The following is a 130,000-nucleotide window of genomic DNA, read 5'->3' on the forward strand; positions in this document are numbered from 1 at the left end:
GCCCTGGGGTGGAATCCAGCTGCCCACAGCTGGGTACGGGCCGTCTCGTGGAGCAGAGCCTGGCCTTTCACGTGTCCACTCGGCTGCTGCAGAGCCCACAGTCTTTTTCCTTTTTTTTCTTTCTTTTTTATTAGTTGTTCAAAACATTACAAAGCTTTTGACAGATCATATTTCATACATTTGATTCAAGCAGATAAGCCCACAGTCTTTTTTATTTTTTGGTCCTGGGGACTGAACCCAGGGGCCCTTGACCACTGAGCCACACACACCCAGCCCTATTTGTATTTTATTTAGAGATGGTCTCTCTGAGTTGCTTAGTGCCTCGCTGTTGCTGAGGCTGGCTTTGAACTCGCCATCCTCCTGTCTCAGCCCCCCGAGCCGCTGGGATGACAGGCGTGGGCCACCGCACCTGGCAGAGCCCACAGTCTTGACGGAGGCTGCACATGTGCAATCCAAACATGAAGGAAGCTGGCCGGTCCCTGAGCCCCAACAGGACACAGTGAGGAAGGAGACTGCTCGGAGCCTCTTCCTCCTGAGCCCTAATGACTTCCGGTTCACCTGCAGAGCCCTGTGGGGTGGTGGCTCTGGACGTCTCCCACAAGGACCCCCCTGGAGGGCAGCCTTAGTTGAAAGCAGAAATCAGATGACCAGAAGTGTCTGCTGCCTGCGGTGTCTTGGATCAGCTCGCGATGTAAACGTCTGACAGGAGGAAAGCTGACGTCCATCCTGGGTGTCCTGAGTGGGTCGGATTCTCTCAAGCTCAGAAGCGCCAGGAAGAGGAGGTAACATAGGAAACTGAGTTGGGACCGTGCCTGACATGGGGGGCCCAGAGGTGGCAGGACTCAAGAGCAGCGAGAAGCACCTTCCGTCCTGACTTGTGGACCAGGATGTCGCCTGCGCCACTGCCCTGTCACTGCCTAAAGCCACGCACCAGGCCTTCTTTCTCCATAAATCTCAATTGGCAGCTGGCGGGTGGCCCAGGCCCCTTCAGTGGTGGGGGGTCCACCGTCCCCCGGGCCTCAGTGTCTGGGGTGGGTCCTGGCGTCCAGGTAGGTAGGGATGGCTGGGAGTTTCTCAGGCCAGGCGGGGAGGGTGTCCACTGTCACTGCCTGGATCCCACTGAACAGACTGTCACATGACAGTCCCAACTGCAAGGGGGGCTGGGAAATGGGGTCCCCTGTATTCCCAGGAGTAGAAGGAGGCGGTTTGATCAGTGTCTACCACAAGTTCTCCCGTTATCCCACCACTTCAATAATGCGTCTCTACTGAATTAGCACATAAACACACAGGAGATAAAACAAAACGCAGATGGCCGCTCGGAGTTGCGTTTCTAACTTAATGACCCAGATTTCATAAGCATCCTGCACCTTTGCCCACTGACATCTGCATTATACAGTCAAGATGCACAGAAGTCCTTGGGAGGATTCTTTTGGCATCCCCCATATTTGGGTTATATTTAGGCACAACTGTTATTTCTTGGTTTGGGAAAGTGTTTGCATTAAACCAATTGAAAAAACAAGCTAAAGACTAAGTTGAGACCTGAGCCTCAACGACTTGGGAGGGGGCTGCTTGGTAGGAGGGTGCAGGGTGGGGCCCCACATCCAGCTTCAGGACTTACTATCTCCTGGGAAATTGGAGATATCAGTAAGGAACCCCAAATGTCAGTGAGGGCCATGGCTTGGGAGCAGGGTGGGGTGGGGATGGCCGGTGAAGGTTGGTACTGCTGAACACCCACACTTGCAGCTCAGAGAGGGGGTCTTGTTTGTTTTTGCTGCGCTGGGGATGGAGCCCAGGGCTCACCACTGAGGCACACCTGGCCCTCTTCACAAATGAAGACCGCCGTGTGACCAGCCGCGGGTTCGGCCATAGAACATTCCCGTCCACCTCCAGCCTGGACTCCTGCTGCAGGGGCAGCTGTTGCAAGAGTCATTTTAGCTGCCCCGTTTCCGCTCTGAGGACCACGACGGAGACGCTCCTCTGCTCCTCTCCTGCTGTGGCAGGACCAGGGAGGGGCCAGATCTGTATCTGCTCGCTGCCTCCTGTGAATATGTCACACACCGGAACCATTTTCTAAGACTCACGGGGGAAAGCACGTTGATCCAAGGAGAACTCAAAGCAGCCCCGTCCCCCCTCTGGTGCAGGAGGAGCCCTGGACCTGTCCAGCCGCCCAGGGAGGCCTGAGTGCCAGCACCCCAGGGGCCTGCTCCCCTGCAGGATGAGCCTTTCGGTCACTCTGGCTCTCTGCTTTCCACTGGCACTCCACAGCAAAGGCCACTGCCCTCCTGAGGAACGAGCAGCCAGGCTGGAGTGGCCTGGGAGTGGCCACAGCCCTGACCACAGGCGGGGCTCCAGTCAGATGCAAGTGCTGGCCAGAGCCGCCAGAGAAGCTCAGAGCTCCCTGCACCTGCACCAAATGGAAAAAGTCTGCAGGACTCTCGGGTCCCCTACCCAGGCGGCCAGGGAAGGGGAGGCCCCGCCAGACCTGTCCCCAAAGCCCCTTCACAAGATACCTCCCCCTCTTCCCCTTCCTTGAGTGCTAAGAGCACGTGGACTAGGCAGGAGGGGAGTTTGGATCAGAGGCTGTTTAACCTTCAAATAGATCAGATGGCTCAGTTCAGAGCAGGGGCTCCAGACTCAGGCCCCCAGGCTTTGCTGGCCACTGTCAAACCACTGTGGGGCTCCAGGAAAGCTACTCTGCCTCTCTGAGCCTCAGCCCCTCATCTGTAAAGTGGGGATAGTGGTAGGAGTCCATATAGGGTCACTGTGAGGATTGAACAGGTCAATAAATAAAAAAGCTTTTACAATATCGGTGAGCGCAAAATAAGCTCTCCATATCTGTAAGATGTGCACACACACACACACACGTGTGCACACACACCTGTGCCAGCACACGGGCACGTGACACACACGTGTGCACAACATACACGCATGTATGACACACAGATGCACAAGTCGACACGAGGCAGACACACAGACGCACATGCTGGCACATGTCATGCACGTGGACCCCATAAAGTGTGCACCAGGACCTTCAGGACAGGACGTGCTCACCCAGGCCACCCAGCACTGGCCCCGCCTGAGGTCCAGAGGCCTTGCCCGGCTCCCAGCCTCACCTGACCTGAGTCTTCCTGGGGGTGGGGGCAGAGGTGGGGTGGCAGTGACTTCTCACGGGACGGGTTTCCTGGGAGGAGGGCGAGATCCTGACCCAGACAGACACGGTGGTTGACAACACTGACTGTACGGAATGTCACCAGTGACCACTTTACAGTGGTGAAAATGGTGAATTTTACACTAAGGGAATTTCAGCTGGACACAGAAGCAGGGGTGGGGGCAGATCCAGGACAGGCACAACTCTAGGGCCCCGGGCAGTCTGTGATGGATGGGGGCTGCCCCTGAGTTTATTTCAGGGGACTGCGGACGCTCAGTGGGTGTGTCAGCTACCCAAATCCTGGGGCTCACCACAGCAATCGATGAGCATCTCATGGTTTTTGTGGGTTAGGATCCAAGCTCCTTCCTGAGCTGCCTGGCTCGGGGTCCCCCCGGGCAGGCAGGGGGCAGCACCCCCAGCAGAGGCTGCACCCCCACGCCCTCCGGGCTGCTGGCGGGCCGGCTCCTCACCGGCTGTCTGTGGGAGTCCATGGGAACTGCAGCAGGCAGCTGGCTTCCCACAGTGGGCGACCCCAGAGCAGGGAGCAGGGCGGCACGGAGGAGGGAAAGGCCAGAACAGGGGCCCCAGCCAGGCAGGCACCTCAGTGGGCCCTGGTGGGCACAGGTGCCACGCTGCCTCTGCCTGGGATCAGTGGGTCTGGAGTCTGAGGCCTGTCCAGCCCCAGGTCCTGCCACTGCCAGGCCCCGAAGTCTTCATCTAAGAACAGTGACTCGCAGGCTGGTGGGGACAGCGCGGCCACCACCTGAGGTGTCTCCATGGGGAGAGCGCAGGGGAAGCCTGGGAGCCCAGGGAGCACCGTGGGCACGCGAGCCTCCCCTGAGTGGACACAGTGAGCTGCTTGCACACCTGGACCTGCCACTCACTCCTGGAGCCCCCGGGACAGAGCTGCGGGGTTGGCGCACGGAGGGGGCGGAGGTGTCCAGAAACGGCGGCGTGCAGTGACGTTCAGCACAAGTCTCCTTGGGGAGCGGGGAGGGAAAGGATGTGGGGAGATATCAGTTCTCTCCAACTTTGATCTTCAAAAACACTCCGAGCAAACCCAGGAGAGATGAGCATCTGTTAATCGGGTGGTACATGCAGTCTGGTCCGTGCCCAACTGCTCACAATGTGACAACTCAAGTGTGCTTTGACAGGGGGACAGGGAGGACGCTCTGGGGCCTGGCTGAGCTCCCCCGCAGGCTGGCACGCTCCCTGGGTGGCAGGTGCACACATGGGATGTGCTGCTGTCACGTGTGCCTCTGAGCATCATGTCAGACGCTCCAGGTCCCAGCACTGACCTGGAACAGGGATGAGGGCTTGCAGATGTGCAAAAGAGCCTGACTGTGCGCTCCTGGGGTGGGGTGGTGGCAGCTCCCGGCCTCGGCCTCCCTCTGCTGCAGGACCAGCTGCCCCCGAGGCTGGAACCCTCCCTGGGTGCTGCAGGAGGCCCAAAGCCCCGACTCCTTCCCACACCCAACTCCTTCCTGTGCCTCCCTGCACCCCTGCCACAGGGAGGCCCACGCTGCTCTCCTGTCCTGGACCCCTCAGGCCGCTTCCTTGGCCAGGGAGGCCCCGCCTGCTCCCCAGATGCCTCATCCTAGGTCCCTCCCCCACCTTCTTGGTGTGTGGCGCCAACGCTCCTCACCAGAAGCCCCTGATGGGCCCCATCGGACTCCTCAGAGGGGCTGCAACGCTGGATGTGGGGCCAGGTGCTGGGCTGCTCCTCCTGACCCGAAGGCTGGGCGGCTGTCTGTCTCCTGGGGTGGGTGTGCCCGGGGCCAGCCCTCTCCTCCTCTGGGAGCTCTCAGTCCGGCCTGTCCTCCCCGCCCCACCCCATGGCTCCTCCCCAGGACCCACCCCCACAGGAGACCGACACTGTGCCCAGGGCTGTCTCCCCTGGGCTGGCTCTGGGCCCTCATGGCTCGTGGCCCTGGGGCCTGCTCGCGAGGCCCAGCAGCTCCGGAAGGTCACCTGGAGGCCCTTCGGAAGGGCCAGGCACCCTCAGGAGAGGCTCTGCCCCAGGTGGGAAGAGGGCCAAGCCCTCCTGCTGGGGCACCTAGATGCCCTGGGACGCGGGGAGCAGCACAGCGGCGAGGGGACTGGCCAGCGTCCTGCCCTGGCATTGGGCAGTGCAGAAACTGCCCCGTAGGTTTGAGTGACGACCAACTCAAACCACGCCAACTTGCCCTCTGGGAGCGTGAACTGTGTCCAAACGTCGTGACCTCATGTTTCCGTGGGAACCAAAGCTCCCCACTCACCCAGGGGGAAGCTCAAGGCCATGCGGCCATCTGCAGGCTGGCGCGGCACCGGCTCGATTCCCAGCACAGAGCTGCACAGTCGCTCGCAGCCAGACGGGGTCTCCCTCCCTCCACACTCCACAGCCACCAGGGGAACCGAGGCCGCAGGCCAGCCCTGGAGCCCTCACCCGGGCCACCTCCGCTGGGCCTCGGCCACCTGGCCTCCCTGAGGACAGCCTTCTCCTTGATCCTTTCTGGGGGGAGGGGATCAGGCTTGCAAGAACTGGCTACATAAACAGCTGGATCAGGACCAGGGCTGATTCAGGTACTGCAGAGAGGGCAGGAGCCAGGCCCGAGACTGGCCGGCAACATCCGGGAGTGGGACAAGCAGGCGTCCCGCCTGGCCTGCCACAGGCCTCCTGAGAGGGGTCCTGGGAGGGGCCGAGGGGCCAGGACGGGGCCATAGGTCCAGGGAGGGCCTTGGCTGCTCAGGTGGGATCTGTGGGCCAGCGGAGGCAGTGTGCCTGAGGAGTACAGAGCTGGCCCCCAGACCCGCGAGACCTGTGATGGAGCGGGAGTCCAGGCGACCCCGCTGGGGCAGGCTGGGCTGAGCCGCGGCAGGGGGAGCCCCCCGCCACGGCGGCAGGCATGAAAAGCGCCCCTGCACATTCTGGCGTCTGTTGAAGGAAGGACCAGAGACCCCCGTGGGGACATGTGGAATAGTGACTCGGTGTCCTAGCGGCTGTCCTTGCTGGCTTCGCCTCCTGCCTTCCCAGTGACCCCAGCCACCCCCCAGGATGAGGCAGAGTTCAGAGCCAGACCCAGACAGGCAGCTCCTGGCCCTGTGCCAGCAGCCACCTTCCTCGCCTTCAGGTGAACCTGTCCATCACAGTGGGCTGGCCGGAGTGGCTGTGGCCACGTGTGGCCAGCCACAGATCCGGTGCCCACACTGCAGCTGCAGCAGCCCAGCAGTGCCTGGCCACACGGAGCGGCACCTTCCCTGGCTGCAGAGTGCCAGACCCCAGGGGCGCCTCGGGCTCCAGGGTGGCCCCGGGGCCCGTCTGACTGCAAGGCTGCTGCCTGGGTCCCTCCGCTCGGCTTGCTGCTGGTGTTTCTGCTGCCATCGAGGTGGAACCTGTGTGCCTCTCAGCTGGCATCCCTGCGGGCAGCCGGGAGGCCCTCACTCCAGGATGTGGTGCTGGGGACCCAGGGCAGGGATCGGAACAGGAAGCGAGGCTCTCCCCCTGCCCTGGGTGAGTCGCCGTGGGGACTTGGCGTCGGTGTCCCAGAGCTCCTGACGCCCACATCCATGCAGAGAAGCAGGACACCCAGGGTGGCTGGGACTCGGGCCCCAGGGCTGGCGGGCCTTCTGCCACCTCTGCCTGCCACTGCCCAGAAAGGAGGTGACTCTGTGGCATTGCACAAACGGTGTGAGCCCACGAACGCTTGCTGTCATTCCCAGTTACGGACAGACACGCGCCACCGTTGAGTGGGGCTCCTGAAGGCAACTTGATGAAGTGGCAGGAGCCCGGGACACAGGGCGGCCACCGCAGCTCGTCCTGACTTAGTAAGACACTCCTGTGGCATCGGAGAAGTGGCTGGGTGAACCAGACCATGCCGCCCGCCGTCACTGCCACTTGACAGTGGACGATGGCCTGTCCTTTGCTGTGACCGTCTTGTTCGGCTCAGTCTCTATGATGACTCCTGGTCACAACACGAGCCCCTACGCTGTGAACGCTGTTCTGCAGAGTTGAGAGCCGTGGTCTTGGGGGCCCTGGCCCCTGGGGCGAAGGTGTCAGGATGGGAGGCTGGCCAGGCTCTCTGTCTCAGCTCCGCCCCCACCTCCTGGCTGCCTCCACATGGGGCGAGGGTCAGGGTGGTCCCTGCACATCATGTCCCTCTGGCAACGGCAACTGTCATCACTCGCCACCAGGTGAGCAGCCACAGTGGCAGCGGCAGTGTGCCTGGCCTCACCTGGGCAGGGAGCAGGGGATTTCTTCTTCCCACTGGACAAGTGCTGACTCAGAAAGGCCAAGCAACTTGCCCATAGCCACACAGCCGCAAGGCGCAGAGTCGGGACATTCGGGAGCCCCCAGTGACCCAGGGATTCCTCTGCTGACGGCCTCCCCATCACCACCTCCCCATCACCACCTCCCCATCACCAGCATCGGCACTTGCTGCTGACCTGCTGAGCTTCTCAGAGCCCTAACTCAGCCCCGCTGGCCGAGGCCTGTTGTCTGGGTCACCAGCTCGGCTTCGTGTTTCTCAGGGGACGTTCAGTGGGCTGGTGTTGGGGTGAAGGGTCTGGGGGCAGAGGCAGAGCACCAAGAACCTAGTGGGCCCCAGGCAGGCCAGCTTCTGCCCGCTCCAGGGGGACAGGCGCTCGCAGGGCTGACGTGGGCGGAGATTCAAGGAAACGCCAGTCTTTGGCCACCAGAGGCTGGAGCTGACCCGAGGCCTGCTGTGATTCTGCTGCCCACCTCCAGCCTCCCGGGGGCCATCCTGCATCTTGGGATGGGCCCTTTCCCTGGGAAGCCCTCGCCTGTCCTTTCAGCTCTGGCCACAGTGGGGACAGGATGGCCTGGCTCAGAGCCGGTCACTCTTGGCCACAGGCGCTTCGTGGGGTGGGATGATACTGACATCCTCGTTCTCACAGACCCCATCCTCAGAGTGTGGAGGCCACCTGGAGGGCATGGCTGTCACATGCGGTCTTCGGTCCTACAAGGACTGAGAGGAGGCAGTGCAGGGGCAGAAGGGAAGGGCAGGCAGGACTGTCCACGCACAGGCTGGGCAGTCCCTGGGCAACACAGCAGAAGAACCAGCGACCTAGGGAAAGAGAGACCTCAAAATCAAACGCTGGCCAAGAGCGGTGGTGCTCACCTGCAATCCCAGTGGCTCGGGAGACTGAGGCAGGAGGATGGCGAGCTCAAAGCCAGCCTCAGCAACAGCAAGGCCCTAAGCCACTCAGTGAGACTGTCTCTAAATAAAATACAAATAAGGCTGGGGTGTGGCTCAGTGGTCAAGCGCCTCTGAGTTCAATCCCTGGTGCCCTCCCTCCAAAAAAAAAAAAAATATATATATATATATATATATACACATATATATCTATCTCAAACGCTGTGCTGGGAACACACTGAAGAACGGAAAGAGCTCTGGGCTGGGGAGGGCTTGGTTGGTAAAGCACTGGCCTTGCGTGCACAAGGCCCCGGGAGCAACCCCCAGGACCTCCAAACAAGGACAGAGGGAAAACTCTCAGAAGGAAGAAGGTGCTTCCCTCGTGGGCCTGACATGGACTCGGACCCAACGTGTAGGAAACCCCTGTGCTCCACAGTGAGGCGCGGACTGTAAAGTGGGTGATTGGGCTGAGCAGATGGTCCTCCAAAGAGGCTACGCGTCAAACAGCAAGCCCAGGGGACGACGCCCAGCACCCCTGGTCGCCAGGGCGACTCAAAGCACAACCGCCCGGAGGGAGCACTGCCTTTGCCAGGTGCCGTCGTCGTCAAAGACAGAGACAGCAAGTGTCCAGGAGGACGCAGAGAGGCGAGCCTCGTGCCCAGCTGGCTGCACAGCAGCAGCAAGTGAGGACCCCGCGACTCCTCTCCTGGGCACACACCAGAGAGGGTCGATGTTCAGGTCCATCCAAAACCTTGTACAAGGTTCGCGACAGCCAGAGGGCAGACACCCGGCCACCCCCGATGAGCACGTAACTCGTGGTCGGTCCGCGAGACAGCACAGGCCTCAGAAGGGCTGGGAGCAGACACACCACGACTGGACCCGCCCCAGACAGAGCCTGAGTAAGGGCAGCCAGGCCCGGAAGGCCACATGCCTCAGGGTTCCAGGACACACAGACCCACGGGGAAGAGCCATCGGTGGTCCCAGGGCTGGGGTGGCGCGGGGGAGGGAGATTTCCGGGTGCTGAGAAGGTGGGTCACGGGACGGTAGCTCACAGCTTGAGGACGGATTACCAAGGACATCGAATGGCAGGCTTCAGGGGGGTGAAGGGTCCAGTTTGTGGATTTTATCTCAATAAAACTTTTTTCCTCAAAGATACTTGTGAAAAACTCAAAGGGATTTGGGCCAAAAGGGAATCTGCTGATCTCTCCTTGGTAGGTGAGTGGGTCAGAGCTCTGGCTGACCCGACAGGGTCTGAAACAGGTGGTCAGCGCCTGGGCACAGCTCGCCCGACACCCGGCTGGGAAGAGAGGAGGAGGCTGCGGCTGGCACCAAGGGCAGTGGGTCCTGGTACCACTGTCACTGCAGCCTGAGGAGGCGTGAGGTGGGCGCTGGTGGGGTGGAAAGGGGCTCTCCTGCCTGGGTAGGCAGAGGGAGCCGTTGGGGGAGGCCTGGAAGAGGAGCCAGCCCCCATCACGGGCTCTGTGTCCTAGATGGTTCCTCACCACCTCCCCCTCCACTCTTCACCCAGCCCGTGTTTCCAGTGTCCAGGGCACAGAGACGCTGAGGTGGGGCTGCAAGTGGACTTGGCCGGCAGGGGTCAGCCAGGCCTGCAGGATGAGACAGGTGCTGTGATCTGGACGGCCCCAGGCCACAGAGCCCAGGGCAGGAGCACCCGTTCTGACTTTGGAGGGCCAGCGGCTTTCCTGAAGGAAGGGGTCACCAAGCTGAGGCCACGCCTGGAGCATGGCGTGGGAAGGCAGAATTCAGCCCAAGCTGCTGGGTGCAGGGGCTGAGAGGGTGGAGTGCAGAGGGCTCAGCAGACGCCGGGGTGGCAGGGCCTTGAGATTCAGGAGGTGGAGCACTGCCCCGAGGCCAGGGAGCACTGACCAGGGAGCCCCGAGGACCACGTCCCTGATGGCACAGGTGTGCCAGGGCCCAGCCCACTACTGTGACTTCTGCCTGCCTCTCCCCAGCCTTGGAGCCTTGTCACTATGTCACCGTTGGACACAGCCCTTGCCCAGCCTCTGACTTCTGCACCTCAGACGAACCCGCAGCCTCCCCAGCCTCTCCTGGCCTCCCACCTGCCCAGTGGTCCCCCATGGGATGAGCGGGTTGGAGAGGCGGTTTGGGAAAGTGGCACCTGGAAGCCACGGGCCACCTCATCCTAGAGTCTGCTCACACACTAGCTCTGGAGGAAGATCGGGGGGAACAAGTAGAAGCCACCGTGGGCAAAGTGATTCTCAGATGCCTTTGGGTGCTCCACAGCCACGTGCTGAGCAGGAGGACGAGTGAGGCCTCCGTAGCTCTCCCCAGAACCCGCAGGCTGTGTACCCGAGAGCCGTGCTGGTGATTTCAGCTGGTGTCCAACAAGGTCAAAACATAGGTCAGAAGGAGCCATGGGCGAGGGTCCCAAAGGCACCCGGGGTCGGGCCCTTTGCTGTACGCAATGAGCTCTGATTCAATAAGCGCCTGGAGCTGGAAGCGGTTTCCTCACCTCTTCACCGTTCACGATCCATCAGACAGAATGCAAGGCTGCGTCCTCTGCCCCCGTCATGGTGCCGGGTGCCGAGGGGGAGAGGTCCTCCCAGGACCACAGAGTAAAGTTAGCACATGGAAGAGTGACAGGTGCTGTAGCTCGGGGAGGGAACGGGGTGCTGAGGGGGCTCTGAGGAGAGACGCCCACCTGGCCTGGGCCCTGGAGAGAGGTGCTGCAGGTGAGTCCAGCAGGGCCTTGGTGAAGGTGCAGGCACCTTCCAGACCACAGGCGAGGCGTGAATGGCCACACAAACACACTGAATGTGTTTGTGTCCCCCAAGGGCCAATGTGACTGAAGGCATGGTCCCCAGGTGGCGGACCTTTGAGAGGCGGGTCTTGGCGGAAAGTTCTTGAGCCACTGGGGGCGTGTCCTCGGAGGGCACTGTGGGAACCCAGTCTCTCTCTGATTTCCGTTTGGCTGTGCAAGCTCGTCCCCACCCATGGGCGTCTGCCTGGCGGGATGCAGCCCAGGGTGCCTCTCGCTGGAACTGAGCCAGCGTAGATCATGCCCTTGAACTCCATCTTGGTGAGCTTACTGTAGAGGCCGCTGCTTTGGGTGTTCACTGTGGTGGTGGAGGGTGACCCAGCCACAGATGTCTCCTTGTAGTGGCATGGAGAGTGATGTTTGGCACGAATGTGCCAATGGAAGACCACGCAGCGAAGAGAGTGAGCGAACCCACAGAGAAGGGTCTCAACCGCGTTGCTGGACAGAAGACCATCCATAACGGACGATTCCAGTTACGCCATGTTCAGAAACAGTGCAGCTAACCACGGTGCCCAGGCTGCACAGCCACCGGCAGGAGAACTGTTCCCCCGGGAGGAGGAGGCTGTGGGTGGGAGGCATGGTGGGTCTGGGATGCAGACAACACTTGATTCCTGACTCGGTGGTCATGACGTGGACATTCACCATATAGTGATTCACTATTTGGACAAATGTGCAGCTTGACCACAGACAGCGGCTGGAACTTCCTAGGAAGGTGTTAGGGTTCAGCTGGGAGGTGTCCCCCAGCTCCCACATGAGACGCTGCAACGGTCCAGGGGAGAAACAATGGCTTGTGACAGTCTCACCTGGTCAGTGATTAACCCTTGCCAGGGATCCGCTGGCGGTGACTGCATGGTGGGTGTGACTGGAGGAGGGGGCAGGGGCGTGGCTTTGGGTACATATTTGTATCTGGAGAGTGGAGTCTCTCCTGCTCCGGGATCACCATGATGTGAGCTGCTCCCTCCACCTCACTGTCCGGCCAGGATGCTCAGCCTCACCTCAAGCTCTGAGGAATGGAGCCGGCCTTCTGTGGACTAAGACCTCTGAACTGAGAGCCCTCAAATAAACCTTCCTCCTTACTGTTGTGGTCCCATCCTTTAGTCACAGCCACGGAAAAGCTAAGGCAGAAGAGGGCATCTACACACTTGAGACAGAAGAGTACAGTGGCTGCAAAAATGTGCTCTGACCTTGGCTGAGGTTGGGGTCAGTGGCAGAGCGCTCACCTGGCATGCGTGAGGCACTGGGTTCGATCCTCAGCACCACATAAAATAAAATAAAGGTATTGTGTTCACCTACCACTAAAAAATGTTTTAAAAACTTGTGCTCTAGACTTAACTGCCTGCGCATTTCCACCTTGAGCAAGTGACTTGACCTGTCTAAGCCTCAGTTTTCTATTTTTTAAAACAATGATAATAATAATACCTGTCTCATAAAGTTGTTTTAGGATTAAGTAGGATAATAAGTGTTAAGTGCTCAGTCCAGCCAGCACATAGACACGATTCTTTACCATTGTCGTCGTTGTCATCACCATCATCATATCATTGTCATGATTATCACCATTTCACCTTCATTATTATCATTGCCATCATCACCATCATCACCATCATCATCACCATCATCACCACCATCACCATCATCATCATCACTGTCACCATCATCACCACCATCACCATCACCACCGTCAATATCACCATCACCATCATCACCACCATCACCACCATCACCACCACCATCATATTACCATCTCCATCACCATCACCACCACCATCACCATCACCATCATCACCACCATCACCACCATCACCATCACCATCATCACCGCCATCACCACCATCACCATCACCACCATCACCACCGTCAATATCACCACCACCATCATATTACCATCTCCATAACCATCACCACCATCTCATGATCTCCATCATCACCATCTCTTCATCACTGTCATCACCACCATCACCATCACCATCATCATCCTCACCACCATCACCATCTCATCATCGTCCCATGACGTGACCATGACCATCATCACATCTGTCATCACCATCACCATCATCACAACCATCATCATCGTCACCATCACCATCATCACCACCATCACCATCACCACCACCATCATCACCACCACCATCATCACCACCATCACCATCACCATCACCACCATCTCCATCACCATCATCATCACCATCATCATCACCATCACCATCACCATCACCACCATCTCCATCACCATCATCATCACCATCATCACCATCATCATCACCATCATCACCACCATCACCATCACCATCACCATCACCACCATCACCATCACCATCACCATCTCCATCACCATCATCATCATCATCACCACCATCACCATCACCATCACCATCACTGTCACCACCATCACCATCACCATCACCATCACTGTCACCACCATCACCATCTCCATCACCATCACCATCATCACAGCCTTTCCTTCTTGATCACCCATCCAAATCTCTTCTACATTGTCTTCCTCTTCCTCTTCCTCCCTCCCTCCCTCCACTTCTCTTTTCACCATCTTCATCTTGAAATTGAATGCCTGATGACAGTGCTCTCTGGGATTCTGGAAGGTTCTAGTTCTCGATAAGTAAGAAGTGAAATCAGCCTCCCATTTCCCAAAGCTTTTTCACTCTCAGTTTCAAACCATCTGTCCCTCGACAGAACACACGTCCCGACTCTTGGCTCAGAGTGAGCTTCCTCTCCTGGCACTAGAAAAGCTGATCCTGTCCTCCTCCCGCTGTCCTGCTGTCACAGTGGGACCCCACGCCTGGACCACAGCTGGCTGCACCAGGAGTGGAGGCCTGGCCCCAGCTGACCCCGGCCGAGCCTCTTCCAGGAGTCAGGAATCAGGCAAGGGGCAGTCAGGATGGAGAGAGCACACAGTGGTTGGAGCAGAGAGAGCCGGTCCCGGAGGACAGAGACCTAGGGCAGCCTGGCAGAGGAGAGGCTGAGGGGCCAGGAAGGGAGACTTGGTCCTGATGCACCTGCCAGCCAGGAGAAGGGGGCGTACCAGAAACCCAGCCAGCTGGGACGCTGACCTGGACGTCCAGGCCCCAGAACCGTGGGCAGTGAATGTCTGCCGTCCAAACCCGGCTTTGTGGAGGTGCGGCGGCAGCCCTGGCAGACCAGCATACAGGGCTTCCAAATGCTCTCCGAAAAGAGCAAGAGGTAAGTAGGTAAGTGATTGGGCCTATGGCTCTATGGCCCCTCTCAACGGTCACCTCTGCTGTCAGAGTGAGACCCACAGCCGTGAGAAGGGCATAGCCACGCTCCAGCCAAGCTTCACTGGTACACACAGGCAGGGGCCCGATCTGCTGTCCAGGCTGCAGTTTGCGATCCCTGGCTTAAAGCCACAACAAACATTTATTTTGTTCAGAAACTTCAGTTGTGACAGATGTGGTGGGGGCTGCTTCGTGGCTTAGCTGGAGTGCTGGCCGGGGCTGGAGGACTGCCCAAGGCAGTGCCCATACTTGGTGCATCCAGCTGTGGGCTGGAGCTGCCTTCTCTCCCTGTGGGCCTGTCCATGGCTGCTTGGGCTTCCTTTCACCATGCGGACTCTTCTAAGTTCAAGTGTCCCAGGAGCGCGAGGTAGAGGCTGTCACTGCTCATGAGTTACTATTTGAAGTCACACTGTGCCACCTCTGCCCTCCTCACAGCCAGCCCAGATTCGCCTGGTGGTGGAATGAGTGTCAACACCACACTGCAGGAGGTCCTGCCTGGAATCCGCCTCCTCGTGGTAGACACAGTGCAGACAGAAAGGCCTTGGGTGACTGCAGACGGTGGCTAAGTTCTTTGAGCAGGGGACTTTACATAGAAAAGCTAGGAAGCCTCTCTGGGGCTGCGTCCAGAAAGCTGAGGCCAGAGAGGCGCGGTGGGGACCCCGGCAGCTAGGCGTACGTCCTCTGCATCGCCATCCACTGGGGGCACTTTTCCCAGCCAGGTGGGTCCATCTGGGCCTAGGAAAGGAGACTGTAGTCCCCATCACCTGTGTGAGGTGCTGCCGCCAGGCTGTCACCTGGCTCAGGCGCGGAGCCCGCGGAGCCCTGCGTGGGGCGTGGGGCGTAGTTTTTCTTGCTCCGGACTGTTTTCCGGTTGCTGGGTGGTTCCGGGTTTACAGCCCTGAGAGTTTCCTCCAGAATGAGATCAATACTGCCAGCCCTGTTTTATGGGAGAAGGATTTCCAGATTGCACAAGTGCCCCACGGCCCGTGGGTGGAAGGCGCTGGCCAGTACTTGCTTGGAACTGATTGCCACTTCCCAATGGGATCTCAGTTGCAATCCACGGCTGTGTGAGGAAAGGCTGTCGCATCAGCCAAAAAGGTTGGAGATGAAATGGAAGGAAGGAAATGCAGAGTGAACTGAGAAAGATGGAAGCCTTTATCTCAACAGGGCCTGGGGAGCAGGCTGAGGCTGGGCACCCCTGGAGGAATCCTCCACCTCCTAGCAACAACAGCACCCTGCTCCCCCAGGCTTCCTGGGTGCCCATAGCCTGCTCCTTGAACTGTCACGGCAACCCTGAGGGAATCCGTATTATCACCATTTTACAGACAAGAAAACTGAGCTCAGAGATGTTAAGTGACTGTCCAAAGCCACACAGCTGGAGGGTCCTGAGATCAGGACTCAAACCTAAATTTTGCTAGGACAAGTATTTAGCCTGTTGCCCACATAGTCACAACATATAATTTTTAATTAGCACCAAACAGCCCTGAAATACTATTCCATACCCATTTAGATAGATAAAGTAAGCTGAAACAAAATAAGAGATAATCTCCGACGTCAGCCAGTAAAGTGCAGAACTGGACAGTTACACCGTGGGTGAGAGGTAAAGGTTCTGGGTGGACTGGGGAGCAGTCTGGTCACTTCCAATAAGATCCAAGGGCACAGGACCCAATATGTCTGCCTACCAGCACTTAGAGGAACTCCTGAGAACCAGAAGAGTCAGCTAGAAAGTGCGTAAATGGCAGAAGTGAGTGCTCCTCACACAGCCCCAGCCAGGGAGGGAGGCCCTGTTCCCGCCTGCCTGGTCTTTAGGGAGGGGCTCTGTACCAGGACTAGAGGCCGAGGTGGAAGTCTAGGGGCTGGTTTTCTCCAAAGCTTCTTAACCAAAGGTGATGCCCCCCATTGGGAAGCTGGGTGCAGGGTCCCTGGCTAAAGAGGCTTGGAACAGCCTCCTCTCCTGCTCTGGGTCTCAGGGTCCACTGCCCGGTCAGGGAGCCCGGGTTGGCCTGGCTCACCTGAGGCTGCCCAGCCTTAGCGCCTCTGCTTCTGCAGCTCACTGCACCCACCGCTGCCATTTGCCTTGCCCTTACTAGCAGAGCTGGGGACCTGGGCTCCTGCCTGCGAATTCATGGTCCAGGAAATGTGCTTTAAATCCGCCCCAGGAAGCTCAGATCCAAGAATCAGGCACCATCTCTCGGTGGGGGGAGCCAGTGGAGAGCCAGAGTAGAGAGCCAGAGTGGAGACCCAGGGAGCCTCCCCTAAGCGCTCGGCCCTGGGGTGGGGGGTACCTGTGGCAAGGGCGCACGGGATTTGGGCGATTCTGCTCCAAAACTGCTCGTGTGGCCCGACTTTCACTAACTCGTGGGGGGAAGGAGCCCACCAAGTGCACGTTTTCTGGAGGTCATCGCGCGCCCCTCGCCTACACTGGACCGCAGCGGCTGGAAGGAAAAGGGCAGGATTGTTTGCCACAGGCAAAAGCCACCTGTGGTTCGCCGCGAGCCTTGCGGGTCCGAGTGGCGGATCGCGGCCACCCACGCGGGCCGGGCTCGGGCGCCTGGCGGTGGCAGGGCCCGCTGCGCCCGACTCGGGCGGTGGCCGAGGGCGCCGGTGCCGGGCGCCTTCCCGTCACGCGGTCGCCGCCCTCCGCACGCAGGCCGGGGCCGGGGGCCGGGGCGCCGCGCGGGACCCCCGCTCGGGCGGCGGCCGCGGGCCGCGGGAGGGGGCGCGGGGCGGGGCCGGGCGGGCGCGCACGCCGCCGCCGCCCCGGACCCGCCGCATTGCTGCTGCCGCCGCCGCCCGGCGGCCCGCGGCCCGCGATGGTGCAGCCGCCCGCGCCGCCGCCCGCGGGCCCCGCCGCCGCCCTCGGGCGCCCGCAGCGCGGCAGGGGCGGGCGGGGGGCTGCGGCCCGGGGCTGAGCGCGGGCGGGCGGGCGCGGCGAGGGGCTCGCGCCGAGGTGGAGCCGGGCCGCCGCCGCCCGCGGCCCCCCCGCGCCCGCTCCCCTCCCCTCCCCCGCCCCTCCGGTCCTGTCTCCAGCGGGAGCGCGAGACGCTGGTCAGGCTCCGCGGCGCCGCGGAAAATGAGCACTCGCCCCCGTTGACTCGAGTCGCCGCGCCGGCCGCGCCGCGCTGCCTTCTCCATTGCTCCCCGAAAAGCGAATCAAAACAAAAAGCCAGCAGCCAACCAAGACTCCGGCTCGTCGCTCGCCTTGTTTTTTTCACCGCCTGCGGGATTCGCGAGCCGCGTTACATGCATGTCCAGTGGGGGTAGGTTTAATTTTGACGATGGAGGGTCCTACTGCGGAGGCTGGGAGGACGGCAAGGCGCACGGCCATGGCGTCTGCACCGGCCCCAAGGGCCAAGGCGAATACACCGGCTCGTGGAGCCACGGCTTCGAGGTGCTGGGCGTCTACACCTGGCCCAGCGGCAACACGTACCAGGGCACTTGGGCGCAGGGCAAGCGCCACGGCATCGGCCTGGAGAGCAAGGGGAAGTGGGTGTACAAGGGCGAGTGGACGCACGGATTTAAGGGGCGCTACGGGGTGCGGGAATGCACGGGCAACGGGGCCAAATACGAAGGGACCTGGAGCAACGGGCTGCAGGACGGCTATGGCACGGAGACCTACTCGGATGGAGGTAGGTGCCCGCGGGTCGGCATGGGGCCGGGTGGGTCGGGTCGGAGGAGGGACCCTCCCCAATCCCCCCTCTGTTTATCTCCAGGGAAGTTGAGCCTCTCCCTCCCCTTGGACTGTGGGCGCTCAGGGCATTTCTCGGGTTCTCTGGAGGCCTCAGTGGCCCTGGCTACAGGTTGCCCCAGGCCTGGTGGGGGGCAGCGCCGGGGTGCCAACTCAAGGGTGTCGGGGGCTCTCCAGCAGCAGAGCCAGGCTGAGGGCTGCTGCTTGAGCAGTGGATGAGCGCATCACCCAAGAGCAGGCCAGAGACCTGCTGGCAAGGCCAGGCTGGGCCGGTGGCCACCTCTGGGACCCACTAGGGGTGGAGGGGGTGGCTGGAGAGGGCCCACTTTCCTCCAACACTGTTGCCCCCCTGGTGTGGCTGGAGTCAGGTACCAGCTTCTCTGCTTGTTTTCCTGCGGCGCCCAGGGCCTCCCTCAGTCCCGAACCAACCCAAGCCAACGGAGAGGGAGACTGGGAGCACTGGGGGGGGGGGGATGCCAACCCAAACCAAAACAGCCAGGCAGTAAACTTCTAGGTGGTTGGACGCGGGCTAGCACTGTCGAGCAGGCTGCTGGAGGGAGGAGGGAGGCCATCTGCTTAGCGAGAGCCCAGGAATCTCTCCTTTCAGTGGCTGAACCATTTTTACCGTTAGTCGGGGAATGGCTCTGGGTCTTCATTCTAAGATGCCACCACATCCCAGCCGGACAGAGCCAGGTGCCGGAAGCCAGTGAACTGCCTGTAAGATGGTTTCTGTGCAGGAAGCCTTGGCTGGCTTGGCAGCTGCCCTCTTGCCTGGACTCTCCAGTACCCACAACTCCATGCCTCTGAGAAGCAGGGAGCCATAGCGACTGGTCTCAGAAGCCAGACCCAAACCCAGGCGGGCCCACGGCCCCTCCCCCACTGGGAGCTCTTGCCCCGAGGTGGCTCCCGCCTCCCTCCAGGCGGCTCTGCTGTTTTGCAGGCCTGGATGCCTGGGAAGGGAGTGAGACGCAGCAGCAATGACTTGTGCTTCTGCTGGGGATAAAATCGTGAGTGTGAGCGTCTGTGTGCTCGCCCTGCCTGCCTGCGCCTGAGTCTCCTGCAGGAAGCCCAGAGCTCTGCTCCTCCACATCCAGGAGAGATGGAGGGCTGGAGAGTAATTATTATTTTGGCTTATGCAACTGAAAGGCAGGGCTCCTTATTACCCAAAGAGGAGGCGGAGTCTGGGCAGTTAATTATATAATGCTCCCGCCTGCCGGCTCCAGGCCCAGCCCGGTCCCAGGAGGCCTGTGCTCTTGTTTTCATGGAGCAGGTCGGAGAGCCCCACGGCCCCTGGGCCTGAGGGCCAGGAGGGAGCAGGCAGCCCTGCTTCGGAGCCAGGCTTCGGAGCCAGGCGTGGGCCTGTGTGTGTGTGCGCGCGCGTGCTTGCACACGCAGGCCTGGCAGCAGTTGTGGGTGGCAGAGGCAGGCAGGCAGGCAGGCAGGCAGCCTGGCGCTCCCAGCTGGGCTCTGGGGGAGCCCAGGGCAGTTGTCGCCCCCAGGGCTCTGGCTGGACTGCTCTGCAAAACTGTCCTCCAGAGGGGCTCCCAGTGAGTGGTGACTGCTCCAGACTGTGCTCCACGTCCTGGGGCAGGCCAGCTTCACTGGGCAGGTGGGAGGAGGCCTTGGCCTCTCCTTGCCTGTGACGCTGGTAGGAATTGCTTGGGGTGAAGTCATGTCCCCAGGCCTTGAGCAGCTCCGGTGGCCTGAGGAATTCTTTCCCTCATTGGACAAATACCTCTTGGGCACTTGCAGTGACCAGGTGCTCCGGGCTGTGGGAACACAGCAGTAAGCAAGCCGAGGGCGTCCCTGCCCTCAGGGAGCTTCTGTTTGGGGAGAAGAGTGGAGACTCCCTGGGGATTCTGCAGGGAGGGAGCATCTGCTGGGCTGGCTGTGAGCTCGTCCCTGCGAGGTTGATGTAGGCAGGTTCTCGGGGCCACCTCCTTGGGCTTTCCAGCCCTGCGTCCAGCCAGTTCCCAGAGTGCTTCCTGTGTGTCCTGCCCATTGTACAGGCGAGGCCAGTGAGCCTAGCTGTCCACACTAGCTGGAGTCCTGGGCTCCAGTCTGGGGCAGCAGAGGCTCTGTTCGTCCGGGGCCACGCCCCCTTGTTCCCACCCCACCTGCCCGCCAGCTGCCCGGCATGTCCACCTTGTCTCAAGGGACTGTGGTCCTCGGGTCTCCTGTAGGCGCTCTGAGGCGGGAGCACAGGTGCCAGCTTTGGGGATGGTCCTCCCTCTTGGCTGGCCACATAGCCTGAGGGAACATTGAGTTGACCCTCTGCCCAGGGGTGACCAGGCTCAGGCATCTGGGGCTAGTTCTCTGAATGTAGTCCCAGCTTCTCAGGGGAATGGAGTGACCCCTCAGGACTTGCATGCCTGGGCAGTCTGTTTGTGTCCACAGTGGGGTGTGGTCACCTGCCAGAGTAGGGCAGGGGTCTTGCCGCCGTCTCCCTCCTGTGTCAGGGACAGACGGAGCCTTCAGGAGGGAAGGTCCCACCGCCAGTCCACTTGGCTTTTGTCCAGGAGGTGGGAATTTGGGGCAGCAACTGCAGAGCTCCCGAACTTTAGCCCAGCTCCAGTGCTGACTTGGGAAACGAGGCCTCATGGAGAATGCAGCAGTGGCGAATGTCTCCCACATGGAGCTGAGGCTGGTGTGGACTGCGCTTCAGCTGGGGACACTTGTGCCAGCTCCTCCTCCGGCTCACCCTCCCCCGGCTCAGGCAGGCGCTGCTCTTAAGTGAGCCGAGCAGCTCCCACCGCCTGCCTGCGTGGTGTGCCTGAGCCTGGGCGGCAGGGCAGAATCTGCCACCTGGCCTTGGAGCCTTACCCTGCCGGAGCTCTGTGCCGTGGCCTTGGGCAAGTTACTTAACCTCTCTGAGCTGGTTTCCTCGGTTTGCAGAGGGCTGGTGACAGAGCTGTGAGTGGCCAGGAGTGGCCGTTTGTGTGCAGGTGGACCTGCAGAAACGCAGCAGGCACCTGTGGTGGGCCGTCCTTGTTGCCACTGTTGGCAGCGGTGCCACCGTGATGGCCATTAGAGCCACTGGCCAGGCATGATGGGGTGCCCGTGCACACACGAGCAGGCTGCGGTGCCTGTGCCGTGTCGGGCTCCCAGCTCCACACCTGCAGAGGTGACCCCGCAGGTCCCATCCTGGCTGGGGAGCCAGCGCTCGCAGTGAGGAATGTGGGGGAGGGAGGGCCGGGTCCACGCTCAGGGTGGCTCAGGCCACCTCTGCCCACTCGCGCGTGTGGAATTCCTATTCTTTCCCGTCTCTCCTTCCCTCTGGGTGCAGTGCCCAAGTGCAGGCCGGCTACCCCACCTGTCCCTGGGGCCCTGAGTCCCCTCGTGCCTCCCCGCTCGCTGGACGCTGTGCTTTCTGTGCAGGTAGATGTGTCTCCTGGGCGCTGTGGACGCAGAACCCTTGGACTAAAAGTCACCCCCTCTGATAATCCCGCCCACATCCTGAAAGGTATGAGTCACTCACACCCGGCCTCTCGCCCTCCTGCGCAGGGCCGCTCCCCAGCCCAGACTCCTCACCCACACAAATCACACACACCCACAGCCAGACGAGCCACCCAGGCGCCTGCGCACACACGCGCACAACACACCTGCCACAGTCCCCACCCCGCCCCCAGCGGCCACGTGCCCTCTCCCCGTGGCTGCACCCTGCAGCCTGTCTGGGGAGTTCCGCCGGCTCCCGGGGGGCACGCCTCGATTCCGTGGGAAACTCAGCGCGCGGCTAGTGCCTGTGGAGAGAGCCCTGTCCTCTCCTCCACCCAACATGAACTGCCCGCTGGTGTAGTATTGGTGCTTGTTGAAGTCCAGACGCCCAGGTCAGGAGGAAGCGTCCCCTGGACCCAGACACTGCACCAGTAGATGCTCGTCCCAGAGCAGAGCACGAGAGCCCTCCCGCAGGGTGGGGGGAGGTGATTCTCAGTGATGCTCTTTCAGCCACGGGTGGGGTGTTGAGAGGCTCCATGGCTGAGGGGGGAAGGTGAGCAGGTGACCTCCCCTCACAGCTGGGAAGGGGGTTGTGAGCAGCGTCCCCTCTCCCAGCTCTTCCGCAGGGGCCCGCCGAGACCCGGAGGCAGTGAGTGGCAGGGTGCTGGTGGAGTCCCGGCTGATGCCAGCCTTCAGGGTGGCAGGAGGCAGGAGCGGGTCCCAGCCGCGTGCTCTCGGGGCCTGGGGAGAGGGAGACCTGGGAGGCTGGGGCCTTGCCTTCCTCAGTTCCCCAGTCTAAACAGCCATCCGCCTCGAGCTAGTGATTTTTGTGGAACTTTTGTGCCTTTAAATGACAAGTACGTCCAGGTCTGTGAGTGCTAGGAGGGACGCCTGTGGAGTGTCCACGGTAGACCCTTGTGGGTCGCTTTGCCCAGGGCGCAGGGTCCTGGTGGGAGAGGCCACCGCCTCGGGGCTCTGGTGCAGCGGCGGCGGGCCCTTCAGGACCTTGGAGAGCGGCGTTCCAGGCCTGCGCCGTGCGGTTCTCTGCAGGTGACCTCCTGGAGCCCGCACACGTCCTCACTGGGGACCGCGTGGACCCTGGGCACTCCTCGCTGAGGACCACCTGGCCAGGACTTCCCGCGGGCGGGGCTCAGAAGTGTGCCCGGCCCAGCTCTGTCCGCGTGTGGGTTCTGTTCCAAGGAGCGTTTGCCTGTGTCCCCGACTGTCAGTCTGTTCTGAGGGGGCGGAGCGCCTGCCAGGTGCCGCCACCTACTGGTGGACTGAGAGTGTCCCGGCCGCCCGCCAGCAGGCTTGGGGGCTTGAGGCCCTCCAGGGCCCTGGGCGGCCTCCGCTAGTGTGTGCAGGGCCCTGCGGTGAAGCAGGTGCCCGGCTGGCCGGGGAGGCAGCCAGGGAGAGGGCATCGCTCCCCACTCAGCATCAGTGCCCCTGCCAGTCACAGAGGCCCATTCAGCACGCGCCCCCAGCCATACGTGGCTCTGTGAATTGAAATTCAAATTAATTAAAGTGAAGTTTAAGGAGTCGGCTCATTGGCCACACTGGCCACATTTCAGGTGCTCGGGAGCCTCTGTGATGAGTGCTGCCACACTGGGCATCACAGACACTGACCCCTTCCATCATTCCAGAAAGGCCCATTGGACAGCCGTGGCCTGGAGTGTACATGGCATGCAGGGGGCGTGTGTGTGGCTGGTCCCTGCTGTGAGACCAACTACTGACGTGGAGCTAGCACAGAGCGGTCACTCACGGGATTTGTGGAGTGAGTGGACATGCAAGTGGACGTGGCCGTATCTGGCCACTTCTCTCACCACCGTCACCGCACACGTCCAGTTCACCGTGAGATTGATGTCACGGCCTCACTTTGGCACTCTCGTGAAGTCCCTGTTTTGTCGTGGGCTCTGTGGTTGGCCGTGAGAGACCCCGTGTTCTGCACAGGGCCAGCCCAGCAGCGAGGGCTGCGGCCATGCGTTCCTGGTGTGGGCAGTGGTGGAGGGGGGCTTCTGATGCTGCTGAGTGGCCTTCTGTGCAGGTGCACAGGTGGCCTGCGGCCCACCATGTCCTCTCCCCTGTCCTCCATGTGGTGTGTCCAGGCATCCGAGAAGTGCTGCAGAATCCTCCTGGGTTCAGGTCACACAGCTGGGGAACCTGGGTCCAGCCGAGAGTCCTTCTGGGACTCAGAGTCCTCCTGGCTGAGCTCGGCAGCGCGTGGTCCCTGGCTGGCTGCGACCATCGATGGGGAAAGAAGAAACAGATACAAGAACCAGGACTTGTGACTTCCTAAGTGACAAGGGGTCTCCTTGCTGGACTTTGGGGATCTGTAGGACGCTCCACAGGGGGAGAGCTCTGCATGTCCTGCAGGAGCAGCAGCGGTGCCCAGGGCAGGGGAAGCCCAAGTCCAGTCTGGAAGGATGGGCATGGCGACGGTCATCCCCAGGCCCCGGGCCGCTGACCTTTTGGAGGCCTTTCCTCTCTGCCTGTTTTCTGGCGTCCGTGATGGAGCCCTAAAACCTTCCCAGGAACGCCGCAGGTGCTCCCTGGCGCAGACTCTCCTGGCCTCTGCCGCGGCGCCGTGCAGGGCTTGGGCAGGTGGAGCGCCCACCATGGTCATCACCTAGGCCAGTGCTTGTCACACTTGAGTGTGTATCAGCTGCTGGGAGGTGAGCGAGCGTCAGGACACAGATTGCGGACCTGCCTCTGACTTTCTGGGCCTGGGATGTCACCCCCAGATCTGTATTTCTTGCATGTTTCAGGTGCTGCTGCTGCTGCTGGCCTGGGTACCCCACCTTCAGCACCCTGGCTCTTGGCCAGTGCCTCCCAACGCCGGCTGCGTGTGGGAGTCAACACCTATGGCCCCTGGGGGGCCGTCAAGGGTGCAGAGTCCCGGGCTCCAGGGCAGGCGCCACTGCGTGCTCCTGAGCTGCCCAGCGTATGAACCTGGGTCCTCTGAGCTCAAGGAGCCTCGGCAGGTCTGTGACAACATGCTAGTGTTGGTCTTGGCCATGGACAGCTGGTGCTTGCGCCTGGGCCCACCTACAGGTACTGACTGAGGTGGTCCAGGTGCAGCCAGGAGCTGGGTTCTTTTCTGACTCTCCTGGTGAGGCTGAGGTTCAGTGCAGACGGAGGACCTCTGTTTCTGGGCGCGGTTTCTGCACATTGGCGCCCTCGGCCCTGGGGTCCATCCAGGACCTCTGACGCCAGACGCAGAGAGGTGGTGTCCCAGTCCCAGGATTTGATAAAAGTGATGGGGCCAAGAGTTGTTGCTTTCAGTAGAGTTTTAAAACTCAGAGTCAAGTGACTCATGCAGTGGACACGGTGCTTCCTTCACAAAAGATGTACGATGACGTTGACGTGAACCCCAGGTGTGTGTCACTGGGGTGCACTCAGGAAATCCTGGAGTCAGGAGGACCGCGGCGGAGCTCAGTGGTGGAGGCTCGCCTGGCTGAGCAGAGGTCAGCGTCGAGTCCCCAGCACCACACATGCACACAGAGTTTCTGCAGAGCGTCGTGGCCACGCCCGTGATCCCAGACTGGGGAGGCCAAAGCAGAGGATGGCAGTTCAGGGCCAGCCTGGGCAACTTATCAAGGGCCCGTCTGAAAATAAAGAGATAACAAGAGTTGGAGTGTGGCTCAGAGGTAGAGCACTCACTTAGCATGTGAGAGCCTCCTTTCCATCCCCAGTACCAAAATAAAAGCTAAAAGGCCAGGCATGGTGGCACACAGCTGTGATTCCAGTGGCTCCAGAGGCTGAGGCAGGAGGATCGCAGGTGAGAGACCAGCCTTGGCGCCTTAGCACGTCCCTCAGCAACTTAGTGAGACTCTTTCTCAAAATAAAAAATAGAACTGGGGAGGGTGGCTCAGTGGTTAAGCTCCCCTGGGTTCGATCCCTGGTACAAAAACCAAACCAAACCAAAACCAAAAATATATATTTAAAAAAAAAGAAAGAAGGAAAAGAAAAGGAATTTGAGCCAGGCATGGTGGCGCACGCCTATAACCCCAGCAGCTCAAGGAGGCTGAGGCAGGAGGATTCAAGTTCAAAGCCAGCCTCAGCAACTTAGTGAGGCCCTAAGCCACTTAGTAAGACCCTGTCCCCAAATGAAAAATCAAAAGGGCTGGGATGTAGCTCAGTGGTCAATGCCTCTGGGTTCAATCTCTGGTACCAAAAAGAGAAAAGAAATTTGAGGTGTCTGGTGGGCTGCTGCCCGGCAGCGTGTGAACCTGGGTCCTCTGAGCTCAAGGAGCCTCGGCAGAGCTGTTCCCTCTCTTCCAGGAGAGAGCAGGTCCCTGCAGACTTGGGATGTTCTGTGCATTTCTGGGGGTTCGACTCCTTGAGGCCCCTCCACGACCCCCAGTGGCACCCTGCGTTTTCCGCGAGTGCCTGACCCTGCCCAGGTCCATCTCGGTGTGCACAGCGAGCGGACGGCCAGGTGGGAAGCCAGGTTCCTGGGGTGAGGCGCCCCTCCTGGCCCCTCCTGCACGGCCTGCACCCGGGCACCCCACTGCCTGCACCCGGGCACCCCACTGCCCGCCAGCCTTCCGCAGTCGGGCCTCCTTCTCCCGCCTGCACCGCCCAGCGCAGTGGCCTGCGTGTGAATGTGGACTTGGTGGCTGCCCTCTCCCGCAGGGGCCGCCCCTTCTCAGGTGGCCCTCTCCCAGGGAGGACGCAGACCCCCCATGTCACAGGTGGGAAACAGAGGCTCAGGGAGGGAGTGGCAGCGGGGCGAGGGGAGCCTGGGACCAACAGCACATGGTTGCAGGTCAGATCCCTGCACTTCCAGCCCCTGACCCGGGCTGCCGTAGGATCCGCAGAGGGCCACTCGGATGCTGTGCCGCTGCCGTCCTGGGGACCCCCAGCCCCAGAGAAACGCCAGTCTCCCCCCAAGTCTGCTTCTGGAAATGAGAACTGGGTGCCCAAGGCGGAGGCGGCAGGGATCTTCCTGCAGGGAGACCCAGGAGGGGTTTCAGTGGAGGGCCTGGTGCTGAGGGAGGCCAGGAAGCCCTCCCAGGGGGGCTCTGAGGCTGGGCTGGTTGTGGCCTGTGAGGCCTACACCCGGACAGCTGACCGGTGGTATCTTGGTGACATTTTTTGATGACATCTTTAGTAAAATGTCATTCACATATAAAACGGGTCCCTTTGAAATGTACAGCTCAGGGCTGGGAGGGTGGCTCAGTGGTAGAGCGCCTGCCCAGCTCTGTGTGAGGCCTTCTGTCCCTGGCCTGGCACGGAGCAGGACGGGGTCGGTCTTGAGAGTCACACCTGTGCCAACAGCTGCTCCCCGTCTCCGCCCCTCGGGATGTGGGTGTCTGAGGTTTCCCGTTTGACCCTTCACGGGGACGGAGTCTTGCGGCCGCAGCCCTGGGTGTCTGGCTCTTTCCTGAGCAGGGCGACTGGCACCACCCCTTCTGTGCTGACGGATGTCCGTCTCCCTGGACATTCAGTGGATTCTGCCTTCTGGCTGGGTGAACACCTGGCAGCCTCTGCTCCTCGGGGCCCTGGACCTGCCAGGCCCCGTGGGGACGTGGACCCACCGGGCCCCATGGCAACTCCGACCTTTGGAGGCTGTGCCCGTGTTCGCTCAGCGGCTGTGCCCTTTCCGGCCCCGCCTGCAGTGCGCTGCGGTCCGGCCACCTTCCTTGCCAGTGTGTCCTCGGATGGGCAGCTCCCACGGGGACGGCGTCCGTTCAGTCTTACTGTCGAGTCGTGGGGTTCTCTGCGGGTGACAGAGCCGTGTGAGTGCCACAGGGCACTGAGCTCAGCTGTGCTGGGGCCCTTCTTGTCTGGCAGGGGCTGCGCACACAGTAGGCGCTCAGAGCGTGTGTCGGGACAGAGCTGGGCTCACTCCCTCCACTCACAGGGAGGCCGGGCTCGGTGCGCTGCTGCATAGCTCAGTTCTCTGGAGGTCGCAGCTGGCATTCAGAGAGCCATGGTGTTGGGGAAGGAGGGCGTTTTATTAAGCGCCAGCTGTGTGCCCGTGTCAAGCTGGGTCTGGGACAGTGGTAAATATAGGGCCCAGGGCCGCTTGGGGTTGGACTGGCTGGGACCGTGCCTGTCCCCGTTCAGTGCTGATAGGTTAGAGTAGGGGGCCAGAGGCTGGGGTGTCTGGGGCCTGGAGAAAGCCACCTCAGGAGTGACACTGGGCTGAGGGTGGCAGGAGAAGTTGGCAGGGGGTGAGGCGTGGGTGGGGAGGAAGGACGGGCAGCCCAAGTGGCAGGAGGGGCCTTCATGCACCCCCAAGGCAGTGGGACAGGACCCAGGCGCGTGGGGGCAGACCCTCAGACCTTCCCCCTCGGGCTGCACCAAACCAGCCATATTGTGGCCAGCGCGAGGACTGGCCAGCATGAGGACTGGCCATCTCTGGTCAGGGGCTGCATCCAGGCCGTGGGGCCTGGTCTGAGGACATTACCTGTACCCCCAGGAGAATGCAGCAGAAACGTAGCAGAGGTCAGGGTTCTTTGGGGGCTGGAGGTGGCATGGTGGCAGTGACGTGACGCCCTCACAGGAGCAGTGTCCTGTCAGCTGAGAGGCAAAGGGAGGGACGTGTGAGTCCTGGGAGAGGCAGGATGGAGGCAGAGCCCGGAGACGGGGACGGTGGGGGACAGGAGGAGGCCAGGAGGCCATGTGGAGGGTGCGGAGCCCCGTCTCCTGGGGGGAGGCTGCACTGAGGGCTCCCGTTGCCTTTGAAGCTGTGTGGTGACCCTGGGAAGTCCTGGCGCCCGTCCTGGGGGGACGCTGAGGGGAGAGAAGCAGCTGCTGGCCTGCAGCCCGAGCACCCAGCTGGCCCACCGCAGGCCCCTCGAGCCCCAGGGCTTGGCTGGACCCTGGCTGTCCTCGAGCCACGGGGCACCCCCTGCTTGCCTCTCCAGCCCCGGAAGGGCCCCTTGGGCTGTGAGGGGCCCTCTGTGGAAGCTGGGTCCCTGGCTCTGGGACCTGGAACTGACTCGGCAGGGCCTTCTCCCGCCTGGACAGTGGACACTGGGTGGGACTGCAGCTCCAGGCCTCAGTTTGGCCCGGAGTCCCGTCCACTCGGTGCTGGGGGGAGATGGTCACCCTAGTCCTGCAGAAGGGGGTCCAGGTGGCCCCGTCGGCATGTCTCAGGAACAGCTGCCGTGGCTGGTCTTGTGTGAGTCGGAGGCCAGCCTGCTGGCCCCGGGCCTCTGCAGCCCTTCAGTGCCTCCTGCCCCAGGATGGTCAGCGCCTGCCCAGGCTTCCCCTGACACTGCCCACCGCCTCCAGAGTGGGCACTTCCGTGGAACCACCCAGACGTGCTGCAGGAAGGGGCAGTTCTCTGATGGGTGTCTCCGTCGCCTCTAGAGAGGGAGCCCAGGGCCAGGCCGTGACTGGTCAAGGAGTGGTGCCCTCCTCTTAGCCAGGAGGGCGTGGCTGGTGTCTGCGGGTGGCACAGTGACCTGCTTTCATCTCAGTCCTGACCCCGGAGTGACTTTGTCCGTGAGGTGCTCATGCCAACAGGCGGCAGGTGGCCGCGAGCTCCCAGGAGGACAGGACCCTCAGGAGGCCCCCGCCCAGCCCACCTCCCCACAGGGGCTGGTTGTGGCTGGGGGCACCAGGACCAGCAAGGACCCCTCCCCTGGGGTGCTGAGTCGGCACAAGGGGCCTTAGTGGCTGCCCGGGACCCTGCCTGGCTGGCTGGACCCTCGAGGGCTGGCCTTCCTCCTCCCGCACCCCCCGCAGCCTCAACCTCCCTACGGCTTGGGCCTCAGTGTTCTGGGAGGTTCCCAGGCAGTGTCTGGGCCCCTGGCCGGAGCCTCACTGTGCCAGGTGACGGTGAGGCAGGGTGCAGAGCCTGTGTGTGTGGGGGGACCCTGTCACCTGCTCGTCTTCCCTGGATCTGAAGCTGCTCTAGGAAAGTATTGGTTAAAAAGGAAGAAGCGGAGGGCAGGATGGAGACTTTGCCAGGATCACGTGGGGCACTTGGGACGGGCCGACCCTCATGCCGACGGGGCCTCTGAGGCTGTGGTCCTTGGTCAGGCCTCACCTGTGTGGCTCCTCACATCTCTGGTTCCCAATGCCAGGTGGCATGGAGGTGACTGTGGGGGTCCCGTGTGCTGCTCACCCCGGTGGGGTGAGCACTGGGGTCTGGTCTTGCCTGTGATGCCCGCTGGCCCTGTGGTGGTGATATCTGGACACCAGGCTGTGGCTCCTGGAGTGGCCACCCTCCCCTGGCCCCTCCCCGCCTCCTCTGGCCCTGCGGTGGTGGCTCCCACTGCGGTTCCTCTGGGACCCGGGCCTGCACTCTTGGCCTGCTCTTTCTGGCTTTCTCCCCTGGCCTTCTAGACACTGGGTGCTGGTCCCAGGCCCAGCGGCCTCCAGGTGTGTAGGCCTTCACACTGCCAGCCAGGCTCAGGTCCCCAGTCCCCGGCCAGGTGCAGACCCTGACACTTGGTTTCCGCGGCTGAGGAGAACAGTGTCATTGGGGAGGCTCTGGTGAAAGTGTCCTTCGTCCCTGTCCACTGAGACCTTCAGCCCTTAACGGGGCCACGTGCCCAGAGTTTACGGTGAAAGGCGAGTTGAAAACAGGGTGGTGCTCGGAGGCAGGCGGCCTGGGACTCCTGCAGCTCCCCTCCCCAGGACCAGAGTTTCAGCCCGTCAGAGGTGGGTGCCTCTGCCGCGTGCGTGGAGCAGGTGGCTTGTCCCCTGTGACTTCTGCTGAGGCAGGGGGACACTCTCAGCTGCTGAGAACCCTCTTCCTTGGCCTTCTCAGTATTGTTAGACCACAAAATCAGAGATGAGATCCGCTGTGTTGGCGGTCACACTGCGCCATCACGGCCAGCACCCGGGCCCGGCCTCGCCTGCGCTGTCCCGTCTAGAAATGTCGCCGACAGCTGCGTTTTCCCATTCTTCCTCTCAGTGCAGCTCCCCAGAGACCACCCTCCAGATCCCCGCCTGGAACCCCCGCACGGATGTGGGATGTGCCGTTATGGTTGGCCGCCCTCCCCGTGGCTCTTCCGGAAGCCCCTGGCCTGGGCGGTGCTGGTCTCACGTCTTTCTCCCCTTCTCTCGCTTTCCGCCCCTCATGTTGGTGGAGAAAGGACTATGGAAGGTGAATTGGCGTGACTTGTGACTTGGTTGATGGATTGGCGTAGCATTGGGACTGGAAGTCACTTCTGCTCAGAGCCCGCGTGGGGCGGCTTTCCGCGGGGCACCGCTGGGTCGGGGTCGGCTGTCCTCTGCCACTCGCTGCTCAGCCCAGCACCCGCCGCCGGCTTTCCTGGCCTCGGGCGGCCCACAACCTCGTGCTGCCTGTCTTGCTGGGGCTCTCTCCCCTGCTCGTGCCGGTGTCTGTGGACCCCTGAGTCCTAGTTGGTGTCTCTGGTCCTTTTGTGCCTTTGCTCTCTGAGACCCCTACGCGGGCCTCCTGGATGGTTCTCAAACTTCCTTGGCATCTTCCACCCCTTCCTTTCGTTTTGGTTTCTGAAAGATCCAGAACTCCTCCTGCAGCTTGCTCACCAGGGCTGAACTCCGGCCACCCTCTCGTGGGTCCTGGGGCTTCTCTCTCCGACCTGCTCTCTGCATCTTCTCGTTTTGGGGGTGCAGCTTCTTTCTCTCGAGGGTTCCGGTCCTGGTTCCTTGCTGTCTCCCCCCAGGGCTTTTCCTGATTGTACCCACCTTCCCGTCCAGCTTTGCCTGTGGCCTCTCCCCGTGGAGGGTTCCTCCAGATGTCCAGTGACCTTGGCACCAGAGGCTCCGGGCGTGGCCTTTGCCACTGGCCTGCCTTGGTTCCTTCAGGGGAGCCCTGCCGTCCCCGGGCAAGGCCATTCCTACTGCCAGCGTCCTCCCTTGGGCAGGTCTCTGTCCCCGTTAGCGCTGTCCGGAGTCCAGAACTCCCCGCCTGACCCAGCCTTGGGATACAAATGACCAGCATGGGTGGGCCCCCGTCCAGCCCCGCCTCCAGCTGGGACAAGTCCCACCGTGCTGGGCCACCCTTGCCCTCTTCCTGCCCCACACCCCTCTTCTCCTGCAGGTACCCAGCTCCAGATAAGTCCCACTCACGAGGATGCCCATCCTGGGCCCTTTGTGTGGACAAGCTGACCTCTGACCCCCATCCCCAGCCACTTGGCAGCAGCTGGGGTGCAGGGTAGGTGCCACCGCCTCTTGGTGCAAAGGGCTCTCGTGGCCTTTGTCCGAGGCTCTGGCCAGGTCGAGGCTTTGTGCACACCTGTCCTCGCCCAGGTCTGGGCCACCTCTCATGTGGAGAGTGAGGAACCCGCAGCGTGGCCCTGCCCTCAGGGAGATCAGGGCCTGGTTGAGTGGGAGGATGCACTTGGAACACCCAGGGGCCTGCTGCTGTCCCCAGCCCGTCTGCAGCCTGTACGGCGGCCAGCCCATGGACTGTGGGTACTAGGTGAGGGGCACTGTTGGCCTGTGTTGTGTAGCAGGGGCAGGAGCTGCTCTGGCCGGGTGGGTTGGATGGGGGGTGGGCAGCTTGGGTGAGAGGAGTCTGCAGACAAGGCTCAGGGACAGACAAGCCGGAGAGGTCAGCCGCGTTCTGATGTGGGGTGTGCTGAAGGTAGCGAGGGTCCTGGGCCACAGTGTCAGGCTCCGTCTCCCCAAACCTAGAGGTTTTACTCTCTGGGCGGGGGTTTGTATGGAGGAGGTGGCTCTGGTGGCAGGCGGCAGGGAGTGGCGGGGAGTGTGGCCACCGCAGGTGCCGTGCCCTGCTCAGACGTGGGACCCAGTGGGACCCTGCTGCGAGGATGACTGAGGACCAGCACGGCCGGGCTGCGTGTGGCCAGGCAGTACTCCGGTGACCTGTGGTGCAGAGCGCTGGCTCCTGTTGTGTAGATAGGGACACTGCAGGTCCGCGAGGCCTGAAACTGGCCTGCAGTCACAGAGCCAGGCCTGCCGGGCCTTCTTACTGTGCGCTGGGCAGCATGGAGTTCGCCATCTTGACCTCTTCTCCCAGGCGGCCTTGGACTCCTGGCCCCCGCGGGCTGGCAGCGCTGCTCGCGGCCCCAGGTCTCCAGCCTGTGTGGGCGGGCAGCCTCGGGGCACTAGGTCAGTCGCCGTGTGGCACATCGTCCCAGCGATTTCCATCGCCCCAGGAGAAACTTCATACCCACCGGCAGAAGCCCCTCCCACCCAGCCTGGGCAGCCCCTCTCGACTTCCTCTGTGGACCACTTGCCTCCAGGACCGTCCCTGGGCCCACTGGCCCTGGCCTTCTGTGTCTGGCTCTTCCTGTTGCATGACACCGAAGGCTCCCATGGCACAGGCTATGGGCTGCTTCCCTCCTCATAGCCGCGGGTCCCTGGCAGGGGCAAGTGGCACTCCCTTATCCTCGCCTCTGGATGTGCGGGGGCCTCCACCCCTTGGCTCCGGGGACAGTGCTACTGAGAGTGGGGATACGGATGCCTCAGCCCTGGCCTCTTCGCGGTGGTGGGGTGTGCTGGCTGTCGTGCCTGAGGTCACCTGAGGACACACATTGCCTTCTGCCTGTCCCCACTGAGACATCATCTCCTGGGGGCCTCCAGCAGAGTCCCTGCAGCTGCCCTGGGCAGGGTGCTGTGGCCACCCCAGGCTGTGGGCCTCCTCCAGGGCCTCCCTGTGCGCTGCAGGCTGAGGCTCACTCTGGGTCCTGTGCCTGGTTGCGCCACAGAGTGATGCCTCTTTCCCGCCCGAGTCCCTAAGGGAGTGGACCCCTCCTGTGGGGAGCAGAGGCAGGTGTCTCTGACAGTGACCATTGGGGGGGTAGGTGGTGAGCGCTCTGTGTTCCGTGGGCCTCCACGTGAGCCAAGGTGGGAATGCAGGCAGAGCCGTCCCGTGGAGGGACTGCTGGCCTGTCCCCGTAACCGGGGTGCTCGCTGCCCTGGGTACTGACCCCTCTCTGTCTCCCCAGGGACGTACCAGGGCCAGTGGGTCGGCGGCATGCGCCAAGGCTATGGTGTGCGGCAGAGCGTCCCCTATGGCATGGCGGCAGTGATCCGCTCGCCCCTGAGGACGTCCATCAACTCCCTGCGCAGCGAGCACACCAACGGCACCGCGCTGCACCCGGACGCCTCCCCAGCGGTGGCCGGCAGCCCGGCCGTGTCCCGGGGCGGCTTCGTGCTGGTGGCCCACAGCGACTCCGAGACCCTCAAGAGCAAGAAGAAGGGGCTGTTCCGGCGCTCACTGCTCAGTGGGCTGAAGCTGCGCAAGTCGGAGTCCAAGAGCAGCCTGGCCAGCCAGCGCAGCAAGCAGAGCTCCTTCCGCAGCGAGGCGGGCATGAGCACGGTCAGCTCCACGGCCAGCGACGTCCACTCCACCATCAGCCTGGGCGAGGCCGAGGCCGAGCTGGCGGTCATCGAGGACGACATCGACGCCACCACCACGGAGACCTACGTGGGCGAGTGGAAGAACGACAAGCGTGCGGGCTTCGGCGTGAGCCAGCGCTCAGACGGGCTCAGGTACGAGGGCGAGTGGGCCAGCAACCGGCGGCACGGCTACGGCTGCATGACCTTCCCCGACGGCACCAAGGAGGAGGGCAAGTACAAGCAGAACATCCTCGTGAGCGGCAAGCGCAAGAACCTCATCCCGCTGCGCGCCAGCAAGACCCGCGAGAAGGTGGACCGGGCTGTGGAGGCGGCCGAGCGGGCGGCCACCATCGCCAAGCAGAAGGCCGAGATCGCAGCGTCCAGGTAGGTGGCCCTCGTGCCTGGCTCCTGTCCTCATGCCACGTGGGACCTCAGAGGTCCTAGGGGCCTGTGGGCAGGGTGGGGCAGGGACGCAGGCGGCGGGCAGGGCCTGGGCCCCCAGCCTCCCCGGGCTCTCGTCTGTCCGTGCATCTAAATGTGTTCACTGTGGACTGTCGGGGGACGGCGGCTGCCTGAGCGGGGCTGTGGGGTGCCTGTTGCTATGCGGCTGCCCAGACTGGTCCCCGAGATTCTCCATAGGCTCTGCAACGGCCCCGTGGACAGAGCAGCCAGGAGGAGCTCGGGCGAGACTTGGTGCTTTGGGCCAGTGGCTTCCTGGCCCTGGCTGTGGGACGGTGAATTCTGGGCTGAGCGGGGCTGCAGGGCCCCGAGGAACAGGTCCAGAGGTGGCCGTGGGTGGGTGCCCTCTGGACTAAGGGCTTCTCTAGGCGTGGTCAGAGAGCAGGAGCCTAGGGCCAGGGAGGACGCGGGCCTGCTCCTGGGCGCTACGGGGCCAGTGTGAGGACCTGGCTGATCCCAGCTGGTCTGTGGGAGCCCGTGGGAGCTCAGGCACTGCAGGTGGTGCACCGGGCCCGGCGGGTCCTGGGTGGTGTCGTCTGGGCCTCAGAAGGCGCCAGAGACAGTGCGCTTGCTTCCCAGGGCCCCTGCTTTCCTGGGACAGTGTCCAGCCCTTGGGAGAGGGAGAGCCTGGGGCTGGAGAGGACCTGCCTTCTCTGATCTGCGTGTGGACAGACGGAGGGGAGAGACAGGGAGAGACTGGCGTGAGCTTTGATGAGCCCTCTCCACCCCAGCTCCTGCCCAGCCTGCTGTACCTCTGAGGCTGGACGTGTGCACCCTCAGTCCCGCTGGCCGCCCTGACCCCAGGCCCATCTTCTGCGTTGGTAGGATCACAGAGAGGGTTCGGCCCCCCCATGGTGCAGCAGGTGCCGTGCAGGTGGATGGGCCTGGTTCCAGAAGTGCCGCTGGCGGCTCTGCAGCCTGGCCCTGGGTGCGGGGCCTGGCTGACTCCAGTGCCTGCTTTGCCCGTGCACACGTGAGCACCAGTGTGCAGCTTGTCACCCGTCACTCCCCTCCAGGGTGGTCTCCCAGGCACTGCAAGTTGAAGGGTCTGGCAGGGAGAGTGTGGCTGAGGGAAGGGAGGCATCCGGCCTTCGCTGGCTGCTGGAACCTGCTTCTCAGCCTCTGGTCTCGGTCCCAGTGGACCACGTCCAGTATCTCCATGGCTGCTGAGCAGCCAGGGCAAGTGGCTCACCCTCTCTGAGCTTGGACATTGTCTGGTGTGTGGCTGGCCCTGTTGTCATTGCTGATGTCATCTCCAGCCCTACTCTGGAGGCCCAGCAGGGGCAAGCGAGTCTGAGCTCCTGGGTTGTGACCCAGTGCTGCGGCGATGACCTCGGTCACTCAGAGGAGGAAGCGCCATCCTGAACTGTGGACCCAGAGCTGAGTTTTCCCAATGGGCTTAGGCTTGGGGGAAGAGGGAAGACCAGAGGCCACTGTCCAGAGAGAAGCCGCAGGAGAATGGAGGGGCCTTGGCCCGGGCATGAGGGCCACCCAGCTGCCCTGCAGCAGCTGTGTAGTGTCTGGCCTGGGCAGACGCGGTCACTGTCACTGCCGGCAATGACTGGAGCTGCTGGCAGGGCTATTGGGCCGAGGGAGGGGAGTGCCCTCCCTGGGTCCTCTGCAGACACTCCAGGACCTCCCTGGGGCTCAGTGGACATGGCCACAACGAGGGCAGGAGAATCCCACTGTCCTGGAGACCAGGAGGGACACGTGGAACTTGGATTCTGAGATTGGTGTCATCACTGCCGTCCCACAGGGGGATACTGAGGCCTATACCGGCCCATAGCCAGCTAGGGCCCAGGCAGTGGCCGTCGCAAGGTGGGACGACAGGGCAGGGTCACAGGGAGGGAAGGGAGCCAGTGGCCACACGTAGCCATGTCATCAGTCCTGTCCAGGAGGCTGGGGGCCATTTGCTCCGTGGGCCCCCAGACTTTATAGCAAAGGGTGTGAGGTGGAACCTTCCGGCAAAGTCAGTGGGGAGACCCAGTCCTCGTGGGGTCACCCATGGTTGATGAGTGGGGCCCTCAGATGGATCTGCTGCAGGTCACCTGCTCTGCAGAGGGTGGATGAGGGGTGATCCCCTGGATGCTCATGGAGGGGACATGTGGGGTGGTGACTGCGTGCCATTGGGTACCACTCAGCAGGGCAAGTGCTTGTCATGACACAGTGTGACGCACACACAGCCTGGGGCAGGGACCTCGAGAGACCCTGCAGGAGGCTGGGTATGGTGGTGCGGGCCAGAGATCCTGTAGCTGTGGAGGCTGAGGCAGGAGGATTGCAAGTTTGAGACCAGCCTTAGCAATTTAGCCAGGCCCTGTCTTAAAAAACAAAAAAGACCTCGTAGGACCCAGCTTTGCCCAACACACTCTCTGGGGTCCCTGTGGCAGGTGGGGAGAAGGACAGGGCAGGCAGGGAGGCGTGGACGTGCCCAGTGCCTCTGCTTCAGGGCGTGCCTCCTCTCTGGCACTAACCCTGCAGCCTGAGTCAGCTGTCCCCTGGGAGTGACCCTGCTTGCTCAGGGTGAGGGCCGAGGAGGTCAGGCAGGGGAGCAGCTTCCCCAGACCTCTCCTCCCATAGGAGCAGACTGGAGTGGGCAGGTGCCTGGGGGCAGGGGTGGGCTGCAGAGGTCAGGAGAGTGCAGCTCCATGACGGTCCCTCCATGAGTTGTGGCCAGCTGGTGTCCCTGTGTCCCTGACCAGACGCTGTGTGGTGTGTGCATTTGGATCAGAGGCGGGAGGGTGACTTCCCCGTGCCCTACGCTGCCCGGGCTCTCTGGTGACTGGGCTGGAGGAGATAAGATGCTGGAAGATGTGGAACGGGAGGGTGGCATCCTTGTTAGTCCCCATTAAAGTGACGCACTCACATTTCCTTGTGAAAGTAGGACTGTGACGGGTTTGTGTGAATAGCCACTCGAGCTGTCCGCCTCCTTGGAAGTAGCTCGTTTTCAGACCTTTGTCCACGTGTCTGCAGGACAACAGCCCTGTCCTGCTGTGATCTCCCTTTCCTCCCTCAGCTGTGGTCTGAGGATATTGTATGGAAACCCCAGAAATCAGTGACTTACAGTTGTGAACTGGTACCGTTCCGCGGGGCGCGAGTCGCTCTGGCACCTCCCACTCCATCCCACCAGAGGAGACTTGGCCTCGTCCAGGGTGTCCACACGGAGTACCCCACCTGCCCGTCGCTCACCCAGCAGCCACCAGGTCGGCAGAGAGACCGCTGTGGCGTCGGCGTGTCCAGCCGCCTGGCCTTCCTGGGGAGAGCTCTGTTTTACTGCCGTGGACTGGCCTCCGACGGTGGCCGCTTTTCCCTGGAGCTTTGCGTGGACGCCTAGGGAGGCGCAGTGTCCGCAGGCTCCGCTCCCGTGGCTCGGGCCTCCTGCGTTTGCCCCACTAGTGTCCTGTCCTGCCAGCGCTCCCCTCTCTTGATGGGGAACGTCTGCGCTCACTGTGCCCAGGCTATTTTGGGGCTCACTTTGCCCTCTGACCTCAGACCCAGGAGAACCGCCTGCTTTACGCCTCAGCGCGAGGCCTTCGTCAGGGCACTCGTTGGGCCTGGCGGGTCTGCGAAGGCCACTTCGTCTGGTCCCTGGTGTCATGCCCTGCAGCGGTGCTGCCCAGCCTGGGGTGGTGCAGGCCGGGCCGGGATCCCTGAATCCACGGAGGGTGCCACAGGCCAGCAGAGCCCTGCCGGTGGGCGGCTGTGGCCTGGCACCGTCAGAGACCGAAGCAGAGAGACGGGCACGTTAGAATCCCGGGCAACGAGGAGGGTGGGTGAGGGGCTGGCGGGCTCCTCTCAGGGACCTGGCTGCCTCCGGGCTGACCCGCCCCAGCCACCCAGGAAATCTAGACCTCGGGCCTGAGTCTGGGGGCTCCTGAGGGCTGGAGCCAGTGCCCACCCACACCTTAGCATCCCTGGTCCTCGCCCTGTGGGCCAGGAGGACCAGCTGTCGGGTGTGGTTAGCTCAGTCACCGTCCCTGTCCCCTCCTGTGAGCCCATGTGCTTCAGATGGCAGCTCAGGGCCACTGCTCCCCTCACAGAGGCCTCTGCCTGGCTCAGAAAGGCACCGCGGGAGACGCGGAGACGGAGCCTGTCCTGAGGCACCACGTCCAGGGAGCCCTGGGCCTGGGGGTGGAGCCTAGGGCAGTGCAGGACCCACGGCCTGGACTCTCGCTTCCCGAGAGAAGCCATCACCATTTAAAAGGCCCCAGGGCTTGGACTGATCTGGTGACTGTGGGACCTTGTTCCCTCTATTCTGACCCCAAGCCCACAGGTTGCAGCAGGAGATGGCCGGAGCTGCTGTGGGTCAGCGCCAGGCCTGGGCCGCCCCTCTGCCCTGCGGCCTGGGCTGACAGCAGCTGCCTCGCTGTCTCCTGAGTTAGGCAGCACGACTCCTGGCTTGGGGCCATGCACCCTTGTCACTGTCATCTCCATCAACGTCACTGGGTCAAGCTGACCCCGTGGCCCTGGGCACCAGTCCCGCAGGGCGCTTGGCCCTCGTCGCCAGGGTCCTGCTCTGCTTGCTGTGTACTGGAGCCCCACTTCCTGCCTGGGGAAGCTGGGTCTCCAGCTGTTGTCCCTGTGGGTCAGTTCTAACCCGAGTTAGATGGCGTCTCGCGGCTCCCCCCCAGCGCCCCAGGTGGAGCCTGCCAGAACACCCACCCCGTCCCCTGTCCGGTAGGAGACCCAGTGCAGGGGCCCTCGCTGTCCTCCCTGGTGGTGGACGTGCCAGAGCAGCCTCTGTTTCCCACAGTGAGGCGGGGTGCACTGGCCGCGGTGCAGCTCACCCCCCTTGGGGGTCTGAGGGCTGAACTTCATGTGACGTCCTGTCCAGCCTGGGGTCTAGCCAGCGCTGGGGGAGGCTGCTTTCTCTTCCTGGCTGTCTGCTTCCTGTGTCCAGTCTGCCCTTGGCCACCTGCCTGTGGCTCCTCCCACTTGGACACGTGGTCTGTGTGGTTGGTGGGGTGGGGGTGCCAAGCTGGGCCTGGCCAGGGCCCGGAGGCCAGGTGCGATTCAGCTCACCCCTTGCATTTCACGAGAATGCCCCAGGGAGGGCAGGTGGGCGACCTTGGGGAGGCTGCGGTGTGTGGGGCACCATGAGGGTCTCTTTCAGTTGGGGGATGAGGGTAGCTGACCGATGCAGGGCCTGATGGACAGCCATCCAAGGGGAGAGGGGCCCTTTGCTGGGTCCCCTCCCTGCACACCACACTGGGCCTCAGGAGGGCCTGCAGTCTGTGCTGCGCAGTCGGGGACGGCAGAGAGAGGGCTGCAGGACTGCCCTGCCCGAGCCTGGAGCTCCGCCCCTCCCACCTGTGTGCCCCCTCTGCTGGCTTCTGAGTCACTCCCAGGTGGAAACAAAAGCCAGGCCGGGGCCATTCCACAGGAACGCGCCTCCCTCCTGGCTCCGAAGCTGGGAGCCCAGGCGCACACAGGGTCAGGGTCTCCTCAGCTCCAGGTCCTCTCGTGGCCTTTCCTCCCCTGCCTCCTAGAGGCCCAGCGGTCCTGTCTGGGCAGACGCCACCCAGGCCCTCCTGCAACCTGCTGAAGGGCCCAGTCCACGAACGCAGCCGGCGGGGCTGGCTCTTCCCCTGGAGCGTGGGGGACGGGGTCAGCCTGCAGCACCTGCAGACTGACCAGAGCCCAGGTCACGGCATCTGCACAGTGAGCCCTGAGGACATGGGGCCCAGGGAAGGAGGACAGCACAAAAGGCTGGCCCTGTATGACCCAGAGAGCCGCAGCCCCGGGGAGACGAGGAGCAGGGTGTCCGGGCAGGCAGCATGGCCGTGAGGGCCCAGGGGCAGGTTTCTGTCCAGGTGAAGAACGTGCTGGAAGGACCTCGAGTGGCTCAGTACTGGGAGGGAATGGACCACACGTCCTGAACCCTGTACTTTAAAATAGAAAGGCAGCCTTGTGTCACATCAAACAACACTGTGACATTAAACAGGTAGCACTGACTTGAGGTAGAAGCTGGTTCTAAAGACGCCCTGAGGGCACTGGTGCTCAGGCCCCTCTGTCTGAGCAGCCCCGTCCCCGGGCTGGGACCAGTCACCAGGGAGGAAGTGTCCCACAGGGAGGAAGAAAGAGGGTGGGCGCAGCCTGCCGTGAGGACAATCAGGACCTGGCCACCAGGCCTGGGAAGCGTCAGTGACCTGGGCACACGGGCCCAAGTGACCATCCGTGACTTCAGTACCAGTGGCTCCCAGGAGGGCCGTTCTTCAGGACCTCAGTGGCCCCTCCTCTGCAGGGTCTGCCCTGAGCGCCCTGGAGCTGCGGCTGCCGTGCTGCCCAGCCTGGCAGGGCCTCTCACCTGCTCCGGACCGCTCCTGCGAGCGTGGAGACCTTTCCGGTGTCACTGGGGCTCAGGTGCCAGACAGCAAACTGGCCTCAGGGGCCGCTCAGCAAACTGAGTGGGTAGGTGAGAGCAGGCACGTGGGGATCCCGGGGCCGCAGAGCTGCTGAGTGGCCATGCCAGGGCTGTGCCAGGGCTGGGACCGGCCCGCAGCTAGCTCCTGACTCCCTCCTGCCAGGTCAGGGTCAGCGTGGGGGACTCGCCCGTCCCTGGCTCCCCTCCTGCCCACCTCGCCCTCCCGTCTGCCCTCGCGCTGTCTCCCTCCCACTCCTGCCTCTTTCCTTCCTCCTCACCTTTCTGCCCTGCCCTCCTCCCTCCCCCTCCCGGGTACCCAGGATGTGCCTGGGATGGCTGGCCTGCCGTCCAGGGTACCGCCACGTCACGGGTTGTGGAGGGCGGGCCCCTGTGGGTGGTGTGGTGGTGGGAGCAGCTGCGCTTCCCGACCTGGGGAGTCGGGCCTCTTGCCACAGCCAGGCTGCCACAGCCGCGTCCTCCCCTTCCCAGCCCAGATCCCGTCGGTGACTGGCCCGGTGGGGTGGCTGGCTGGTGCCTGAGGAGTAATTACGTGAAGTGCTGAATGGGGAGCGACTACTGGCGGGGTGCCAGTCACAGCGACCTCGGTTACCACTTAGCGCAGCTCGGCTGGAGCACCCACGCGAGGTCCCAGACGGCCCCACCCTGTGTCTGCACTTGTTTGGAGGAGCAGCCCGAGCAGCCTGGCCCCAGGCAACCGGCTCGCGGCCATCTCAGATTGATTGGTGGTGGCTGCCTGTGCACTGGGTTGGGAAGGATTCTGAGGTCGATCTGGGCTGGGGGCAGGCCTCCATTGATTAGTGGTGTCTGTCATGGCCACACATGGGTGTGAGTGCCAGAGAGGCTGCGTGTCGTCACCCTGTGTGTCCACCTGGTGGTGTTCATCCTGCCACTCTCAGGTGGTTCCCAGGGCAGCAGACCAGCCTGTTGATTTGAAGTTCTAGAAAGTGAGTCTCTCGTGTGCTCTGGCCCTGGTGGTCTGAATTTTTTTCCAATTTTTGGAATTGCAGTAAATCCATGTGACATGAAATCGTCACCTGAGCCGTTTGCGTGAAGTTCCACGGTGTCTGATGTGCCGTGCAGCTGTCACCATCCAATGCAGAATTCTCTGCATCTTGCAGAACTGGGGTAGAGGGCCGGGGAGCGGAGGAGCTGAGGCCCGGGCGCCTGCTCCGGGAGGAGAGGCTCAGGAGAGCCTGCAGGGTCAGCACCCCGGACAGCTCCTCGGGCCCCCGGCAGGGTCTCTGAGCCTGGGCTAGCCATTCCCTGTTGGGAAGGCAGGGCCACCTCTGTGCTGTGTCCTACACTGCCAGCGCCCATCCTTGCTGTTACTTCATGTGCCAGTCAGGATGCCGATGTCCAACTCACAAATGCCATACTACCCCCACTGAGGACCGAGCCCAGGGAGGCTGTGCCACCGAGACCGGGTGCGTCTGGCTGACCATCTAGGCTGGCCTGTAGCTTATGGTCCTCCTGCCTCAGCCTCCTGAGTCTCTGGAGTCATCGGGTGCACAACTGCACCTGGAAAATGTGACTTTCAGTACTTAGTATCTCAACATGACCAGTTTCTCTCCTAACTTGCGTCCTCACAGTCACCTGAGGAGGGCTCCAGGACCCCCCTGGTACCCACAGCACAGAGAGGCCCTGAGCCCTGGTTCTGGAGTGCACGTCAGCTGTGCTCTCTCACCGTGACTCGGAGACTCAGGGCCTCCACCTCCTGCTGCAGAGTCGGGACCCCTGTCCCAGGTGTAGGCTCCTCCAGGCTGCAGCACTGACCGGGACACCCCACCTGCTGAAACCCTGCAGGGGCCCCGTCGTGTGCTGGTGAAGGCACCCAGTCTCCCTCAGTGACAGCCAGGACCCGGGCTGGTGCTGCCAACCTCACCAGCCCTGCGCTCACCAGTCCCAGCTGTCACCATTGTTGGGCACCCGGTGGTGACCAGAGAGATGCCGTGCGGGCAGGGCGGGTGGATCCGCCCTGGGCAGCAGACCAGCGATGGTGTTGCAGGCTCAAGGTGAGTTTCTTGGAGGTGACGGTGGACGAGCTGCAGCTCTTGTTGGAACATAAGGAAGGCGCGCTGGCTGTGGAATGGCCCCGGCTGAGGGAGTCTGTCCCCGCAGGATGGGTAGGACTGGCCGTTCTGGGAACGCGGCAACAGGCCAGCTGTTTACTCCTTCACAAATGCTCAGTGACCACGCAGCTGCTCCCCCCCAGCAACACAGGACACACGGGCCCAGAGCCCCAAGTGCCACCTGCGCCCTGTCCTCCTGGCCAACCCAGCTGCCCTCCCCTAGCAGCCCCAGGCGTGCCCAGGTCCTGCCCATGCCTCTTGGTCACTCGACAGGCTAAGCCCTGCCCCTGTCATTCTCAGGTGGCTCCCGATGCGCCCAGCGCCACTTCCCCTGCCAGCCCGGGGGTTCTGGTGGTGCCCGAGGGGTGGCTGTGAGGAAGACAGGTGCCCCGTCAGCAGAGCCCTCTGCTCTGTTGAGGGAGCAGTGCTGCGCCGAGAAGCATGCACTGGAGCATCTGGACCTTGGAACGATGCCCGTCGGGGTCCTGAACGCCCCTGTGGCCAGCCCTGTGTGCTGTCACCAGTGACTTTCCCTCTTGTCATGGCCAGGCCCGATGGCTGGGGGGGGGAGTCCAAGCTCAGGGCTTCCCGGGGCGACGGCCAGGCTACTGGCGTCTCCTGTGGGCTGTCACCCCGTCTGCGCCGCTGTCTGCGGTTCTTTCTTGCGACTTCTCAGGACACCTCCCCGCGTACACACTGTCTTAGGAAGGACAAGAGCACAGAGACTCCGTGCCTGTGCCCGGGCAGGGCCCTCTGGCCCACAGTCCTCCTGTGCTCCTCTCATGTCCCGTCTGAGGCCCGTGTAAGTGCTGGCCAGCGGCCAGGCGCAGCCCTCGGCTCCCGCGCATCCGTCTCTCCTCAGCTCTGCTGGGGAGAGTGGCCCGTGGTGTCCTCCAGCACCTGCAGAACCGTCTCAAGGGACACTCACCCTGCCCCGGCTGTCCCTGCGTGACGCGGCCATTCTGCCACACAGCTGGTGTGCCCTGGCAGCTTGGGCCTCAGGCCCCAAGGCCCCAGGTGTGAGCCCGGTGCGGCCTCTGCATGCCAACACAGATCCTTTCCTGGAGGCTGGCTGAGGGGTGGGAATGGGTCCATGCTCAGAGGACATCGTGGCAGCTGGACAGGATTGTCCTGGGGGCTCCCAGTGGGCACCGTCACTGGAGAGATGTCTGTGCCAGCTGGCCAGTGAGCCCTGGGTGGCACCCTGAGTGCTGATGGCTCTCCCTCCTGTGCTCATGGTCCTGCAGCCACATGTGGGGAAGCCAAGGTGCAGGGTACATGTGGGACCTGCCCAGATGCTTAGTGGCAGAGCTGGACCCCTCTTGGTGCCTGCATAAGCATCTCAGGGCCCAGGCCACTGCTGCTGTGTATCAGGGTGACCCCTGCCCCAAACTTCCACCGCCGAGAGCCAGGGCATCTAGCCTGCAGAAACCATGCCCCCTTCCTGGCCCATCTGTCTTGCTCCTGGCAAACAGCTGGCACTTAGTGGTTGCTCCCTGCATGGGGAGCCCAGCACCAGCTGCCCACGCCCTTCCCAGCCTCAGCCGCCCCTCTGACTTGGGGAGGGAGGAGCAAGGGCCTCTGCCTGTGGGACAAACCCAGCCTGTCCTGCAGAGTGGCTAACCTTCTTCCTCAGGGCAGCTGCTCTGGGTACCACCGGGGCCTCTGAGCTGACGGGTGCCGCGGCCTCTTGGGTGACAGAGCCCCTGCCTGCTGGCTTTGGTTGGTGTTTACTCCTGCTCTCAGGCCCCAGGGGAGGCAGAGCCACGTGGATGCTCCCTCGAGGCTCTGGCTGGCTCCTGGCACGAGCTGAGGTCTGTCCCCAGGGAGCTGCGGACAGTGACAACCCCTCCTCGGTCCTCAGGCCTGCTGCGGTGCTGCCTCTGGGGACTGAAAGCCGGCCAGGAACGGCTCCCAGCTGCTCCTAGCTGTCCCGGCTGCCTGCTCCCGTCTCGGGCCTCAGTGGCCTGGGGCCTGGCGACGGCTGTCTGGGCTGGGGGTGGTCTCCAGCCCCTGGCGCCCCTCCACTCCAGCAGGACTCTCGGTCACGTCAGTGGGATTTGAGACTCAAGGTGTCTGCCTGCAGGGTGGGGGGTAGGGTGCTGCCCGGGGCCCCGGCTGGGAGCCACACTGCTCTCCTCCACGCCAGGCCTAAGAGGGCCTTGGTACCTTTACGCCTGGCTCTGCCACAGGTGGGAGGAGCAGGGCCTGGGACTTGAGCCTGAGGCCCGTCCCCTGTGGGCCCCTGGGCTGCGCCCTGGAGAGTGCTGGCCTCCTGGGGCCTCCCAGAGCTCTTCTGCAAGGCAGGGTGGCCCACAGGTGGCCCGTGCGGAGGCGTGATGGAGTGTGCCCAGCTCTCCTTCTGCTGGGCACCTTTTCCACAGGGGGAGGAGGAAGCCTGGACTGAGGGGTGGTGAGCAGCATGAGGAGTGGGAGGGCCACCTGCTCAGGGCAGGAAGCAGAGCAGCAGGGCACAGCGGTGAGACAGTCAGCTGCCACCTGTGGGTGACCTGGGCGGGGGCCCTGGGGACCGGCTGCTCTGTCTGGGGAGCTGGGGCCCAGCAAGGCTGGGGTGCCCTGTCTGTCTCGCAGTGAGTGTCTGAGCAGCAGGCGGAGCCCAGGCCAGGCTGTCTGGAGCCCCAGGTGTGGGCACCGTGTTGCCTGCTGTCCAAGGGCTGGGTCCAGACCCAGGCTTGCTCCTCGAGTCTGGCCGCCCAGGCATGGAGACGTGGTGGGTATCTTTCCCTGGAGTTCACCTTGGGCACTGTTTCCTAGACCTCTAAGAGCAGACAGGGTGGGGCAGCAGGGAGTGGCCAGGGGACTCCGCCAGGCCACCAGCATGGTGGAGCATCATTCTGGCATGAAGGATGATGCCCACCTGGAGACCTCCATTTGCCCCGGGCTCGAGACCCTCCAAGAAGCAAACTGCAGGTCAGAGTTCTAGGCTGGCGGGAGGTCCTCACTGCTGTCCCAGGTCCCTGCAGCCAGCCTGGCCTTCCAGGGAGTAGCTGGCTCTTGACCTGAAGCCCTTCCCAGGTCAGCCTTGTTGGTCCTCCTTCTGAGCCTTGTATGGTTCACAGGCTGGCCAGATAGGGCCGCTGGGGTCCCACTGTCCGTCCGGCACTGCTGACAGGACACTGAGCCCCTCAGGGCTTGGTCTCAAGCCACCAGAGGAGGCAGCCTCGGTGGAAACCTCCGTGGGGCCGTCCCGGCCAGGCCCGCGCTTGGCGCATGTGTGGAATCTGTCAGGCGTGACGTGCTCACCCAGGAACACAGACGTGGATAGAAGCCCGGGTCTGACTGTGCTGAGGGGTGCGTAGGGAGGGTTTCTCAGAGCGCCATTGGTGAGAGGTTCTGGCAGTGGGACAGCCGTCTCTCCCGGGCGGCCCTGGGCCCTCTGCAGACACCGTGGGGACTCGTCCCTGGTTCCTGCATACAACGTCAGGCTTCGGGTGGGCGTTAGAGAGGCAGGCCGACAGGGCTGTCTTAGTTGAACCTGTGCTCTACCGTGAGTGGGAAGCCTCCCCTTTTGAGCCCAAGACCTCAGCTGACCCTGTCCTCCTGTGGCCTGGGCCCAGCCTGGCGAGTGGAGACACAGCCCCTTGCTTAGTGGGTCCCTGGGCTTCTTGAAGCTGCAGTTGCCTGCAATCCCTGGTGCATGGGGCGCTGTGGGGTGAGGGAGAAGTGGGGGTGCTAGGTCCAGGCAGGCTGAGGGGAGGGGAGGCCCGGGGAGGAGGGTGGAGGCTGTTTGAAAACCAACTAGTGTTTGCACCAGGAGCCCTGGGGGTTGTCATGGCGACTGGGATGCATCCCTCTCCCCCCCTCCCAACCCCTAGAGTGCAGCTGGCCCTAATAGGGCCTCCTCTCTGGGCTGCCGGGCTCCCAGCCAGAGGTGATCAGCCGCCGGGCAAGGGCTCCGTCTCCTGAGGCCTGGCGTCCCACCTGTGGCCTGGGCGAGGATGGCCGTGAGCCTCACGTCCGGGGACAGGATGCTGAGCAGAGCCGGCAGGCAGAGGGAGCCTGGCCTCAGTGACATCTGTCTGTGGGAGAAGTGGCTTTCTTTAGAGTTGCCGTGGCCTCCCGAGTCTGCCCTGGGTGTCCCTGATCAGGGGCCGTGGAGCAGGGAGGCTCCGCAGGAGGAGCTGAGAGGAGCAGGAGGCCCATCGAGGAGGGTGACATTCAGGAGGTGGTGTCAGGCCGACGGGGACCCACTGAGCGAAAAGGACGTCGGATCCCTACCTCATGCCTCACACTGAAACAAACGCCCAGAGACAATGTGCCTAAATGGGAAGCAGGGAACAGACTGGCTCCTTACTGTGAGAACCCTGCAAGTCAGCAAGAGGGAATCCACCGCATCCTGACAGCAGGACCGCCAGCCGCGACCACGGTGGACTCTCCTGTCACCCAGGGAGCGCTGGAAGATGGAGACAAGGTCGCAGTCCACCGAACTGGAGACGGTGTGGGGGACGGCCCTCCGGGGACAGAAATGGGCACAGTCTCCAGCAGAACACTGGCATCTCCAGCAAAGGGCAGGCCGAGGGACATCTCAGACTCACAGTCGCACTTCTGGGAACTGATCCTGAAGGTAAATTTGTGCCAAAGGTCAAACCTCGAGGTTACACAGGCCATGACTGCAGGTGGCAGGAAATGACAGAGAGCTGCTCCCTCTCAGCTCGGGCAGAATCCATGACCTGAGGCACCCCTGTGGTGGTCTGCGATCGCTGGCATGGAACCGTCTCCAAGGTACAGCACGAGGTCCTGGAAACAAACCCGAGACAGAGCACATGACGGTGTGGTGGCGTTTGTGCCCCAAGTTCCTCAGGTATTTGAGGGCGGGAGACCTGGGGTCCTCAGCATGATGGGGTGGGGGGAGGCTGAGCTTCCTCATCCTGAGGACCTTGACCGCACTCATTCAGATTCTGTCAGATTTTTAAATATTCACACGGCACAACGAGGTGTTCTGGAGATAAGGAGACTGAAATACGCAGCTCATCTGTGACCCGCGCACCTTCACGTGGCCTGAAGGGAGCCTCCTAGAGTCTTAGGAGCCCGTGTCGTCACGGCCACGCGACACGTGAGTGCAGCGTGGATATTCCCACTGTGCTGTCCCATCAGCCAACCAGCACTCAGACAGCAGGTTCTGGGCTCCAGGTTGTTAGACTGGGAGCTCAGCTGCCCAGGGCAGGCACAGAGCACCAGGAGCAGTCGGGCTGCTGTCAAGTGGGACCCCTCAGCGATGGACACAGGAGCCCCTCAGCGATGGACACAGGAGCCCCTCAGGGATGGACACAGGAGCCCCTCAGCGATGGACACAGGAGCCCCTCAGCGATGGACACAGGAGCCCCTCAGCGATGGACACAGGAGCCCCTCAGCGATGGACACAGGAGCCCCTCAGGGATGGACACAGGAGCCCCTCAGGGATGGACACAGGAGCCCCGGGATGCGCGTGGGGAAATGCCATCACGGTAATGGCACGAGGGACCTGTGCTTCTGTTCTACACCTTTTTCTCTGAGACAGGTTCTACTTTCCTAATATTCTGAAAATCCTGCCGGTCACTGCATGAGGTGGCCACGCTGTGACCCCTACCAACTGGGAGCTGAAGTAGCAGGGGCAGTTCCAGGCCAGCCAGGACAACTTGGTTTGGTCCTGTGTCAAAATAAACATGAAAAGGTCTGGTGCAAAGCGCACCTGGCCTCATCCTCTGTCCCTCCACCACAGTCCCCCCGCCTGTCCTTGTGGGCAACCTGGGCAGGGGTGGGAAGGGCCGGCACGCTGTGGTGGGCCATGAGGGGCCGTCCAGGGTGAGGGCACACGTGCTGTGGGTTGTCCGTGGGGGGCCGCTGGCTGTGGAGGGCTGGGACCTGGCTGCTGTGCTAAGGGCCCCGGGCCACTCGTGTGGGCTGCCCAGGAGTTCCGCTTCGGGCCAGTGTCTAGCGCCTCAGTCTTGCTGCCACAGCTGGGGAGCCCCTGCAGGCTCACCCCAGCCCAGCCCCGGCCAGCCGAGGGCTCCTCTCTCAGACCCACTGCTCCTGAGCTGGTCCCTTCCTGTCCGCAGCCCTCCAGGGCCCCCAGCTGGCCTTGGGGGAGGAGGGGGACCCTGTTGACAGAGGCTGGCCTGGCCCTTCTCTGCTGCAGCCCCTGGGCCTCCACCCACTGGCTCCCCGGCCTTCACCACCCTCTCACTGCTGCCCCCTCTAGGACGCCCTCCCCGAGCAGGGTGAGCCCCTGCTGCCCCTGCACACTAACCCTGTCCATGTGCGTCAGTGCTGTCTCCCCTCAGAGCTCCTCACCGGGCTGGGCCTGTCTGTCCCCACCTGTCCCTAGCTCGGCCCTCAAGCAAGATGGCTTCATGAGTGACCTGAGACCCAGGCCTTCCCATCTCTGGCTTCGGCACCTGGCTGGTGGCATGAAGCCATGATGTGGGGATCACTGCAGAGCACTGTGGGCGGAGGTCCAGCTCTGTGGACCTTCGGGTCAGACACTGGCAGCTGGTGGCTGTGCTCCAAGCTGTGTGGGGTGCAGAGGTGGGGGCTCTTGTGGGAGACCTGCTGTGACCAGTGGCTGGCCAGCTGTGAGCCTGGGGAGCACTTGCCCATCCTGGGCCCTGGGCTGGCACTTGGCTCTGCAGATGGCCATGGCAGGATCTGCCCTGGTGGACGCTGGCCTGAAGGGCCTGGGGAGTCCTGATCCGGGTCCCTGGGGCTGACCTCTGTCAGGGCCCGCAGCCCTGGGCTCCTGGCTGGGCATCTGCATGGGGCAGGGCCTGCTGCTCCCCTGACCCCCACTGTGTGGGACTGTCTGCCCCCTCCCTCCAGGAGGCGGGGTCGCCTTGGCAATCCAGGGAGGTGACAGTTTCCTGGTCTCCAGTAAAGTCTCGGGGAGGCCAGGCTTCCTGACCGGGCAGGGGACTCTTCGTCTTTGCCCTGGAGTTTGGTTTAGTCAGAGCCCGGCTGAGCCACGGGTTAACGGGGCTGGCTGGAGGCCAAGGACCCAGGGAGAGTTGAGGATGAGCAGTGGCTTCAGGTGACACTGTTGTGGAGACCACCCACTATTGGCTTCCCCACGCTGCTGAGGCGAAGCCCCACAGACAGGGCTTACACTATGGGTTCACACCCCCTTGGGGGTGCGCGGGAGGCAGAGGTTCAAGACCCAGGTGTTGGTGGGGCTGGTCTTCAGGAGGCTGGGGGCCACGCATGGTGGCATGTGCCTATGACCTCAGTGCTCAGGAGGGTGAGGCAGGGAGATCACAACACCAAAGCCAGCCTGGGCAACTTAGCAAGGACATGGGGGACGGGGGCCTCAGTGGTAGAGTGCCTGGGTTCAGTCCCCAGTGCCAAAACCACGGCCAAAACCAAACAGGAAATAAGCGGCCAGGGAGAGCCTGTCCCCGCCTCTGTCCTTCCTCCCGGGTGGCGGCTGGCTCCGTGTCTTCGGCCTGCCCTATCAGGTCTGACCCTGGGTCCAAACCCCCCTTTCCATGAGGACGCCAGTCACTCGGGGTCAGCATCTGCCCTGATAGCCGCGCGACCCCCGAGCAAGGTCCCCGTGTGGGCACGTGGGCTTGGGCCCCAGCGAGTCTGTCCTGGGGCACAGTTCAACCCCTGGGAGTCTCGCACGCCCCTTGTACCACCTGAGAGCAGCCGCAGGCAGATGGAGCCCGTCCTCCCGGGGTGAGCTGGGCCTGCAGTGACGGGCCACTGAGTCCCTCTGCTTGCAGCCTGACCTCCTGCCTGCCTGCTGCGTCTCTTCACTTCCACGGGCCTCGGTTTCCTCACCCAGGGGGCTGTGGGGACTCGACCCCCTGCCTGTGCCCCCAGTGGCCCCGTTCCTGGTGTGCCCTCGTGGCTGGGCTCCCAGTCAGCCACGATGCTCTGTCCACGGCTGTCCCCCACCAGCCCTGGGATGTCACGGCACGTGTTCACCCAGATGGGTGTGGATGAGGGGGACAGATGCGGGGGATGGGGAGGGAAGGAGAACCTGGATCCAGGACACCGTCAGAGGCTCCCTGCCTGGCCTCCAGGTGGCCCTGTTACTGTCCGGCTATGGCCCCTCACCTGCCCTGGGTCCTGGACTCTTCCTGGGCCCCCAGCAGGCAGCTTAACCTCATCTGCAAAATGCGGGCATCCCTGAGCCCATGGGGGGGGCTGCGTGGGAGGGGCTGAGCCGAGCAGGCGGCCCCGCAGCCTCAGGGAGGGGGTTCCCCGGGTGTCCCCTGCAGCCCTTGGCCAGGAGGTTGAAGCAGGACAGTGACATGAGGAGAGAGTAAGGGACGCTGGTGTTTGTTAACTTCCTGAGGCCACGACTGGCGTCCTTGAGCCTCAGCGGGAGCCTGGGTGGAGCGAGTCTGTGAGGCAGGTGGCGCTGGCCACGCGCCGCTCTTCAGCTGGAAGCAGCTCCTCGGTGTTGACTAATGCCCGCGAGAGGGTGGATGGCTCCGCCAGTGCCGGGCAGAGGACCCTGCTCAGGGACTGGCCCCTGCCTTGTCTCACCTGGACCTGGCTCTCGCCCGCCAGCTTTTCTTCAAGGGAAAGGCGTTATCTATTGTGCCCAGAGATGCTTTGTCCCTCCACTGTCTAGTCCATGGGGACGCAGACAGGGTGGCCCTGCTTTCCTGGGACTCAGGGTTAGCAGGAGACGCTCGGCACGCCAGCAGCTGAGGCTCCTCGAAGCTCTTGGCAGGGACCTCACCTCAACTGCAGGTGCACGAAGGCTCTGGGTGGGGGCGTGGCACCTGGGTCTTAGGGAGAGCTGAGTCAGGTCAGGTGAGGAGGACAGAGAGGGGGAGAGAGCAGTGGGTCCAGGAAGAGCCACCGGCCTGCACGGCTCGGCGGGAGGCCTGGGCCAAATCTATGAGGACGAAGGCATCTGTCCCTGGAGCATGACTCAGGGGTCTGTGGGCTCCCAAGTGCTGCGGTTGACTAGCAGTGCCTGCCGTGGTCAGAGGAAGGCAGGACGTGGCCGCACACCTGCCACTGTGTGCCCTCCCTCTAAAGTCCCAGGGGGTATAGCTGTTGTGGAGAAGAGCCAGTGGGGCCCGTGTCCTAAACCCATGCTCAGCTGCCAGTGCTGCCCGTGGCAGGGAAGTCAGAGGTGCAGAACAGACGTGGAGGGCATCCCTTCCTCTCCCACCAGGAAGCCACTTCCCTGCAGGCACAGGAGACGGGGCCGGAGGTGAAGAGGGCACTCTGAAGGCGCCCAGAGCAGACTTCCTGCCTCTGGAGCCTCGCTGTGGCTCCGGGGCCTTCCTCTGCCAGAGACCCCCAGGTCTGCCCTGGCCCCCGAGTAGTACCTGCTCCCTGTCCTGGGCAGGCACTGGAGGCAGGAGCCCCTCTGCCCATCCTAAAGGCCTGGGCGGGTGTCCTGGAGTCCAGCCTGAGCCTCCACAGCGAGCCTGGCCCCAGGAGGAGAGCCAGGCAGAGGCAAGGTGCAGGGCGCCCAAGTTTCCTGGGTGCTGACAGACCGCCACTTACCAAGGGCTGGGCTGACACTTGCTCTCCCGTGGTTCGGTTGGGCGCAGCGGCACAGCCCGTCACCCAGCTACTTGGGAGGCCGGGGAGGGGAATCATGGGTTCTCCGAGCCTAGGCAACTTAGCAAACTCCCAAAATAAAAAGGGCTGGGTGTAGCTCCGGTAGGGTGCCTGCCTCATGTGCGCAAGGCCTTGGGTTCCGTCCCCAGCACCACAGGCGCAAAAGTCAAACGGTCTCTCTGGACTAACGGCAGGGTGGAGGCAGGGCTGCCCCCTGTTGGGGGCTCCTTTCCTTCCAGCCTTCCAACAGGCACCCCTCAGGAACAGGCAAGAACTGCAGACGGCAGGTGACCCCTGGTGCACGCAGCCCAGCTCTGGGGTCGACCGTCCCTCATCTGCCGGGGCACCCGCGTCTCCAGCAGCAGTTTTATCGAGTCTGTGTCTGACGGACGTTGGTTGCCCTGGCACCCTTTCTGGGGCTGTGTGGCTGTTTCTGTCACTGTCCTAGAGAGGTTCTCCTCATGGTGCCCGCATCTGTGGTCACACGCCTCGTGCCTATGTGCACAGGGCACCCAGCGCAGGCGCAGGAGGTGCTGGCATCTCAGTGACACTAGCTGTGCAAACACACGCCTTCCTCCTGGGGTGCAGGTCCCCTGGCTCTGGTCCGAGCTGGACACCATTCCGATCGTCCATCCTCGGCTTCCTTCGGTTGCATGGCCTCCCTGCTGGCCAGCCCGTGCCTGGGAACTCCCTGTTCTGGCCTGTGTGTGCAGCGCCCTGCAGGAGGACCCAGCTGCCTTTGCCCACTGGATGCCCGGCCCCAGCTGGCCTCTGCCAGTAAAGTGCCTCCTCCTGGCTGTGGACGTCAGCCCACACCATCCCAGCTGGGCAGGGAGACCTGTCCCAGGCACATCTCCTCCCACAGTGTGGCTCAGAGAGACCGGGGTCACGGAGCTCCTCCAAGTTTTGGCGGCCACCTCCACTCCAGGCTGCAGAGCTGGTCGTGGGGGCCACACCCACAGGGCCTGCTAGGCGCAGATGATCAGCCTGTGTGCAGGGCACGAAGAGCAGGAAGAGTTGTCAACACAGCCACATGGAGTGGCTCGCCCTGCCTCTTGTCAGAGAAGACGCTGGACCCCACCTGCCCCACACCATCCAGGTCCACCGGGGAAAGTGCCTCCGTGGGCCACACTGGGCCCTGCTGCGTGGACTCTGCTGTGCCGGGTTTCTGTTCTCGCGACTAAAAGGCTCAGGGGTCACTCCAGTTAAACTGGGCTAACTGGGCTGCACGAAATAACCACAAGAGACACAAATACCTTTTTCTTTGGGGTCGCTGTGACGGCTCCTCTGACCTTAAGGGTCTGCAGAGAGAGAGAGAGCGAGCGAGAGCACGTGCTGACCCCTTGTATTGAGGAGAAGCTATTCAAATGAGGCAAGGGGTCAGGTTTCAGGGGCTGAGTCTATCTTCATGGTGTCCACTGTCAGCAGGTTGACTGACACCTGGGTAGGCCACACCCAAGGGCACAGTAAGAGAAGGGGTACACACCAGGCACTTCCATGGAAGATTCTACCCTAAACAGGGCAAGGGGTTAGATTACAAAGGAACAGGTAAGCGTAGCTCCACCCATGGGGCTGTAGCAAGACACACCCATGCACAAGACACCGACCCTCGCACCCAAGAAGGGTGCCACATTTCTGCGACTGAGCACCTCAGCACCCAGCCGGGGAGTGTAACTCAGTCACATGTAAGGTTGGCCTCCCACACTGTTGCACTCACTTCCTGTGGCCGCAGCAGCCCCCATCAGGGTCTTCGCAGAAATCCCCACAGTCCGTCATTTGTACAGTGAGTGTGCATTAGTAACAGTGAGGAAGCCCCGGAGTCCTGTGGTGGGGGAGCTTCCTCCGGGTCAAGGCCTGGGCTGCCCCCTCTTCTGAGCCAAGTGCAGGGTGAGCAGCCCGAGGACAGCGAGCCCTGGCTCTTCCAGAGGGGCCTCCTCTGCTCTGCAGCCTGGGCTCGGAGTCCCCAGCCTCACCTCCCCAGTGCTCAGTCTCTGGATCACTGTGTGCCTCCTGCTGGGGGCCTACCCCAGACCCTGGGACAAAGGTGACCGGGAGCTTCAAGTCTCCCTTACCAACTGACAACCCTGTGAGGCAGGAGTTCCCAGCAAGAACCCGGGAGTGGAGGGGACCGGGCCCAGCTGCCCAGCAGCCGTGCGGTGCAGCCTGAGGTCAGCCCTGGCCCGGCGCCAGCAAAGGGGCTGGGTCCTGAGACAGTGGCAGGTGTTTTGTCCGCACTGAATGGTGGCTTAGAACCTCACAGGTCACTGGTGGGACTGGAGGGAAAGTTACGGGCACAGGGTCTCCCTTGGGGGTGATGGCTGCACCCGCGCTGAAGGCCAGTGGGTGGTGTCCCTCCATGTCATGTGACTTCCACTTGGTGAGGGAAAAGTAAAAAGAAAGAAAACCTTAAAAAGTCTATTTGGCATGAGGTTTCCAGAATGAGTGGAGACAAAACGGACTGTTGGCTGGGAGGGGGTGACCGATAGAGGCCACGGGTCCCCTTGGGGCAGGAGCACCTAGGACAGTGGCACAGCTCTGCGTGCCTGGGAACCACCCTGAGGCGGGTGCAGGCCTGTGGGTTCTTTCTCAATGAAACCGCTGTGGCCAAGGAGACCCAGGGACCATGGCAGGGAGAGGCTGCCCGGCTGGGCTGTCAGTGAACTGGGGGGTGCGTCGCTTGCCCCGGGTCCTTGGCCACCCAGGCTCCCTGAGGCTCCAGCCGGGCCTGGTGTCTCCACAAGGGCAGGCCACGTTGGACCAATGCGTTGTCAACTTTGCAACCTTGCAGACCTCAGGGCACCCCGCTGCTCTTGCTGGTTAGTGGGGCTGTCCATCTGGGCATCAGAGGAGGCACTGAGCAGCGGCAGGCAGGGGTGGCCACCCTGAGACTGCCAGACTAGGGTGAGTGTAGATGTCCCACAAAGTCCCCAGGTGGGGACTGCAGCAGAGAGCCCCATGATCAGCACACATGCTGATCATCTGCGCCCAGCAGGCCTGCAGCAATGGCTTGACACCGGCTCATCAGAGATAGTAAGTCAGGTATTGATTAGTGCTTAATTAACAGGTTTATCTCTGACTCCCTGCCCCTATTTTGTGTGATCACAAACACCAGATTCTCAAGGAATCTTCTAGAAGGTGGTCCTCATACTCCATGGGACATGCAGCCATAACTATGTTGAGAAATTACAGATTCTCCCATTTCCAAGAAATAAAACTATGCGAGGACAGAATCCTGCCAGTGCTAAATTCCGGCCCAGGGATTTCTCTCGGGTCTCTGGGGCTTCCTCCCAGCAGTATGGCGGAGCCAGGGCAGGAATGCCTGGAGCCCACGGGCTCTCTGCAGCTTGCTTCATTTCCTGGAAGCATGTCTGGTGGCGGTTTATATTTCTGTGTCTGCATACATGACAGAGTCACCTTCTCTGGGAAAGTTGTTCCTGTTAGCACCGAGGGATTTTGAAGAGAGCAAACCCGGTCTCTCCCAAGATTCAAGGGATTCCAGGCTTAGCCCGTGGACGCCCAGTGACAGGTGCTGCAGGGAGAGGGATCAGGCAGCTTAGGGCTACAGAGGACTCAGTGTGTCCCCAACAGGCGTCCAACCCCGTCCTGAGCATGCTGGTGTCAGGGGCAGGGCCTTTGACAGGTGACCAGGTCATGAGGGTGCAGACCCCACAATGGGATCAGTGCCTTCTAAGAGGAGGCCCCAGAGAGTTCCCTGCCCCTTTCTCCATGCAAGGACGAAGTGGGAAGGTGTCATCCGTGTGCTAGAAAGCGGGTTCTCCCCAGACGTGGAGCCTGCTGGCACCTTGATCTTAGACCTGCAATCCCCAGACTGGGGCAGTGGTGCCTTGGCCACTGTGGCCTTGGCCAGCCGACAGGACTGAGTGGGAAGAGGCCGCCAGAGCAGAGCTGGGGGCAGCCCACAGCCGCCCACACCTAGGGTCACCCTGGGCCAGAGTTGATGGGGGGTGACTGACAGGAGGGCATCGGGGCACTCCTGCCGCAGGACTCATTGGTGTCCCCTGTCATGGCACCCCTGGGGTGTGGCACCACCCTGGCATGGGCTCCCTGTGCCCACATGCAGGACGCTGGTCGATAACGAGAACACACACGTTCTGCAGCACATCTGACAAGCCGGGCCGGGGGATTGGTGCCAGTGATGTTTGTTGAATGAATGAGAAAGGTCCGGAGGGCCAAAGGCAGCCGCAGTGCACCAGCCTCCGCTCTCGGTCTTGCTGGGTGTGCAGGATCGCGGGCACGAGGCCTCAACCCCACCACCTCTGCTTCCCGTCCCCCTTCTCATTCCTCCCGTATTCCCCCAGGACCTCCCACTCGCGGGCCAAGGCTGAGGCCGCCCTCACCGCGGCTCAGAAAGCGCAGGAGGAAGCCCGGATCGCCAGGATCACTGCCAAAGAGTTCTCTCCTTCCTTCCAGCACCGGGAGAACGGTGAGTCTGCTGCCCCCCAGGCTTCCAAGGCTGGGTGCACGCCGGGCGGTCAGGCATGAGATGTGTCCCCGTGCCCCAGGCCAGCTGGCCTCACATGGGTTCTGCCCCAGAAGCTGACATCCTGCTGGTGGCCACCGCTTTTACTGGAGCTGCATGTCCCGGCAGGGCCTCCTCAAAAATTTCAGGTGGCCCCAGGGTCCATGTGTCTGTTTCCAGGTGTGCTGCCTCTCCCTGTCTGCTGCCGTCTTTCTAGAACATTCTGTGATAATGGATGTCTCCATCTGTTTGCTGTCACGTGGCAGCCACTAGCCTTGCGTGGTGAGAGAGACTAAGGAGGTGGGCCTAGTTTCATTCAGTCCTAACTTGTCTGCTGTTAGATGCAAATGGCCTTGTGTGGCCACTGGCTGCTGCATTGGCAGGTGAGGCTCTGAGTACTGGACAGCAGCTCCTTCCATGTCCCATCAGGTTCAGGAACCTCAGCCTTCCCTGCAGGAGCCCATGTGGACCGTGTGCTCTCTTCTGGACTCCATACGACAGGCCCAGGGTCATGAAGGCCTACTGTGGTGTGTGGTGGAGGGGCTGTGCTGGCAGAGGTCACAGAGTCATGGCCCGCTGGCTCCCAACCTGGCCTCTCTGGGAAGCCGGGGGACAGGGCTCCCTCCTGTCTGCACCTCTGACCAGCACACGGGAGGAAAGCTGCTGGCGTCTGGGGATGGATCCAACCCTGCAGCCCTGAGCTGCCTCCTGGCCTTGGGGCAGGGACGGTCCCCTGGGCCAGCAGACAAATTGGTCCTCGCTATCTATTTTCTCTGGTGTCCTGCCTGTACTGGCCCCAGGGCGCCTTCCCCAGGTGTTCCTGGCCCAGACATGGAATGTGGCCGTCCTCCTTCCGCACTCTTCCCTGGCTGGGTGCCTGCTGCTCCTAGCTAGAGGTACAGTCAGGAACACAGAGCACCCCTGGTCCCCACTGCCTGTGGCTGAGTCGGTGGGCTCTCCTTTGTCCTTGATGGGACCTCAGCTGTGACCTTGGGCTAGGAAGTGGCGTCCTGACAGGTCTGCATTCTTGTGAGTTGCCCACCCCTCGTCCTCCAACCCCAGCCTCTTCTCTGGACACACTGGGCCCAGGTGTGTGAGCCGGGTGGACACAGGCCACCAGCCCTGTGCTCAGACCATTAGGCGCCTGGTGACACCAGCCACAGGAAGAACCCTGGAGGACTTAATGCACAGTCCCCACGCGTGGGTCGCCCAGGTCCCTTGCACAGGTCGCGAGCTGACTCCACTGCTGGGGCTGTTCTTGGCCTCTCAGAGCCTCGTTTCTCCATCTGTGAGGGAAAGGGAGGGCCACAGTGTCTGAGGCTCCTGGGTGCGCTGAATGGCCCAGGAGCATCGTCCACCTGCGGCTCCAAAGGCAAGGACTGTGTTGGGAGGAAGGGCTACCTAGATGCAGTTAAGGCCAAGATGGGGAGGTGGGATCATCCTGGATCAGTAAAGCTCTAAATCCAGCCTGGAGTTTTCTTAAAATACCGCCCAGAGACACCCAAGCCAGGAGGGTGTGGCCACAGCCCAGGGGTGCTCACCAGAAGCCGCAGAGAGGCCAGGAGCAGATTCCCCTAGCGCCCTGGCAGAGCCCCACCCGCAGCTTGGCTTCAGAACCCCACCCCTCAGACCCCCAAGAGACAACGTCTGCTGTTTTGTGCGTAGTGTGTGGCCCCGTGACCCTGGTGTGGGCCCTGGAGCCCTGGGAGGCAGAACCATGGGTCCGGCTGGCCAGGCCTTGGCTGCTGTTTCGGTCCAGAAGCTGGCTCCTGGAAGCATCCCTCTTCCTCGGGACAGAACTGAAGCTAGGGCTGCTGAGGCAGCTTGAGCCCGGGCTCCATGCAGACAGCATGAAAGGATCGAGGCCAAACTGGGAGCGTGTGCAGCTCAAGGCCAGAGCCTTCTTCTTGTGTCCTGCTCTTGGGCTCTGGAACATGGGCAGCATCACAGGAGCGCTGTGGGCACTGGACACTGCCCAGCCTTGGCCCAGGGACCTGGAGGACCCGGGCCTGCCCTCCCTTCCTGTCCACCGGGTCCTGCTTCCAGGAGCCTCTGGGGTTCTTGGCTGTCCCTCCTGGGCCTTCCCTCCACAGTGCCTCCTGCCAGGAGTTGGATCCTGTATCTCTGATTAGTGCTGAGTCTTCTGTGTAGAGAGTACTACAGGCAAATGAGCCCAGGCCAGGGACTGGGGGCCATTGAGGCCACTGGGCATCTTGCAGCTACTCCTCACAACCAGAAGCTGCATCTCCTCTTGGCAGATGAAGCCAAGGTTGAGCGCAGTAGCTTGCCCGAGGTCCTGGAAGCCAGGAGGCAGAGCAGGGCCTGGCTCCCCACCCTGAGCTGCACCTGCTCGGACAGCAAATCCCAGAGTTTCAGCCGGGGAGAGGGCCACCCCATATAAGCCGCCTGCACCTGGAGGACCTGCAGCCTTCACCGGGGAAGTGGGGACATCCAAACCAGGAGCCTGGTTTTCTGCAGGGCAGTGTCCAGAGCCCACAGCGCTCCTGTGATGCTGCCCATGCTCCAGAGCCAAAGAGCAGGACACAAGATGAAGGCTCTGGCCTTGAGCTGCACATACTCGATCCTTTCATGACGTCTCCAGGAGCCACAGCTCTGTGCGGTTAGCTTGAGCTGAGCGCCACCTCCCCACACGGCAGTACTGGCAATTGGGGTGCCAGCCTTCCTCTAGGCCTCACAGGAAAGGCCACAGGGCCATCTGCAGACTCAGTGTCCCAGCTTGCCAGACCCCTGGTGTCTGGGCACAGGGTTGGTGGCCCTGAGAAGCCCAACCCCAACCAAGGGCGTGGTGTGGTGAGGCACGATTATGGGGGCTCTGAGCGTGGGGCCCTGAAGAGAAGCGGGCCAGGCGGGAACCCAGGCTGGGAGGTGGACACACGGGTCTAGTGTGGTTCTGCATGGACCCATCCCCAGCCTGGCTCTCTGTGTGGATACCATGGTAGCCCCAGCCCTGTGACCACAGAGGACCAGTCACTGAAAGGGGCTCGGAGACTGCCTGGCCCACATCCCCATGACTCACGGGGACACCAATCTAGGGGGCTGTCCCTGGCCCAGGGCCACATGCCAGGGTCACCACCCAGCCCTGCTCACTGCTGCCTGGGCACCTGAGATGAGATCAGGGACACAGTCTTGTGTTGACATGTGAAGTGACTGTGCCACTGTCACTGGGGCCTGGCCTGTGCGGGGCTGAGGACAGACATCAGAGGCTGGGGTGCCAGCCCTGCGGAGGTCTGCTGGCCAAGGAAGTGTGGGTGCCTGGGCTGTCTGCGCCTCCAGGCACGGGCTGGGACTCGACTGAGGCAAATGTCTGTTCACTGTGGAGGCCTGAGCAATGCAGGGAGGGGCCGGACCTGGCCTCATGCTGGCCCCAATCCCAGGGGAAGGCACAGGCCTGAGGCAGTGGGGTTGGTAGTGACACGCCGTGACACGCCTGGCGTCACCAAGCCTCAGGACCTGTAGGAGGCCAGCCAGTGTGTGATGAGGGACCAGGCTGAGGGCTGTCCACTGCCATTGCTGTGACCTGGGGCCGCCCAGGCATCCTCAGAGTGCACAGTGGGTAGCGTGCCCCACCAAAGGGCCCTGGGAGCCACTGTTACCAGTCTCTCCCTCTGCCCCTGCGCCTCCCCTGAGCAGGGAGCACCCTGCCCTGGGCCTTCCTGCCCCGGGGCCTTGGAGGAGCAGGCTCAGGGTGACCCCCACTGTGTCTCTTTCTCCTCACCAAGGGCTGGAGTACCAGAGGCCGAAGCACCAGGGCTCCTGCGATGACATCGAGGTGCTGTCCACCGGCACACCGCTGCAACAGGAGAGCCCCGAGCTGTACCGCAAGGGCACCACCCCTTCAGACCTGACCCCGGATGACAGCCCGCTGCGGAGCTTCCCCGCCAGCCCCGCAGCTACGCCTCCGCCGGCCCCCTCCAGGAGCAGGGCGGCCCACTTCTCACGGCAGGTCTCAGTGGACGAGGAGCGAGGCGGGGACATCCAGATGCTCCTGGAGGGCCGGGGAGGGGACGACACCCGGAACAGCCGGGGAGGGGAGAAGGCAGGGGGCTGCAGGGGCGTTCGCAGCAGCGCCCTGCGCAGCAGCCAAGGCACCGAGGACTTCCGCACCCGGGGCGCGGGCCACAAGCAGCCCGGGAACCCCAAGCCCCGGGAGCGGCGGACGGAGTCCCCCCCAACATTCTCGTGGACTTCCCACCAGCGGGCGGGCAACCCTGGCTCCGGGGGCGCCAAGCTGCAGGAGCCCGGCGAGGAGCAGCTGAGCAACTACAAGCTGGAGATGAAGCCCCTGCTGAGGATGGACTCCTGCACCCCAGAGCCGCACCCCCAGAGGAGACGCCACGGCCGGGGCGCGGGGGGCGACCGGCGCTCCGAGGACCGGGGCTTCGGGCTGCAGAGACTGAGGTCCAAGTCCCAGAACCAGGAGAACCTGCGGCCGGCCTCCTCCGTGGAGCCTACCGTGCAGAAGCTGGAGAGCCTGCGGCTGGGGGACCGGCCTGAGCCCCGGCTGCTGCGCTGGGACTTGACCTTCTCCCCACCCCAGAAGTCTTTGCCTGTCGCACTGGAGTCCGATGAGGAGAACGGGGATGACCTCAAGTCCAGCACAGTAAGTGGCCGCCTCCCCGGCCCCAGGGGTGGGAATCCAGGGTTGTCCCCCTGCTTCTGACCGGTGGCCCCCTGCAGGTCTCTCTCGAGCGCCTCTCCGGGGGTGGGTCTCCTATTGCTCTGGGTCAGTGGCGAGAGGAAGGCAGAGGACCAGGACAGAGTGCCTCAGTGGGCTGGCCCTGAAGACCTTTCATCTGTGCCGGACGCAGGGCCAGGCACTCACTGGGCCATGGGAGGAAGCAGATGTCTGTGCTGCTCCCAGGAAGCCAGAGTCCAAGGACAGCCCCTGGGTGTCCCCCTCGCTCCTGACCTCCTTCACCCTGCAGCCACGGCTCTCCCCATTGTCCCAGCACAGTCCCAGAGTGCAGTGCCCCCCGGAGTGCAGTGCCCGTTGACCCCATAGGTTCTCAGGCCCCATCCTGACCTTTGGGGTCAGGCTCAGACCACCCAGGTTGCTCACACCCTGTGGGAGGCCGGGGAGTGCTCCCATTTGAGGACCTCACCTGAGACTCCTGCTTCATCCGGGCAGATCTTCCCCACCTGAGTTCCCTGCGGAGGGTGGGCATTTTGGGGGAAATAGCCCCTGCCTCAGAGCCAGACGGGGCTGGGGGTCTCAGGGTCTTGCACAGGTTATACCCAGAGGGGAGCCAGGACCTGCTTCCTTGGCTGAGGGCCATGTGGATGCAGGGTAGGTAAAATGGAGAAGGCCAGAGGTCTTCGGCAGGACCCCAGCTTGCCTGCCCATAGGCACAGGCAATGCCCAGACCTCTTGGTTTCTTTCTTCACTGGTAAAAAAAAAAAAAAAATTCTAAAGGCTGCTGCTCCACAGGGCAGACAGGAGATGGGCTCACCCAGGCGGGGGCGGGACCCACAGTGTGGGCTCAGGAGGGGGCCCCCCCGCAGGTGTGTTGCCGTGGCTACAGCAGGGCTCCTGAGCGATAGTCTCTGGTACCCCCAAAGGTACTGTGGCCTGTGAGGCCACTTCCGCAGGTCCCTAAAGCGCCTCCCCTCCTTAGACACCCACAGCAGCCCCCGTGGCTCCTGCTGGCACTCACGCTCATCCTCCCTGTCGCAGCAGCCAGGGTGCCTGCGCGGGGCTATTTTGGGATGGAGGAGTGATGGGCAGGGGTGGGAGGTGCGGATCGACGCTATATTTAGCCCACTGAGCCCCACTGGCTCTTTTGGGTGCTTTCGACACTAAGCCCCCTCTGGTTGGCGTGCCAACGTGGGGCCAGCCTCGGCCAGCTCTGGAGTGGGGTGGCTGCAGGCAGAGGCAGCCCAGCCATGGTTGGTATTCCCCCTCAGCCCCAGGAGCCAAGATGGAGACTCCAGGGCCCACCCTGGGGTCCCAGCTTCCTGCCCAAAGCAGGCAGGGTCTTGTTCACTTGCTCCCACAACCTGGGGACATATTCTGGGGGCTGTCACTGGGTCTGAGGGGAGGTGGCCTGCTCCACCAACATTCATGGTGGGGAAGCGAGTGGCTGTTGGGGTGACGTGGGTGCTGAGGTCCGAGGCCTGCTGCATCCCCTCCCTGGGGCACAGCTCTCCACAGTTCAGGCTGCTCTGGGCTGGCAGCAGGGCCAGAGGTGGGATGTCCTGTCCAGCAGCGTTCCCCTCATCCAGGGACTCTGCCCCTTACCACCGTCAGGGTAAGTGGGCAGAACGGCAGTCCCCGCCCTGATGAAACCATCTGCTGCACCTGCTTCTCTGGGGCTGTCCAGGGTCCCTTGCTGCGAGGGCAGCAGGGGTGGAAAGGAACCTGGCCATGGAAGGCCCCAGGTCCTGGCAATTCAGGGTGAAGTTATCGTGGGCAGGAATGTCCAGGCTTTCCCTCCGGCTCTGCCAGCAAGCGAACTCCACAGCCTCCACTAGACCCTTGAGTGTTTCTGGGCCTGATTCCCTGTAGAAGGAAGGCTGTGGCACAGGTGCCAGCTCTGGACTCCCCCACAGCAGGGGACAGCTAAGGCTCAGCAACCTGGTTGATTCCCAACACCCTCCCCCCAGCAAATCTCTGCTGCCAGGAGTCCAGTGAGCAAACTCAGTGCCAGGCTGTGAGCTGCAGGGCAGGGTAGGCGGCCAGACCAGGGTGCCCCTGCCTGCAATGCAGATGGAGCCCAGTGGGCCGGTGGATCTGGGGGCCACGCAGGCCCAGCTCCAGAGCTAAGTGGGCCGGAGACCTGAGGCTGGGTTCTGAGGGCATCTCTTGCCATCGTGGGTGAGATGGCTGTCCAGCTCTCACAGACCCTGCGTGAGGAGCGGCGTGGTGGCATGCTCTCCACCAGCACCCTGCCTCACAGAGCGTCCCAGGCCCTGCAAGAGCTGTGTCACCACAGGGTGACAGCCAGCAGCATTAGGCAGCCTTTCGACAGGATAACAGGGCACGCCCAGCCCTGTGAGCCAGGAGAGGGAGGGCGAGGGCCTGGCCACCCAGGCTTTGGAAAGGTGAGCACCGGGAACCGGGGCAGGGATGGACCTTCCTTGACCACAAGGACAACCATGTCACTCAGCTGGCCATGCAGCCGGGAGAACTGCCTGACTTGGGGACAGAAAGAGCTACAGGCTGGCTGGCAGCCAGACAGGAGGAAGGCGAGGGCAAGATCAGGCTGCTCCTCTGCAGCTGGGGGTGGGGAGCCCACATGTGCATGGGGAGGAGCTGCAGCTGTGCCTCCAGGACACCCCAGGGTTCAGGTGGCCCTGTGAGGCTGCATCTAGAGGACTCTGAAGGAGCCACCTCCTCCATGAGGGGGTACCCATCGTTTTAGCTGACAGCTATGTTGAGAATTCACGCACCACACCTTTCCAGGGCAGGCAGTTTGGTGGTTTTAGTGTATTTAGGCTGTGTACCCATCACAACTGTCTGACTCTAGACTACTGCCATCCTCTATAAAGACACTGCAGACCCACTGGGCCGTCCCTCTGTCCCCACTCTGGCACTTGCCTCTGCTGGACGTTTCACACTGATGGGATCATATGGTGAGCAGCTGTTTGCTGGGCTCGCCTCACCCAGCATCAAGACCCGGTCCACTGCTGGGGCACACGCCAGCTGCACTCCTTCCTGTGGATACCCTCTGCACGGGCAGCCACATCTGCCGTGGCTGCTCACGTCTGGGACGCATGGTGTGCTGCCACTTTCTGGCCAGTGTGCTGTTGCCACGAGCAGCCGTGAGGCTTCTGCATGGATGCGTTTCATTTTCATTTCTCTTGGGTCCTCACCTAGGAGGGAACCCTTGGGGGAACTGCCAGACTCCTCCAGCCTCATCTGAGAGGAGAGGAGCAGGCGTTTCCTTTCTGGGGAGAGGCATTCCAGCCCCCTCCCTTGCCTGTATTGCAAGCCTGATGCCACCAGGGCCTGCTCAGTCTGGAAAAGCCAACCTCATCATGGCTCTGACGTTTGGACACAAGGGGAGGAGAGGGGCAGGGAAGCAGCTTGGGACCCTAGCGCAGGTCATCTCCACTCCAGGAGATGTGGAGGCTCCCGGCCACTTCTTTACTTGGGTGTAGCCAGTGTGTGTGTGGTGGTGGGGGGGGGGGGCAGAGGTCTTCTGGGATCAGGCCACCACTATGGGCACACCCGGGGCTGGGCTGCTGTGCCCCCCTCCAGGAGGTGGCCCGCCCCTCCCCGGTGCAGCAGGTCACTGTGCCTTCAGCATTGCGGTGACACTTGGTCTTGAGGAGCAGCCTCACAGGACAGAGCTGCCAGCATCCTCTCCTGAGGTCTACCTCAGAGGCCTTGCCTCCACCTGTCCCTGCCCAACAGGGGCAGCCTGCAATTTAAGGGCCAGGGCCAGGCACTGACGCAGGGCATGGGGAGGGGCTGGGCTGCACCTGAGACAAGCACCCTGAGTGGAGCCTGGAAGCTGGGCTCCTAGAAGAGTCTGGTGGCTTTGAAGTCAGCTGCTGCAGTTGCTCGGGGGCAGTGGCTTGTGAGTGTGAGTGAATTAATGGGAAGGTGACTTCACGGAGGACTGCTGAAGGGCTCTGAACTTGAGGGCCACTCGGCGTGGGAGCATAGCTGGTGCTGGCTGGCCACCCGCGAACCGGCGGGTGCTGTGAAACCATGCTTCGATGTCCTAGCAGCTGGAGGCATCTGTTGACTAACCACTGTGACACAGGGTGTTTGGGGAGCCCGGGCTTTTGAAAAGGGCTCTCACTGTCCTGGCCCTCCACGCCGGCACACATGGTGACCCACCTGTGCTCTCTTCCAGGGCTCAGCTCCCATCCTGGTGGCCATGGTGATCCTGCTCAACATTGGAGTCGCCATCCTGTTCATCAACTTCTTCATCTGAGCGACTGTCCCGCCCGCAGAAGCACCGGTATGCAAAGGGGGAACTGGAAAGGGAACGCCCCGCTCGGACAGCCCCGGGACTTCCAGTCTTTTCACAGAAGAACACCACGGTTGGGTATTACTCACAGTTTGCCTTTTTTTCTGGGTAATGTTTTTTGGATTTTAGCCAAAATTCTTTGCTTGTGTAACACTATGCTGTGTGGCATGGCAGAAGGAGGCCAGCACGCCGACCCTCCCGCTTGACGTGGAAAGAGAAGGGATCCGGCACACCAGCGGCAGAGAAGTCGTGGTCCTCGCCCTTCCCGCTGGGTGTGGACAGAGGTGGCGGTGGTCGAGGAAGCGCTCACAGGGTACCCAGCTAGCCAGGCTAACACGGAAGGCGGAGTGACTTTGCTTTCCTCTGTCTGAACAGCTGGCCTTGAGCATGGGCGCCAAGCAGGGGGAGCAGGGTGTCCTGTCCTGCTGGGAGCAGCCCAGGCCTTTTTCTACTTCAAATCTGTGCTGCATCCTCAAGGGGAAGGAGAACCACGCTTCTCTTCTCCCACACACCAGACCACGGCCTCCCTCCTCTTGGCACTGCCCCATGGCCTCCTTGTGAGGCCACCTCCCCACACCGAGTCTTAACACAGAGTCCTCCCTGCCCCACCCCACTCACTCACCATCACCGCCGGCCGTCCGCTCAGCACACACAGGGAGGCTGTGCTGCAGGCGTCCGGGGTGACCCAGATCTGGCTGGCACAGCCAAGTGCTGCGGGGCTGTGCCCCAGGCGTGAGGGCTGGGGCCCACTGTGCCATGGACAGTCTGACATCATGCCTGGGCTCTGAGCATGTGGCACTTTTGCACTTAGTATGCAGGATGTATATTCAGGCTTCCGTCCCTGGCAGTGGCGCCCCAGAAGCTGTCACCTCTTGCTGTTACCTCCACGGTTCTCACATCTCTGTACTGTGCCTGCCTCCACTTCCCCAACAGATATGCATATTCCTTCCAGATGCCTCAGTGCTACTCCAGCGCAGTTCTGGCCCCGGGACAGGAATGTCATTGAAACCCAGTGGCTTGACTTTCCTAGACGTTGTTGCATACCTGACACCTCCCCAATGTGCAATGTTCAACTCGTTTCGGTCAAACAAAAACAGGTTCCTTACGTTTCTGCCTTCTCTACCAGGGTCGTTCCATTATCCAAACAAACGAGGGATGCCAGACCGTCTGGTGGCCGAGGGCAGCCCAGGCGTGTCCGTAGGCAGGAGCCTGCGTGCATGCCTGGGAGGCCGGCGCTCCGTCCGTCTCATGGACCCTGCCTTGCTTTGCTTACGTTAGCCGTCTCTGCTGCCTTTCGAGCAGAGCTTCTTTACTACACTGCACTGGATTGCTATATTTTTAACCAGAAATAAACTAAAGATTAGAGCATGTTGCAGTCACATTCAGTTTCTATTGTTTTCCGTTATCCATTCACTCCCCGTTCCTTCTCACAGTTTGGTTTGGGGGGCACAGGTGAGGGAGGGATGCTCAGCAGATGATCCATTTCTGACAATGTTCCTTTCTAAAGGGATATTACATCTTTTGTACATCTTTCCGTTCCTCTTTTTTAATATCAAGTGGTTGCTGCAGACCTGAAGTGAACCAAATAAAGATTCCTGCTCTTTGCAGCTCTAAGAATCATCCATGTTGGGATGTGTTTTGTAACTGTTTGCAACTCTTTGTAAAAACAATGAGACTTCTTTTGTACATTCCAGTAACTGCATGACACAAAGGGGACCTACAAACGCAGGTGGTTCCTTGCAGGCCATGCCACAGGTATGTGAGAAGCAGAGCACAAACCTGAGGCTGGGCAGGGGCACATGTGCCTCCACACCCATGCTCGCAGATGCGTGGCCAGCACAGCACTCTCTGCTGCCAGTGACACCACCGACAAGACCAGACCCTGCCCAGAGCTTTGTCTGCAGTCTGCAGCAACTGCAGAGGGGAAGCCATCTCCCCTGTTCCTGGTGCAGTCCGAGGATCTGAGCAAGGCCAAGATCCACTGGGTCTGGCGTCTAGATAGCTGGTTTCCAGCTGGTGCATGCACCGGTGGCTGCACCTGTCCAGAACCCCCACTTCCCCCACAGGGTCCTGGTGGGCCATTGTGGGGCCAGATGAGCACGGCAGCAGGCAGGCCAAGCACCAGGTCCCACACTGGCTCCCAGTGCACAGAGCCACATCCTAAGAACCATTTTCTTCCTGTCAGCCTCTTGCCTGCTCCAGGAGGGGAAACCAGATGCAGAGAGGAACCTCGTGTGTTTCCCGAGACCCTGCTACTGGGCTGCCAGGAGTGGGAATGACACTGTGTTCCCACAGCTGAGCAGTGTCCTTCATGGAGACTTTGAGGACTCCCTGCACACTGGACTTCTGTCAGTCATGTAACACGCATGGGTCATTCCAGAAAAACGCTCATCCATTCTTTTGGATTCTAGGTTTTGTAACTGCTAGCACACAGGTTCCCCAAAGATAAAGATGAAGCCTGCAGCACAGAGCCCGATGTAACTGAAGGGGAAGACAGTGGCACAGGAAGTTCTGCATGGTGCCCCAGGGCAGTGCTCGCTGCCCAGACTCTTCGGGGGTGGGGCCCACAGGGACACAGACTGATGCTCCTTCTGCACAGCCCAGTCCATCGTCCAGCCAATAAACTGCTCTTTTTTGAAACCCTGCTGCACAAGGTGTGAGCAGACACGTACACTCCTCCCTGGATGGCCTGGAGGCACTAAGCCCAGGATTCCTCAGTGAAGTCTCAGGCCAGGCTGCGCTGGCTCCCCCCCCCCCCACCACACCTCCCTCAGGCTGTGGCACTTGGACAGGGTGGCCACACACACTGGCCCCAACCCTCCCTGCTCCTCTTCACCCGCAAAATGGCTCCAGTTTAGACAGACTACAGGGCACCCCACATGAAGACGGAAGGACGTGGTCCCGAGCCTGCAGGTGCCAAGCCTGAGGTACCTGGGTGCCAAGAAGAGCATCTGGGAGACACAAGAAACATTTCGGCTTTGGGTGCTTGTTTAGCTTGGGTTTGGGGCTGTCCAACACTTTTGAGTGTCAGCACCAGTATTACTTCTCTGGCAGGCCTGTACCCACGTGGACCTGCGGGCTGCAGCGGCCAGGGCTGCCCTCCAGGGCTAACAGCACCACAGGCCAGGACCTCTGATCTGCTCCAAAACATCACGGGATGGTTACTCATGTCACTTCACCTGTGCAATAAAACACTTCACGACAACAGCGCCAGGGGCACCTCTCTCTTCTAGATAAAGCTCAGTTTCTTTAACTCTTCACAGGTCTCGTCTTCCACCCTTCTTGCCTTTGGTCTCAGAAAATCAGCATAAAGGTGCCTACGAGACCCTCCTACATCTCCACAGCTTGTTGTGCTATGTGGCTCCTGGCTTCCCTGCCGACCGGAAGGTACAGCTGTCGCATCTGCGCCTCACAAACCAGAGTGAACAGACTGTTCTCAGGAGGTCCCCTCCACCTTGCGCAGGACGAGGACCGCCTCCTGGACTCCAGGCAGAGGAGGGAGTGAGTCTGAGCTCTGCTGCCCAGGAACTCAGGTGTGCACCCAGCTCTGTCCCCTTGCCCAGGCCTGCCAGGCAGGCAGTGCAGACTGAGAAAACAATCTTGTCCCCAAGTGCCAAGACGTGTCGCCAACTCAGCCTTAAAAGAAGCAAGAAACAGTAAAGTTGCCTTTGTTTCGGAGAAAAAAGCTGATCTGCATTTTCCCAGTGTAGCACCGTGCCTGAGGTACAACTCAGGGACAGAGATGTCTGAAAGGCAGGAAAACAGCCTGCAGCCCCAAGCCCCTGTGCTGGCCCCTCCTGGGGAGCTGCAGGACAATGACACCTGAAGAGATGCAGGTAGGAGGGAGCAGTGTGTGGCAGGATGGGTATGGCCCCTGGAGGACCCTGGGCGCGATTCTTGGAGGAAGGCTGGAGCACGGGACCCTCAGCCCGGCCAGGTACAAAGGCTGGCTGTGCTGCTCTGTGAAAGCCCGCAGGAGTCCTGAGATGCAGAGAGTAAGCAGCCCACTGGGGCGTAAGCTGCGTGTGGAGCCTGGGTGCTGGGTGCTGGGAGGGCAGGGCGGGCGGTACCGTCACACTACCTCACTCTGGCCATGCCCGGCCCACAAGCCCTTGCCCTGCCCTGGCTCAGGAACCAACATCCCACCTTGGCTGCAGGTTCCAGTGGGCTCCCTCAGGTCTGCACCCAGCGCCACATGGGGACATGCGCCTCTAGCTGCCACCACTGCTTGGTGACAGTTGCAGCCCAAACCAGGAAAGCCTCCTAGACCCCATGGTGGCTAAGGCAGGGTCTCCGCTGGATGCTGCTCATCTTCCCTGCAGGAGCACCAGGAGCACACCACGTTCTGCCTGCTCTGGTGACCTTGCCTCACCTGGGATGAAGTTCAGATCACACGGAGGCCGGAGGCACGCCCTGCAGCCCTCCGTGTGGCGGGATGTAACAGGTGAAGGCTTTCCACGGGGCACTGTGCTCAACCTTGCCCGCCAATGTCACTCACACCAAAGGGTTGTCTCGCTCTCTAGAATGCCATCCACTTCATACTGTCCAGCCACCCCTCATTCACAAATGACCCTTCCACAGCTGAGTCCATTTAGCGGCTGCTGATCAGCAAGGAGGGCTGATCTCCACTGCCCAGGGTGGCTCCTCAGATGTGGACTTAGGCTGGAGGGAGGAGACAGGTGTGAAGGCACAGTAGGGTGGTGTGGTATGCAGGGCACCCTCTATCAGTCCCTCCATCTGAGGCCAAGTGCCCAGGAGTCCCCAGCTATTTGCATGCAGGTCCCTGTGTAAGACCCACCCTCTGGAGCATGCCACACCCCAGCAGATGCAGCCTGCATGCCACAGGCTGTGGGCAACCATTGGGGCCAAGTGCTGTCCACCCAGCCTGCAGACAGAAGCTCCCTGGGGGCTGGGAGTGCCTGACCCTGAAAGGCTATCCCACCTTTCTACTGAGCTGCCCCTGACCCACATGGCGTGGTGAGCCTTGCGCGGCCACTGACCCTTGCTGCAGATGTGAAACTGCTGGCCGCAGTGTAGATGCCTTTTTGTGAACTCTGACCTAGAACCGTCTTAACCTGCATTTTTTTTTATTCAGTTCTTTCCCTGGTGCAGGTAAACCCCTTGCTTACTGCACCCCCACACATATAGCCAAAGGTAACGTCTGCTGGGCACTGGGTTCTCCATGGAGCAGCCAGTTAGAGTGGCCTCTTGTTTTTTAGCTGGAAACGGCCTGGTTAATTACAAAATGGAAACAAACCTTCTCTAATGAATGTACTGTTTAAATCATACCACTGCTATGTATTTTACCACTGAAATCAAGGAGCACTATCAAAATTAAAGGAAAAGTTTGCTCCTTTTAGAAATAAATGTCACTTGAAAATGTGGAAAACTTGTTTCACCTCTTTATAAACTGGTGTCTTTACTGAAGGTCCTTCTATTGCCAAAGGCTGGACAAACACCAATGCCCGTTCAAGGACTGTGCTTCTGTTACCCAGCAGCCGCGCTCCTTGTGGCTTGGAGGAGCCCTTGTTGAGAGGAAAAGCCTGGGGAGGGGCTGGGGCTGTGAACACCAACCGGCCCACCCTGGCGTTTTCTGTGTCCTTCTCTAGGCAGCGAGCCCGGCTCCCCTCTCCATGGGCTGACAAGATGCAGGATGCCCTGGTGTCTGAAGCACCAATAGGTGCCATGGCCACAGCGTGGGCCACCTCTGTAAGCAGAGGACAAAGGCAACCAGGGCAGGCAGCACCTTGAAACCCTACTGTAACATCGGCAACCTCCATGCATGTGTCTCTCCAGTTAGGGGCCTGGTGCTCCCAGCTCAGCAGCTCTTCCACGACAACCTGGGCTTCCTGCTTCCTGCCCCTGTGCCACTGCCAGCCCCTGGGGGGTCTGCAGCCTTGGGGGCGAAGACAAGAGGACCGATGGGCTCAGCTGGGCTTGGGAAGCCACCACCCTGGTCCCTGCACCAACCATGGCACCTGTTGTACTGCTGGTGCTTCCACTTTCCCCAGTGACTGCTGTGTCCTTGAGGATGCCATAGTCAGACCTCAGTGACCAGGCGCAGCTGGACGAGGACGCCTGCTGAGGCAGAAGTGCCTACGGCACAGACTCAGGTGCAGACTGCAGTGGGGGCCGGCGCCTGACCTCTCCTTCCATGGGAGAGAACAGACATCCCCTCCTCAGGCAAATTCCTCTCATCAAGCCATCACCTGGTTCCAACACCCCATTACAGCATACTTGAGAAGGCTTTCCGTGTGGCTCTCATTTAGTCACCTGAAACTGACAGGAGCTAGCTATTAACCTCAGGGGGGAGGCTTCCAGCCTTTGGTCCCTTAAAGGTTTTCTTATTAATGTTTGCAGTACTAGGGATTGAACTGGGCACTCCACCAATGAGCTGCACCCTCATCCCCTTTTATTTTGAAACAGGGCCTTCTATTATTGAGGCTGGCCTCAAACTTGCAAACCTCCTGCCTCAGTCTCCCAAGTGGTTGGGATTACAGATGTGGCCACCATACTCAGCTCCCTTGAAGTATTTCTAAGGATCAACTACCCAAAGTTCTTGCTTGTACTGATTCAGAGAGAAAAAAAATGTCAAACTGAATAAACACTACTGTCACATCTAAAAAGCCAAATCGAAACCAAACTTTCAATGATCAGATTTCCAAGCTTAGCTGGTGGTTCCCTTCCGTTTTATTCAATTCAGCCCATCCAACCCCTCAAGCTCATCTTAACAGCATGACCTATACGGCCAGCTCAGCTGCCCTCAGAAGACAAGAACAAGGAGCCCCACAAACCCGCTGCAGAGTGACCCTGCTGTAGACGTGCTGGCTGGAGCGCCTCCTCACGGGTGTGAGGTGCCTTGCCTGAAGACCACCCTGATCTCCGTGGTGCAGACTCAGCACGAGAAGACGATGGAAAAGGGGGCTGTTTCCAGCCAAGCTGGGCCCCACCCTTTCCCATCAGAACTCTGTGCTTGAGCCTACCTCTTGGTTAACTCTAGGGTGACAAACGGGTGACAGAGTTATGCCGCACTACAGAAACCACCAGGCCTGCACGTCACCGTGAAGACATTTGGATGAAAGGGAAAAACTGCACCAGTGTGAAGTCAAAGCCCAACTCACAACTCAACCAGACACAGGAAGCCTGGTCTCCAGGCCCAGAGCAGGCACTGGCCACCATGCTGGCCCACAGGCAGGCCGCAGAGGCGTGGGGTCCTTGCTCTTGGCTTCCCTTCCTTGCTGTCACTCTGCAAACAGCCTGCGCCCAGGGAGGAAAGGCACGGGGGGGGGGGAGGCCCCCGCCGCCTGCTCCCCGAGAAGGCTGATGGTGGGCCCGCTGGCATCTGGAGCTCTCTCCCAAGACCCATGAGGAGGCTGCGCAGCAGGAAGGACTGGCCTGGCAGCAGGCCCTCCATGCTGAAGGCACCACGACCACATGAGCACCATGGCTGCTTCATCGACTGCCAGGTACTGAAGACTCCAGTGTGACGATATGGGTCATAGAACATTGGTGTCCCCTTGTGCAGAAGGAAAACCCCCTCAAAGAACACCTAGTCCGGGTTTATTGGAACAGAAACAGGCTGGCTGGGGTCCCTCAAACTCATGTCTCACCCTTTCTGTGTGGCATCACCCCGCACGCAGGCAGCCACTCCACCCACCTGGTAGAACCCACAGGAAGGCAGAGGCCTGGCCAGACTGCGAGGACGCTCCAGGCTGAAGAACAGGACTGTAGGCCTAGTTCACACTCAATTTATTTTAAATGACACCTGGTGATGCTAAAGGGCCTCAGCTACCCTCAGTTAACCTCCAGCACTTTCTTCTCCAGAGTGTCAGGCCCCAGGTTGTCCCTGGTGAGTTCCAGCCAGTACTGCTCAGTCCCAGGTGGATGGTCCATGCCACTGCTCCATCCAGGAGAAGGGGTGGAAACACTCAGCTGTGGGAGCCTGGGCAAGCAATGCAGAAGACAGCCGTCACGTGCGGCTGCAGAGGCTGCAGCAGTACTGCCCTCAACAGTGAGCTCGAAGCCACACGGGCGCTGTTTACCTGAGGCTTCCTCAAGAGCACAGAACAAAGGCCAATCCCAGGGAGAATCTCACCTTCCTCCTCCTCGCCGGTCTCCTCCCCGCTGTCCTCGTCCTGGTCCTCATCTCCCCCCTCAGCACCCTCAGCCGAGCTGCTATCCTCCTCTGAGTCCGTATCTTCCAGCCATTCCTGAGTTTCTTCAAAAACAAAAAGAACAGAGACTCACTGAAGCCTGGGGTGTCAGGAAAAACTGCACGCAGGAGCTGGCCAACTCACAGGACTCCATTTTCTTATCCACAACTGTGACGTGAAACCCAACTCCCCTGTCCTGGACACCCAGGGCCAGCAGAGAAGAGACAGCATCTCCCTGAACTTCAGAGCAGAGAGACAGGGGACACAGAGGACGAGCAGACACCACTCCCTCCATGGACGTGGCCTGTTGAGTGACAGCTGGTCCTCGGGAGACAGCAGCAGGGTGTGATCTGCTGCTCCCCAGACACGGAGCCCCGCATTCTGTCTCGAGTCTTCGTAAAAATGAGTTGGGTCCCATGGCAGTCTGAGGGGAAACGGGGACCTGAGGACTCAAGGGGCCAAGGCAGTTTGGGTAACAGAGACAGGGCCACAGGCTGAACACTTGGGAGCTCGGGGACACAGGAGGGTCTGTTCGGCTGAGTTCCAGCAGAACCACTAGGTGCACCCACAGAAGTTTTGTCCAGGGCTGGTGTCCAGTGCCCTCTGCGGCCCACACCCAGGCAGGCTCTCAGGGTACCCTGGCCAGGGGCGAGAGTCCAAATCCCCACGAGGCTCCTGGCCCAGGGCAGATATGGTGACGGGGGCAGGTGCACTGGAGACAGCCGGCCCAACAGCTGGCGCGTGCCCTCCAGGTAAAGACCCCCCCCCCCCCTCCAGCTTACCTGCATCCATCTCCACCAAGACCTTCCACTCTTCCATCTTATGGAGGTCGAGGCAATACAGGTCATTTAGAGTCACCTGGCGGTCACCGGCTTCAAACATACCCCCGTAGACATACAGCAGCCCATGCTTAACGGCCAGCATGGCACTGGAGCGTGGACAGGGCTCCACCCTGGGGCCAGCCTCCACAGCCCCATCCTCCTCCTCTGGGGGCGGGCAGCTTGCTGAGCCTGGGGCTGTGAGCACTTGTTTAATGGTGACCACGGTCCCGTCCTCGGCCACCACCTCTTTGACCACCTCCAGGGGCTCGGGGGCACTGGCTGCCCCACGCTCCAATTCCCTGGCACCTTCATGGTCCTCTGCTCTGGCCCGCCTTCGCTTCCTCTTCTCCGACTTGGGGCCCTGACAAGGGAATGAGAGCAGAGTGCCTGACCTGAGCAGCAGAGCAGGGGCGGCCCTGCCCCCCAACACACCACAAAGGACTTGTAGGGACAAAGTGCAGGACACCACAGACATCCCTGTATTCTCAGGCAGCAGAGACAGTGGGCAGGCAATGTGGTATCTTCACAGAAGGCCACCAGGCAGAACCCCGGCAGTGCCCTGGCTCCTAGAGCCCTGAAGGTAGCCTGGGGAAAGCCCACCAGGGCCAGCAGAGTGATGAGTGGGTCAACAAAACCTGCTGACCGACAGGTGCCTTGTGGGAAGCAGAACCTGCAGTCCCAACACTCCCATGCAGCTTTCCTTTGGGCCCTCTTCCGCAGGACGACCATCTGCCCTGCCGCTGGCCTCTTAGACCTCACTGCAGCCTGCCTGGACCCTTTTGCTAAGGGGTGGTGGTCATTTCCTCAGAGAATGCATCCTCCCGAGATGATGTCTGCTGCCATGTTGTGTTCAGAAGTTCCAGCATCACTCCCCACAGGCCAACCCGGGGAAAAGCTACGCTCTAGGTACTCAGCTCACCATAGGGACACTGCTGAGAGTCTCACCCGAGGAGCACGGGGGCCTGAGACAAAAACAGTGAGGACAAGACTAACCAGCCCCGGGGTCTGGGCAGGAAGCTCTCCACCCAGCAGAGGCCCCACGTGCAGAACCGCGTGTGCCACTCACTCCGCCAGGCCCTGTGACAGCAGTGTGCCTCTGTGGCAGGCGGATGCACTGCAGTGGGCATGTGGGGCAAGATGCTGATGTGCTTACGCAGACGGTGGGGCTGCCTGCAAGTCCCCTTCTGGGACTGCCACCACTGTTCTGCCAGTCTCAGGCAGCCTTGGGCAGCAGCTGCTCTGATAAGGAGAGCAGAGAGGGTGATGGGAAACCAGGGACAAGCCTGGGCAGCAGACACACAGGCTGTTGCAGAGGACCACAAGTGCCCTCATCAGACGGTGGCCTGGGCAGCTTCTGGCTCTAAATCAAGGCCAGGACAGCAAGGTTGTGCCAGTGGGCACCAGGCCAGAGCCCCAAGCCTGGTCAGCTGGGATGCGTGTGGAAGCAGGATATTCCCTTTGGGAGGGTACACAGGTGCTCTGTGGGGAGGAAGAGGCACTGAGGTGTGAGGGTGGGCTCTGGCCACCACAGCTGCAGCCTGCCTGCCTGGGCGCTCCATGCCAGAGCTCACACCTTCAGCTGTCCCAGGAACCAGCGGCTCCTGGCAGCATCGTAGAAGTACAGGTCGTTGAAGAACATGCCTTCCAGGCTCTCTTCCTCTTCCTTGTCACAGACTCCCCCAAAGAGTAGCACCTGATGATTCGGGGTCATGGCCACCGAAAAGCCAGACCTTGGAGTGGGCTTGACCCCTGAAGGGCTGATCCGGGTCCATGTCCATTTGCCTGTCAATAGAGAACAAAGAAGGTAAGCAGGGCAAGAGACACAGGAGGCTGGGGAGCCCTGGCGCCCAGTGCTGGTCGGTGCAGGCAAATGGCAGCGCCTCACTGTGAGGCTCCCTTTGCAGAAGCAGAACAGGACACAGTTCCACCCTGGGGCTCTGTCCTTCCTCAGGCCCAGCTGTGTGACTCTTCACGGGCCCTCCTCACATTGCCACCTAGTGGCCAGTGCGGGGAGCGTAGGGGCACAGAAGCGGAGCTCAGGAGGGCTGCCCAGGTCCTAGGAGGGTCTCCAGAAAGTCCACATCCAGCAGGTCCCTGTGGGCGGCTGGGGGGGCACAGCCCCACAAGGGGCCAGACAACACTGAACCTCTGCCTGGCGCACACTAGACCCCAGGTTGGTGCCTCTTCCTGCTGGTGACGTCTGCCTTGCATTGCCTTGGCAGGTGCCTCATGGGTGTGAGCTCTCAAAACCTGGTCTGTGTAAAGTGTGAGGCAAAGTCCACCCCTTCCAGAAAAAAGGGTAGACACTTTCCCCTAAAGAACTAAAAAGTAACAGCAGACATTCCACTGGGTAGTGTTGGACATGGCTGTGGACACACCCCACAAGTGGGACTCTGGGCCCACTACTCGTGGGCCACGGCCAACTCATCACAACCAGAAGGTACACAGCTACACCACCAGTGCACACGCACAGGCAGGCAGGACTTTCCAGTCTCTCTCACTGGGGTTGAGCAGTGAGCAGAGTCCAGCCTTCAGGTCCAAGTGCCCTGGTATATAAGGAGCTCGCTGGAGGAGCAAACACCCTCACCTGCAAGTGCAGGACACTGTGGCCACCTGAGAAGTATGTGGTGCAGGACAGTCCTGAGGCTGAAGAATTCTAGGGCAGGAACAAGTAAAGCTACTGTGCGTGGCAATCCCCTCATTTTTCTCCTCCAAGGAGGTCAGAGGACACTGTCACATGGAGGCAGCCCTGGCACCAGAACCCAGGCCTCAGACCCCACCTAGCTCTCTCCCAAGACGCAGGGCTACGGCCTGGAAGGTGGTCACTCCATCTCTTCTGGAAGATACGGGATTTCCCGCCTCTCAGGAGGGGAATACTTCAGGAGCATTCCAGAACTCCACCTCCCGTTGTCATTCACTTGATCTTGAACAAGAACAAAAGTTCCTTAAAATGCCAAGAAACGATTGCAAAGCAACAGCACCTTTACCCTGGCCTCTCACCCCACACCTCCTACACACCTGGCTCTGCACCTTCGGGATCCCAAGAATGTATGCACCCAAAACTGCCTAGAAGGTCCATTCATAGTTATCTCAAAGCACCTCAGGTGTCAGGCGTGGAAGGGACATGGGTGACTGAACGGCACTGGGCCCTTGACAGGTGCTCTGACAGGTCCCCACCCAGTCAGACCAGGCACCACAGCCTTCCTGGGCAGGGTGGCCCAGCCCAGCTCTGAGCTGTGTGCGAGAAGCTCACTGCCACCCCTACATCCACAAGAGGGAGGTGGCCTTTGCCTCTGCCCATAGCCCAACAGGGCCTGCCTCTCAAACCACAGTGAAGCCAAGCCAGCTCCTGCGAGCAGAGCAGTACCTTCTCCCCCATCCTCAGGCTTTAGCAGGAACATGTCTGAGTGCTGGGTACCTCTGTCCACATCTTTCTTGACTCTCTGTAAAAGGAAAAGGAATTGGGTGAGGCCACCTACGGCATCGAGTGCAGCCACCACAGCCCTCAAGCTGGGCACACCTCAAACAGTCCCATCACGCTGGCCATAGCAGCTGTCAGTTGTGTGGCTTGTTCCACGAGGGTAGTCTCACAGTACTAGCAAGTAACCAAGCTCTGTAGGAACATGTGAAGTGCTGAACGGCCATCCAGGAAACAAAGAGCTCTGGCAGGGCCTGCTTTTCTTGAAGACCAGCCCTTCACAGCAGCTGGGGAAGAAATAGCGCTAAAGCCAGGGAACAGGAACCTGAGTGAGTTTCACAGGCCACCTACCCTGTGCACTCAGCATCAGGGGACGCAGTGGCACCTGAGGGAGAGGCCACAATACTAGTTTACACAGTTCCACTATCTCTGTCATCATATAATCTGGCCAAGACAGCAGAGTTCAGATCAGCCGAACCAGGAAGCCAGGGAAAGGAGTAGCTACACATGACACATCCCTAACAGGGCTCCACTGCCCACTGTCCACCTTTGTCTGCAGCCTCAGCTCACTCAGCTGACCACCCCAGGGCCCTTGGACCAGGTCCCTGGAGAGCCATCAAGAGCATCACAACATGGGTGTTGCTAGGGGGAGAAGAGCCACAACACAGCAGGCAGAACACCGTTTCCGGGGACCAAAGTCACGCGGGCTTCCTGGGCTCCACAGAGACAGCCACCACCAAATGTGAGGTGCAAAGCAATGTGAGGAGGGCAAAGGGACGTGCTCCCTGGAGGAACCTGCTTTCCACAGGCCACTTCAGCCAGTCCCAACAGGCACATCAGAACCAGCGGGCCACAGCAGAAAAGGAGAAGGTCCAAGATTGAGAAAGCACTAGGGTTCAGGGCCTGATGGGAGAAGAGCTGAGCACGGGACCTACAGGCGGAGCTGGGAAGTACAGCGGGCACCAGTGCCTGGACCAGAGGCTGCTGTGTGGCACTGCTGACGACTTGCCCACCATCCAACCACCCCAATCACCATGGGCAGCTACTCCACAAACACCCAGCTCTTTCTGAAGGCAGAGATGCAGCTGCCTTCCAGACCCCGGCCTGCACACCACTGCCATTCTACGACAGTCATCAGAACCTTATCCTGACCCCTGGACTTTCAAAATGCGGTGGTAATTTTTAAAAACCAGGCACAATGACAGCAGAGTTTCCTGGGACACGAGTGTGACCTCAACCAGGGCGGCCTGCACAGATGTCTACAGATATAAAACCAAGGAGGCCATTCCTTCTAAGGGCCCCAGCTACCCTTGCAAGTGTGGCCCGCTTGTCAGGGCGCCCAAGTGGCTGCTCAATCACCTTCACCAGGCTAGGCAGTTCAGGCCAGTCCCACGTCTCTCTCAGAGGGCCGCACATGTGCAGGCGGCTGAGGCCCCTTAGCAATGAGAGGTGGGCGAGCGAGGCCAAGGGGAGACACCCAGCTGGTGAGTGAGCGATCACTCTATAGGACTGGGACTGAGGGAGGAGCACATGATGAGGGAGGGTGATGATGAGCAGTGGCCTGCCATGTGGACAACTGCCACGCAGGTGCACTGTTTGAAAAGGCTGCTGCCAAAACAGCTTCTTCCCAAACCTGGAAAGCCCAGCTCCATGTCTAGTCAGCAGGACTGAAAGAACATCCAAGAACTCCGTCTCCCAGTTCCATTTTAAATACTGCTTGAGCAAAGACCTGTCCTCCCATCCAGCCAACAGGCTCTCAGGGGACGCCACATTAGGGTGACTTCTGGAGCCAGCATGCACCCACGCCTCCTCTCTGGCAACTCAGTCCCAACCCTTGCAGCTGAGGATCCCTACTGCCCCGCTGTCCACACTAGACAAGGCCTTGTCCTCTTTCCTTCCCACAGGACGGCGTCCTGAGTGCACCTGAGACCATCTCCACGATAGGGACAGAGCCCAGTGACCACATGAGCAACGGAGCCAGAAGCAGAGATGCTCTTCCCACCTCTTTCCCAGCAAGCACTCCCTGCTTTGCTGCTAAGAACAGGGCAGACAGGTCAGGGCCGTGCAGCTGGGTGTGCCAGGAGGTGATTGGGATCACCTGTGTCCCCTGCAGCACGGGAGCCAGCATCTCCTAGGACAGTGGCAGAGCCCCGTCACCCAGAGCTGGGGGTCACAGGCCTCAGGAAGTCAGGACTTTTCTTGGCTGAGGTCACATGCATCCTCTAGGGTCACACGACCCCAATGCCTGCTTATGCCCCCGGCCATCCAGAAACTCCAATACCAGTGACATTTTGGTATCCTGCTGCTCTCTCGAGGGAGATCTTTTCTCCCAAACCCCAGGCAGACACACCTGAGGTCCATATTAGACAAGAAGAAGGGCATTGCCTTCAGCAGGCCTGTCCTTGGCTGTCCACATGTCCATGGAGGCAGATCACGAAGTACCAAAGCTGTTTCCAAGTACCACCGCTACCCTCCCTGTCCAGGGTCTCCTGGCACCTCCTCTTCCAGGCTGGCTCACAGGCTGCAGAGCCTTAGGAAGCCCTCCCAGTCTCTTTAACAGGAAGACCTCCTATGGACCCTCGACCCCAAAGGCACACTAAGGGATGGCTGCTGCTTGCACACTTGTCTGCCTGCTGGGTCTTTATCATCTTAGAAGTTTTATCTCTCGTCAAGACAGATCCTGTCGTGTTAGGAAGGCATTAGGTGGACCCCAACTAACTCACTGCACAGCAAGAAGAGGACTCCAACACCTGTCAAAAGCACCACAAAGACAGAGTGACAGAGACGCACCCTCATGAACACAGACACAAAGATCCTTCACAGGATAGCAGCAAATTCAGGCACATGGGGAGGACAGACACACCTGTACCAGACTGGGCTATGACAGAAACATGAGGCTAGTTTAACAACAGGAAGTTAATCAAGGTGGCCCGTGGACAAATGAACGAAGAACAGGTACATGACCATTAAAACACAGGAAGTGCACTTAACAAAACCAGACACCCACCACGATGAAGGGCCCCAGCAGACAGGAGGCCAGAAGCTGGACCCTGAAGGACATCTGTGAAGACCTCTGGTGCTGTCCCTGCCAGATGAGGACAGTGCTAGGAGGGCCACCACACACACCTCACCCAATGCCACCGGAGGCCCTGCCTCAGACACAAGGGAACGGGTTAGCAGTCAGGAAGAGCAGGACAGCTGTCCCCTGCACATTATGTGAATGTTCACATGATCTCAGTGCATCTGGAACTACTAAAAATAGCGAGTCTGGTGAGTTCTCACATCACGGAATAAGCACACAGAGGATAAGATGTTTTCAGGCACTAACAGAGAACAATTGGGAAGTCTGATTTCAAGATCTCCCATCACAACAGCATCGATAAAGTAACAAAAGACATGTATGACTGAGAACCACAAACGCTGCTGAAATTAAAGAAAACCAAAATAAGCATGGAGACCATCCACATGCAACAGCTGCAGACTCGGAGATGTCAGCATCCCAGATGTTAGCCTCCGGACTAGAGCGACCCTTGTCACCATTCCTAACAGGCGGGCAGGAGGGTGCCTTCTTGCTTTTTAAGTAGAAACTGACAAGCTGATGCTTGTGGACACGCAAAGAACCTAGAACAGCCAAAACGAGTTTGAAAGGACAAGGGCTAGACACCTCAGCTGCCCACCCTAAGATGTGCTAGGCAGGAACAGTCAGGAGGCATGGGTGGCCCCACAGGGCTGACCAAACAATGGAGGAGGAGAAGGGGGTGAGCCCACGGCAGGGGTCCCCAGGCATCCCAAGGGAAAGCCCTCTGGACAGACGGTGTGGAAGAGCTGACCCCCACAGGACACATGTGGACTCAGCACCTTCACACTCCATAGATGGGGCAAGTCAATGGCAGAACAAAACACAACAGCTGAACTACCAAGTTCACGAAACACGAGAGGCTCTCCCTCACTGAAGGTAGACAGGTCTTCTGAGGTACGGAGAGCAAAGACCTTAAAGCACAACAAACTAGACTTCATCAAGGCAGAGCTTCTGATCCTTGGCAGAACAGGGCCTGCCTCTTAAACCACAGTGAAGCTTCATGGGCAGAGGAAGCCCTGGTGGGGAGCTGGTTGCAGGGAAGACATAGGGACACCAACAAGCTCACGAGAGGCACACAGCAGCAGGGTCAGAGGAACGCGGCGAAAACAGAGAGCCATGAGTGCAGAGGACGCTGCAGGAGCCACAGGCAAGTGGTGCCGGGAAGGCAGAGCAACAGAACTGTCAGGCGGTTTGGGTATAACCTGCAAGCCCAGCTCCACTCAGGGACCCAGAAGGTTCCCTCCCTGGTACTTCTTAAGAGAAACTAAAACATTGCCAGGCGTGGTGGCGCACACTTATAATCCAGCAGCTTGGGAGGCTGAAGCAGGAGGATCGCCAGTTTCAGGCCAGCCTCAGCACTGAGCAACTCAGTAAGGCCCTAGGCAACTTAGCAAGACCCTGTCACAAAATATTTTTAAAAAGGGCTGGGGAATGTGATGTGGTTCAGTATTTATGCGCGCCTGGGTTCAATCCCTGGTACAAAAAAAAAAAAAAACAAAACAAACAAAGATTGCATCGAAGTGCTCATGCAATGTCACACACAGTTGACTGAGAACAGCACAGGAGTCCATCAACACAATGGAAACAGAGGTGTGGGGGCAATGACCTGAACACTGCACAACAAGCACATCTAGCAATGAGAAGAAGCTCAGCACGTGCCTCTGGGGGAGGCAAGGGGTACAGGAGAGCCTGACAGGATGAGGGTGGGCCACACCACACACACATCTATCACACACGCAGGTGGCCTTGCGGTCACAAAGCACCAACGATCTCTACTTGATGGTGTGTACTCATCAGCGCTTGCACTTTCCTGTGAATGATGTAGAAGATGACTGATAGGTGGGTAACGAGTGTGAACAGACCCCTGGCCAAACCAGCTCAGTAGAACAGACAGCCCAGGGCCTGTGTGGGCATGCACGTAGTTGCTGTGCAGTCTGCAAGTTCACCGTGCATTTCAGAATCTCCAAAAGCAAAGGACTTAAAACAGCCATGTGATTCACAACCTGTTGAGGCTGGCCCCATGCAGACAAGCAGCAGGGCAGGAGAAAGCTCTGCTGCTGGCAGAGGACAGCCCACAGCCCCAGGAGCACACGCCACAGACCAGGACTCCAGTGCACATGCCTAAGAACGTGCTGCTGGTGCCGCTTGCAGATATAAGAATAAAAGTCTGTCGGGGGATCCCCAGGAAGATCAACGAGCACCGCCTGTTCTACGACAGAATACCACATGGTTGTCAGTCTCTAGGCCTTAGGGAGAAAGACCTCAAACAGAATTAGTCACACTGCAGTGTTCTAGGACGATTCAGACTAGACCATCAAAAGGACTTAAAAATCTCAATGTAGGTAAGACAAAGAGACTGACATTATGTCTATCCATTTCAAATTCAACAGAGTTGTTTATATTAAACAAATGTCATCCTCTCATTTAGAAGCTTCCATTACTGGTGACATTGACACACAGCAGACCGAAATTCCTCTACTTCCTGCACACCAGGTCTCACCTGCTTCGAATAGCCCCCATAGATGACTATGCTGCCCTGGGGAGTGACGGACATCTGGCAGCCTGACCTGGGCGTGGGCCCGGTTCCTGACGGGGACAGCTTGCTCCACACAAAGGTATCCAGGTTGAAGGAATGCACGTCATTGTAGTAGATGTAATCCCTGGGTGGAACAGAGGAACACAGGCCATCACATTGGGACCACGGAGGACACAGGTCACTGAGAAGTGCACCTGATTTAAATTAAAGCTGAACTAAGTTATCTGTCTGCTCCACACGTAAACTCATACGAAGGACTGCAAACATGTGAGTTTGCATTTGGAAACTAGAAATGATGCCAGCCCACAGAAGCAGATTAACTTAACCTGAAAGTCATACCACATTTCCTCTACCCACTGACAAAATGGCAATCTCCCAGATAATTACATTAGGTTATTCTGTGCGACTATAACACCAACACTGAGTTGTGGTGTCTGACTGAATCACGAGGATGGAGCTATCCACAGCTTGGCAAGAACTGGGGCGAGACCCTGGACTGAAAGGGAGGGGTGTGAATGAGGGGGCACAGCATCCCCAGAACTCAAGGACAGAAGCAGAGTCCGTATCCACAACCTAGGCAAGGCACGAGGAACAGCCTGGGGCACCACCTGGCTCAATGCCCAGGGACATCGCACCGAAAGACAGCCCATAGACAGAACTTGGAAGGGGAATGAGGAGACTTGCTGTCACTAGGTAACTGTCACAGAACAGGACATTGCTCTCCAGCTCTGCGTGACACAGCATTCAACAAGAGGCAAAGGAGAGGATCTACCCTGGTCAGAAGTAACCATTCTTCCTTGGAATGGAAAGAGCAAGGTGGCTCGAGAACATGTGTAAAGTGACAAATCCTGCATGAGAATGCAGGTGCCAGGCGGGTCACTCCCCTGCACACCACAGCTGTGAGGATGGGCCACGGTCTGCTGGCTGCCACTCAGACTTACGCCTCCCACAGAGGACAGACTACCTACTCATGCTGGGCGCTGTCAGTAATGGACTTCTATGCTGCAGGTCAGCTAAGAGCAAGAGCAATGCTCCCAAGCAAATGCAGAGGGTTGGCATTTGGAAGTCAAACCACATCTCCTAGAGCATCACTGCTTTTCTGTAGGTCTGAAATACATCTTAGATCATTTCAAACAAGATAACATATAGTTTTAAAAAATGTTCTGATTTTAAAATGGATACAAGTTAAAACCACTGCAAAACTTGATTTATAACCTGGAAACAAAAAGGAAGGGCTGGCTAATCTTGCCCTGCACACAGCAGGTAATCAGGGCACTGCCAACTCATTCCCCAGCTGCCCTGCATGGTTGCCAAGCTGTATGTGCCCAGAGAGCTGGCCCTGCTTTCAGAGGGCAGTATTTTCCATGTTTACTCAAAATGGTAAAAGGTCTGCCCCTAAATGCTCCAGGAAAGACTTCTGCTGTTGGTACCAACCTTGTGCTCTCGTGGAATCCACCAAAAAGGATTAACTGTCTTTTCCATGCCACCATCCGATGTCCACTCCGGCCAGAAGGACCCCCAGCTGATCTAAAATAAAGGGGAGGGGGAGTTATTCCAGTTGCTTTTTAAAAAACGACATTTTACATTTTTTTGTTCTAAGTACTTGATGAGTACCATTTAATTTGATCACAAGCTACTAAAACCATCCTGACAGTCTAGCTAGCTATTATATAACTTCTAGTATAAAACAGAAGAAAATCTCTGTGGCCTTGAAGTAGGTAAAGATTTTTTGGGCAGAACATAAGTAAAGTAGGTTCCATCTAATAAAGAATGTCAAAATGCATGCACCACTGAGCCAGGTGTGGTGGTCACACCTGTGGTCACAGCAGCAACACAGGAGGCTGAGGTAGGAGGATCAGCAACTTAGTGAGACCCTGTCTCAAAATAAAAAATAAAAAGGGCTCAGTGGTTAAGCTCCCTCAGGTTCAATCCCCAGGACCAACGATCAAACAAAACAAAGCAGACACCATGGAAAGAGCAAGGTAGCAACAGACTAAGAAAAACCCTTTCAGATACCACTAGCAGGCGCACACACAATTCCATCTTAATGCTATAATGAATAACCCTATAAAACACTGGCACAACCGGACAGAGGGCATGCACCCTTGATCCCAGCAACTCCCAGGTCGAGGCAGAAGGTCCCAAGCCTGGGGCCAGAGCAACTTAGTGAGGCCTTCTCTCAAATTAAAGGGCTGGGAGTGTGGCTCAGTGGCAGAGTGCTTGCACAGCAAGTGTAATCCCTGGCAGAGAAAAAAATCCATAAAACAAAAACGGCAAAAATATGAATAGGAAGTTCATAAGGTATCGGTGGAAAAAAAAGAAAGACGTAAAAATGGTCAACAAAAATACAAAAACGCTCAACATATCATTAGTGGTCAGGGAATGCAAACTAAAGCCCCGCAGCTTCCTGCCACCACCATGGAGCACGTGAGAAGAAACGCCACGTGTCCCATCAGCACTGGATGAGCCTGAGCCCTACAGTCACTCTGAGGGCTTCCTGATCACCAGGAAGAACTGGGTCCCAAAAGGCTAACACACACTCAGAGGCTTTCTCCCAATCGCAGGGTGCAGTGGAAGGTGGACACTCTGGGCAACACACGCACATCTCCAGACACAGCCAGTGCTGACAGAGCTCCAGACCACGGTGACTCCACTTAGACGAGAGCTTCACAAAATTAACGTGGGGCTGATGGCAGCTGCAGGGGACGGGGCTGGGAAGGAACTTGGTGGGGCGGTGGATATGTTCTGCATCTCAGCTGCAGCAGCTGACACTCACCTACCTGTACACCCAGAAGGTGTGCATTTTTTTGTAACTGTACCTCAATAAAACAAATGTGAAAATACACAGCAATAAAAAAGCAACAGAAAAAAACAAGTAATTCTTAAGAATATACAAATAATGGAAACCAAAAACATAATCAACCTGTAATTGAAGAACTACAGATCAAAGTAGACAGACCATGCACCTCCATCTGAGCAAGAGTTTTAAAATTCAGATTAAGATATTTCTCGTCACAGGAAGTGCTTGTAAAACAATAATGGAAAAGCAGGTGACTCAACACATCTCTGAACGGGCTTCTAGGGGCTTCGTTTCTCTCCAGCTTCTTGCATTTCCTGAGCCTTCTCCAGTGAGCACAAGCCTGGCTCACACCAAGAGAGGGCGTGGCTGCAGGCTGCAGCACAGCACAGGGAGTCTTGCCTGGAGAGCTAGAACAGCTAACACCAGGGCAGGGTCTTGTCAAGAGCCAGCAAGGCCACCAGGGGACGATCCCAAGACCATGGCAAGGGATGAGCCTCAACCACCTGGCCCTCCCGCTGACCCCGAGATGGCTCAACTCCAGGCTGCAGAGCGGTAGTCACAACCCGAATCACACATGTTGACACCTATTTCTACAATGCATTATTTCTCATTTATTTTTTGTGCACGCTATACAGCTGTCCCCAAAATGCACATGTAAAATTCCACAAATGGCATGTGTCCTACAGAATCTCACAGCCTCGCTGTCCACAGAATGTCAGCGGAAGCAAGCACTCCTCCTGACACTGCATCCTACAGGCCTCAGCCCCTCAGGGGGCCTCATCACCTGCTGATGCCTGAGGGGACCACAGTGTAGCAGAACCTTCTTTCTATTCTCAGGGGGCTTTTCAGGCCTAGCTCCTATATCTTACACTTACAGAAGTCTTACATGTAAATTCCATGTTGAAAGATTTGGTTCTTTGAAGATGGATTTGGATGCTGAATTTGTTAACCAATTTACCTGCTTTCTGTCCTGGCTTTCTATTACCCACGAATTTAGTAACCAGGTTTTTTGCCAAAATTCACAATCACAAATACAAAATGTGACAAGGCTCAGAAGAGAGGGTCTGGGGCACACTACGACAACACTACAGGAGGCTTGCTGGGAACTATCTGGCTCTCACCACAGCACAGGCCCAGCTCTCAGTGAGCTGCCCCTGTCCCAAGACAAAGGACAGTGCAGACACCTGCCCTCCACACACTGCTCAGGCACATCAGATGGAAGGAACACCACACACTGAGCACAGGGCCACGTTCCTTTCTGAGAAGTGTTCTGATATGTCACTTTATAAGAAGGATCCAGGGAAGAGACTTTCATTCAGCTCTAAGCCACTGTGCTCACAGGTACGTCTACTCCACAACAGACACAGAGGAGACCCTAGATGCTTCCAGTGTCCGTCCAGTAATGGGTGCCAAGGCCCATCGGCCAGCTGGTTACCTCTGACGCACAAGAGCCCATGAGACTGGGGACTGATTTCTGCCAGCTTCCTGTACAGAAAGCCCCTGGGTGTCTCAGCCTCCAGCTTTGTCAAGAATGAAGGACTCAGCCCAATGTTTCGTGGCAGCAGTCAAGTGCCACTGTGTAACTAAAAGAATAATCTATTTCTCTTTGGAAAATAAAGCTACCCCTTCCAAAAAAAGATAAGAGAAGAAAAGAAGGCCAGGCTTTTCAATTGCTGTCAGTCCTAAATGTAGAGTCCTCACGAATCAGCGTGACCCACTCAGGCAGATGTCTATATACAGCACAAACATAATGCTGTGGGTGCCAGAGCACTCAGCTCATTGGGGGATGTGCACAGAATGGCATTCCCATGGGGCATACTGCCAGCCATTGTCACCAGGCCACCTACTGGGCCACTGTGATGACATTCACAGGAGATGTCTGAGCATCAGACAGCTACACAGGCTCAGCAAGCAAACAGCCGAGCACTCAGCACACGTGATAAAACTCACAGCTGTAAACACACAGTACAGCCCCGAGGCCTTTGATGGGCAAAGGAACAGCTCCTATCATGACCCTGAGATTCGAGGTCACACAGCTGACCCAACAGGGAACGAGGTCCAGTAGTGCACCCTGCAAGCACAGGCCCAGGACAGCCCAAGCAGGACACAGTGCAAGAGCAGGCCCTTCTGTTCCCCAAAGCACTCCTCTGCAGCTCGGCCCTACTTTTCGTGCACCACACCCACCAAACAAGTGAGGGTATTCAATCCCAGCAGGCAGGATCAGTAGCCATCTCTCAGATTCAGACAGCCTGGACGTATAATGTCCCTGTGTTGCTCAAACCAAGACCACTAACAGTGAAAGCACCACTGGTACAGTGCTCATTCAGGATGGGCACGGTTCTCCTGTGTGCACTTATACCTCACGGTGCACGTATTACCTTTATTCCTGTTTCACAGATGAGAAAATCGAGGCCCACCTATAAGCCAAGAAGCCCAGCAGGCAGTATATGGCAGAGCCAGAACTTAGACCATAACAGTGTGGTGTCAACCACCATCAAGCTCAGGCCTCAGCACCTGCAGATGTGTCAAAAACTGGCTACTCGTCCTAACACATGTTCAACTTCACATATCCCATGCTCTACCCCCTTAGTGTTGCTACAGACTGGTCACACTCTAGCCACAATGAGCCTCCTTACACAGCAGAACAGCTGCAGACATGTAGCAGGCAGTCCACACCCAAGAGACGTGCAGGCCATGAGCTGACCCAGCTCACCTGGGCAGAGGGAAGCATCTGGGTGCCACTGGCAGCTCCACACTGGGATGTGGCACCACTGACTCCAGCAGACGCCTTGATGCCCTCCGCACAGGGCTGAAAAACACCTCCGACTCATTTTGCTAATAAGTCTTTTCTAGGCACTAACATGTTGACACTCAGAGGGTTTAGCTACAGACCAAATGCTGGATCCTTCCTCAAATCAGGAAGAAACAGCACACACACACACACACACACACACATTAACAAAATTTTCTTGCTCCTCTACTAAGCAATTTGATGCATATAAACATGTGGAAACCACCCAAGTGTACAATAACAGACGGATGGACACCGAGGCAGGGGACTGTCATTCATCCCTAAGGAGGAACAAAGACCTCACACCTGCTACAATATGAGCGACCTCGATGTGTGACACCCAGTGACAGCAAGCACAAGAGAACAGACGTGTACTGCAGGACCCCATTCATGTGCAATTCCCAGAACAGGCAAACCCACGGAGACAGACAGTGGGGAACTGGAAGACCGAGGGAGGCTGCGAGGAAAGGCATGGAGTTTCTCTTCAGGTGGTGGGAATGTTCTAGATGACAGTGCTGCCTGCATACTCCGAACATGCTAAAACAACTGAACTGTACATTTTTAAGGAGTCACTTATGGCATGTCACACAGCAAAGCAGCCACAAAAGCCACTGAACAGGTGCTGTAGCGTGACAGCCTCTGTTCAGCAACTTGGCAGCAGGGGAAGGCGCCTCCTGCTGTCCCTGCCTCCTCCCCAGGGGCCAGGCCCTGGCCCCACGGCCCACCTATCTTGTGGAGAGACATCTGCAGAGGCCAGTGGCCAGGCTTTCTGTTGCTGCGGGTCCAGCTGCTCTGCTGGTGAACAGACAGACCTTCTACGCAGCCTCATGCTTGTTCCCGGCCCTCTCTCTGCAGCCCACCACCGAACAGGAGCCCGAGCCCCACCCTGATGACCGTTCCCTCCCCTCACTGGAGACGACAAACATGGCTGGCACACAGAAGCTATGCTGCCGACTCAACCATGGGCCCTTCTCACTCCAGACAGCCTGAAGGAAATCTCCCAACAGCTGCTAAAGCAGTCATATGTGTCTGACATCCTCAGAGGAAGCGGCAGCTGACACTGCACTAGCACTAGGGTTCTCTGATGGGGGTATGACACCAGTGCACATCACACTCCCAAGCACAAGTGACCACTCACTGTCAAGGTGATGAATAAACACCCACTGGAACGGCAAGAGCATGAGGCTGGAGATGCCACAGGAACGGGTGCTGGTCACATCAGTCAGCACGGAGTCTGGAAGATGCTTGCCCATCACACAAGGGTGCCACAGCACAAAGCATCACCCTGTGCCGCAGCAGACTCACAGCAATATACACCGTTGTCTATCACCAGACAAGGAAAGGACAGGACCACCTATAAGCACTGCAGCTGTAGCTTTCAGAACATACCAGGCCAAATGCAGGACAAGTGAATGGACCCCGGCCACATGCAAGAGACGAGTCTCTCAAGATTCACATTCATGAGAGAGTGTATTCTGATGAGCCCGTGTAGTGGATGCATGAGCCCAGCAAGACAAACCCAGCATGGCGGGCCACAGTCACAAGTGAGGTGGACGGGAGAGCCTCATTTTCCTGACTTCCAAATTAATACTCAAAATGAGCTCTATCGCTCCAATCCAAGATGCTCACATGTGCCCCTCCTGGACCAGGGATCGCACCCTGGCTACCAAGGCCAGTATCTCTGGATCTGTCCACCTTCCCTGTCTCCCTCATCAGCAAACACTCAAGCCACTCAGAGTCAGAAACTGCCGCGGTCTGGCCGGGCACAAATCACGAGCCACTCAAGCAGGAACAAACTTGATTTCTGAACTCCACCAGCACACTCCCCGGGAACTCTCCCGAACGCCACCCAGGCCGCTCCTTCAGGAACACACCACACACCAACTGGAACTCCCTCTCCCGGGCTCTGCGCGCACTCACTCTCGGAACCCCGCGAGGACTCAACGGGAACTCCAAAGTAGCGGGCGTCCGATGCAGCAAGAGCCATCCTATTACCGGACAGTAGAGGTCTAATATACAATTGAATCAATCCAGCATCATCTTAACGGCTCACCTCTCAACCAATACTATTGGCAAAATGCCAGGGGCCATTCCGACTCGGCTGTGGCTCTCAACAAGAAACCATCACCAGCTAGCTCCACACAGAGATCTGTACAGAAAAAATAAAGCACATAAAGTAGCCATCGTCCTGCAGGCTGCCACCAAGGAGCAAAAAAAATGGCAGCTACATTTAAGGTTTGCACTCTCACCTGAGTAAAAAAAAAAAAAGGCTTCCCCAGTTTGTGCAATACACTTTAAACCTCTCCTGTTTTCATAATAGGAAGCATCTAAGTAATGAGCTGCTTACTAGTACCACCTCCGGCTTAAGCCAGCTGCCTCCATATCTTGCAGATGCAATCCAGCCCAACTGCTGGAACACACTGAGGTGAGAGGGACAGTGGCAGGGCCACCCCCTGAGTGACCACACCTCAAGAGTGCTCCTGTGTCCTTGGAAGAGAAACGAAACAGCAAAGCCTGCAGACAGGAGAAAATGTTCATGCCACAAATGGCTCAGAGTGTCACCACAGCCATGTCCCACAGCGGTGCCAGCCAACCGTAGGCCTGAGGGGAGCTACCAGGTGAAGCGAAAGCTCTTGAGGACCTGCTACCTGTGCCCACTTCAGTTATGGATGGAAACTGCTGAGGCTGATAAAATGCACTAAACATCAAGAATACGTTTTTCAAAAAAGGACCCAACAAGCAAATAAGCACAACTGGGTTTTGAAAGGAATAATTAAAGCAAAACAAAAGAGAATAAACATGGTCTGGGTCTACACAAATTTGAGTTAAGGTTCAATATATATGTGGCAAAAACAATTTTTAGTATGAAATAATTTCCTGGTTGTGGTGCCTCCTGAGTAACCTTTCCCAGTGCCGCACAAGAAAGGGAAGTGCAACTGGGCTCCTCAGCCCTGTGCTAATGTCGGCCTGTTGGAAGCCTGGCCAACACGGCTGTGGGCTGTACCAAGCAGGCAGAAGCGGCACACCTTTCTCTGTCTGGGGAGGCAGAGGATATATTACCAAAAGAGCCTGGTAGAGCCTCCGTTCTCAGTGGCTGCTGCCAGGCCCAGCTGCCAGGGCTGTGCAAACCACAGAACCAGCCCAGCTTCCTGAGGAGGAACGTACAGGCTGGTCCCTGCGACCTGCGCCACATTCCCACCCCCACCCCCACCCCACTCAGAATGAGCACTTCCTTTGAGGAAAGCACACCCAAGGGATCGGCTTCGTTTATGGCATGCTTGAGCCCCAGAATTGCCTTCCGCCCCACACCTGGGAAAAGACAGAGGGCCCACTGCCAGGAGCAGCAGAGGTGATGTGGGAGGAGCGCGGAAACAGGCTCGAACACACTGGCAGTGCAGCCCAGGCACCACTGGGCAGCCGGCAGCCTTCCTCATCCAGGCCTCCCTGTGCAGGTCCAAAGAGAGCATGAGCCTTTCCTCCACAGCTCAGTCACCACTGGGGCCTATAACCAGGGCCCCACCAGCCCTGCTCCCTCGTGCAGAACACGGCACAAAAGGGCAAGTCCAGGGCTCGGCTCCTGTCCGGGACCTTACCTGACTTGCTCCCAGGTCTTGGTGGCCAAGTGCAGGACCCAGAGGTCCTTGTAATGGTAGAACTGCTCTCCATCGGGAGACGCAAACTCCCCACCGAAGACCCACAGCTGTCCGCCGCCCTGAGGTACCACCACAGTCTGTCAAAAGAAAGGCAACAAGTCAGGCCAGGCAAGAGAAGCCAGCCAGTCCCAGAGGGCCAGAGAGCTTGGGAACCAGCCAACATCTCCTGCCTCTGGGGGAAGAATCCTGAAATCCTCTGCGAGGCACACTGTCCTCAGTCAGAACTCCACTACACTTTCATGCCCTCCCAGACTGCAAAATGAGCTTCCACTTAAAGGCACACAATGCCATAGCCTGTTAAAATGGAACATAACAATAGTTATAACACAAGCCAACCCTACTTTCTCTTTATTAAATATCTACAATAAAGCTGTTTCAATCCTCATTACCCTTTCCTAGCACTACACACCTAAAACTACCCCCAGAAATTACAACATGCACGTGTAATACAGAAACATCTGTGGAGTGTCACTAACGTTCACTTCTGAAGATGGAAAGGTAGGAGTGGCTATGCTTTGAAAGGCCCTCTCATCCACACGACAGACTGAAAACAGGCTCTCTCTGGTGCTGTGGTCCTAGGGCTCCACCCTCACCAGTGATCAGTGATGGCAGGGGGGCTTTGTCAAAACAGTGGGTTCTCCTGATGCTCAATGCCCTCTGCCATGTTATAACATAGCACCGGAGACTGGCACTCAGCATTGAACTTCCTAGCCCCAGAACTGTGAGAAATAAACCTCTGTTCTTAATACAACTACCCAGACTATGATACTGTGTTACAGTACACAAAATGGATCATGACGAGTGAAAGCTGGGGTCTCTGGACCACTACCATGGGAAGCGTTCCCTGGGCTGAACCAGTGCAGAAGACCTGAGGATAGCAGGGGGCAAACCCACAAGGTCTCCAACAGCTACAGCAGGGGCACTCCTCAACAGTCATTAGACACGGCTAACAAAAAGGAGGACACGGGCTCTAGGCGTGAGGCCCACAGGACTTGCTCCTCTGGGGACTCTGGCAGTAGAGTCTCCAGAGAAAGCCAATTCCACTGCTCTGGGCCCAAAGTGAGGCAGCACATCACGGGGAAGGGCCCAGCAGAGGACAGCTCCAAGTTCTCGGTGGTCATCAGGAAGCAGAAGGGGGAAGGGTCACGGGGCAGAGAACTCACCTCCGCAGCCACGCCTACTTGCCTACAGTTACCACCCAGTCCAGTCAGTCCATTCAAACCAGGATGGACCGATCAGGCCACCGCTCTCACAGTCCACTCAAGACAATACTCACCCTCTGTTGAAAGATGGAAACAGGCCACTTTCACAAAGCCCAGCACCTAACCACACAGTACTAGTAGGAAACTGTGAACCCAGGAAGGAGAAAGCTCAGTCCACGGAACCGCCCTAGAAGTGGCTAGTCAGCACAGCTGGTCAAAGTGGCAAAGATGGGAGAACTGGCAGACAAGGACTTTAAAACACACACTATGTTCAAAGATTTAAAAGAAAACAACGTAAGAGAAATAGAAGCTGCGATCAAGAACCACACAAGTGCTAGGGCTTTTCAATACAGACTACAGAATGAAATATGTTTCATTAGTTCACAGAGCACAGACTGATCCTGGAGACAACAAACAGAAACTACACCAAATTAAACAGAAATTTTTAAAAAACCAGAGTGGGAGAGGGAAAGATTATCAGGCTGGATAACATTAAACAGTCTAACATATATGCAACTCAAAGAAAATCAAAGATAGAGCAAAACTGAACTGAAGGAAAAGCAATAATAAAGAGAAATCTTCTAAGCATCCTTGGGAAGGAAAGACAGGTATGAAACACACAGGCGAGTTAAGAACAAACGGCCAAATGGGCAGCCTCATACAGGAGAGTTAAGGCTGGAGCCCTGGGGTGGGGGTGGGGGTGGGGGGGTCAAAGGTAGAGTTCTGCACAGCAGGCTCAAGGCTTGGGCCCACCCAGCACACACACACACACACACACACACATAAACACACACACTAACAACCACGAGCCTCTCAAAAGAAAAAAATATCATAAAACAGGACCTCTCTCAAATGCTCAAAGAAAACTGTTATCAGAACTCCATATCCAGCAAAAATAACCTTCAAAATGAAGACATTTTTCTCTAGCAAAGCTGAAAAAAACTTGTTTGCAGCAGACCTGTTCAAGAAATGACCAGAGACGTTCTTCAGACTGGGGACATTACCAACAGAAAACCTGGATTTACACAAAGGAATGAAGGATGCTGGAAAAGGTAAATAAATCAACATAAGATTCTTTCTCCTTTTAAAATTTCTTTAAAAAACAAGTCTAAATCAAAAAGAGTAACACTGCATTGTAAGGTTTATAAAATACACAGAAGATATTTGTCAATAATAGCACAAAGAACAGAAGGAAACATGTGGGCCTCCACCATAGTTCTTCCAGTTTATGAGACGTGGCACAGTATTTGAAAACAGACCACCATAAGATGAGCAAGTACACTGCAAACCACAGAGCAATCACTAAAACAAATGGGGAACTGCTGATAAGCCAAGAGGAAAACTAAAATGAAATATTAAAAGGCAAAAGAAGGCAGGAAGAAACACAAAGTATAGAAATACAGAACAGCTGGGACGAAACAGCAGGAACCTGATGACAGAATCAGTAATTACACTGAAGATGAGGGGAATACACACCAATTAAAAAGCAAAGACCATGGAGTTGGGAGCGGATGTGGAACCAACACAGTCATAGCACTGTTTATAAGAAGTGCACTTTAAATAGTCAGGGGTCAAAAAGGTCAAGAGTCAGAGGAAGGGAAAAGTTGTAGCAGGCAATCCTGAGCCTGAGATAAGGAGGCAGCCCAGCGATAAGGAGGCAGCTGTGTAACCGCAGACAAAGGAACCTGAGAACAGCTAAGGTCATCAGGCAGAGTCAGCAAGACCAGGGAAGAACTAGCCACCACCAGCCACCCCACTAACAAGGCGCTATATACAACAGCTAGAGAACACAAGTGCTTCAGCAACCCGCACAGGACAGGCACCCAGACAGGACAATTTAGGCCAAAACGTAAATCTCAAACATGAAAGGACTGAATCATACAATTTGCTCTCCACAACAGAATTAGACACGAATAACAACAGGCCTCTTGAAAAATCCCCAAATATTCATAAATTAAACAACACACTTCTAACCTCTGTAACCATGGGTCAGAGAAGACATCTAAAGCGCCTTACTTCAATCAGAGTGACACAAAACACAGCAGGTCCAGTGTACAAGGAGCAGTGAGGCAATGTCCTAGGGACATGCACAGCTTTAAGTGCTGTTAGGAACCATCTGAAAGAAGTCAGGCCTCCACCTTAGAAGCCTAGAAAAAGTAAATCAGACTCAAAGTGAAAGGAAGGAAACAACAAAGTATAGGAATTATTGAAAAGAAAAATTGTAAATAGAAATCAACAAATCCGACATGGCAGTCTGAAGATCCAGAGGAAAGGCCTGCCCCCCACCACAACCACCAGCAGCCTGGAGATCCGGAGAGCCAGCCACTGGTGCTGGGGTCCCTTATTCACCAAAGCATGGCTCCACGGCCCAATATCAAGTGCCTATATAGGCTTGAGGCTGCCACTGCCATGTAACTGGGAAAGCGCCGCTTCTGTCAAGGGACAACAATCAGGGCTGGGGATGTGGCTCAAGCAGTAGCGTGCTCGCCAGGCATGCGTGCAGCCCGGGTTCGATCCTCAGCACCACATACAAACAAAGATGTTGTGTCTGCCGAAAACTAAAAAATAAATAAATATTAAAAATTCTCTCTCTTTCTCTCTCTCCCCCTTTAAAAAAAAAAAAGGGACAACAATCAGGACACCTGGTAAGATGTCACCAAGGTCCCTGTGGGCCTGGCTGCACCAGAGGTTTCTCTACTAGGGGTGCTAACAGTTATCCTGTTGTGAGGTGACAGGGAGTCTTGCGGTGGAGTGGCCTCTCTCTTGTTTCTCCTACTAACAGCCACCTTCCTATGATCACCCTCTCACTAGTCATATAATCTAACACCTCCATATTCCACATCCTACCTCATAAACATCACAGCCAGCCCTCTAGGCCCCCCCTTCCACCATCAGAAACTGTAAACCATGACACAAACCTATTGACTATAAGGTAGAAGATAACCAAACTTATCCTTTCTGATTATAGTGACAAAACTATAAATGTAAAAATAGAAGGTAACTGACATATGGCTGCACGCTGGGCACACTGAGTGCTGTAATATTGATCTCTCCCTTAAAAGTGAGGTATTGGTAACCTATGGGGACACTATAAGACAATAGGGCAGAAGCTGTGATACCTCGGATCTACACTGCAAGAGAGGAAGACACATAGACATCATGAAAAAACAAGGGAGGAAAGTGTCCCCAACAAACTAAGATACCACAACAACAGACTCCATAGATAGAGCAGTAGGTGAAATGTCAGAGAAGGAGTTCAGAACATACATAACTAAAATGACCTGGGAGTTAAAGAATGACCAAAGGGAGCAGATACATGCAAAAACAAAGAGATAAGAGAACAAAGAGATAAGAGAGCAAACACAGGCTGCAAGAGATTACTTGAAGAAAGAAAGATTACTTGGGGGGGAAAAAAACAAACAGAAATCCTTGAAAGGAAAGAAACAATAAGCCAATTAAAAACTCAATAGATAGCATTACCAACAGACTAGACCACTTGGAAGACAGGACCTCAGACAATGAGGATAAAATACACAATCTTGAAAATAAAGTTGACCTCACAGTGAAGATGGTAAGAAACAACAAACAGAACATCCAAGAATTATGGGATACCATCAAAAGACCAAATTTAAGATTCATTGGGATAGAGGAAGGCTCAGAGATTCAAACCAAAGGAATGTACAATCTCTTCAATGAAATATATCAGAAAATTTCCCAAGCATGAGGAATGAACTAGAAAATCAAATACAAGAGGCCTATAGGACACCAAGTGTACAAAATTACAACAGATCTACACCAAGACACATGAAAATGCCCAGTATACAGATTAAGGATAGAATTTTAAAGGCCACAAGAGAGAAAAATCAGATTATTTATAAGGGAAGACCAGTTCGGATCTCAGCAGAATTTTCAACCCAGACCCTGAAATCCAGGAGATCCTGGAACAACATACACCAAGCTCTAAAAGATAATGAATGCCAACCAAGAATCTTACATCCAGCAAAATTAAGCTTCAAATTTGATGATGAAATAAAAACCTTCCATGATAAACAAAAGCTAAAAGAATTTACAGCAAGAAAGCCTGCAGTACAGAACATTTTTGGCAAAATAGTCCACGAGGAGGAAATGAAGAAAACAATGAAAATCTGCAAAGGGAAGAACTACAATAAAGGAAAAGCCAACCAAAGCAGAAACCAAGTCAAGCTAAATAACAAACAAAAGTGACCGGTAATACAATTCGTGTCTCTCAACCCTTTTTGATAAATTTTTACACATAAAAATTTTAACTACAATGTCATCTGATTTTTCAGGTTTTTGTTTATTTTGTATTTTTTAATTTTCCACTTCTCTTCGCAAAGTTACACAAATATATTTTTTTAAAGTTTTAGCATTCTATACGTTATATTTTAACATATAATTAATCTGGTATGTGTATATACATTGCCTGTGATATGAGATGAGGTATATCTTACTTTCTTATAATTAAAAAACCATTATTCAAGAGTCAAGGATGAAAGAGATCAATCAGGGTAAAAACTGTTTAATCAGGTATTTATAAAGATAAGGGCAAGGTTGAGGGAAACCTCAACCTTTTTTGTGAAGCACCTTTCCTTCTGTAGCCTTGGAGAGGTAGGAGGTGAAAGAAGAGAGCGCCATTATGAAAACCTTGTAGAGGTGACCTATGAAGCATGAAGAAACCAACTTAACAGTCCAATAGTCTTACGGGAGGAATAAATCACCTCATTCTACTTTTGAATATTCTAAGTTCATCTCTTTGGTGTCCCTTTCTGAAGGAACTCAACAAGACACCACATAACAGGGGACTTATCATGCAGCCTATAGCATATGTCTCACCAAAAGTGAAAGATGGAGAAAAGAGGGAATATAGCAGCCATTGGTTACACGAGGCCATGAGTATTTGAAACGTGTCTCATCTGAATTGAGGTGTGCTATGTGTTAAATAGACATTACATTCCAAAGAATTATTAGGACAAACAAAATGAACATGACATATCTAACAATTATTTTCTTTGCAAATTATATTGATAATCCTTGGGTTAAATGAAAATATATTAAAATTAATTTATTTATTTAAAAAAAAAAGAAAGAAAGGAGAACAAGGTAACATTCTGTATCTTGACTGTAGTACTATATATCCATTATATATGTTGTCATTTTTTAATATTTGTGTTTTCAAAATTCATATAACTATAAAACTAAATAGGACAAATTATACCAAATATAAATTATATCTCAACAAACATGACTATAAAAAGAAATCTAGTTCATGAAGTGTTTTAACAGTATTGGGCACATACTAGCCACCTGATAAATAATGGTTATTACTATGATTGATTAAAACAACAAACATCAGGGGCTGGGGTTGTGTTCAGTGGTAGAGCAATTGTCTAGCACGTTTGAGGCCCTGGGTTTGATCCTCAGCACCACATAAAAATAAATAAAACTCTAGATAGGGCAAACAGGTGGGAGGGGAAGAGAGAGGGCACGGGGATAGGAAAGACAGTGGAATGAGATGGACATTATTATCCAAAGTACATGTATGAAGACACGAACGGTGTGAATATACTTTATATACAACCAGAGATATGAAAAATTGTTCTCTATATGTGTGATATGAATTATAATGCATTCCTTTGTCATATAAAACAAATCAGAATTTAAAAAAAAAAAGAAGAAGAAATTCTTAAAGAAAACACTGTTTCTGTTTGGATGTAATGCTGAGATTTTTAAGTATCCTGGAACCTTTCTACTTTCTTTCAAGAATGCTTTCAGGGCTAAGGTTGTGGCTCAGTGGTAGAGCGCTTGCTTCACATATGTGAGGCACTGGGTTCTATTCTCAGCACCACATATAAATAAATAAAATAAAGTCCATCAACAACTAATAAAAAAATAAAAAAAGAATGCTTTCAGAGTTGCTAGATAAAAGGCAATAGAGTCATTATGTCCCCAAAACTTCACAACTTCAGCACCATCTCCTAAAGGTTCTAGTACAGAAAGGACTGTGGTCACCTACGGCCACCCACACAAGCAGAACGGTTGAGCGGAAGAAGCCAAGCTTGCTGTCAAGTGGCCACTAAAGAGCAAAGCCCAGGGACCAGTCTCCACCCACACCAGCATGAGGGGTCCTGCAGAAAGACCCTTACCACGAGCACAGTAAAAGTAAACCATGACAAACTAAATCTGAACTTCTACCAAACTACTTTTTTACTTATTAAGGAAATGCATGATAAAACAAAATCTCTACTTGTCACCCCAAAAGAATTGAGGAATACAGAGCTCCCGCTCTCACAAAAGAAACATGCACCCATGGGGAGTCTTCTAAAAGCACCAAGGACGTCTGAGCCAAGCACCTGCCCAGATTTCCCACGACACCAAAGAAGCTGTGCTGCTTTCAAAACACACGGTTAACTCTAGTTCAGCAAGACACACACTGAAATTCTAGTTATTTCAAATAATCTGGCCCGTTCAAATATCTTGAACCAACTCTCTCAGGGTAAAGACCATTATATAGACCTGTCAGTCAATAAACAGGAAAAACATGGGGGAAAACTTTTTGGGCAAGAAAAAAAACAGAAGAATGAAATGGCTAACTAGGGCACTAACAATAGGAGCTTATAATTCAAACCCAAAGGTTTCAAGGCTGGGGACGTGGCTGCATGGTAGAACGCATGCCTAGTATGTGTGAGGCCCTGGGAGCCCCAGCACAACAAAGCAGCCTCAAGATTTCAACTGAGGACAAGTTCAATGTTCTTTCCATTTTGAAATTATTAAACAAACAGAATGGACCATTGTCTGGCAGAAGGACCCAATTTCTCAAAGAACTCTTAATAAGCTCACTGCCAGTTAAAAGTGACCTAACCACCAGCACACAGTACTCTGAATCATGCTGAGGTAGGAGAAAAAACAATCATTTGCTAAGAGATACCCAGAGGGAGAAATTTATCTTAAAACATAAGAGGTTCAGGGTCAAGAAGGAAGTCTGAGAATTTACTGTAAAAGCACACTAAAACTGCTTCCTCTGATATCCCTCCCAAATGAGGATCAGTGTTTTCCTTTTAGAGGACACAACTTGATGGTCTGGTTGGAACTATCGCGCAGCCCTCAGGACAAACCTGGCCCTTCTGGAGAGACCCAGTGTCCTGGGCTGGAACTGACCACAGTTGGCTCCCTCACCACTGTCTGTTCTCGGCATTGTCCAGCTTACTGATAAGAGTCTACTCCCCAGCTATCATCTGTGTGACCATTGAGGTACTTGGTCAGAAGCAAACAAACAGCTTTTTAAACACCACCTTCCAGACGTATATGTAGCACACAGGTGTCTAACACTCCTGAAGCTCTGCTCAAGCTGACTAACCACACCACTCTCCAGGTCCTGTGGAGGCCAAACACAGCCTCGGAACCAAGCGCCTGGTACAGGCCTCAACAACTCAGAGCACAGAGCAAGGCCTTCCCTTCAGCACCCACTTCCTCCTCATCCCATGAGTCTGTGTCCCAGGCATTTGGACCTCCTTGTGGTTTTAACTGGAATAAGTGGAAAACCTGAAGTTCACAACCCTCTTCCCAAAGGCCAGAAGCAGCAACCAATAGACTCCAACATAAAATAGCATGCTGTGAATGGGTTCTACCACCAGCCTGGGATTCTGCTGAGGGACAGCCAAGTCCATCCATCCCCACACCCTCAGGACCAGATGAGGCAAGAAACAGGAACACAGCTAAGGATTGTGGCCACAACCCAGCACCCACAGTAGGGCCTGGCAGATAAAAGCCATTCGGTAACTCTCTTTAGCAAGGACACAGTGGACTCCTACAAGGCCTGCACCGATGAGTGGCAGGAGCTGTCGCTTAGCAGGAGGCCAACAGTTTCTGTGGCTCAATGGACACAGTGAAATTGTACTTATTTCATAAAAGTGTGTACACGGTGACTCTTCCCCATAAATTACCATGTTCATTCGTATGCCAGGCCCATCTTAACCATCTGGAATTTTTTAATTCTTTCTTTATGGAAAATAAATTTCATTTCAGTGTGTTTTGGTCAGTTTTCTTTGGGGGAACCAACCATCAAGTGACTCAGGAGACCAACTCTCACTCCTAGTTCTCCAGTGCAGCCAGTTATCTGCCGACACAGTCCAGGCAGAAGAGCTGTGCCTCACACCCACTCCCTGCCTTCCTCCAGGGCAGCGAGCGAGCCCCACGCTCTCAGGGCAAAGCTGCAGCGAGGACCATGGACAGACCCACATACCCATGGAGCCCAGGAACTCCTTCCTAGAGAGGCAAAGAGCAGAAACAGGCTAACTACATGCTAACTCCACACTACTTCTTTGTCATGACTCACTTCATTCTAAAATAATTATTTTCCTTCCTCCAGTGCCCTTTTCCTGGGTATCCCATCTCCTCCTATGCAACACCTAGTTCAGATCTTGGGCCTATGGGGTTCTCTTACTTATAAGAGAAGCAAGCCTTTTCCTAGCCTATCATGTGCCAGGCCAGACTGAGTTGTTCACACGTGGGTATTTCACATGATCTTCACCCCACCTCCCCTTCTCACATGTAAAGAACTACAAGCACAAAGAACCTTAGTAAAGAGTTCAGGTTAGAAAACAGCGGAGCCCAAGAAGATCAGCACGAGGTTACCTGCCCTCCACAGACTCTGCAAGTGTCTACCTTTGGCTCCAGCCTGGGAAGAGGGAGGAAGGAGGATGGTCAGTACTGGTTACCTGGTGAGCACAGCGCCTTGGAGGTGGACCAGGGATGTCAACTTTGGTCCAAGTGTCCTTCTTGATGTTGTAGACATAGAGCTCATTATACAGAAGAGTCTGTGAGAAGGAAGAGGAACCTCAGTATCATGAATGACATGCTCCAAGAAAGTGACAGCATGTGGGGAGGACACTATGACAAATCCCCAGAAAGCTTGTCCCCTCCAACAACGGACTATAAACCAACACAGGCAGGTAGGGCGCTGATCCTGAGATCTGCAGGGACAACAAGACAGCCGCCCCACAACTTGCTGTAGGTTAATTTGCTTGCCACTCTGAGTGAAAAGGCATTTGACACACCCAACCGACCACATATCACAGCTGAGCTAGCCTGCCGTAAGCGTGCCCAGAATACTGACATCTGCCCGCAGCTGAGCAAACCATCTAAAGCACAGCCCATTTCATAACAGAGTGCCGACATCTCATGTCACTGTTGAACACTGCTCTGAAAGTAGAAAACAGAAGGGCTGTGTAGGTGCTCTTTCCCACAAAGTCAGAGGTCCTGCAGACAGAAGCCAAATGCTCACAGTTTACTGCTCTGAGGCACCAGTCGCCTTGGCTGCTCAGCCAGACCCTCACTCTCCAAACCCAAGCCTAAATTTTGGGGACAGACTGACTGATTTGGCGCACTGGGGATTGAATCCAGGGCTCTACCACTAAGCTTCATTCCCAATCCTTTTTATTTTTTATTTTGAGCCAGGGTCTAAGTTGCTGACGCTGGCCTTGAACTTACAATCCTCCTGCCTCAGCTCCCCAGTCACTGGGATTACAGGCATGTGCCACTGCATCCAGCTCAAATCTAGTTTTTGAACGCACGAAAAGGCAGAGAAGGCTAAGAACTGACAGAACTCCTCCCAGGCCAGAGGTAAGTGAACACAGCTTTCTGCTTCATGCACAGGGCTTTCTAGACTACTCAAAAATAAAAGCCCCACAACTTATTAGCATTATTTTTTATTCGGAACCACCTTGAAGGCTGGAAATACAGCTCAGTGGAAGAGAGCTTGCCTGGCGTGCGCAGCCCCGTGGGATCCATTCCCAGCACCGGAAACCAAGGTTGAAGGGTAGGAATATGAAAAGCCACCACAAGGAAGAGCGGTCCCGGCAACCACCAGAGAACAAGCAGGCCCACCTCTGCAGGCAGTGCTGGGGACAAACACCCTGCAGAACTCTGCCTGCAGTCACTCAGTCCCCAACTGGCCCTGGTGACTGTCAAGGATGCACCAGGCCTGACACCCAGGAAGTAGGATGTAAGAGAGGATTGTGAAGGTGACGCTCATATCACTGCTTTCAGTTAACTATGCTTCAAATGACACCCAAGAAAAGTTGAGAGGAAAAGAAAAAAGGTATACTTTACTTTTTGGCCATTGAAATATTCACCTCCAAAAAGGATTAACTCATCTTTCTCAGGGTGAGCAGACAGGGAGGCATTTAACCTGCAAGAAACATGAGGCAGAGATGAGCACACACAGACCACGCAACGCCATGCTAGGCCAGGCTCCTTTCCATGAGCATGCTTCAGAGACAGCAGGCCCTGGGGCCATCCTGAGGCCACCAGCCAGATACCGGGTTCATGCACCTACCTGAAGAGCCCTCGTCTGGGCCACCTCACTCAGAACTGGCTGAAAACATGAGCAGGCAGGTAGAAGCTCAGACCTCTGACCACGCTGCCTCTGCCAGACCTGCCCTGTTTGGGGGTCTAGCTCCTTAAATCATAATCGAAGCTGCTCCTAAAGCCCAGTATGTCCCAGGGGCCTTCTGCCAAGAAAATGTCAATAACTCTCTATTTCCTGAATACACAGGACAAAATAATAGCCATTGGGGAAGCTGCACACACATTCTGACTACTTCAGTAGAAAGCAGGACAAGAGGCCGTGGCTGTGGCAGAATGCCCTGCTCTCAGCATCCTTGACAGTGGAGTCCCCAGGTGGGTCCACACTACTCATTCCAGAAACTGCTTCTCAAAGGGAAAATCATTTCAAAGTCACGCAACTGGGGAAATCTGAAACCTCTATTTTTCTCTTGGGGATTTATTATGCACAGAAAGATTTCACAGTCTGGGAAATTTCCCAGTAAAGAGACCAGCATTAAAACAGTGCAGCTGCAGGGGAACAGTCTGGCATCCCTCAGAAGCTAAATCCAGAGCTGCGTCATGAATCGGCAGCCCCCAGATGGAAACTCCAGGGGACACCTGCAGCCATGTCCACCACAGCACTGCTCACAAGCATCCACCAGCACAAGGTAGGTAAGGCCAAGCCCCAATGCCAACATGGTGTGGTGCCAGCATCTGAACAGCCTCCACAGCCCAGGAGACAACGCGAGCAGGGCAGCAGGACAGGGAGCGGTCTCGTACAGGGCAGGATGTGATACTCGGCCATGCAGATGGCTGCACAGCACTGTGAATGCGAGTTACGCCACAGAACTGAAGAAAAGGTTAAAAACGGCAAACTGTGTCACACACACAACCACAATGACACATTTTTAGAAAAGAACAATGCTTCCCACCCACCCCCAGTTTTGTTTTGTTTAGTTTTCTCTTAACATCTCTTAGTTTTCTGTGGCAAAGTGCCTAACACAAGAATCTGTATGAGGCCCAAAGCAGAAAGTAGCAACAAGGCCCCACTGTACCCAGGCACCACCTAGGCGCAGGCAGCAAGAGGCACAGACACCCAGTGAGTGCAGCGTCCTTGGCCCTAGGCCACACCTGGGCCACACTCAGGGCCATGCTTCTTAGGAACCTGTAACTGTCAAGGGTTCCTAATGACAGACAGCTGAGAGGAGGGAGGTCAGAAGTTATGAAGGCTACCAAACAAGGTCTTCATCTCACCATATGTTCCAACACCAGCTCCCTCTGCCTGGCAGGCATGCCCAGCTGGCACAGGGACAGCCAGCACTTTATATACTTGGCATTTAATCTGACTTTTGGGACAAGCTTTTTCTTTAGAAAAAGTTCTAAAACGTCATCAAAACTAATAATAATAACAACCCATGTTCCAAGTAGCTTTCCTCAGGAGCGCCAGTACCCACAAAGAAGCCTTAAAAATATCCAATCTGCTTCAACCACTCAAATGAAAATGTCCATCTACCAAAGAAAACATACCAACTAAAGGAAAAATAAAACCCAGTCCCCAGCAGAATGAACTAAACAACAACAGGATGTGTGCCTGGGGCTGCTCCACCATCAGCACTCTGCTCAGGGGCTCACTGCACCCTGCCACTGGCCCAAGGGCCCAGGGATGCAGGCACAGAGTCAGTCCTGACTTTGCTGAGGCAAAGACCGCACAGCAGAGCCACCTTCCTGAAGGCTGGCCCAGGCTGACACGCCACCAGGCGGGACCTGCAAGCTGCATCTCATTCTGAGGACTGAAGCAGACATTTCTCAAGTGAACAAAACAAGCCTAGGTTACATGTTCGGCAGTTACACGTTTCCCTACTCTTCTCATGAGGATGCTGGGCCTCCCTAGGTTAGGAACTAAAGAGCTTGATGCACTCAATGTCCTGCGTCTGCTCTGTGAGTAACCAACAGAGAAGCAGAGGGTCCCAGACAGAAGCAGAAAATAATCAGCACTCAGAAACTAGGAGGAAGCAGCCAGAGGGAAACCAATGCCTGCTCATTTCAGCCCACACCAGCTCTATCCATGGGTGTTTGAAATCCTGCAAGAGACCTGAGATTTCCTTCACCATTTATACGCTCACTTAAAATGGCAATGTATATCTAATAAGCTTCATGTGAGAACTTAAAGGCATCAGAACAAACACCTGTGATGTTTTAAAACACTTTTAAAAACCTTCAGAGCCAAACAATAGCTTGGGGGGGTGATACTCACCCATGGGTGCCACCAACTATAGTGCCTTCAAACCCACTCTAAGAGGAGCAGCCGTGTTGAGCCATACCCCCAGGCCCCTACAGGACAGCAGAGCTCACAGCCTGTCCCCAGCTTTGCAGAGGCAAGTGACCCACAGCAAGTGCTCATGGGAAATGTTCAGAGTGCTCAGTCATTCCTGAGAACATGTATCCATGTCAAGTCACTTTCCAACTTAGGGGAGAGAGGGAAACAGAACTAGAAGGCAGGGAAGCCTGCCTGCTTACCGTGGAGAGGGCGGGGAACACGGTGTCTCGGTGACCTGGGTCTTCCTGGCATCCAGTGTCTGGAAATGGGCTATCAGGGCTTCCAGGTCTTCCTAGGGCACACAAGCAGCAAACATGAGACTCTTTCTAGAACCTGCCATGGAGCCAAAAGCCTGGCCAGCTTTCCTCCAGGGTCACTTGGATCAGACTGGTCCAGTCACATCTGTGAATCACAACCTGCTCTCCCTGGGTTTGAAATGCACAGGGCTGAACACATTCAGAAAACACAGGGCTGGGGACACAGCCCAGTGGTGGAGCACTTGCCCACCTTAACTTCAGCACCCAGGCCCAGGGTGCCCCCGCCTGCCCCCTGTATGACAACAGTACCTGGTCTTTGTCTTGCTCTTGTCTGTCCTGTTCACACCCCCACCTACCCCCATGATAAAATATGAGCTCCAACAGAGAAGCGTTGGAGACAGGTTGGGACAGGGCCTGCACAGAGGCTCAGAGACCCCTACTGACAGCTGTGGCCGCAGACCTAAAGCTGAGGTGCTGATGCACTGGCACAGCTGGGCAGCTCTGGAGGCCAGTCTTCCGCCCTGCCCAGCCCTCACTCCCTGCAGGCACCAAGTACACCCCATCCCCACAGCTGGTGCAAGGCCAGTCATCTGGAAAGCGGCCTGCAGTCTCCTCTCAAACGCACTCCCTCACCTTGTTCGCACTGAGACCTGGGATCTGCCTCTTTCATTCCTCCCGCTCGCACACCTTGTTCCCACATTCTGCAGAGCTGGAAGTTCAGATGTCCTTCTAGCACTTAAGACACTTTCAGAGCAACCTCCCTCTTACCAACCCAACACTGGCCTCTGCACACAGCTCCATGGGCCTCAACAGTTACCCAAACCCCTTTCCTCAGCACAGGTCAGATAAACAGCAACTTTTAAAAAGTCTACTAATAAGCACAAGGAGGACACAGGAAGCTGACACAGGACAACGATCAATGACCTAGTTAACGAAGTGTGCCTTGTTCTCTGGATCATGTCAGCTCAGATTCTTTCTAAGGGACAGCCCAGGAAAGTGAGCACTGCCGATGTCCACCCTGCCCAGCACACTTTACGGAACGTCTTCAATCTCCAGCACCCAAGAAGGTCACACAAATCCCTTAAAATCCAAGCCAATCTCACTCAACCTTCTTAACCTGCAGGCTTTATCTGTTCAGGGAAAACACAATCTTTGAAAGCAGAAACAGTCTCAGGCCAGGAGTGTAGCTCAGAGGTATGCCCTGCCCAGAGCGCACACTAGAGACAGTTCTTGAGGTCAAGGAATGCACAGAGATTTTTCCAAGTTATGGCCCTGAGGCTGCTCTGATGCAAGGGGTCTGTCTTTCCTGCCACCTCCATCTGTCAACTGTCCACTCAGTCTCTCAGCTCTGTTCTCCCTGGGAGCTCCTTTCTGCGCAGTCCCTGTTGTCTCCAAGGCTAGGCTTACTGAACCTCCACCTTTCTGAGCAGTGTCTTTAAAGCATTTCCACACAGTGCTGAGAAACAAAAAGGCAGCAAAACAACCTGAAAAGGGTAGGAAAATTTCAGAAATCTGCCCAAACCTCTTAGTCCTGAATGATCTATGGCTATAACATCTTTGCATCCCAGACACCTACCACAATACCAAGCAGGGAAGTTTACTGAATAAGGTAAAACAAAGGAAACAGATAGATGTCACAGAAACCAAGGAAATCCAAAGTTTCAAGAAGTGGGTAGCTGATCACACCAGTTAAGAGGAATCAAGTAACAGGAGGACCAAAGCCACCCTTCTGGGTTTAAGATGAGGTAGACTTTTTTTTTTTGCCAGGACTAATTATTAGAGAGATGCAGGCAGGTCAAAGTGTGACCAATTAAGACTTCGATTAAGAGCTGGCTGACTAATGATGGTAAGGCAGGAAGACACTGTGCACTACTATTTGGGAGCCTGGCTATGGTGGACACAGGGAGGGTGGTAACTAGAAGAGCACACAGGGAAGTACACACAGGGAGTGTAGGGAATTTTTGGCAGAGAGCCCAAATACTTCCAGGGTGGTCATTTTGATGTTTTAAAAACTACTCCCATCTACAAACCACTCAACCTCAGCATTGTCAAGAGGCCATCTTTTAGGTCTGGTTGACTGCAGTACTGATAATATCACTCGATCTGCTTGGAGAATAGGCTTCAGGCCCAATTTGGGGGTTAGAGCCCTTAAAGCTAAACCCAGCCTTTCACATATGTCACATATGAAAGGACTTCTAAGTTGGGAAGGCCAAGGCAGGGGTGTAACCAGCTGTCTTTACCTGGTCAGACACCCTCTGGCACCTGGAGCCCAGTGGGAAGCTCCGTCTGTCTCTTTCCCATGCTTCATGTACAGGTCTCTCTACTGAGTGAGCCGTCACTAGAGTCCACCCCAGAGGAATGCCTGGCACCGGGGCTTTTCTACCTGCATCTGGCTTCTAGTTAATGAGATGCTTGCTCCTAATCTTTTTAGTAGGTTCTTTCCTAACAAAAGGACAGGACATTCCGGAACATAAAGATAGGAATGGGAGGCAGCTGGAGAGCCATTTTGCAAGTAAGAAGAAAAGTGAAGGTCTTCACTGAGGTCCACCATCTATTCCTACCATGGAACGTCCAGGCTTGAAGACGACCAGCAAGCTGAGGCAGGACAGAAGAGACAGCTCTAGGTGGACAGTGACTTACTTTTCCTACCCGCCACAGTGAGCCTGATCGATGTGGAGCTGCAGCAGCGCTCAGGCCCATCACTCCCCCAGATTCATCTTCCAGCAGTGCCCACAGAGGCCTTGAGCTGGGGTGCCACCCAGGTGCGCCCGATCTGGACGACTAGGGAACTCCCACTGCCTATGGCCTTTCTGGTGTCAGTAAGCACACTGAGTGGGCCCCAGGGGCTATCAATGACTTCCAAACTTCTGAGAGGGCTGTTTCTTAAGGTCGCCTGGAGGGTTCTGTAATAGGGCAGCTAAAAGCTGGGGGTTTTGTTTCTTTTTCAGCCAATAACTTAGCCCAGTTTGCTTCTGCCCTGTCTCTATTATTACATACCTTCAAGGCCTCATTAACCAGAGCAGCTACAGGAGTTTGATGTCCCTGTTCTAATTTTTGCAATTTTCTCCTAATATCTGGGGCTGATTGAGAGATTGAAGCCATGACTATCAGGGTCTCTCTCTCTCTGCTGAGTCAGAGGGACAGTGTATTTTCTGAAACCTTCTGTCAGCCCGTTTAAGAATGCAGCTAGGCTGGGGGTTGTGGCTCAGTGGCAGAGTGCTTGCCTCACATGTGTGAGGCACTGGGTTCAATCCTCAGCACCACACAAATAAATAAAGTATTGTGTCCATCTACAACTAAAAAGAAGAAAAAAAAAAAAGAATGCAACTGGACTCTGTCACAATTCACAGGTTTAACCGTGCATCGCTTCCTGCCCTCTGCAAAGCAGGTGACAGAGTGCTCTGTCTACTCCCTATGGACAGCAAAGCTGTAACACCACTGGTATCCTCACCTAGGATGGCATCGCTGCCTGCCTTACATACGCTGCCACCTGGGGGATGATACATACCCATAAGCCACGCCTATTCCTTAGCATCTAATTCTAGCTTCCCACCTGCAGGGCAACAATGAGCCAGGTCTACCATCACATCTCGCCAGGTAAGCCGAGATGAATTAGCTTTAGGAACTCATCCCAGAATCTTTCCTCACATAATCCAAATCTGTTAGGAAAAGGACAGACACGCCACTGAGACTTCCTTCTCCATTAGGTACTTCTCTCAGAGTATAAACCCCATTAGCTGGTCCTAATTTTGTCCAAGAATAAAGTTTCCCAGGAAAGGTCAGGGCTGGTTTCTCAGGGTGGAGTGGAGGGACAGGAGGGGACTGGTGCCACTAAGGAGATGGCAATGGAGGGAAGGCATCAGAGGGGCAGAAAGGGCAGACGACCCTGAATTCAGCCTTGATGGGAAAGGACCTGTGAGAGCAGGTCGTTGAGAGTTTGTTTATGACCAAGAGGTCCTAGTCCTTGTGGTGCCACCCAGTTTAGAAAAATAAATAGGATTCCTCTCCCTAGAGAAAGAAAAGGTGAGGAGTCTAGGGCTCTCAAATTCCCCTGCTTCTTACATGCCGGGGGACTCAAACCCCCCTTTTCACGTGGGCCTGCCAACTACTTTGGGGGACCAGACCTGTGTTCTAGTTAGCAGCTGCCAGGGTGTTTAGCCCTGATAAGAGCCTCCTGTGTCAGGGATGCTGACTCCCAGTACCACAGAGGCCTCTGCACACCTGTGCCCTGATGTGAGCAGGGACTGAAAAATAGAATGAGAAAGACACAAAGAGAAAAAGAGAGAAAGCGGGAGAGTGGGGAAGTGAAGAAAACAGATGGGGAGCTATGCCTGCAAGATCAGGAGGGGAGGGGAAGCCCTGCCTGCAGGAAGAAACAAAGTGACTAGGGAAAACTGAGGGCAGATCGCCTGTCAAAGCAACTACTCTGGAAAAAAGACCTGGGCGGCCACACTGTCACAGTAATATTGCATTAGGGAGTTCCATGTTCCTCTCACAGTGTCCTACCAGACACCAAAATGATGCCCAGAGGCAGACACTGGGATCTTTTGGAATCTTTTTTTTTTTTTTTAAAGGTACGTGGTACTCAGGGTAGCTCTGCCATTGAGCAACATCCCTAGCTTTTCTATTTGTTCCTAAGACAGTCTTACTAAGTTGCCCAGGCTGGCCTCAAACTCAGGATCCTCATGCCTTAGCCTCCTGAGTAGCTGGGATTACAGGTATGCACCACCACACCTGGCTAGAACTGGGATCTGTTGATGTGATGACCAGAAGTCAATCTGAGTCAGGTGGGAAAGCACACAGGCGACTGGGGGCTGCAGGCAATATTGGGGCTACCGTTTAGGAGAGGAGACTGAGCGCCAACAAGATGACGTCAGGTTGGCTCTCTGAACAAGAGAGGTTTCACTGGTGATTTGCAGGGGTGGGAATCGCACTCAACTCAGGTGTTTTTGCCCTGTGCTAAAGACATGAGAATACACACAGGGCACCCTGACATCAACGATGCAAAGCTGATACTGGCGGAGGGTGGCTCACACCAAGCCTCCTGGGCCTGCTGTCAGGCCAGGATCGAAGGCCCGCTGCACCTTTGCCCTCTCTCTGGTGGTCCCTGTCTCCATTTGAGACACTAAAACTATCATTATGATTCAGTCACAGCTTATTTGCTGTGAACAACTCAGATAACATCCTCCCCACCCTTTCTTTGACAAGTACTACTACCATGCCCATTCTCAAGCCTGTCTTCCTGGGGAGAAGGAAGTTTTTCTACAAGAAGTTCTCAGATATGACTGAGAGCTAAGCATTCACTTTCCTGGATACAGACAAATTAGAATCCAAAGGTGGCTCCACCAATCTATGCTCACCAGCAGGCCATGGAAGCACCCATGGTTCTGCTCCTATGTGGCTGTTATCTGCAGCCATCCAAGGACCACCACGTCCCTGACAAAATATACTGCATTCTATACTCAAGACATTTTACTGAACAAATGGAAGTTTATAGAAGACCTGGAAGAAGAAGGGATTACTGGAAGATGAGGAAGGAATGGGCTGCAAAGAGGGCAGTGGGTGGGATAGGGAGTAGCCCTGGTGTGCAGCTGGCACTGTGCCCCACAGACCAAGGCCACCCATGTTAGTAACCCAATCACATAAGGACAAAGGAGTCCCACTGTGCCTCTTGTTGGGAGTCAGGCTTTGTCCGGATTTCCCAGACATAGGAAAATGTGTACAGCTGGGAGGGGCAGTGTCACCAATCATAAGGATAGGGTGGGGCATCTCCCACCACTCCCCAGTTCTCCAGCAGCCCCACCACATGCCTGCATGCTGAACCCTCACCAGCAGCACTTGTTCCTACTACTCTGGCAGCACCTCTTAGCCTCGGCTGAGGCTCCTGATTATCAGGAAGGAGCAGGGGCTGGGTGGTACAGATAGTCTAGTCAGTGAGAGTCTCTCCAGGTGATGATGATAAGCTGTAAGACGAAAAAGAGCCAATCACGAGGAATGTGACTCAGGTAGAGGTGAGGAAGAAAAAAAATAATAATAATAATCAGGAAGAACTTGGTGCAATTGAGACATCAAAATAAAGGTGGTAGGGCTGAAGGAGTTAGCCTGGAGAGGAAGTTGGAGAAGTGTCAGAGGCCAGGACAGAGACAAGCTATCAGCCAGGTGGTCAGGCATGTGGGCTCCGCGGCAGAATTCCCAGCTTCCTCCAAGACTTCCCTGCCTTCTTGACGATCTACAGGACTGTGAAATGATGGGACATCACTCCCATAACGAGGTGTTATATGGCACAACTAACTTGAAGACAGGGAGATCATCCTCTGTGGGGTTGGCCTGATCATCTGACCAGTGACCCCAAGGGTTTGTTTTGAGAATGAATCAAGACTGCGTGCAATGTCCGAGGGCAAGCGCTCTCTTTGTGGAAGATACTGGTATCATCATCTAAGTCCCAGCACAACTGGGAGATGCAAAATGTATAAAGATGAAGTTCTGAGTACCAAGCACTGCTTTCAGAGGTCACACAGATGAACTGATTCTAGGCAGGAAAGTCCTGCTCCTCTGAGGCAGTCCAGCTAGTAGCAGTGGAGAGACCCAACCCAGACCTGCACAGCCTGTGCACCTGATTGGTCAGGAACCTTAGGTGATTAGAGCTTAAAGCCAGTTGAAAGGAAAAGACCAACCCATTATGTGACAAATGAGCAAATGGAGAGATGAGCATCTTAAGGAGAAAGGTGCGAAGGAGTGGCCAAGAGCTCTGGACGGGATTGGGAGTATCTGGTCAAATCCCAGCTCTCCACCACTTCAAGGGCGTGTGACCTGTTGTCTCCGGCTTCCCAACTGTCCAGGGGAAGAGCCGGTGCTACCTAAGTCAGGCAGCTGTGAGGGTGAAAGCCCAGAGAGCACAGTCCCGCCACGCCACAAACGCGCGCCACACCGCGGCCGTGACAACCACCTCAGTGAGGGAGGCCTTGAGCACAGGTCAACAGAAAGCACCAAGTCTACCCCACGGACAGCACTGAGGTCCCCGGGTGAGGGGAGGGAGGGCAGGGGGTGGCCGTCCACTCGGCGGGATGCCCGACATTTCCGGAGGCTGCTCCGGTTACTTGGCCCCACACGCTCGCTCCTGGGCGCTGGTGCAGGACCTCCTGCCCCTCAGGAGGAGAGGCCCAGGCCCTCCGCTCCCCAGGCTCGGGCCGCTCACCTCCTCCTTCCGCGAGCGCTTGGACGCCTTCTTCTCCATCTTGGCGGCCGTCTTCTCCGCGCCGCGCCCCTTCTTCTCCTTCTTGCCCTTCTTGCCCATGGCGCTGCGGCCACGGAAACCTGCACACCAGGGAAGGAGCGCGGCCGGCCGGAAGCGGGGCTCCGCGCGCGCGGATGGCGTCACTTCCGGTGGGTCCGCCACTTCCGGCGCGGGGCTGCAGCGCCAGCTCGAGGCGGGGCGCCGTCGTCCGCCCAGGTCCGAGACCCTGCGCGAGGGTTCCTCGGGCCCCGCGGACTGGCGCCTCCGGAGCGGGCGGCCCTTCTCTCCCCGCGGGCCGGGCCTTGGGCTGCCGCGCTCCTCGGGGACCGGGCCGTCCCGCTGGCCGCGCGGGGCTGGCGCTGTCGCCCTGAGGCCGACGGTGGTCGAGGCCGAGAAGCTGATCAGCCCCCCCGCGCTGGGAACCTTCTAGGGTGTGACCCCGAGGAGGTCGGGAATGGCGGTGGGAAGAGCAGAGTTCCACCTGGGTGTCGTCTTTGGGCTGTGATCAAGGAAATGGGGCGACTTAAGGACAAGGACACGCAAGACAGTTGGCAAAGGGAAAGCGCGAGTCAGGGAATTACCTGGTTTCTTCCTTTGTGGGTGAGCTGCCAAAGGACTCAGCCCTGGATCCAGTCGGCCACTTAACACTGAATAGCCGAGGAAGGGCGGTGAAACCCAGTCCTTCCAGAAGAATATGAGATTTGGGAAAACAATAGGAAGAAAGGGGGAGCTGGACTAAGGCTTCCACGACTCCACGAGTGATGTGGGGCGCTGCGGAGAACTCACAAAACCTGACCTCAGCCGCAATATAATCCCTAAGATGAACCACCGAAGACTTGAGTCCTCACCATTGCCTGGGGGAATAACAGTACATACATGCCCTCTAGTATGCTGTGACTTGGAGAACACACCTAATCCTTCCATGCTTTCTGAGAATACTGGGTCACCTCAAGGCAATGCACTTGAAGCAAATTAGCCCTTCGGTTACAGCACGTCTGTTGGCAATGCGTTACAGTGGTCCCCTCTTAATACCTGCAAAAGGAAGAGTGTAGTCTGTATTGAAGATTTAGAAGGGTCTGGATGATGCAGGGTTTAGTACTTTTATTAATTGAAAGAATCTTGAAGCTAAATTGGAAGACTCTTGGATTACACGTCATGATGATTTACGTGAGATTGAAATTCTCATTACTGAGAAAGGAATAGAATGAAACATCTAAAGTGAGATCAGAATCCTGAAATAATAAAAGGATTAAATACAGGCCCCTAATTTAGTGATATTCACATTTTTGACAATGGATTCTCCAGTGTAATGTTTTTAGACTATCTTTTATGTGGTCAGGCGCCCTCTGCTGCTTCCAAGTAGAAGTTCAGAAAACAAAAGAAATTCTTAATGACAGACTAAATGAAGAACAAATGCCAACTTTTTACCTTCACAATAATCAGCAAGCCTGGAAGAGTCACCCAGGTGTGGGATATATGAGATGGTTCTTCACACATTTTCCACATGGAAAATGAGAATAATAAACCAGCCCCTACCACAAAGAAATCTTGAGAGAATCGAGTGAAATAACAAAACATCAAAAGCAATATACAAACCTTAGAGTCTACATGCTGTTGAGTGAGGTCATGATTCTGACCTGACTGACAATCATTTAACAACATTAGTTGAATACTGCAACACGTGGGACATGTACTAGGCCACATGACACACCAAACACAAGACCCAGCTGCCCCCTTCAGGGAGATTCTGTTCTAGTGAAACAAACATATGAAGATGCTCCCCAAATGCTTTGTAAAATAAAACAAGGAATAAGAAAGGAGGGAAGGAGCCAGGCACAGTGGCACACACCTGTAATCCCAGTGGCTTGGGAGGCTGAGGCAGGAGGGTGGCAAGTTCAAAGCCAGCCTTAGCAACTTAGCCAGACCCTGTCTCTAAATAAAATACAAAAAGAGGGCTGGGGGTGTGGCTCAGTGGTTAAGTGCCCCTGGGGGTGTGGCTCAGTGGTTAAGTGCCCCTGGGGGTGTGGCTCAGTGGTTAAGTGGGTTCAATCCCCCATACCATAAAAAGGGGGGCGGGGAAGAGAAACATAAAATCAAAGCCATTGTTTCATATATTACACCCAGTTTTTCAGTATTTTAAGGGAAAAAGGTAAATTCAGTCTCATTGCTCCATAGTGGCTGGAAGCAAATTCTCACCTTTATGGGGTGTTTTTAATATCTAAATATCTGGGTATCTTTTCGTGTTTTGGTACTTTTTTTATTTTTTAGTTGTAGGTGGACACAATATCTTTGTTTTATTTATTTATTTTTGTGGTGCTGAGGATCGAACACAGTGCCTCACACATGCAAGACTAGCACTCAACCAGTAAGCTACAACCCTAGCCCCAATTGGTACTTATTTCCAATTAACTTCTTTTGTAATTGAGGAGGGTACACTTCATGATGTCAGTCCTTGTAGATGTACTGAGGCACAGTTCAGAGCCATCCCATGATCCTAGAGCATGTCATGTGCTGATGGCTGAGTTTCATTCCTTAACTCTGTGATGAATGGCATTTTGTAAGTGGAGGTTAGGCCCAGTTGATTAATACTGTTGTTCAAATTATGTATAGCCTTATATATTTTTACTGAATCTTTTCTTCTTGTTTGAATCAGTTCCAGAGTGGGAAATGCTAAAATTTCCAACTATATCTATCTATCTATCTATACATCTATTTTTGTGATATTGGGGACTGAATCCAAGGCTCTCTACTATTGAGTAACATCCCAGCCCTTTTTATTTTTTATTTTGAGGGAGGATCTTGCTAAATTTCCCAGAATTTGTGATATTATGAGAAAATAATTGTGTTTCTTTTATACTGACATGTGTCATTGTATTGGCCACGGAGCACCTAGTAGAAGTTCAAGTAGAAGTTCAGAAAACAAAAGAAATTCTTTCTTTTTTTTTTTTTAGGGATTTTTTTTTAATATTTATTGTTTAGTTATTGGCAGACACAACATCTTCGTTTGTATGTGGTGCTGAGGATCGAACCTGGGCCGCACGCATGCCAGTCGAGCGCGCTACCGCTTGAGCCACATCCCCAGCCCACAAAAGAAATTCTTAATGACAGACTAAATGAAGGACAAATGCCTCCCAAGTAGCTAGGATTACAGAAATACACCACCGTACCTATCTTATTTTGCCCATTTGGGGGGGGGGGTATTTCCTTTTTGATGAGCTTGAGAGCTATTTAAACATTTTAGATCAATTTCTTCATCAGATATGTAATTTAAGAGTGTATTTATACACTCTTTTATTAAGAGTATATTTCAAGGGCTGGGGTTGTGGCTCAGTGGTAAAGCATTTGCGTTGCACATATGAGACCCTGGGTTCTAGCCTCAGCACCACAAATAAAATAAATGAATAGAATAAAGGTATTGTGTCCAACTACAAGTAAAAAATATTTTTTTTAAAAAAAAAAGAGTGTATTTCAAGCTGCGTGGGATGGCGCATGCCTGTAATCCCAGCAGCTGGCGAGGCTACGGCAGGAGTATTGCAAGTTCAAAGCCAGCCTCAGCAAATTCAAGGCAATAAGCAACTCAGGGAGAGCCTGTCTCTAAATAAAATACAAAATAGGGCTGGGGATGAGGCTTAGTGGCTGAATGTCCCTGAGTTCAATCCCCAGTACAAAAATTTTAAAAAGTATGTCTTTCAGAGAACAGAAGTTCTTAATTTTGATAAAGTACAATTTATCAACTTAGGCTTTTGGTATCATCTTTAAAAACATTTAACCTGGCATAGGATCCTAATATTTTCCCTTAAATTTTCTAAAAGTTTTATAGTTATTTATTTTATAAATAAATCTGTGATTCCTTTTGAATTAATTCTTGTTTGGGGAACAATGTATGGATGAAAAAGAAATATTTTGGCATGTAGCTTTTCTTCCACCATTTGTTGAAGAGATTGTATTTCCCCAGTAATTGCCTTTTCACCTTTATCAGAAATCAACTGAGCCAGTTGCAGCAGCCCACAGTTGTGATCCCAGTGACTTGGGGGTCTGCGGCAGGAGGATCACAAGTTCAAGACCAGCCTCAGAAACTTAGCAAGGCTCTGTCTCAAAATAAAAAATATAAAGGATTGGAGATATCTCTCAGAGGTAGACTATCTGCCTGACGTGCACACGGTCTCGGGTTCAATCCCTAGGATTAAAAAACCCCAGGTTAGTTTGTTGTTTTCTGTGCAGTTCCATCCATCTGTCGCTCACCGTCACGCCAATGCCACGCTGTCTTTTTTTACAGTAGCTTTCTGATAAGTCTTAAAATCAGTTTATGTTGGTTCTCCTCCTTTATTCTTCTTTCAGAGTTGTTTGTAGTCATATAGATTCCCTTGTGTTTCTTTATGTAGGCTTATCAATTTCTACAAAAACAACCTCTTGGAATTTCAGGTGGGATTGCATTAAATCTATAGGTCAATTTAGGAAGAACTGATTTCTTAACATTCAGTCCTTCACTTCACACTCATAATATGTTTATTCGGACCTTTTTGAAACTTCTATGAGGTTCTTTCTTTCCATATGGGTCTTGCACATAATTGTTAGATCTATCACTAGGTGTTTGAGCTTTGGTGCTATTGTGAATGGTCTTAATCACTTCTTTTCAATTTCCGTTCATAAAATGTTGCCAATGCGTTGAAGCACAGGGGTCGTTCATATCGACCACGAGCCCAGCAACCTCAGTCACTGATTGCTCAAGCAGCTCTGGGTGGACTCCACGGCCTGCTCCCGTTGGTGAACATGCAGTCTGTGATTAAAGACAACCTGACGTTTTCCTCTCAATCTGGCTACTTTCTTTTTCTTTTCTTTTCTTCCTGCAGGGCTAGAACCTCCACGTTGTGTTGAGTAGACGTAGGAGGGACGTTCTCGCTTTGTCCCCAGTCTTAGGAGGAAAGCATTCTATCTTTATGGTAGGCAAGATTCAAAGATGCCCCCAACAATTGCTGTCCCATAGTGTCCCAGGACTGTAGATTATGGACATTTCTCACATAGGAAGGGGCTTGCGTGGCACAGTTGACTGTGAGAAAGGGAGATTGCCTGTGGAGCGTCTGACAGGAGAGATTTAAAGGGGGCCCAGCCTTCATGGTGAGGCTCCTGTCAGGAGAGGAATCCCATGTGGATTCTCTGCCCCTGCCTCTGAAAATGGAGGGGCCATGTGGCAAGTAAAGCAGGTGACCTGTGTGGGAAGCCACTCCAAATTCATGCCCCTGATGCACCACGGGGATCTGCTAGATCACTGTAGTCTGGCACCAGGGCCATGACTTGTGACTCAGGCTTTTCCCTCGCTTGGATAATAAGGTGTGACCCTGGGAGTGGCTCTAGGAGTAGGGCACCAGAGGGGTTGAGCCTCACTCACCTGTTCCCTTGTAATTTTGCCCCAGCCTCATTTGAATGTCTTTTTCCCAATAAAGGGTTCAGCATGTGCTCCTCTCTCTTTCTGCGGACCCTTAAGGTCAGAGGAGCCGTCACAGGACCCCAAAGGAAAAGGTATCTCTGTCTCTTGTGTGGTTATTTCGTGCAGCCCAGTTCCCCTGGAGTGACCCTGAGTGTTTTTGTTGCGAGGAACGCTGCAGATCCGGGGCTGACAGCTAGCCAGGGGTGGCAACCTCAGTCCTACAACTTCGAAAGGCAGTTCTGCCACCACCACCACACGAGCTCGGAGGAGGACCTGAGTCATCGTGAGCACAGGGCAGGCAGTGCCTCAGCTTAGTGAGGCCAGGAGCAAGAAGCCCAGCCACCCCCCTCTAGACATCCCGCCTGTCAGCTGTTGAGTGGCATGATAACGACCGTTACCTGGATGAGAAAGTTCTCTGTTATTCCTTATTTTTCAAGAGTTCTTACGAGAAATAGATGTTGGATTTTGTTAAATAGTTTTGCTATAGCAGATACAGAACATGTAGTTGGTATAGGATCAATACCACCCATCTCTAGTTGGTATAGAAACAATGATATCCATCCCATAGTTGGTATAGAATCAATACTACTTCTGCTTGGGTGCTTAGGAGAATTCACCAGTGAAACCAACTTAGCCTGGAGTTTCCTTTGGGGGAAGTTTTCTAACTGCAGATCCATTTTCTTTAACAGATATGGGGCTGCACAGATTGTTTCTTCTTGAGGGAGCTTTAGTAGTTGCTAAATTGTCCATTTCACTTGGGTCATTGAATTCATTGGCAAAATGTTGCCCATAGTCATCCTTTATTATCATTTTTCTGTCTGTAAATCTATAGTAATGTTCCCTCTCTCATTCCTGATATTGGTATCTTTTGCTCTCTCTCTGATACCATTGATTCCCTTCTCTCCCTACACCCCGTTGATCTGTCGAGGTCAAGTTGGAGGTCTATCAACTTCATCAGTCTTCTTGAAGAACTTCGCCAATTTCCCGCTATACTTCTTGTGTTTTCCTTTCTGATCTTTATTATTTCCTTTCTTCAGCTTGCTGTGGGTTTAATCTGATGCCTTTTCTAGTTTCTTAGCCTTGAAGTTAAGTTCATTGTTGGGAGATCTCTGTGTTTCTCCGTTTCCCTTTGAATGTTGCTGCAGGTCTCTCCCAAATTTGATGTGCTAGGCTTTGATTTTCATTCAGTAGAAAATACTCTCTGATCTCCCTTTCTTCTTAGATCCAGGGGCTACCTAGAAGTGTGTATTTGCAGATTTTCCAGAGATCTTCCTGGAAGTAATTTTTTTCTCTGATGCTTTCATGATTATGTCTTTATTATTCTGAGTTTCACTAAAGCATATCTGGATACTGGTTTGTTTTGATTTATCCCACTTGGCATTGGCTGCTCTTGTGAATCTTGGCTATATCATGTCTGGGAACTTCTCAATCATTTTCCCTTCAGAGAACCATTGCTCCCTGTCTCCTCCTGTGTGTCACCCAGCGACCGCGCAGTGTCCCCTCCACTCCCTGTCTCCTCCTTGTGTGTCGCCCAGCGACCGCGCAGTGTCCCCTCCACTCCCTGTCTCCTCCTGGTGTGTCGCCCAGCGACCCCGCAGTGCCCCCCTCTCACTTCCTCTTGGGTCTCAGCCTCTCTCCTTCAGGCTCCATGTCTCATCTTCTTGCTGCCTTTTGGTCAGTCTGCTGGGTTCTTGGGTTCTTGTCTTAGCCCCAGCAAGTTAGTCTAACTGTCCACATAATTTCAACCCTGGTTAATGACAGCTGATGATAAAATGGGACAAAGTTGTATTTATTTCTTTCTTGAATCTGGTGGATCCTTTTATAGTTCCGCATTCCCTGTGGATATTTTCAACCTTGTCTTTTATTTTGTCGTTTTGTGGTTCAGTAATTGTACTCATTATCCTTGGAGAACTGTCTATGAGTATGCTTTGAAGGGTTCCAGTCCCTCCAGTGAGGAACCACTTTCACAGGCACTTCCAGTCCAGATTGTGGTGTAAGGCCTTTGGATAATCCAGCTGGGGCTAATTTTGGCTGAAAGTCCCAGGAAGGGTGGCAATGTGGTCAGTGTCTTGGGGATCCCCTCTCCACCGGGCACACAGTGCTGAGTGCCTCCTCGGGGTTCCTGGCCTTTGCCACTCCGGCAGAGCTCTTGAGACCTCAACAGAACCTGGCAGGTCTCTCTGGGATCCCCTTCTCTGGGTCTTGGCTTTGCCTTGCCCTTGGAGGCTGTTAAGACTGGCTCATGTCTATAAGCAAAAGGGGTCTCAGAGCCCAGTGAACTTTCTTCTTTTTCCTGTCTTTCTTTCTTTCTTTTTCTTTTTCTTTTTTTTAGTTGTAGATAGACGCAGTATCTTAATTTATTTTTATGTGGTGATGAGGATCAAACCCAGTGCCTCACACAAGCAAGGCAAGTGCTCTACCACTGAGCTACAACCCCAGCCCACCCAGGGACCTTTCTTGATATCTACTTTCCATGTTCAGGCCTGGTAATTCCTTACTTCCTATTTAGCTTTCTCATGCCTTTAAGAAGACCTGTTTCAGTCTTTATCCCACATTTTTCAATTATTTCAAATGGTAGGAACAGTCCAAATAACCTAGTTGTATTTGTGTGTTTTTTCGTTACTATAGTGAAATAATAGGCAAATTACTTTATGAAGAAAAGAGGTTTAGCTCAGAGGATCAAAGTTTAAATATCAGGGTGCCAGCTCTGATAGGAGCCCATGGAGGATGGTGGGACAGAGTGCACACAGGAGGAAGAGATCACATTTTAAAACAGGGAGTCTGAGAGCAACTCAGAGTCAGGCTTCCTTTTCTAACAATGTACTCTCCCAAGAGCTCAAAATCCCACAAAAGCTGGCTTCATCCCTTCTGAGGGCAGCTTCCCAGTGACCTAAGGACTTCCCATGAGGCCTACCTCTTAAAGGTCCCTCCGTCCCTCAGCATCTCCACACTGACAAAGCTCTCCTGAGTCCATGGGGCACTTCATACCCACACCATAGGAGTCCACCCGGAGCCTGGAAAGGCAGCTCTACTTCATTTTCAAATGGAGTTTTCCAGTGTGTCATTAATACATTTGCACCTTCAAATTTCAGAAAATGTGAACAGAAACAAAGAGAGACCTCAAAGGCACTTAGAGTCTTCCCTCCCCCAGACCACTGGTGACATCTGGGGTAACTTCCTCTGACTGATAGCAAGGCATGATCTCTGCTCAGCTCGGGGCAGGGTCTCCCGACTTCTTACCGTTATCACTGGATCTCAAGTGATCACATGAAGATGAGGACGTTTTGTAAGTCATCAGATGCAACGACAGGAAAGAGAGAAACTCCAAAACTAGAAAACAGTGCAGAGACCAGAAAAAAGACAGAAGCCATGCTGGACACCTGGTCACAGCCCGACAAGCAACCTTTGACATGGTATTGAAGGCGAGCATGGTGTCAGGAGGCATGATGCGCTCCCAAAGGCCCGCAGGAGGCTGCAGACTCGGGCCTTCCTGGTCAGTGGGTCCATTACCTACTTTCTGAAAGATAAGCACTGGCTTCTAGGTCCCCATCCACCGCATCATGACTTCTGCACAGTCCTGGTCACCGAGGGCTGCTCTTCTGTGTATTAATTGAGGGAAGGAGTCAACACACCATTTACATGGAAAGATCCCCCCACCTCACTAGCCTTTGGTGTTTGGGCATTTTAACAGGCAAGTGACAGTTTTGTTAGTATTGTGATTGGTGTTTCCCTGATAATGGACAGTGGAGAAATACGCACACTGTGTAAAATCACTAGTCAACTCTCGCTTGTTGCAGAGGGGCCTGTGGGAGACTGGGACACCCGACACACTTGATGGGACTGGAGCAGAGGGAGCATGAGGCCCTCGCAGGGAGGTCACCTGTGCTCTGTTTTGCTGGGGTCACTTCCCACCAGTTTCCTGGAATAACCTAGTCAGTGTTTTCCTTTCAAAGCTGTCAGTGTTTCCAGGACCCAGTGCTGAGCGCTTCCCTCTGCTGTCTCCGACCCTCCCTTCTCAGGATGGAACAAAAGGTAAAAAAAATGAAAGAAAAATAGATAGAGGTAAGAAATGAGTGAGAGGAGAACTGACTCCAGAGTCTTTAATGGGGATGTTAGAGCCAGAGTGACAGATGTGCAGAGATACTCTCAAGCTCCACAAGGTCAAGACCAAACCCATGCCTCCCTGAGAATGCAGCCCACCAGCCTCTTGTGCCATCAGCTATAAGGGCTCTCGCTGATCCTCTGTACCTCTGTCTCCACTCCTTGATTCTTCATTTGCATCTCACCTGAGTGCTGCTATCAAAAGCATGTGGCTCTTGGTCTTGGAGAGGACGACTCACATACAGATGAAGACAATATTTGACCAGCTCACGTGTTCCCTTCCTCTGACTATGGCAGGGACGTATTTTCTGCATGCCTTTCTGGGCCATTTGGGGACTTTCTTCATTTATTAATGATTTATTTACACTTAACGAATGGGGCAATGTTTTGTCCTGGGGACACAAAGGCAAGTGACACAAGGCAGGAAGGAGGAAGGGGTGAGAGAGGATGGAGCACTGCCGTGAGAGGAAGTGCTGTTACTGGGAACATCTGGGGTTACTTGGAAATCAGAGGCCAGCGATCTGTTTCTGGTTTGTCTATGAAATACTGGACGACAGGTTGCCAAGTCTTGGATCTGGTTTCCTGGTATGAACCCGCCATGCCTTCTGCAGCTGCCTACCCGGGATTCTGGTGGAGGGCGGCCTCTGCTGCATTCACCTGTCCTCTGTGGATTGTATCATTCACCAGCTGGGTCAAAACCAGCAGGATGTGGTTAGCTCCACGCCCGGGATGGAGGTTTCAGAACCAGCTTGCATGAAGGCAACACCTGGCCCCTCCAGATGGCCTGCGGCTGAACAGCAAGAGAAGTGCTCTTCTTGAGAATGGGGAGTCTTGCAGTCGTCTGTAGCCAGACAGCGGCATTTCAAGGCTGCTGCTGTAAGCCCTCAGCATAGGTTGCTGGCTCTGGGGTCACCGGCAGGGAAACTGAGCTGGCTCCTGGGCTGAGCAGGATTACAGTACCAAGTGCTCAAAAGGGTGATGTTGGAGGGATTTTAGAAACTGTGGTGGATTGGGCAGCCATGCCTATAATTCCAGCAATTCAGGAGGCTGAGGCAGGAGGATCACAAGTTCCAGGCCAGCCTGGGTGACTTAGCAAGCCTCTGTCTTAAAATAAAAATAAAAGGGGCCTGGGAGTGTAGTTCAGAGATAAATTGTCTCTGGATTCCATCCCCAATACTGAAAAAAAAATTATTTTTTAAATCCAACTCACTGTCAGCACCATCTCCATCTTGCACTGTTGGGCTCAGTATTCTGGCCTTTTTAAGAACACACCTGGAATTAGCAGTTTGCTCTGTCCTGTGTCCAGCATTTCTCTGGTGGCACCTCTGATCACTCCACAGGACAGCAGAGACAGCTGTTTGGGTGGGTTTAGGGGACATACATCTGAAGCAAACATGAGCCTGCCATCTCACGTGGGAGCACACTAGGGTCGCAGTTACCTTGCAGCCTGTTCACTGGCTAGCTGTTGTCATTATGACATTAAAGGACATTAAAATCATTGTTTTCCTGGCTTATGAACCTTGACTTGCTGTGATGCCTCCCCAGCCCCGTCATCCAGTCCTGGAAATTGCGATGCTACGGCCTGCCAGCAGGTGGCAACAGTCACACCACGTACTAGCATCCACTTTGCTCAGAGGCACACATGAAATATCATACTAATATACGTTGCGTGATAATAGAGAGGTGGAGAGGCATACAAAGAGATGGGGAAGAGAAACCGGCAACAGGTCACGGGGGCTGGCTGTGGCTCAGTGGCAAAGCACTTGCCTAGCTTGGGTGAGGCACTGGGTTCGATCCTTAGCACCACATTAAAAAAAAAAATTAACATATAAAATAAAGGCATTCTGTCCATCTACAACTACAAAAACTAAAAAGCAGGTCATGGGTACAATGTAAGCTGAGCATCCTCACCCTGCTCCTGTCTGCCCCTTTCTGAGCCTTGAGGCACCCTGCCCGTGCCTCCATGAAGCTCCAGAGAATCTGTCACACACTTCACTTGGGGATCACGGTTTTCAGAGGAGAGGGATGTTTTGTTTTCTCTTCCTATCAGACGCTTTGGCCTGAGTCCCAGGCATTTTGGGCCTTTGCCCAGAGACAAGTGACCCTTCCATGGGCTGAAGATGAGCACGGAGAGGACTGAAGCACGAAGGGTCAGCACAGACTCTGGCCTGGGCTCAGCAACTGTGGCAGAGCCCCCTGGAAGGGTTGTTCCTGGCCACCAGTTCCCACCAGCCAGGAGCCATTGCAGGCGGTCAGTCACAGTCCCCGCAGCGCCGAGCAGCTGAGCATCCGAGGCAGACTTACTGAGGTCCCTTGACCCCACCCCACCCCCACAAAGCCAGGACCTGTGGGGCCCCAGGGGCTGAAGGGATCTCAGCTTTCTTAGTGGCTCCTTGGCTGATGCAACTTGGCATACAAGTTGGTCAGAAGCTGTCTGTGCCCGGCAATGTCCAGGTCGGCCACCAGAGGTCAGCCCATCAACACGGAAGGGGCCTTAGCTCTGCCCAAACAGGCCGCAAACATTGCATCATCCTCTCCAGGACCAGGAGGGACCCAGGGCCAGCGGGACTGAGCCCATGCGGAGGCTTTGACAGCCTCAGCAGCCTCTCTTGTCACAGCTGTGAGGCTTGCTGCGGCCATCGCAGACAGACTGGTCCCTTGGTGCCGCTGTGCTGGCCAGTCAGGCCGAGGAAGCCAGAGGGGGAGACGGCTCTGAAAAGCAGCTTTTCCGAATCAGCTCCTTCCTCCCAGGCTGAAATGTGGAGGAGCTGCATTTCTGTTCCGTGTGTTTTAAGAGGGGCTTTGTTCCTAGCGTGGTGGCCAGCAGCTTGGGAGGTTGAGAGGAGGATCCTGAGTTCAAAACCTCAGTGAGGCCCTGTCTCTAAATAAAACACAGAACAGGGCTGCGCTGTGCCTCAGCGGTCGGTCCAGTGCCCCGGAGTTCAATCCCCGGTACCAAAAAAAAAAAAAAACAAAAACCGGGGGGTGGGGGTGGCTTTGGTGCAGATCTAGTGACCATTTTAAGAATTTATTGAGGAGGAAACAATGCTACCAATTTCCCGCTGGAGCCCAGGGCGGCCAGCAGTTCCTCCCTGCCCGGGGCATGGCTGGACAGACTGTGAGGGGTGGGCCCTCAACTGAGCCAGCTTTTGGCACAGCCGGAACCTTGGGAGCTGACTTTTACCATCCAGGAGGACTGCTGAGGAGGAGGGGACCCATCTGAAACCAGGGACAACTGCCATCCAGAGTCACCAGTGTCTCCTAGGTGCCATGGAGAGCAGCGAATCACTGTTGGCGCCTCGTCCTGAAGACAAAAGGAAGCAGCAAGGACCCAGGCGAGCGGGCAGCTGCCGAGGGCTCTGGGCGGCTGTCTGTTTGACTGCGATCCTAATCTTCAGCAGCATCATCTTCGTCATCCACACACACGAAAGGGCAGGCACTGGCTGACCTCTGCCCCCAAAGAGAGCCGCATGTCCTCCTTCGCAGAGTCCCCAGTCGACTCTGCAGTCCCCACACCACCCTTGCCCTCTCCCCCTGGTTCAGCCTCCCACGGTTCTTGCTGTGGCCAGTTTGTTTGTCTGTCTGTTTGTTTTGTAGATGGACACAACACCTTTATTCTATTTATTTGTTTTTATGTGGTGCTGAGGATCGAATCTAGGGCCTAACTCGTGCTCTACCTACTGAGCTCTAGTCCCAGCCCTTTTTGTGTGTTTTTGATAATTTTTTTTTCTTTTAGAATAGTTTTAGGTTTGCAGAGAAGTGGCAGCAAGTTCTGAGAGTTCTTCGGGGCTCACCTTTCATGGCCACAGGACAGTGCTTGAATCTAAGAGGACGACACAGGGACGTTGCTGCCAGCCCAACTCTAGCCCCCACTTGGATGTCGCCGGTTCCCAGGAGGAGCTTGTTCTGTTCCCAGCGAGGCCCGAGGAGAAGACAAGGTACATTGACCCCACCACCCTGCAGCTGCCCCCGGTGGAAAGGCTTGAGTGGCACCTGAGTCACCTGCTCAGTGGCCTCTCAGGTGTCTTTGTGGCTGCAAGAGGAGGGCTTCCCTGGTGTTTTCCTGTGGCCCAGACGACCCGCACTGGCCAGTTGTTATCCTCTCTCATTCCTTCTCCCAGACATGCTGGGGTTGCACAATGACTGGCTTCATTCCGCCAACTCAGGGAACCAGCACAGAGACACTGAGCCCCTGGCTGTGGGGCCAGGCTGGGGTCTGCGGCCTCCTCCCAGCCCCCAGCTGCCTCGCTCAGGCTGCTGGGCCGGTCGCATCAGCCCACAGTGTCTCTCCTCAGGCCCAGCCGCCCAGGGAAGGCGTCCTCCCTCGCCGTCCCAGCCCATGCCCACTCCAGCCCTTGGCCTCCTGCCCCTCGCCAGGGCCCTTGCGGGGGGTGCGCGACTCCGCCTCAGCCTTTCCTTTTGTTCTCTGTGGTTTCACCTGCTTCATGTCCCAGAACTTTGGACCAGGAGACTAGGACCGACGCCTTCCTACGCCAGCGTGGAGCCGGGAGGGAGAACAAACCTGTTCTAAAGAGCAGCTAAGGGCTCTGGGTGACCATGACGTGCCTGTGAGGTTCCTGGATCATGACCAACTGGTGTGGGATGTCGGGGGAGGGGGTGTGGGTATGGGGGTAGGACGTGTGGAAACTCTCTGTACTTCCTGCTCAGTTTTGCCATGAACCTAAAACTGCTCTTAAAAAGAAAAAAAAAAAAACTCTGTTGAAAGACACAAGCAAGCCCCGTGTGGCTTGGCTATCCTGGGTCGCCCCAGGCTTGCTGGCTCCTGCCCAAGGGGCAGGGTCTGGGCTCTTGCTCCCTGCCCTCTGCCCCACTTTGCAGTCCCCCCCTCAGCTGGGGCTGAGACTCCACCTCCCCAGTATTCTTGCTCAGGCTGCTGAAGGATGGCTGGGCAGTTATTGAGGAGGAGACAATGCTACCAGTTTCCGTGACACAGTCCTGGAGGCTGGGCAGTCCAGGTCAAGGAGCCAACAGGGTTGATCTCCCCTGAGGCCTCTCTCCTTGGCCCCCAGCAGCACCTCCATGGCTGTCCCTTGAGCACACAGGTGTCCCTGGTGTCTCTCGGCCTGTCCAAACTCCCTCTTCTTCTTCTTCTTTTTTTTTTTAAATATTTTTATTAGTTATTAATGGACCCTTATTTATTTGTTTGCTTCACATCGTGCTGAGAATTGAGCCCAGTGCCTCACACATGCAGCAAGTGCTCTTCCACTGAGCCATGACCCATCCCCCCAATTCTCTCTTCTTTGAGGACAGCAGTCAGACTGGACTGGGGCCCACCCTAACATCCTCATTGTACCTTAGTCACCTCTTGAAAGGCCTCGTCGCAGAAGCAGTCACATGCCGAGTGGCTAGGTCACAGGCTTCAATGCAGGAATGCCGGGAGAACACAGCTCAGCACAGGACACCCCGCTCTTGTTAACCTTAGTATTGTGAAAGTAGAACACAGATACAGAGAGCCATGCAAAACAAGAATAAATACCCTGACACACACACACACACACAGACACACACAGACACCGCTTACCAGGGGTAAGAAAAGAACAAAGAAGCAGCCTTTGTGGCCCACCAGAACCCCCACCAGCCTCACCCCAGTACAAGCCCTCTTCTCTGGGTGCCCATGGGCTTTATCTGGTCACCACCCCTTGCATGCGCTTCCCGGAGGCTCAGTCCCATGCGCACCCTGGGGCTGCCCAGGAAGCTCACTGTTTGTCGGCCTGGTGTGGTGAAAGTGTTCTCACCTTTGTGCTCCTCGTCAGCAATCCGTGCTGTGCCCACGCGGTTTAAGCTGAGGAATTTCCCACAGCCTGGGCTTGGCTGGGTATGCTCTCACGGTGCTGGCTGGCACGCCACAGCGTGGTCTCCCGCCAGGCTCGCAGCGGTGTCTGCTCCTGGGTTGGACACAGGCATCTGCTGGCACCTTGTTCTGTGATGTCGGGAGCCACGGGGCGTATGAAGTTAATTGACCACTTTATTTTCATCTAATAGTCGGAATAATCTGTGATTTTACAAAGAGGTCTTCTCCCTCGTCTGCTGTTGGATTACAGTGGTGCCCTTCCTACAGCAAAGGAAGACCAGTTCTTACTCTAACTGACCTCATTTTCAAGAGAAAGAATTGTGTGACTGATCAGTTCACTTGTTCTCCTCTTTAAATACCTTTGTGGACTCTTTGGGTTTAAACAGATCTGGTGGCTTCAAGTCTGTTGCAGCTCCCGACACCATGGTACTGAGATCCCCCCATCCTGCGGCAGAGAGAACCTCCCCACTCACACCCGGCCCTGCTCAGGG

General features: G+C 56.6%; 2 protein-coding genes across 5 annotated transcripts; one reads left to right on the plus strand and one right to left on the minus strand.

Annotated features, from left to right (window-relative positions):
- Positions 1 to 17,324: 17,324 nt before the first annotated feature.
- Jph3 (junctophilin 3) lies at positions 17,325 to 70,945 on the plus strand. Its single transcript, XM_046434873.2, has 5 exons — positions 17,325 to 17,954; positions 33,313 to 34,090; positions 56,464 to 56,588; positions 60,365 to 61,245; positions 65,450 to 70,945. Exons 1-5 carry the CDS (start codon positions 17,573 to 17,575, stop codon positions 65,528 to 65,530), a joined length of 2,247 nt encoding a protein of 748 aa, XP_046290829.1. The 5' UTR covers positions 17,325 to 17,572; the 3' UTR covers positions 65,531 to 70,945.
- A 2,353-nt stretch (positions 70,946 to 73,298) lies between these two features.
- On the minus strand, positions 73,299 to 114,302 carry Klhdc4 (kelch domain containing 4). 4 transcript variants are annotated; one of them, XM_046434929.2, is made up of 12 exons: positions 114,133 to 114,302; positions 106,881 to 106,972; positions 104,148 to 104,226; positions 102,755 to 102,853; positions 92,758 to 92,894; positions 85,008 to 85,100; positions 83,538 to 83,697; positions 77,908 to 77,983; positions 76,114 to 76,322; positions 74,502 to 74,901; positions 73,662 to 73,784; positions 73,299 to 73,508 (listed from the first exon to the last, which is right to left on the minus strand). In XM_046434929.2, exons 1-12 carry the CDS (start codon positions 114,229 to 114,231, stop codon positions 73,495 to 73,497), a joined length of 1,581 nt encoding a protein of 526 aa, XP_046290885.1. In that variant the 5' UTR covers positions 114,232 to 114,302; the 3' UTR covers positions 73,299 to 73,494. The 4 variants fall into 4 exon arrangements, with proteins under 4 accessions (XP_046290885.1, XP_046290889.1, XP_046290886.1 ...); XM_046434933.2 differs by lacking the exon at positions 104,148 to 104,226; XM_046434930.2 differs by lacking the exons at positions 92,758 to 92,894; positions 102,755 to 102,853; positions 104,148 to 104,226.
- Between the last annotated feature and the right edge of the window lie 15,698 nt (positions 114,303 to 130,000).

Source organism: Marmota monax, unplaced genomic scaffold (assembly GCF_021218885.2).
Source record: "Marmota monax isolate L192 unplaced genomic scaffold, Marmota_monax_Labrador192_F-V1.1 WCK01_AAM20220418_F8-fsc00024, whole genome shotgun sequence".
Classification (NCBI taxonomy): domain Eukaryota; kingdom Metazoa; phylum Chordata; class Mammalia; order Rodentia; family Sciuridae; genus Marmota; species Marmota monax.

What these genes read in the sequence shown, in the direction of transcription:
- Klhdc4 (XM_046434929.2), bottom strand. Translation starts at nt 114,231, where the DNA reads ATGGGCAAGAAGGGCAAGAAGGAGAAGAAGGGGCGCGGCGCGGAGAAG. An exon ending in GGATTCCACGAGAGCACAAG is followed by an intron (nt 83,698 to 85,007) that starts GTTGGTACCAAC and finishes TGTTCCACCCAG; the next exon opens with GGATTACATCTACTACAATG. An exon ending in GCCTGAGGATGGGGGAGAAG is followed by an intron (nt 76,323 to 77,907) that starts GTACTGCTCTGC and finishes CTCTATTGACAG; the next exon opens with GCAAATGGACATGGACCCGG.
- Jph3 (XM_046434873.2), top strand. Translation starts at nt 17,573, where the DNA reads ATGTCCAGTGGGGGTAGGTTTAATTTTGACGATGGAGGGTCCTACTGC. An exon ending in CTTCCAGCACCGGGAGAACG is followed by an intron (nt 56,589 to 60,364) that starts GTGAGTCTGCTG and finishes CTCCTCACCAAG; the next exon opens with GGCTGGAGTACCAGAGGCCG. An exon ending in ATGACCTCAAGTCCAGCACA is followed by an intron (nt 61,246 to 65,449) that starts GTAAGTGGCCGC and finishes GCTCTCTTCCAG; the next exon opens with GGCTCAGCTCCCATCCTGGT.